The sequence below is a fragment of the Neoarius graeffei genome, chromosome 13 (genome assembly GCF_027579695.1).
Source record: "Neoarius graeffei isolate fNeoGra1 chromosome 13, fNeoGra1.pri, whole genome shotgun sequence".
Taxonomy (NCBI): domain Eukaryota; kingdom Metazoa; phylum Chordata; class Actinopteri; order Siluriformes; family Ariidae; genus Neoarius; species Neoarius graeffei.
Window position 1 is genome coordinate 33,298,229 of NC_083581.1, and position 123,203 is coordinate 33,421,431.

General features: G+C 41.9%; 2 protein-coding genes across 10 annotated transcripts; one reads left to right on the forward strand and one right to left on the reverse strand.

The window, feature by feature from the left end:
• Positions 1–20,350: 20,350 nt before the first annotated feature.
• On the forward strand, positions 20,351–46,936 carry marchf9 (membrane-associated ring finger (C3HC4) 9). The gene is made up of 4 exons (XM_060936781.1): positions 20,351–20,885; positions 41,714–41,869; positions 42,552–42,744; positions 45,911–46,936. The coding sequence occupies exons 1-4, from the start codon at positions 20,547–20,549 to the stop codon at positions 46,243–46,245; spliced, it is 1,023 nt and encodes a 340-aa protein (XP_060792764.1). The 5' UTR covers positions 20,351–20,546; the 3' UTR covers positions 46,246–46,936.
• Positions 46,937–55,386: 8,450 nt separating this feature from the next.
• Positions 55,387–115,426, reverse strand: hipk1a (homeodomain interacting protein kinase 1a). 9 transcript variants are annotated; one of them, XM_060937591.1, is made up of 17 exons: positions 115,159–115,426; positions 109,965–110,683; positions 106,234–106,607; positions 101,706–101,829; positions 85,540–85,659; positions 85,363–85,449; positions 85,035–85,216; positions 83,995–84,145; positions 81,268–81,472; positions 80,983–81,104; positions 79,683–79,817; positions 75,862–76,019; positions 75,602–75,751; positions 74,600–74,740; positions 66,975–67,189; positions 66,757–66,890; positions 55,387–57,242 (listed from the first exon to the last, which is right to left on the reverse strand). In XM_060937591.1, the coding sequence occupies exons 2-17, from the start codon at positions 110,679–110,681 to the stop codon at positions 56,832–56,834; spliced, it is 3,426 nt and encodes a 1,141-aa protein (XP_060793574.1). In that variant the 5' UTR covers positions 110,682–110,683; positions 115,159–115,426; the 3' UTR covers positions 55,387–56,831. The 9 variants fall into 9 exon arrangements, with proteins under 9 accessions (XP_060793574.1, XP_060793573.1, XP_060793575.1 ...); XM_060937590.1 differs by having other exon boundaries at positions 80,983–81,101; positions 81,268–81,475; XM_060937592.1 differs by having other exon boundaries at positions 75,862–76,016; positions 81,268–81,475.
• Positions 115,427–123,203: the final 7,777 nt, after the last annotated feature.

The following is a 123,203-nucleotide window of genomic DNA, read 5'->3' on the forward strand; positions in this document are numbered from 1 at the left end:
CATTGATACAAAATAATCCCAAAGTAATTTTACAGGATATAGACAGAGTGCATAATTAAGTATACAAAATGTGTTACGCATTATCTAGGTGCATTGTCAGCTGCTCAACATAGGAAATGAAGGGCTGCCATATAACATGAAACTTGTCCGTTGACCCATTCATTGTGTATCTAATCTTTTCTACCTTAAGGAAAAACATGACATCACAAATCCATCTACCAAATGATGGAGACTTATCATTTTTCCAATTCAAAAGAATGAGGTGCCGTGCTAGAAGTGAGGAGTAGGCAATACAATTTAACAGAGGCTTTTGGAGAGACAGATCTTCTGAGGGTACACCAAAAAGTCCAATAAAAGGGCATGGGTCAATATTTACACCTGAGATATTTGAATATGCTTCAAATATAGAGGCCCAGAATGAAGTAAGACTGGGGCAGGACCAAAATGTGTGGAAGAGGGTAGCTGGTACTTGCTTGCATCTGTTACAAATAGGATTAACCTCTGGATAGATTTTGGATAACTTAACCTTAGACATGTGGAGTCTGTGCACAATCTTAAACTGAATTAAACTATGCCTGGCACAAATAGAAGTGGAGTGAATTCTTCCAGGTATGTCAGACCATTGTTCATCTGTAATATTAACACCCAAATCATTCTCCCAGTTTTCCTTTACTATAATCAATGAACAGGCTTCCAAATCAAATATCTTAGCATACAGCCTTGATATGGTTCCTCTAAGTGCAGGCTGTACTTCTAATATTGCATCCAAAGATGATGACTGTGGTATTGAGGGGAATTGGGTAAAGTGACTCCGTACAAAATGTCTCACTTGCAGATATCTGAAAAAATTATTTGGTGACAAATGAAATGTCTCTCTAACTTGATCAAAAGACATAAATATGTCATTTTTATATAACGTTTTTATATTCAACACCCCATTTTGAAACCACTGATAGAATGTATGGTCCAAAAGTGAAGCTGGAAATAGATGGTTGGACGTAACTGGAGCATAAACTGACAGGGAAACAAGACCATAATGTTTACGAAACTGAGACCAAATCTTCAAAGAATGAAGCAGAACTGGGTTCTGACAATCCTGAGGTGAATGTAAAGGAATTGATGAACATAACAGAGCAGAGAGTGAGACTGGACTACAAGAATTAGATTCAATGTGTAACCAGCCTGGAGTGTCCATTAGAGATGGGTCTAAAAACCAATATAAAAGACATCTGATATTGGCTGCCCAGTAGTATATTTGGAAGTTTGGTAGTGCCATCCCACCTGTCATTTTAGGCCTTTGTAGAAACAACTTTCTGATCCTTGGCCTTTTGTTATTCCAAATAAAAGAAGAAATAATACTATCAATTTTTGCAAAAAAGGTTTTTGTGAGAAAACATGGAATACATTGAAAGAGGAATAAAAACTTTGGGAGGATGTTCATCTTAATTATGCTGATACGCCCAGCTAAGGATAGAGGCAATGTAGACCAGCGGTTGAGGTCCTGTAGGGTACGCTCCAAAAGTGGGTTAAAATTGGCCTTAATAAGCTGAGAGAAAGACTTTGTAACATACACACCCAGATATTTTAAACGTTCGTTGGAAACTTTGAATGGTAATGAATGAAATGAGATTTTTCTAGCAGCTACGTTAATAGGGAGGAGCTCACTTTTGTCAATATTCAACTTATAACCAGAGAAGCTACCAAAAACACTTAAAGTGTTAAGAATATGTGGGATGGATGTTGTAGGGTCAGATACAAAAAGAAGGACATCATCAGCATACAGGGATATTTTGTGCTCCCTGTGTGCCCTTAAAATTCCCTTAATATCTGTCTGCTGCCTAATGGTAGCTGCAAGAGGTTCCATGACCAGTGCAAAAAGTAATGGGGACAGAGGGCAACCCTGTCTGGTCCCACGCTGTAGGGGAAAGTATGGTGAGTAAGTGTCATTAGTCCTAACTGAAGCCATAGGCGAGGTGTACAGCAACTTCACCCAAGAAATAAAAGTGTTCCCAAAACCAAAGTGCTGAAGGACATAAAATAAATATTCCCAACTCACACGATCAAAAGCCGCCGCGGCATCCAGAGATAAAAGTACCTCTGGCACCTGGTTTGAGGATGGTGTATAAAGGATGTTAAATACACGTCTAATATTGAAAAATAATTGTCTATTTTTGATAAAACCAGTTTGATCGCAAGACACAAGTGAAGGCAGAACTGACTCAAGACGGAGAGCCAGCATCTTAGCGAGAATCTTAACATCAACGTTTAGGAGGCTAATAGGACGATACGAGGAACAATTAAGAGGATCTTTGCCCTTTTTCAGAAGCAAAGATATTGACGCTTGGCGTAGAGTTGGAGGCAGGCACTGGCTATGAAAGCTGTCATCAAATACATCCTTCAGCAAAGGACTAAGCTTTGGTGAGAACTTTTTATAAAATTCTGTAGGAAAGCCATCTGGACCAGGGCATTTTCCACTCTGCATGCATGTGATGGCGTCATTAATTTCGTCTAGAGAAAAAGGGTGATCTAGTGACTTTCTGATGTTCTCATCCACAATAGGAAGATCTAAACCTTCAAAAAATGTCCTCATCACAATTGGGTCAGAAGGCTCCTGAGATGAGTATAATTTGCTATAAAATTCACTGAACTGTCTATTGATATCTGAAGGGTCTGAGACCAACCCTGTTTCAGATTCAATTTGATCAATTACATGAGTTGTAGATATCTGTCTTAGGCTGTAGGCAAGGGCTCTACCAGGTTTCTCTCCATGTTCATATGACCTATGCCTATTTTTCAAAAGGGCTCGTTCTGCCTGACCAGTTGAAAGCATGTCAAATTCAGCCTGATGCATTGTTCGCTTTTTTAACAGCTCTGGGGTTGGAGCAGTAGCATATATTTTGTCCACAGCAGAAATGAGCTCTGAGAGTTCAGCCTGTCTGGCCAGTTGCGCTGTTCGTACTGAGGCATTATATGAAATAATATGTCCCCTCAGGTAAGCTTTCAGTGCCTCCCAAAGCAAGGAGGGAGAAGTTGTTTCATTTACATTGGTTTCCAAGAATATGTCAATGTGAGTATTAATGTAAGTAACAAATGAATCATCTGACAAAAGTAGTGGGTTGAGTCTCCATCTAAATCTGCTAATTCTTTGGTTAGGGAAGATCAAAGAGAGTGTTACAGGGGCATGATCAGATATCATAATACTGTTATAATCGCATTTATGAATCAGTGGGAGTAAGGACTTGTGTATGAAAAAATAATCTATGCGGGAATATGTATGATGGACAGGAGAAAAAAAAGAATATTCCCTCCTTGTAGGGTAAAGGAATCTCCAGGGGTCAGACACGCCATAAGATTGCAGAAAATTCTCTAAACATTCAGCTGTTTTAGACTTACTAATTGGGCGGGTTGATGATCTATCTAATATAGGATTTATTACACAATTGCAGTCACCAGCTAAAATAAGTTGATGAGTATCCAGGTAAGGTATACGGGACAGAAAGTTGCTCATAAACCCAGAATCATCCCAGTTTGGAGCGTAAACACAAGCCAATATGACAGGCCGATTATAAAGTTTACCTACAACAATAACAAAACGTCCATTTGGATCTGAGATGGTTTCAGTAGCTACAAACAAAACTGATTTGCTTATCAAAATTCCAGCCCCCCTGGCTTTGCTCGTAAAACAAGAGTGAAATACCTGTCCAACCCAGCCTCTCCTCAAACTAATATGGTCAGAACTGCGCATATGCGTCTCAGTTAAAAACGCTATATCGGTTTTCAGACTTTTAAGATGGGCTAGGACCTTAGTGCGTTTGATAGGGTGGTTGAGTCCCTTCACATTCCAATTAGTAAAGTTAACAGACTGACCTCTTCCCCTAAATGCTGTATGTGGATTAGCTATATTGAACAATATAGGTTATATGACAGAAACATATCAATCTGACAAGTGACATTTTCATATTGGCTCTGGCAAATAGACAAGGTGGAACCACAGGTGGGCACAAAAAAAAGAAATCAAATACACAATACATAAAAAGACTATAGAGAAACACACATTTACCCTCCACCCTCTAGCACTTTCCCAAACAAAGTGCTCAACCCCTTGGGCAGCAAACCCAAAACATCTCACATCTCTAGCTTGGGTCACTAACATAGTCAAACCTGACCCAAAGCACAGCGGGCAAACCAGGAACTTAAACGCATAACTGGCAAATGCTTATGAATTATTATGCTAACAATCTGAAATAGTAGGCTGACATAGAAGGGCCAAAATATAGCCTGCTTTATCATCATCAACAGCAGATCATCAAATTACTGGCGTCACCAAACTGCGGCATATTGAATACTGAGGAAAAAAGTGGCTGATGAGTGGCTCTACCAAAAAAAAAGATCTGACTGAATCTAATACAAGCGCGGAGAAATTAAAGCGAAAAAAGTGTTCAAAATAGGACATGTAGGAAAGGAAAATCAGTCGGATTAACCCCAGGGGCTATTAGTGCTTGAAGTATAACCTACAAGGAAACAAATGACGGTCTCTGAGGTTCCTGGCATAAACCACAAAACAAAAATTAACAATATAATTGTCATTGTAGTATGAATATGTGCTCAACATTCATAAACTGAGAAGGACAAACAGCAGTCAAATATGCGGACTTGTAGTAGCCTCAGATACCTCAGTGTGCGGGAGAATGTTCCCCTTAATGTATGAGACGGCTTGCACAGGATCGGTGAAGGAATTTTCCTCCTCTCCCAACGTGATCCGGAATGTAGCTGGGTAACGGAAACCAAACCTGACATCTCTGACATTCTTAAGAAGCTGCCTTGCCTCCGTAAAAGCAGCGCGCCTCTTGATTACCTCTGGAGGGAAATCTGGAAAGATGTGCACGCGTTTCCCCTGGTATGATAGCTGCCTCTTCTGACTGGAGATGCGAAGGATGCGATCCTTCACGTCTCCATGATGCACACGGATTATGAAGGGCCTTGGCTTCGCTTCGGGAGGGGGCCTCTCTGCTAGTGATCGGTGGCAACGGTCCAAGCGTGGAATTTCCTCCAGACCCAGTATCTCTTTCAGCGCTGTTGCGCAGAACTGCGGCGCGTTGCTTCCTTCTTTTCCCTCCTCTATTCCCACCAACCGAATGTTTTGACGTCGGTTACGGCCTTCCAAGTCCAGACATTTTTCAGATAGCCGATGCACCTCGGCCTGCAGCTTTTCCACTGTAGCTTCCAGACGCATGACTGTAGAGCTCCACTCTGTAGTAGATTGCTCAAGGTCGTCAATGCGCGTTGAGTTCTGAGTGTTAGCAGACTGTAAAGAGCTGCCAGTCGTTTGCAATTCTTGACGAACTGAGGCTATCTCTTGACGAAGGGCAGTGGTTTGAGTGTCAATTTTCGATCCCAACGATTCAATTGCTGCCATAATTTTCTCAACGAAATCTGGGGGAGATTGTGCGTCAACCTCGGAGTTAGCTTTTTTGCTAGTTGTAGCACCTTTCTGTCGGTTAGCCATTTTGCAAACAAAGGTGAGGAAAAGAGAAAAACAGTCCTTACTGCAATTTCAGCCCTTCAAAAGTCTCACAAAGCATTCAGACGCGCGATTTCACAATCACTGGCCACTTTGCGCATTCATTAATACAGTTAAATAAAAGATGCCCGCTGAGCTCGAGAACCACGCAGCCTCACATGTCGAGCGCAAACCGGAACTCGAACCCGGACCTTCTTGCTGTGAGGCAACAGCGCTAACCACTACACCACCATGCCGCCCCATACCATTGTATAATATAAACATATATTTTTTAAATATGTATATGTGTGTAATATGTATGCGCTCAGTCTAGGTTGAGCTGCAAAACTTCACAGCTACCACCTGTCCATTCTCAGGCGAAGCTGATGACGTGCGAAGTCTGTGAAAAATAAACTACAAAAGAATGCGAAGTGCAAGCTCTGGCTTACAACTCTCAAAAATGTGTGAGCTGTGTGTGATGAAGATTTGGAGATGGAGAAGTGTGCAGTGATGTGAGAAATATAAAGCGAAGGCACGTGGTCATGAATATGTATGTAACCTTTTTTGTTTTCTTGTAATTTCACAGTTCATGTTTTAGCAGCTCCATAAAGTTCACCCTTCTTTACTATGATAAATCCCTCTGACGCACATGGAGTCTCTCCAAGGAAGCTTTATAGCACGTAATAAGTAGATCAAGCCACACTATTTTTGATCAGTGTTTTGGAGCACTCGTCCCTGCTTGTCCTCTGTCATGACTGTGTACCTGCTGACGGAGTGTGATGAGGACACTCAGGACAGAGATGTGACTCATTAAGATTCTGCATGCATAGCGAGCCCAACAAACAGGAAGAGTAATGTCTCCTACTAGTTTACAGAGACAAGTGGGTCAATAGCAGTGTAAGTAATTAGACTGACCAGATCCATGTTGTTTGTTCAAATGAAGACAGAATAGACTGGTTGTCTGTCTTTAAGGAAGGACTATTAAACATGTCCTCCCCTGCCTTGAAGATGGACATGCGAGTTAAAATCAGTTGGAAGGAATTTCTTTGGTGTCGGCAGAGTAGTGGTGGCTAGAACCAGCAAAAGAACCTAGTTCCTGTTTTTTCTTTACTTATAACAGCTGCTTATTGCTGTTATACTCACCATCCTTTTTTATTTTCTCTCTCTTGTAGTTAATAAGACAAAATTTCCAACTTGTCATGCTACCGAAACACCCCAAAGGTTCTGAGATGTACTATATGGCCAAATGTCTGTCTGTGGGTATCTGAACATCTCACCCATGTGTGTTTGTTGAACATTAGTGAGATCAGACACTGATGTTGGTGAGGAGGTCTGGGGTGCAGTCGGTGTTCCAGTTCATCCCAAAGGTGTTCAGTGGGGTTGAGGTCAGGGCTCTGTCCAGGACACTGAGGTTCTTCATCAACCTTCACAAGCCATGTCTTCATGGAGCTCGTTTGTGCACAGGGGCATGTGCTGGAACAGGTTTGGGCCGGTTAGTTCCAAAGGAGGGAAATTGTACTGCTGCAGCAGTACAAAGACATTCTAGACAATTATGTGTCCATTTTTGTGTCTACATAGTTTTGACCGTATAGTGTCCCTAGCCAAAATGGTGCTGTAGGGATAGGAGCAACATATTAAACTATAGATCAGAAATCATCATGTGTATACATGGTCAAAAGTAAAAAATTTGGACAGTTCTACTGATTTGAAATGCATTTCTGTATTGTGACTATCTTCTACATTGTAGATCAATACTGAAGACATCAAAACTATGAAATAACATGTAGAACATGTATGGAATTATCTCATCTCATTTATATTTATATTTTCTGTGTAGAGTTTGCATGTTCTCCTTGTGCCTGTGTGGGTTTCCTCCAGATGTTCTGGTTTCCTCCCACAGTTCCAAAGACATGTAGATTAGGTCAACTGGCTACTCTAAATTTCCCATAGGTGTGAGTGAGTTGGTTGGTTGGTTGTCTCTGCAATAGACTGACAACCTGTTCAGGGTGAACCTCGCCTCTCGCCCAAAGTCAGCTGGGATTGGTTCCATCTCACCCATGATCCTGACGGATAAGAAGCATAGATAATGGATGGATGGATGTTACAGTAGCGAAAAAGGCAACATTGGATCTGGAGAGTACAGTCATATAGTTCTTAAATTGGAGTTGCTTTTATTACATTCATGTAACAGTAGTGACAAGATCACTTTCACCTAGTATCAAGGTTGTTATAGTTATTATTTATCATAGCTGTAAGCCTAATGGGTTAATCTAAACCTCAGTATTATAACATATTACATCAAATATAAATAATACTTTAGAAATTTAATCTAATTATAATTTTAATAAAACGATATGAATGTGATGCACAGTATTCAGGAATTAAAAGCTGTAATAAATTGATAATGCTGTCATAAAATGATGATACATGCTCTTTGTTAAATTCTTGTACTAGAAGGGGTCCCTGCCTAAAAAAAAAGTTTGAGAACCTTTAGTCTAGAGAGCCAGAGTTTAGCACACTTTCAGTAGGAAGGTAGGAGTTGTTGAGTAGCGGATTTGGGATTAGTCTAGGACCTGGCTTAGACATGTACAGTGAGGCAAAAAAGTATTTAGTCAGTCACCAATTGTGCAAGTTCTCCCACTTGAAAAGATGAGAGAGGCCTGTAATTTTCATCATAGGTATACCTCAACTATGAGAGACAAAATGAGAAAAAAATTCCAGAAAATCACATTGTCTGATTTTTAAAGAATTTATTTGCAAATTATGGTGGAAAATAAGTATTTGGTCAATAACAAAAGTTCATCTCAATACTTTGTTATATACCCTTTGTTGGCAATGACAGAGGTTTTCTGTAAGTCTTCACAAGGTTTTCACACACTGTTGCTGGTATTTTGGCCCATTCCTCCATGCAGATCTCCTCTAGAGCAGTGATGTTTTGGGGCTGTCGCTGGGCAACACGGACTTTCAACTCCCTCCAAAGATTTTCTATGGGGTTGAGATCTGGAGACTGGCTAGGCCACTCCAGGACCTTGAAATGCTTCTTACGAAGCCACTCCTTCGTTGCCCGGGCGGTGTGTTTGGGATCATTGTCATGCTGAAAGATCCAGCCACGTTTCATCTTCAATGCCCTTGCTGATGGAAGGAGGTTTTCACTCAAAATCTCACGATGCATGGCCCCATTCATTCTTTCCTTTATACGGATCAGTCGTCCTGGTCCCTTTGCAGAAAAACAGCCCCAAAGCACAATGTTTCCACCCCCATGCTTCACAGTAGGTATGGTGTTCTTTGGATGCAACTCGGCATTCTTTCTCCTCCAAACACGACAAGTTGAGTTTTTACCAAAAAGTTCTTTTTTGGTTTCATCTGACCATATGACATTCTCCCAATCCTCTTCTGGATCATCCAAATGCTCTCTAGCAAACTTCAGACGGGCCTGGACATGTACTGGCTTAAGCAGGGGGACACGTCTGGCACTGCAGGATTTGAGTACCTGGCGACGTAGTGTGTTACTGATGGTAGCCTTTGTTACTTTGGTCCCAGCTCTCTGCAGGTCATTCACTAGGTCCCCCCGTGTGGTTCTGGGATTTTTGCTCACCATTCTTGTGATCATTTTGACCCCATGGGGTGAGATCTTGCGTGGAGCCCCAGAACGAGGGAGATTATCAGTGGTCTTGCATGTCTTCCATTTTCTAATAATTGCTCCCACAGTTGATTTCTTCACACCAAGCTGCTTACCTATTGCAGATGCAGTCTTCCCAGCCTGGTGCAGGTCTACAATTTTGTTTCTGGTGTCCTTTGACAGCTCTTTGGTCTTGGCCATAGTGGAGTTTGGAGTGTGACTGTTTGAGGTTGTGGACAGGTGTCTTTTATACTGATAACGAGTTCAAACAGGTGCCATTAATACAGGTAACGAGTGGAGGACAGAGGAGCCTCTTAAAGAAGTTGTTACAGGTCTGTGAGAGCCAGAAATCTTGCTTGTTTGTAGGTGACCAAATACTTATTTTACTGAGGAATTTACCAATTAATTCATTAAAAATCCTACAATGTGATTTCCTGGATTCTTTCCCCCCATTCTGTCTCTCATAGTTGAGGTGTACCTATGATGAAAATTACAGGCCTCTTTCGTCATTTTAAGTGGGAGAACCTGCACAATTGGTGGCTGACTAAATACTTTTTTGCCCCACTGTATGCACATAATTTAGGAGAGAATAACTCAACTGTTCTAGGCTAATTTGAACCCAAGGAATAACTTGGGATGTGTGCCAAAATCACCATCCAAGGCGAACCGCCTGAAACTTACCAATCCAAGATGGCCACCGGTATTACAGTATTATTATTGTTACTCTTCATGTTCCTGTCCCTGGTTTATGTGACACATGAACAGTAATAATCTCATCTCATCTCATTATCTCTATCTATCTCTATCTCCTATCTTTATCCTTCTACAGGGTCGCAGGCAAGCTGGAGCCTATCCCAGCTGACTACGGGCGAAAGGCGGGGTACACCCTGGACAAGTCGCCAGGTCATCACAGGGCTGACACATAGACACAGGCAACCATTCACACTCACATTCACACCTACAGTCAATTTAGAGTCACCAGTTAACCTAACCTGCATGTCTTTGGACTGTGGGGGAAACCGGAGCACCCGGAGGAAACCCACGCGGACATGGGGAGAACATGCAAACTCCACACAGAAAGGCCCTCGCCGGCCCCGGGGCTCGAACCCAGGACCTTCTTGCTGTGAGGCGACAGCGCTAACCACTACACCACCGTGCCGCCCAACAGTAATAATGTGATGTTAAAAGTTGTATTGTTAAACATACAGGTTCTCAAGATATTGCTGCCTCCTAAAGTAATGTTTTGTTTTGTATTTTTTCACTTTAAGTTAACATTCCATTGATCATAATAGTAGGGTTGAAAATACAATTTCTTTATATTAATAAAACACTTGCTTTCTTATACTCTCTTAAATTATGTGCATAAGTCTCCCAATTCCATGATTTCATGTTTGAAGTCGGGTTATTATGTTTTTCTCATGTTTTCTGTGAAACTGCAATTTTGGCCATTTTTTTTAACCTTTCCCTTGACCATAGCTTGTTCCCTTTTACTTCAATCATGAAAACGATGTCACTAATGGATTCCTCATACCCAAAAACCCATAAAATGAGGTATTGCACATACTTCTGTGATGAGTGGTTCAAAAATTGATATTTTCAATATGGCTACCAGCAGCCATCTTGGATTGGTAATTTTTGGCCTGTTCGCTCCAGATAGCAATTTTGATACACATCCCAAGTTGTCCCTTGGGTTCAAATTAGCCTATAACAGTTGAGTTACCCTCTCCTAAATTACAACCCCGATTCCAAAAAAGTTGGGACAAAGTACAAATTGTAAATAAAAACGGAATGCAATGATGTGGAAGTTTCAAAATTCCATATTTTATTCAGAATAGAACATAGATGACATATCAAATGTTTAAACTGAGAAAATGTATCATTTAAAGAGAAAAATTAGGTGATTTTAAATTTCATGACAACAACACATTTCAAAAAAGTTGGGACAAGGCCATGTTTACCACTGTGAGACATCCCCTTTTCTCTTTACAACAGTCTGTAAACGTCTGGGGACTGAGGAGACAAGTTGCTCAAGTTTAGGGATAGGAATGTTAACCCATTCTTGTCTAATGTAGGATTCTAGTTGCTCAACTGTCTTAGGTCTTTTTTGTCGTATCTTCCATTTTATGATGCGCCAAATGTTTTCTATGGGTGAAAGATCTGGACTGCAGGCTGGCCAGTTCAGTACCCGGACCCTTCTTCTACACAGCCATGATGCTGTAATTGATGCAGTATGTGGTTTGGCATTGTCATGTTGGAAAATGCAAGGTCTTCCCTGAAAGAGACGTCGTCTGGATGGGAGCATATGTTGCTCTAGAACCTGGATATACCTTTCAGCATTGATGGTGTCTTTCCAGATGTGTAAGCTGCCCATGCCACACGCACTAATGCAACCCCATACCATCAGAGATGCAGGCTTCTGAACTGAGCGCTGATAACAACTTGGGTCATCCTTCTCCTCATTAGTCCGAATGACATGGCGTCCCTGATTTCCATAAAGAACTTCAAATTTTGATTCGTCTGACCACAGAACAGTTTTCCACTTTGCCACAGTCCATTTTAAATGAGCCTTGGCCCAGAGAAGACATCTGCGCTTCTGGATCATGTTTAGATACGGCTTCTTCTTTGAACTATAATGTTTAGGCGGATGGCACGGTGAATCATGTTTACAGATAATGTTCTCTGGAAATATTCCTGAGCCCATTTTGTGATTTCCAATACAGAAGCATGCCTGTATGTGATGCAGTGCCATCTAAGGGCCCGAAGATCACGGGCACCCAGTATGGTTTTCCGGCCTTGACCCTTACGCAGTGGCGATTCTAGGGTCTAGTGGGGCCCCAATCAGAAATTCATTGGGGGGCCCCACCACCACCACACACGCACACACACAACAGAATTTCACTAGGACAAACTCTGGACCTTTGTAATTTTAATAAATAACCAACAAATTGTAGCAAGTATAGTTTTGTTTTATTTCACAAGTTAGAAATATTACATAAACAAACATGAACATTGTGAAGTTTCTGTTTATTTTAACAGAGAGTGCAATATTAAATATAATATTATATTAAATGTATTATTTCAATATTATATTAAAACAAACAAACGAAAAGCCTTTAAACTTTTAGCTTTTAACCTTTGTGTAAGGCAGCGGTTCTCAACCTTTTTTTTTTTAAACAAACGCCCATCATAGGGAAAAATACTATTGTCTCTGTTCATTATTATTGCTACTGACTTACCACCATCTTGCTTTCTTCTCCCCTCGTCTTCTTTTTTCTTCTTTCTTTTTTCACTCCCGGATGGATAGTTTCTCTTCATAATAATTTAGCCATGGAGGTCTACCAACACGCAATATGTGCACGTTAATAGCCTACAGGGTTTCCGATTTGTGCAAACATGTGGTTGCACGCGCAGGAAGGGATCCCTCTGCAGACTGCAAGCGCTGATTGCTTGAAGACTTTTGTCACTCAAAAATGTGGTCACACAATTGGCTGCTTAGCATTTTGTTCCTCCCAACAGCTTATTGTAAACGGGAAACCCGTGAGAGTCAGACTCAGCGAATGACTTTTCAAAACGCAAATTTCGATTCTTCTTCACTCTCGACTCGCAAATTTCTCTATCAACTGCTGTGCAAATTTCGACTCTCTGTCGCCACCTGGTGGGGGCCCCAAGCAGCTGATTGGCTTGCCTGGTGAGAAAAATCGCCTCTGCCCTTACGCACAGAGATTCTTCCAGATTCTCTGAATCTTTTGATGATATTATGCACTGTAGATGATGATATGTTCAAACTCTTTGCAATTTTACACTGTCGAACTCCTTTCTGATATTGCTCCACTATTTGTCGGTGCAGAATTGGGGGGATTGGTGATCCTCTTCCCATCTTTACTTCTGAGAGCCGTGTAAAAAAAAAAGAGTAAAAAAAAAAGTGAGATCACAGTTTTTCCCATTCCGATGTTTGAAGTGAACATTAACTGAAGCTCTTGATTTGTATCTGCATGATTTTATGCATTGTACTGCTGTCAAGGGATCGACTGATTAGAGAACTACATAAAACAGACATCAGGTGGATGGGTGTTCCTAATAAAGTAGCCAGTGAGTGTATAAGCTAATAGGCCAAGAATGTTAATTTCCATTTGTGTAGATTTAAAAACACCAATTCCATGTAGCCATACTTCCGTTCATACATTTCTAAACCGCTTATCTGTTATGAGTCACTAGTGAGCTGGAGTCAGTCCCATCTGACATTGGCTGGGGTTCACTCAGGACAGGCCGCCAATCTATCATGGTGCGAACACAGCAAGACTGACAGCTATTCACACTCACATTCACACCTATGGGCAATTTAGAGTAGCCAGTTGACCTAATCCACATGTCTTTTTGAATGGAAACTCTCCCAAACATGAAGAGAACATGCAAACTCCACACAGAAAGGCCCTGGTCAGTCACGAGGTTCAAATCAAGAACCTTCTTGCTGTGAGATGACACTGCTAACCACTGCCCCACTGTGATGAAGAGCTGAACTCATATGTCTATCATTTATAATGACACAAAACAAGCAGTGTTTATTTAGACTGTTAGACTTTTAGGACTTAATCTAAAAGCCTTCCTAACCTGAACAGTCATCAGCTTTGAACTTCCATCCATCCATTATCTGTAGTTGCTTATCCTGTTCTACAGGGTCGCAGGCAAGCTGGAGCCTATCCCAGCTGACTACGGGCGAAAGGCGGGGTACACCCTGGACAAGTCGCCAGGTCATCACAGGGCTGACACATAGACACAGACAACCATTCACACTCACATTCACACCTACGGTCAATTTAGAGTCACCAGTTAACCTAACCTGCATGTCTTTGGGGGAAACCGGAACACCCGGAGGAAACCCACGCGGAGAACATGCAAACTCCACACAGAAAGGCCCTCGCTGAGCTCGAACCCAGGACCTTCTTGCTGTAAGGCAACGGTGCTAACCACTACACCACCATCCCACCCAGCTTTGAACTTGCTTGTGTTAAACAACCTGAAAAGTGCCAAATTGTACTTTTATATGTTCATATTTCACAAACAAATACATTTCACTCTGAATCCTGGCATGTAGCATCATATAAAAGTGCATTTTCTTCAAAAACAGCAAAAGATTATGAAGTTTCATACCAGTTCTCACCAACTGCACCGTTTGTAAGGGACCGTTGTTTCTGGAGATCCACAGAATTTCCTTCCTACTGAGCTCAGTTCCAGCCCTGATCCAACAGAGCTAATCTGGATAATGAAGTAAACTGATTATCTGAAGCAGGTGTTGAAACTGAATTCTGTATGAAGGTTGATTTCCAGAAACAGCGTTAATGATAACAGCTGTAAAACATCTGTCAAGAACACAAAGGGGAGCCCAGGTGTGTTCCTGTCGGATGTGCTGCACGATTCAGTGTTTTTCCTGCTGTAATAGCTAAACTGGGTAATGATATGTTTATGGATGTTTCAGCAGAAGAATCACCAAACTATAGAGGATTGTTCCTTGGTGATACTGCGGTGATTAGGTTACATTCTAAAGACTTTTTCAATCTTTGAGATCTGACTACCTCCTACTGCCAGCTTTTCAGAAATGATTAGGGATCAATCAAGCTTGAAGAGTCAATAAATATGGCATCTGGAGGAATATTATCTTGCACAGCACACAAATTGGCAATATTTCCACTCCGTCTGCTGCAGCTCCTTCATTATTATTAATAACATTTTTGTGGAGCTGTGACATAATTTAGAATGGTGATGTTTCAGATCACCTGGCGACTTGTCCAGGGTGTACCCCGCCTTTTGCCCGTAGTCAGCTGGGATAGGCTCCAGCTTGCCTGCGACCCTGTAGAAGGATAAAGCGGCTAGAGATAATGAGATGAGATGAGATGTTTCAGATCAACTTTAATGTCAGTATAAACCTGAAAATAATGTCACTTACTAGCATTCACTTAATACCTTTGGGACAAGCTGATTCATCTCGACATCCAGTGAATGGTAGGGTGAAAAATCAATTTGTTGGTATTGTGGGACAGTAATATATATCCTGGCCCTAAATTCATGGGTCATTTTGAAGAAACCCCTTGAATATTAGGAACTTTAGAGTGACTATGATTCCAACATAGTTTAAGGTCATTACAATATGTGGTCATTCATTTTACACAATGGAAGCAAATATCATATTTGGTGGCACGGTGGTGTAGTGGTTAGCACTGTCGCCTGGAAAGAAGGCCACCCACCAAAACTCACAGACCGGGCAAGGAGGGCTTTAATCAGAGATGCAACAAAGACACCAAAGATAACACCGAAGGAGCTGCAAAGATCCACAGCGGAGGTGGGATTATCTGTCCATAGGACCACTTTAAGCTGTACACTCCACAGAGTGGGACTTTATGGAAGAGTGACCAGGAAAAAAAATAATTGCTGAAGAAAACACATTTGGAGTTTGCCCAAAAGCATGTGGCAGACTCCGCAAACACATGGAAGAAGATTCTCTGGTCAAATGAGACAAAAATTTAACTTTTTGGCCATCATGGGAAACGCCATGTGTGGTGCAAACTCAACACCCTGAGGACACCATTCCTACAGTGAAGTATGGTGGTGGCAGCATCATGCTGTGGGGATGTTTTTCATCTGCAGGGACAGGAAAGCTGGTCAGGACTGAAGGAAAAGATGGATGGCACTAAATACAGGGCAATTCTGGAGGAAAACCTGTTTGAGACTGGGACGAAGGTTCATGTTCCAGCAGGACAATGACCCTAAACATACTGCTAAAGCTACACTGGAATAGTTTAAAGGGAAACATTTAAGTGTCTTGGAATGGGCTAATCAAAGCCCAGACCTCAATCCAGTTGAGAATCTGTGGCATAACTTGAAGATTGCTGTACACCAACACAACCCATCTAAATTGAAGGAGTTGGAGCAATTTTGTTGCATCTCTGATTAATGCCCTCCTGTGAGTTTTGGTGGGCGGCCTTCTCTTGTCAGGTTTGTAGTGGTGCCATATTCTTTCCATTTTGCTATAATGGATTTAATGGTGCTTCGTGGGATATTCAAAGTTTGGGATATTTTTTATAACCCAACCCTGATCTATACTTCTCCACAACTTTGTCTCTGACCTGTTTGAAGTGCTGCTTGGTTCTCATGTTGCTTGCTTAGTAGTGTAGCAGAGTCAGGGTCCTTCCAGAACAGGCTGATTTATACAGACATCATGTGACAGATCATGTGACACTTTTATTGCACACAGGTGGATCTTAATCAACTAATTATATGACTTATGAAGTGAATTGGTCGGACCAACTCTTATTTAGGGGTTTCATACAAAAGGGGGTGAATACTTATGCACACTCCAGATTTCTGGGGGTTCATCTTAATTATTGTTTGTGTCACAATAAAACAACAATTTTCACCTTTAAAGCTGTAGGCATGTTGTGTAAATCAAATGGTGCTAACCCTCCAAAAATCCATTTTAATTCCAGCTTGTAATGCGACAAAACAGGACAAACACCAAGGGGGATGAATACTTTTGCAAGGCACTGTAGAAAGGTGCAGATAGTATAACTTTTAAAGCTTTAATCGAAAAGATAATTATGGTCTAATTGTTGAAATCTTTTTAAACGTAGGGTGATCTCAGGTGTATTGGGTTATCAGGTAATTCGGGACAGTTTAACTTGGCATTTATTTTCTGGCTTGATAAGTGAGCAGTTAAACATGTTATTAAGCCTTTGCAGTGGAAGTTCCTGATGGAAATATGAAATGTGACTCATCAATGCCATGAATAAGCTACAGGTAAATAAGTGTGCAATTGTGGATGAAAGTAAATCAGTGAAGACGGGAATCCCAAATGATCAAACATCATTAAAAAGTGGCTTCCAGTCAGTCATGGGAATAAAAAATAATTCAGCCATACTTCTGTCAAATATGATATAAACATTTTTTCCTTATGTGTTCTGTACTGTGCAGATATCTTCGGCACATTTTTTTTAGGGTAGATTTTTATTACAGGTGTTTATTTTAGTCAATGCAAAAACATTTAGCCTTCCAAACATTACTTTTCTGATAAAGAATTTAATGTTAGGGAAAAAAGGTTTGTATGTCAGTCAAGAAAGCAGTATATTATGTATGAGACACTTTTCAGACAAATAATAATAATGAAGGCTGCTGGGGTTTGCTGGGGGGAAAAAAGAAAGAAACAAGTGTGACAAAGTGTCTGGAAAAACTGTGGCTGTTCTGCAAGCTGCTCAGTAAAACCTACAGCTCATTTCCTTATAAAACTGCAGACACCTGAAACTGTTACTTTCTAAAGCAACAGTCCATCACACCAAAGTTTATTGTTCTTTGCTGTACTTTTGCAGTAGATTTTTTAAGTAGAAGCATTTACTTTCATTATTTTTGAAGCCGTCTTTGCTTTACAGCATTCTGCCTAAGACTCTCTCTCTCTCTCTCTCTCTCTCTCTCTCTCTCTCTCTCTCTCATATTATATTTATGAGAGAGACAGAGAAAGAGAGACCGAGACATGAGTGTTTTACTGGGAAATACATCACTAGTATTTTTCATACGAGCTCTGTCCAGGACACGGAGAACCAAAACTGTGACATAAATCTCTATACGGTCCTCATGAGGAAATCGATGAATTGTTTTGATAAATTTGGATACTTTTTGTTTGTGAATGTGTCGATATAATAAAAAGCTTGAAGATATGAAGTTTAACTTCTCATGTTGAAAAACTCATATTTTTCATACAAAATACATTGTGGATCTGAGTGACATACTGTATGTAAATAATATTGGCTGGTGTTGAGTGGTATATCAGATGTATTCCATTCAGCTAGCATGATACTGAACAAGTTGAAGACGAGTCAACCAATATTATTATTATTATTATTATTATTGGGCGGCACGGTGGTGTAGTGGTTAGCGCTGTCGCCTCACAGCAAGAAGGTCCTGGGTTCGAGCCCCGGGGCTGGCGAGGGCCTTTCTGTGCGGAGTTTGCATGTTCTCCCCGTGTCCGCGTGGGTTTCCTCCGGGTGCTCCGGTTTCCCCCACAGTCCAAAGACATGCAGGTTAGGTTAACTGGTGACTCTAAATTGACCGTAGGTGTGAATGTGAGTGTGAATGGTTGTCTGTGTCTATGTGTCAGCCCTGTGATGACCTGGCGACTTGTCCAGGGTGTACCCCGCCTTTCGCCCGTAGTCAGCTGGGATAGGCTCCAGCTTGCCTGCGACCCTGTAGAAGGATAAAGCGGCTAGAGATAATGAGATGAGATTATTATTATTATTATTATTATACATACATACAGACACATTCCTTTCGGGTGTTTAATGTGTCTTTCTCTTTCAAAATTCTCTCAAAATCTTCTGTATTTAACGAAGCAAACCTGGCAGCCATGTTTGTTTACAAATTGTCCCAGTCGCTTGCTAGTGCAAAAGTTTTATGTCTCTGACATGCTGTCTTGACAACCATGCAATATCGTAATCCATATTCAACGCTCATTCTCCATTGGTTAGCGTGACGTAATACACGTAGGATAAGCGATATGCTAACAATATTGCATGCTGTCAAACCAAATGAATGAAACCTGCTAGAAGGGAATAGAACACGTTTTTATTCCACTGAAAAAGTGTCCTGTGTGTGTGTGTGCAATAATTCCTGATATTTCACTCTGATGACGTCACTCCTAGTGTTTTCCTGCTGACTGGACATGCGTTGTCAAAATGGTTCAAAATTAAAATTCTTTTGATTAACTTGCTTTTTTTTATCTTGTTGAAAAATATCTCACTACGTTCATTTGTGAATATGTTCACCACTCGAAGATAAACTTCATACCTTTGCACAACTGTGTGTGTGTGTGTGTGTGTGTGTGTGTGTGTGTGTGTGTGTGTGTAGTCAAAACATTGAGGAATTAAGAAAGCTTAGAAAACATGGTGAAGGTATTCCAGGTGAATATTAAAGGTAGTCTTCTAATTCTAAAGATACCACAAGGTCCAGTTTAGTCCACTCTTTCTCTTTGAGTGTTTTGTGAGGGATAAAACAATGGCTTCTACACCCTACAAAGTGCACGACTTAGGCTGTCTAAAAGCCATTTGGGGCTCTGTTGCTCCTACAGACAGTCATATTTCCCGCGTCTCGTGAGCACGTGACCATCGCGTCACGCCGAGAGATCAGCACCTCGGACAGCGGCGCCTGTCAAAAAAGAAAGAAGAAAAGAGAAAAAAGCCAGAACCGAAATCGGCGCAATTCCGCTTTGAGCTCTTGATCTAGGATTGGATCAGAAACAAAACTGTGTGTAAATGCATAAACGTGGTCGATTCCCCTGCCAGCACGCCGTGTTCTCTACCCGACGGCTGCTCTGAGTCATTTTGGCAAGACGTCCATTTTCAAGGAGGGGGGGAAAGGGAGCAGTGTTATAAAGGCTGCCATGATTTTATTCCCAGCGACTTCGGACGTGTAAAGCTGCAAGCACCATCACCGCGTGGAGGAAAAGGAGGAAACGCTGCGATCCAGCACATGGTGCGGCTTGATGTGGGTTTTTTCCCCTCCTTTCTTAAAATTTGCGTCTGTTTTTCTTTGAACGACGCACGACGGAGCTGCTTTCAGGGCGGGATGGTGATGGACAACAAAACACAAACGAGCTGTTGGGATTTTTTATTTTTGTAGCCAGCTTGGGCCGTGTCGGGTTTGTTTGTATGTTTGTTTGTTTGTTTGTTTGTTTGTTTTTGTTTAAATTAGAAACAATGCCAGCTCGATCATGCATGCTGAGTCCTGGGCTGGTCGGATGGGAGGTGGCGTCAAAACATGTCCACACACATCGATGAGAAAGAAAATGGCCAGGAAACGAGCTGAAGGATTCGTCATGATCAAATAACGGTGATGAACCATCAAAAGGGACGTGTCTGACACCGATCATCCTGTTCTCGGGCACTGTTTTGGGTAATGGCATGACCCTGGCATGACTTGATGAGAATCTGTCTTTTGATGCGAGTTGTTTACCTTTTTGCGTCTCCGCGCCTTTATTTTTTGGCAGTCGGATATCACGCACCTCTTTCTGTTTTAAAGCCCTGACCAGTGCACTGAGGGGCTTTGTTTGTGCCCCAGTGAGACAGGACAGAGGCTTGAAGAGACTCGGATCGCTGTTGTGGCTTGAAGCAGCGACGCTCCTGCTGTTCTTTACACATAAACATTTTAAAGCGCACGTCCGCTGATCCGGGCCGGAAAATCTCTCATCCGCACTAACATGCCATCAGAGAGCAAATAAAAAGCGTTGTAGTCTGTTTCTGCAAGTAACAAGTAACCATAACAGGCCTGTCGGAATAATAATAATAATAATAATAATAATAATAATAATAATAATAATAATAATAATAAATGTCAAATCAATCCAGACGTTGCTTTTCACTTCTGGCACACACCTCACGCATGTAGTGAAAGATGTTCAAGAACCGGATCCGCATGTTTTTCAACGAGCTGAAGCTCCTGGTGTTCATGCGGTCCGGTCCTCGGCAGCCCGGCGTGGACACGGGTGCGAGTATGCGGGGTCTGGGCGCTATGGGTGGCTGTGGGTGGCATGCGTTTTCCCACTGCACCGGTGACCACGACCACGACGCTGAGGAGTACTACGGCAGCGACGCAGGCGTGAGGCGGAGCGCGGCGGCGGCGGCGGGACTGGACGAGCGGGACGCACGGATGCACGCGAACGCGGATGCTGTGTCCCTGAGCAGCGGAACCCGCACACCTCAGTGCCGCATCTGCTTCCAAGGACCTGAGCAGGTAAATACATTCTTGCTTAAAAAAAAAAAATCCTGGACAATCTATTCTACCATCTTGCTTTGGACGTGCACTGTCTGCTATTATTATTATTATTATTATTATTATTATTATTATTATTATTATTATTATTATAGGAGGAGGAGGATAGTTAAGCTTGCTGTTAAAGATCACACTCTGCCTTGTACAGTTTACTGATTTGTCTGTAAAGACCAGTTCTGTTTTTCTGATCCTGCTGTGAATTCCGTGATTCACCAAAGGCAGCCACACGGAAACACACACACACACACACACACACACACACACACACACACACACTAGATGGACTCTGATTGGTCAGAATGCTCAGCTCGTGCATGAAAACAGCTCAGTGATTGGCTGCCCAGACTCTGCCCTGTCAATAATGCAAAGGTGAAAGCTGTTAATGAGAGCCATCACCTATCGTGCAGCTCAGATCCTATCGCATCTGTTTTTGGAAATCTGACATCTCAGCTTGTCCTCCTGTCCATGTCTCAGTGACTCAGGCAGAAGGCAGGACGGACGGCACTGCGTGCAAATAAACGCGCTCCTTTGTTTATCTGTAAGGATCTGGGCCAATCAGAGCTCGCCGTCTGTCTGGGCTCCAAACACATGCAGAGAAATCCCCAGTGCTGAATTAACACCTACTGTGATGCATTAACAGCCTGTGCAGTCCAGATGTGCACATGCAGGTATGAACTTGGCCTTGTGAGTGTGATGAATGAGCACATCTGTCCAGGAGTCTGTCTGTATCACCAGCACTTGGTCTCATGTTGCTTCTCACCGAACCTGGATAGAACCTTCTCATTTCGGAATGCGAGAGGAAACTGGGTTACCAGATTGGATTTGTTGTTTGTGGGAGATTTACAGTTGAACCCTTATGGCACAGCCGCATGTGGATAATCACAGTTGATATGTAAAATACATGCACCTCATGTGTCAGGATTCTTATATATATATTTCACTTGTAATACGTGAGAATTTATTTTTGATATGCTTTGATTGCATGATTTTACACACGCTTTGTTTATTTCCGCATGTGATCTTACAAGATTCCGTTTTCTTCACATGGTTTTACACAAGGTTTGTCTATCACATGTGATTTTAACACATAAATCATATGTGATAAATGAAGCTTTTTACACAGACTTCCTTTGTCACGTGATTTTACATACACTTCATTTATCATGTGATTTTAAGATATACATCATTTACCACATGAGTTATACACAGGCTTCATTTATCACGTGATAAAGTATGTAAAAATCACGTTATTTTTGCACATACTTCATTTATCACGTGATTTTACAGACACTTTGTTTATCACTTGTGATTTTACACAGGCTTCGTTTATCACGTGATTTTACACAGGCTTCGTTTATCACGTGATTTTACACAGGCTTCATTTATCACATGATTTTACACGGGCTTCGTTTATCACATGATTTTACATGGACTTTATTTATCACATGATTTTACACGGGCTTCGTTCATCACGTGATAAAGTATGTGCAAAAATCACATTTTTGCACATACTTCATTTATCACGTAATTTTACAGAGACTTTGTTTATCACTTGTGATTTTACACAGGCTTCATTTATCACGTAATTTTACACAGGCTTCATTTATCACCTGATTTTACACAGGCTTCGTTTATCATGTGATTTTACACAGGTTTCGTTTATCACGTGATTTTACACAGGCTTCGTTTATCACGTGATTTTACACGGGCTTCATTTATCACGTGATTTTACACCGGGCTTCGTTTATTACGTTATTTTAAAGAGGTTTCATTTATCACATGATTTTTTTACATACTTTATCACGTGATTTTACACAGGCTTAATTTATCATGTTATTTTACACAGGCTTCATTTATCACATGTTATTTTACACAGGCTTCATTTACCACATGATTTTTACATACTTTATCACATGATTTTTACACACGCTTCATTTGTCACGTGATTTTTTTACACATAGGGCTCCAGCTTGCCTGCGACATTGTAGAACAGGATAAGCAGCTACAGATAATGGATGGACCTCATTTATCATGTGTGATTTTTACACACTCCATCACATGTGATTTTACACAGGCTTTATTTATCACGTGATTTTTACATACTTTATCACATGATTTTTACACATCATTTATAATGTGATTTTTACACATACTTCACTTATCACATGATTTTTACACATCATTTATCACATGATTTTTACACACTCCATCACGTGATTCTACATAGGCTTCATTTACCACATGATTTTTACATACTTTATCACATGTGATTTTTACACATACTTCATTCATCACGTGTGATTTTTATACATGCTTCATTTATCACATGCGATTTTACACACACTTCATTTATCTTTGCAGGTGATATTTCACAATTCATTTAATTTTCACATGTGATTCATGATTACACATGCTTCATTTGTCTTCACACAGTTTTTTTACACAGTTAAGGTTCACATGATTTGTTTTTTTACACAGTTCATCTTCACATGTGGGGCGGCACGGTGGTGTAGTGGTTAGCGCTGTCGCCTCACAGCAAGAAGGTCCGGGTTCGAGCCCCGTGGCTGACGAGGGCCTTTCTGTGTGGAGTTTGCATGTTCTCCCCGTGTCCGCGTGGGTTTCCTCCGGGTGCTCCGGTTTCCCCCACAGTCCAAAGACATGCAGGTTAGGTTAACTGGTGACTCTAAATTGAGCGTAGGTGTGAATGTGAGTGTGAATGGTTGTCTGTGTCTATGTGTCAGCCCTGTGATGACCTGGCGACTTGTCCAGGGTGTACCCCGCCTTTCGCCCGTAGTCAGCTGGGATAGGCTCCAGCTTGCCTGCGACCCTGTAGAACAGGATAAAGCGGCTAGAGATAATGAGATGAGATTTATTTCAGCAGGTGATTTTATAAGATTCAGGGAAGATTAAGGGAAATTCCAACTATTTTTTAAAAATGTATTTAAAAAGCCTTGCATGTACTGTGATTTTCTTTCATTCCAAAGCGATTTTCTGTGATGGATGGATGGATGGATGGATAGCCAACTAACTAACTCACTCACTCACTGTGTGGGATCTGTGTTTTCCCAGTCTGGCAACTCAGGCATGCAGTAGTCTTATTTTTGTTGATGGCTCAGTAACATTTTTGTGAGAATAGAACAGGATTATTAGTTTAGCAAGAAGTCAGAAATCAGTCTGATGTTTGTATTTCTTGCACATTCTTTATGAAAATCAGATGAAAGTTACCTCCAATATTTAGTTTAAAGATTTTAGAATCATTTCCATTCTATCCATCAGAACAAATCCACAACACTGTAAACTGGGACTAGTGATTAACTCCTTAAACTCTTGGCTTCATCAGTTCTTCATCTTAAGTAAGGAATAAAGCACAGTGGGGAATTCTTTTATAGGAAAATATTCAGGACCAGTATGGCATTTATATTCAGCTGCCAGCCTGAAGTTGATTATTTTCCAATAACAGCAAGTTCTGAGGTGTTTTATTCCTCTTATACCACTGCAATTTGACAACAATAACTTTTTTTTCGCTTTTGTCCCTTTACAGTTATATTTAATATTCTGGGACGTTCACCAGACAGATTAGTTCCTGTTATCATGGCTTATTTGATTACTCAGTTCTGATTGGTCAATTATGGCGTTCTACAGTCTGTTATTTCTGTGTAAGAGATCGCTGCTATGGACCCTGTCATTAGCGGAAGCAATAAAATAATTTCTAAGTCAATATTTTGCGTCAAATGATTGATTTCTTTAGTGGGTAGTTGTGTAATAAGTAGAATAATGTGCAACAAGCTGGTCATTATTGCAAAATGAACCCCTTCACATCAGGGTCCTGTATCACACATTTGGGGTTTATTTCGCAGTAATGAAAATGTAAGCCCTACTGACTGTTCCAAAGTGCTGACACTGGAGACTCCTTCCATAAATGTTAAATAAACACATCTTTACAGAAAATGTACAATATCACCACATCTATAATTATAGGCTTGTTTTTCTGGGGGAAGAAAGCACATAAAAAATCAGTTTGTTATTAGTCTTAGATTATGCAGATTAAAAACATCTGCTGTACGAGTCCCTGTGAATGAGCTGTTACTATAGAAACGATTAGGTATTAGAACAAGTGCATTAATGAAAACCTGTGAATTGAATTACAGCCAGAGAGAAAATTAATCAGCACCTTCTGATCAAACAAAACTGAGAATTCAGCAGTGCTGTGGTGTAAAGCATGTTATTTACCACCGACTCTGACTTGTTCAGTAATTACAGTGGATACAGGAGGAAAGAATGTAAATCTGGATCTAATCACGCCTGCATTGTCATTTTTATATGTCACATATTTCAGAAACGGCCTCCATAAGGATGCCATCATATACCAAAGTGACATTTTTAGAGATGTTGTGGGGTTTTTCCCTCCTGTTCATAACCTGGGCAGTATGGTGGTGTAGTGGTTAGCGCTGTTGCCTCAGAGCAAGAAGGTTCTGGGTTCAAGCCCAGTGGCTGATGGGGGTTTCCTCCGGGTGCTCTGGTTTCCCCCACAGTCCAAAGACATGCAGGTTAAGTTAACTGGTGACTCTAAATTGACCGTGAGTGTGAATGGTTGTTTGTTTCTATGTGTCAGATGATCTGGTGGCTTAATCAGGGTGTACCCCGCCTCTCACCCCAGCTTGCCTGCACGGGATAAGCGGCTACAGATAACGGATGGATGGGTGCTCGTAACCCTAAATTTAAAGCGTTATGTTGCACTTTTGACCTGCAATCATTCCTCTTTCTCCAGAACTGGGGAAGGGCTGTATATGATTGATTTGTAAAAATTGTGTGTGTGGGTGCGTGTGTGTGGGTTGGTGTGTGTGTGTGTGTGTGTGTGTGTGTGTGTGCGTGCTCCTACTGTATGAAAAGTCTAAGATTGTGCTGTATCTTTATATCCTTGTGTAATGAATGTGAGGTTAATACAAGTCTATTTGCTTCACATCCACTATATATATATATATATATATATATATATATATATATATATATATATATATATATATATATATATATATATATAAAAGCTGTTCTGCCAATCAGTGGAATGTCCTTATTAGGACGGAGCATAATACGCCTTGATTTCAGGAGGCCTAGCAGATGGATGACACACTGTTTGTGTTACAGACAGAACGGTGAATAGCTTTTTGGTCTGCAGCCAAGATGTGAAAGAACAGATTCGCAGAAGCCAGTAAAGTGTGTCGAATGTAGGTTAGGCTTGGACATCAGCTCTTTTTAAAAGGTGGTGGTATAAAACACACACACACACAAACTGAGATTAAGGCATGTTTCAGGGTTTTTAGTTGTTCTCTCCAATGTTATAGCATCTCATATTTCAACTAAACTACAAAGGGAAAAAAAAGAAAGCCCAATAAATAAGAATCTCTAAAATCAATCTTGGATATTTTTTCAAAATCTCATTTCCATTGTCTGATGTCCTTGATAAAGCTTTAGATTGCAGGTCGTGCATCCATAATCACTGCCTTTGATCACTGCAGAACTGCTATTGAATTATCCAGATAAGAGCCAACAGGTGAGAAAAATCACATCCCTTCCTGTGTGTCCAATTACCTCTGTAAACATGATTAGCCAATGAGTGGTGCAGTATGGAAGATCTGTCATCATTAGCTAACTGTCAGTGTGTCAAGGCTCATAGAAGATAAGATGAAGAGAAAAAACATTGAGTCATTTTGATGTCATAAATGGGATGCTGACTCCAGTTTCAGGGTAGAAGAGATGGAAATCAGAGAAAAGAGTGTTTACATATTAATAAACAACTCAGTGCCTAGGGACTCTTATATTTAGAAAGTTTAGGAGCTGCTCTGATGCACAGCAACTTACAAATTGTGCACATGGTTGACGGAACACTAATACAAATCATCGACTGAATCTACAAGGATTAATAACTCTGAAAGAGAAGAGACTCGTGATGGAATGGTCTGGGTGGCAAAAAAAAAAACAGTCATGAAATTACTAAGGAATTAGTAAGGAATAAAACACTCTGGGTGTGCTGTGATTGGAAAATAATCGACAACATGATCATGTGAAGCAGCACAACATGAAGTGGAGTTCCTGTCACCATTCCGAAGCTGTTTATTTTCTTCTAAAAATGGGTAGTTTTATTTTTAAAGTCTGATTGGCTGAGCCGTGTTGAAGCCATTTTTAAAATCAGTGCTATACACAAACCTGTGACAAGGCATGTAACAATATATCATGTGACGATTAATCACGATAAAAATTCCAGACAATTAAAATTGCTGAAATAAAAAATGAATCATGATTATTATCAGGCTGCGTAATCTCTTAGTTTTTCCTGGCTGTAATTGCGTTATTTAGACAGCAGAGGTTCAAGAACAATTCAACAGTCATAGAAATGCACATGGCGGAAGTAACACAGCTCTAATGCCATGAAAACAAAAAATGGATCTTAAAAAAAGAGCTGGTGTGTGACTGACTGTACAAATAGATTTAACAAGAAATCAGAGCTCTCTTTTTACAGACTGCTGAAAGATAAAGAAAAGAGAAGAAAATGGAGGTAGTACAAATGTTCGTAAAAGTTTAATAAGAAAAGGCCTGTTCTTACCTTTTTTCATTTTTAATAAAAGGAATAATTTAGTTCATATAATATTATATTTTACTTCAACCTTTATGTCTGTGAAGATTCTCAGTCATACAGGTCATAGTAAACTGTGGGTGGTAAAAGAGAGCAACTGGATTTACTTGAAGATTCTTGAAGATGTTTCACCTCTCATCCGAAAGTATGAGAGAACTGAAGAAGCCTTTTGGATGAGAGGTGAAACGTCTTCAAGAATCTTCAAGTAAGTCCAGTTGCTCTCTTTTACCACCCACGCCAACCTTTACAAATGTGGGTAAATATTTATTGTTGGTTATTAAGAAGGGGCGGCACGGTGGTGTAGTGGTTAGCACTGTCGCCCTCACAGCAAGAAGGTTCTGGGTTCGAGCTCAGCGGCCGACTGGGGCCTTTCTGTGCGGAGTTTGCATGTTCTCTCTGTGTCTGTGTGGGTTTCCTCCTGGTGCTTCAGTTTCCCCCACAGTCCAAAGACATGCAGGTTAGGCTACAGTGGTGCTTGAAAGTTTGTGAACCCTTTACAATTTTCTATATTTCTGCATAAATATGACCTAAAACATCATCAGATTTTCACACAAGTCCTAAAAGTAGATAAAGAGAACCCAGTTAAACAAATGAGACAAAAATATTATACTTGGTCATTTATTTATTGAGGAAAATATTACATATCTGTGAGTGGCAAAAGTATGTGAACCTCTAGGATTAGTAGTTAATTTGAAGGTGAAATTAGAGTCAGGTATTTTCAATCAATGGGATGACAGTCAGGTGTGAGTGGGCACCCTGTTTTATTTAAAGAACAGGGATCTATCAAAGTCTGATCTTCACAACACATGTTTGTGGAAGTGTATCATGGCACGAACAAAGGAGATTTCTGAGGACCTCAGAAAGAGTGTTGCTGATGCTCATCAGGCTGGAAAAGGTTACAAAACCATCTCTAAAGAGTTTGGACTCCACCAATCCACAGTCAGACAGACTGTGTACAAATGGAGGAAATTCAAGACCATTGTTACCCTCCCCAGGAGTGGTCGACCAACAAAGATCACTCCAAGAGCAAGGCATGTAATAGTCGGCGAGGTCACAAAGGACCCCAGGGTAACTTCTAAGCAACTGAAGGCCTCTCTCACATTGGCTAATGTTAATGTTCATGAATCCACCATCAGGAGAACACTGAACAACAATGGTGTGCATGGCAAGGTTGCAAGGAGAAAGCCACTGCTCTCCAAATAGAACATTGCTGCTCGTCTGCAGTTTGCTAAAGATCACGTGGACAAGCCAGAAGGCTATTGGAAAAATGTTTTGTGGACGGATGAGACCAAAATAGAACTTTTTGGTTTAAATGAGAAGTGTTATGTTTGGAGAAAGGAAAACACTGCATTCCAGCATAAGAACCTTATCCCATCTGTGAAACATGGTGGTGGTAGTATCATGGTTTGGGCCTGTTTTGCTGTATCTGGGCCAGGACGGCTTGCCGTCATTGATGGAACAATGAATTCTGAATTATACCAGCGAATTCTAAAGGAAAATGTCAGGACATCTGTCCATGAACTGAATCTCAAGAGAAGGTGGGTCATGCAGCAAGACAATGACCCTAAGCACACAAGTCGTTCTACCAAAGAATGGTTAAAGAAGAATAAAGTTAATGTTTTGGAATGGCCAAGTCAAAGTCCTGACCTTAATCCAATCGAGATGTTGTGGAAGGACCTGAAGCGAGCAGTTCATGTGAGGAAACCCACCAACATCCCAGAGTTGAAGCTGTTCTGTACAGAGGAATGGGCCAAAATTCCTCCAAGCCGGTGTGCAGGACTGATCAACAGTTACCGGAAGCGTTTAGTTGCAGTTATTGCTGCACAAGGGGGTCACACCAGATACTGAAATCAAAGTTTCACATACTTTTGCCACTCACAGATATGTAATATTGGATCATTTTCCTCAATAAATAAATGACCAAGTATAATATTTTTGTCTCATTTGTTTAACTGGGTTCTCTTTATCTACTTTTAGGACTTGTGTGAAAATCTGATGATGTTTTAGGTCATATTTATGCAGAAATATAGAAAATTCTAAAGGGTTCACGAACTTTCAAGCACCACTGTAATTGGTGGCTCTAAGTTGACCGTAGGTGTGACTGTGAGTGTGAATGGTTGTTTGTCTCTATGTGTCAGCCCTGTGATGACCTGGCGACTTGTCCAGGGTGTACCCCGCCTCTCACCCGTAGTCAGCTGGGATAGGCTCCAGCTTGCCTGCGACCCTGCACAGGATAAGCGGTTATGGAAAATGGGTGGATGGTTATTAAAAAAAAAAGGACATAATAAAAAGAAATATTGAAGTTGATATGGAATAGGAAAATAAATACTGCCTTTTTTGGGGGAATACAATTTTACTCATTTAATTTTTTTCAGTAAATATTGTCAGAAAATCAAATCATGAATCCAGTATCATGAATCGAATCACATCGTGAATTGGCTGAATTGTTAAATGCCAACCTGTGACTGCATCACAATATTCGAGATCTGTATTGATGCACCAAGTTTCAAACCAATAAATGTAATTATTCATCGACTACTGGTTTTTATCATATTGTTTTTCTGTTGTCGTTTTGTAAAAGCACTAAGCCGCACGTTGATGTGCATTACAGAGATTTTATCATGAGTTTTTGACATTATGATTTGCATCATATGGCTTATTGCTTTAATAACAGCTCGTCCTGTGGTGTTTTATACCCCGTCATACCTTTTTTTTAAAATCAGTTTATAGTTACAGTAGTGTTGTGGAACATCCCTGAAAGCAGCTTGTCACATGGAGACTCCTTCCAAAACATGCCAAATACTGTAAATGAAAGCTGTATATGAACACTGACACTTAAAATGTATGTGGAGCGTCTGCTGTACACGTCCCAAGCTGTTACTGTAGAAATGAGGAAATATTAGAACTAGCTTATTAATACAACCCGGTGATTTGCCATGCAACTGGAATTCACTGACTATCAGAGCCACTGTTAGAGAAACCTAATCAACATCTTCTGGCCAATCAGAATCAAGCCTTGCTGTAACAGATAGATAGATGATCAAGAAGTAGTCAAGCCTAGAAATAATTAAAGCATAATATAAACAGTTGGTGAGATGTAGCAGTTGATGATGTGATATCTTGGATCAGCCCCACTATAATAATAACAACATCCTTTAGTTTTACACCTTTGGACCAAATATCAGCACTTGGTGAGGACTGTGTAGGCTATAATCTGTGATATGTGCCAGTAGTTGCCCACAACGTTCTCAGCACTTGAGTACAACCTAGTCACACAAGAACAGTGAGATGGAACAAGAGGGGATGATTCAGTGCACTTGTAAACAACCGACTGTCACAATTCTCTGGGCTGGTTGACTAGACGGGGCATAAATCACTCCCACAATAACTGTATGAAATAGTATGAAAGGAGACTTTCATACAGAAGCCTTTTCAGACTAAAGATGAGTTATAAGAAGCAGGAGGGTTTTGCCTTAAGATCATTTTATTATTTTCTTTCTGCTGGTGCTCTTGCATTCCCACCTTACCCAAAGGACATGAATAAATCTGGAGCTCAGCCTGAAAAAAAGACGGGGAAAAAATAGCAGCAGCTATTGTCGAGATTTCCTGCATTTCACATTCTCTTCACACTTCAAATTCCCTCATGTGTTGGGGTTCAGCACAGTGCTGCACAAGTTAACAGATCAATGCCATTAATGCCCACAAATTGCTCTCTCTCTCTCGCTCGCTCACTCACTCTCTTGCTTTCTCTCTCTCTCTCTCGCTCACTCACTCACTCTCTTGCTTTCTCTCTCTCTCTCGCTCGCTCACTCACTCACTCTCTTGCTTTCTCTCTCTCGCTCGCTCACTCACTCACTCTCTTGCTTTCTCTCTCTCTCTCGCTCACTCACTCACTCTTGCTTTCTCTCTCTCTCTCGCTCGCTCACTCTCTTGTTTTATCTCTCTCTCTCTCTCTCACTCACTCACTCACTCACTCTTGCTTTCTCTCTCTCTCTCTCTCTCTCGCTCACTCACTCACTCTCTTGCTTTCTCTCTCTCTCTCTCTCGCTCACTCACTCACTCTCTTGCTTTCTCTCTCTCTCTCTCGCTCCCTCACTCACTCACTCACTCACTCACTCTCTTGCTTTCTCTCTCTCTCTCTCTCTCGCTCACTCACTCACTCTCTTGCTTTCTCTCTCTCTCGCTCGCTCACTCTCTTGCTTTATCTCTCTCTCTCTCACTCACTCACTCACTCACTCACTCTCTTGCTTTCTCTCTCTCTCGCTCGCTCACTCTCTTGCTTTATCTCTCTCTCTCTCTCTCACTCACTCACTCACTCACTCACTCACTCACTCTCTTGCTTTCTCTCTCTCTCGCTCACTCACTCACTCTCTTGCTCTCTCTCTCTCTCTCTCTCGCTCACTCACTCTCTTGCTTTCTCTCTCTCTCGCTCACTCACTCTCTTGCTTTCTCTCTCTCTCGCTCACTCACTCTCTTGCTTTCTCTCTCTCGCTCGCTCGCTCACTCTCTTGCTTTCTCTCTCTCTCTCTTGCTCGCTCACTCTCTTGCTTTCTCTCTCTCGCTCACTCTCTTGCTTTCTCTCTCTCGCTCACTCACTCACTCTCTCTCTCGCTCGCTCACTCACTCTCTCGCTCACTCACTCTCTTGCTTTCTCTCTCTCTCGCTCACTCACTCACTCTCTTGCTTTCTCTCACTCACTCACTCACTCACTCACTCACTCACTCACTCACTTTCTCTCTCTCGCTCACTCACTCACTCACTCACTCGCTTGCTTTCTCTCTCTCTCTCTCTCTCGCTCACTCACTCACTCTCTTGCTTTCTCTCTCTCTCTCGCTCGCTCACTCACTCACTTTCTTGCTCTCTCTCGCTCACTCGCTCGCTTACTCACTTGCTCTCTCTATCTGTCTCTCTGTCTCTCTCTTGCTCTCTGTCTCTCTCACGCTCTCTGTCTCTCTCTCTTGCTCTCTGTCTCTCTCACGCTCTCTGTCTCTCTCTCTTGCTCTCTGTCTCTCTCTCTCTGTCTCTGTCTCTTGCTCTCTGTCTCTTGCTCTCTGTCTCTCTCTGTCTCTCTCTCTCTGTCTCTCTGTCTTTCTCTCTCAGGCTCTCTCTCAGAGCAGGATTTTGTTTGCTACCCCGCCATATGCTTCCCACATAGAGTATTCACCTTTTCCTCAGTTTGTGGTCATGGTCAAATGATTGCATCAGTTTTCTCTTTACTCATCTCTCCACATGTAATTTTAGGTATTTATCTCTCATGAAGCATTTGGATCGAGACATTCTTCAATCTCTCTGAACAAAAGTGTTATAATGAGAGCTCCATAGTACTCGAGTATATTTTTAGTTCAGTAGTTTTTGTAGTTTTGTCTCATCTAACCTCACAGTTGACCATGTTCATATTTTTCATGATTTTACATAAGCTAGCTGTGATTGGTCACCTTCTTTGGTTTCTGTTGCGTGATTGGTTTCGAAGTGAGCAAGGCTTCATGAGATAATACTGTAATAATACGTGTTGTGATTACAGTGTGCTGTGCAATCTATTATAACCTTGATGTGACACAGTTAATGATCAGCTTTTTTTTTTCCCAAAAAAATAATTTCCATTTGCTAGATTGTGTGAAGGCGGCACAGTGGTGTAGTGGTTAGCGCTGTCGCCTCACAGCAAGAAGGTCTGGGTTCGAGCCCAGCGGCCGACAGGGGCCTTTCTGTGCGGAGTTTGCATGTTCTCCCCGTGTCCGCGTGGGTTTCCTCCGGGTGCTCCGGTTTCCCCCACAGTCCAAAGACATGCAGGTTAGGTTAATTGGTGACTCTAAATTGACCGTGAGTGTGAATGGTTGTCTATGTGTCGGCCCTGTGATGACCTGGCGACTTGTCCAGGGTGTACCCCGCCTTTCGCCCGTAGTCAGCTGGGATAGGCTCCAGCTTGCTTGCGACCCTGTAGAACAGGATAAAGCGGCTACAGATAATGGATGGATGGATGGATTGTGTGAATGCTGTGATTCAGTAAAACTGGCACAGTAAAACTCATCTGAGATCAGATTTGCTAGGAGCTCAGACCACACAATAAACACATTTAGCCCGATTACCAAACCATAAGTCCATTTAAAAACAAAACTTCTTTTCATCTAATTGTTTATAGCGTCCACCACACAAGTCCTTGTGTAAGCCGTTACCAGAGAAACAATAGCATATTTGAGTGAGAACGCTTGACAGAACTGCTGTTATAGAAAATTAATCAACATCCAATGACCAGAACCAAGACTTCAATATTGCTGTAGTGTAAGTGGCATTAATGCATGATCAGGTCACGCTTGTAACCCATAACCAATTATTCTTCCCTCTGAAAGGATGAAATAAACAGAATTAAGTTCCTTCACTTGAACAATTCATGAAAGCATTTACAAAGAACACTTGATTTGCAGAGACACCAGCCAGTGAGAGTAGCATCATAAAACCTTGGAGGATTACTTTCATTATGTCAACAGGAAAACTTCAAATACCCAAAAAGAATGCTGGGCAGAAAACTCAAATAATAGCAGCTCACATACCACATAAATCATCTTTTCATCCAGAGACATGCTGTGAATTATTCAATAAAACTGCATGCTGAGTGTTGAGGGGGGAAAAAATGTGTTTCTGATTTTAAAAGGTACATATAAATATACAGTGGTATGCAAAAGTTTGGGCACCCCTGGTCAAAATTGCTGTTACTGTGAACATTTAAGCAAGTTGAAGATGAAATGATCTCTAAAAGGCATGACGTTAAAGGTGACTCATTTCCTTTATATTTTAAGCAAAAACAAATTTTTATTTTCATCTTTTACATTTTCAAAATGACTAAAAAGGAAAAGGGTTCCGAAGCAAAAGTTTGGGCACCCTGCATGGTTAGTACCTAGTAACACCCCCTTTGGCAAGTATCACAGCTTGTAAACACTTTTTGTAGCCAGCTAATAATCTTTCAGTTCTTACCTGGGGGATTTTCACACATTCGTCCTTGCAAAAGGCTTCCAGTTCTACAGGTTTCCTGGGCTGTCTTGTATGCACTGCTCTTTTGAGATCTATCCACAGATTTTCAATGATGTTTAGGTCAGGGGACTGTGAGGGCCAGGGCAAAACCTTCAGCCTGTGCCTCTTGAGGTATTCCATTATAGATTTTGAGGTGTGTTTTGGATCATCGTCTTATTGTAGGACCCATCCTCTTTTTAACTTCAACTTTTTTACAGATGGTGTGATGTTTGCTTCCAGAATTTGCTGGTGTTTATTCGAATCCATGCTTCCCTCGACCAATGAGATGTGCCCTGTGCCACTGGCTGCAACACAACCCCAAAGCATGATCGATCCACACCCATGCTTCAGAGTTGGAGAGGTGTTCTTTTCCTGGAATTTGGCACCCTTTTTTCTCCAAACATACCTTTGCACATTGTGGCCAAAAAGTTCTATTTTGATTTCATCAGTCCACAGGACTTGTTTCCAAAATGCATCAGGCTTATTTAGATGTTCATTTGCAAACTTCAGACGCTGAATTTTGTGGCTAGGACACAGGAAAGGTTTTCTTCTGATGACTTTTCCATGAAGGTCATATTTGTTCAGGTGTCGCTGCATAGTAGAACAGTGCACCACCACTCCAGGGTCTGCTAAATCTTTCTGAAGGTCTTTTGCAGTCAAACAGGGTTTTTTTATTTGCCTTTCTAGCAATCCAACGAGCAGTTCTTTCAGAAAGTTTTCTTCATCTTCCAGACCTCACCTTGATCTCCACTGTTTCTGTTAACTGCCATTTCTTAATAACATTACAATCTGAGGAAACAGCTACCTGAAAACACTTTGCTACGTTCTTGTAGCCTTCTCCTGCTTTGCTAGCATCAATTATTTTATTATTCAGAATGCGAGGGAGTTGCTTAGAGGAGCCCATGGCTGTTGATTTTAGGGACAAGTTTGAGGAGTCAGAGAATTTATACAGCTTTGAAATCTGCATCATCTGACCTTTCCTAACGAAGAATTTGAACAAGCCACAGCTCAGTAAGCTAATTAAGGTCTGGAACCTTGGTAAAAGTTACCTGAGAACTCAAATGTATTGGGGTGCCCAAACTTTCACATGGTGTTCCTTTTCTTTTTTCACTCTCCAATTGTACAAAACAAAAATAATACACAAATCTTGCAGAAAATGCTGAAAAGAAGTGTCGTCTTTACCTTTATGCCTTTTGGTGATCAGTTCATCTTCTGCTCACTTAACTATTCACAGTAACAGACATTTTCAGTAAGGGTGCCCAAACTTTTGCATGCCACTGTAACTAAAGTAACCCTGCTAAATGTTCAAAACTAAGTTTCTCATCAGTGAAAGAATCATTTCTTTAGATACATCGCCAAAGAAAAGGTTCACGACTGTTACCACAGACCAAACAAAATGATCCAGAATAGGAATTAAATAAGGAAAATGAGATTTTTGTGGAACTTATTAACAGCTCACTCTCAGATCTAATGAGATTCGAAATGAGTGCTTTATTAAAGGCAGTGATAGTTAGAGGGTGAATCATTTAACTTATAGAGAAAATAGTGCTAGTATTAACTGTAAAGTGGAAGTACTGTATGCAGTACACCTCATCTCATCTCATTATCTCTAGCCGCTTTATCCTTCTACAGGGTCGCAGGCAAGCTGGAGCCTATCCCAGCTGACTACGGGCGAAAGGCGGGGTACACCCTGGACAAGTCACCAGGTCATCACAGGGCTGACACATAGACACAGACAACCATTCACACTCACACCTACGGTCAATTTAGAGTCACCAGTTAACCTAACCTGCATGTCTTTGGACTGTGGGGGAAACCGGAGCACCCGGAGGAAACCCACATGGACACAGGGAGAACATGCAAACTCCACACAGAAAGGCCCTCGCCGGCCCCGGGGCTCGAACCCAGGACCTTCTTGCTGTGAGGCGACAGCGCTAACCACTACACCACCGTGCCGCCCCTGCAGTACGCCTAAAGTGCCTAATTATAGTCATAAAGATTTTGACCTTTTCTCATTAGATTACCTCTAGATTCTTCCAATGAATGAAGTCAGTTCTACCATCTCTCATTTCATGAGAACTCACTGTCATTGCAACCAACTCTAGACAATTCTATGGCACAATAGATGTACAGGACAACCCATTCTATACCATAGTGAATATAGAACCAAGTCTATAACCCAGTGGAGTTGCAACTGATTCTAGATGCCATTAGATCTACAACGAATTTTAGAACCCAAACGACATACAATCAGTTTCTGAGCCCAATATAGACTTGCAACCATTTCTACAGCCCAATCAGTTTACAACCCATTCTATACACTGATTTATTTAGAACCAGTTCTATAACACAGTGGACTTACAAGCACTTCTAGAACCCAAAAGATATAGTCAGTTCCTGAATCCAGTGGACTTGGAACCAATTCTAAAGCCCATTGGACTTACAACCCATTCTCTAACCCATAACAACCAATTATAGACTCCAATGGATTTATGAACCATTCTAGAACCTAAAACCGCTAGAATCAATTCAAGAACCCAGTAGACTTGCAATTCATTCTATAACTCGGTGGACTTACAACTAGCCAATTCTAGAGCCCAAAGGAGTTACAACTAATTTTATAAACCAGTGGACTGTGAACAAATTTTAGAACCCAATGGTCTTGCAAGCAGTTCTTGACCCCAATTGACTTACAACCCATTCTATAGCCTAAAAGACTTACAACCATTTCTAGAACCCAATGAACTTACAACCCAATATAACCCAATGACCCAATGAACTTATAACCCAATGACCGCGAGTTGGCCTAGTGGTTAGCATGTCGGCCTCTCAACCGGGAGATTATGAGTTCTACTTGTGATCAGGTCATACCAAAGACCATTATTAAAATGGTACCTACTGGTGAGGCACGCCGCAATACAGATGCGAGTGGGGAGTCAAACTCTCATGGTTACCAGAGGACCAGCTATATAATAGGTGAGTGAGAGAGAGAGAGAGAGAGGCTGAGGGCTATAGAAACGGAGATTGGTGCTGCCCAATACACTAAGTGCCTGATTAGTACCGGGACTGCCTGGGAAGACCAGGTCCTGACACCGGAGGGACTTTGACTATGACCTAATGGACTTACAACCCACTCTATAATGCAATAAACTTACAACACTTAGTTAATTCTATAGCCCAGTGGACTTACAACTCTTTCTAGAGCACAGTAAACTTACAGGAAATACTAGAATGGTGATTTTCCTGTGCAGAGGGAGTCGTGTTTGAGGCCTGTATTGGTTGGTTGGATGTAGGATGGAAACAGGAACAGTTCACCCCTCATTAACCTGCTTTAACTGGATCCTAAACCATGGGTTCATGAGGTTTTTAATAGAGAAGTTATGACACAGTTTTAAACACAAGAAAGGATGAAACTATGGCAGCTGTGTTCCACTATACTGGACGTGAGTCGAGCTGCATGTAAGCAGAGAGGATTTAAGACTGAAATTGTGCACATTGGTATTCAGAGGCATAAGTACAGACTTAACTGCTATTCAGAAGTTGCACACGAGTTACGCACAATTCTGATTTTCTTGCATGATATTGGCTTGAATGAGGAGCGGGATTAACTTAAGCTCCACTGTTGAACATACTGATGTATAAACTACGTATATGCCACACTGAAATTCCATCCATCCATCCATTATCTGTAGCTGCTTATCCTGTTCTACAGGGTCACAGGTCTATCCCAGCTGACTATGGGCAAGAGGCGGGGTACACCCTGGACAAGTCGCCAGGTTATCGCTGACACATAGAGACAAACAACCATTCGCACTCACATTCACACCTAGAGCCACGAGTTAACCTAACCTGCATGTCTTTGGACTGTGGGGGAAACCAGAGCACCCGGAGGAAACCCACACAGACACGGGGAAAACATGCAAACTCCACACAGAAAGGCTGTCGCTGGCCGCTGGGCTCAAACCCAGAACCTTCTTGCTGTGAGGCGACAGCGCTAACCACTACACCACCGTGCCACCCCACTGAAATTCCAGCTTTAAGCAAAATACCGTAATGTGATGTACTGGATCAAGTGCTATTTTATAAGCTTGTGAATAATGAGTGTAGAAGCCATTTTGTTACTTCAAAGTAAATGTGCAGTGATTAAGGTGATGATTACTACTTGAACTTGCAGCCACATACTGTCAGTTTACGATACTATCCTCCCATTAGATGTTTATTTCAATGCTTTCCTTCTTCTTGTTCATATGGCATCATACTAGTCTTTTTTCATTTTTCATTTTAAATTGTCTTTTGCTTTTATACATCATTTTAAATTGGACAGCAAGGAAGAACATTTTTTTCTTTGCTGTTTTTTTTTTTTTTGCTTGTTTATGTTGTCAAACATATTTTCTATGCCTGATTCTTTTCAAGCTTAAAGGCAGGTGCTTGTCTTTAAAGGCAGTGGCCTGGATGCTACTGGGAAAGTTTCTGATGCTTTTATTCAAGAAAAATTTGGTAAAATCAGAGGCATGTTTCATGCAAGTGATTTGCATAATCTGAATGGGACCCCCCCCCCAAAAAAAAAAAAAAAAAACCAACAACCTCTTTCTGTAGACAAAAAGTCACCGTCTTTGAATACAACCCATAGTCCGTGACACTCCGTGCGGCCCAAGCTTTTTCTTTATGATTTGGTAGAATTGGTTTGATGATATCTTTAGAGCTATAATGAAAACCTGAGTGTGTGTCAGTAGGTGAATAATGTACAGTGATGCAGCACACCTTCATTAACTCCATACCTAATTGTCTCTTTTGGGCTTCTAGTTCACTCTATGGGATGGAGAAATCATGATGTCCTACCTGATATGGTGTTCTTATATAGGGACGAGGGAGTCATGTGGGATTGGATTGATATTGGGTGAAAAAGGCCACAACAGTGGCTCGTAGCTGAGTGCGAAACCACTGAGTGAGGTTCACAGATCTGCTGCTGTTTGAGGACGTGCTCTGCTACATCTGAATGAATCAGAGACTCACCCAAGACAACAGAGGCGTTAGAGTTGAGCTGAAAGCCTCAGTGCCATTATACTTTCATAATATGTGCGACTGATTATGCTGACCTGACATCAGTCTTGACATTTAGAACAAGAAGCCGCCTTTATTTGTCACATATACATTACAGCACTGTGAAATTCTACAGTGGTGCTTGAAAGTTTGTGAACCCTTTAGAATTTTCTATATTTCTGCATAAATATGACCTAAAACATCATCAGATTTTCACACAAGTCTTAAAAGTAGATAAAGAGAACCCAGTTAAACAAATGAGACAAAAATATTATACTTGGTCATTTATTTATTGAGGAAAATGAGCCAATATTACATATCTGTGAGTGGCAAAAGTATGTGAACCTTTGATTTCAGTATCTGGTGTGACCCCCTTGTGCAGCAATAACTGCAACTAAACGTTTGCGGTAACTGTTGATCAGTCCTGCACACCGGCTTGGAGGAATTTTAGCCCATTCCTCCGTACAGAACAGCTTCAACTCTGGGATGTTGGTGGGTTTCCTCACATGAACTGCTCGCTTCAGGTCCTTCCACAACATTTCCATTGGATTAAGGTCAGGACTTTGACTTGGCCATTCCAAAACATTAACTTTATTCTTCTTTAACCATTCTTTGGTAGAACGACTTGTGTGCTTAGGGTTGTTGTCTTGCTGCATGACCCACCTTCTCTTGAGATTCAGTTCATGGACAGATGTTCTAAAATTTCCTTTAGAATTCACTGGTATAATTCAGAATTCATTGTTCCATCAATGATGGCAAGCCGTCCTGGCCCAGATGCAGCAAAACAGGCGCAAAGCATGATACTACCACCACCATGTTTCACAGATGGGATAAGGTTCTTATGCTGGAATACAGTGTTTTCCTTTCTCCAAACATAACACTTCTCATTTAAACCAAAAAGTTCTATTTTGGTCTCATCCGTCCACAAAACATTTTTCCAATAGCCTTCTGGCTTGTCCACGTGATCTTTAGAAAACTGCAGACGAGCAGCAATGTTCTTTTTGGAGAGCAGTGGCTTTCTCCTTACAACCCTGCCATGCACACCATTGCTGTTCAGTGTTCTCTTGATGGTGGACTCATGAACATTAAATGTTAGCCAATGTCAGAGAGGCCTTCAGTTGCTTAGAAGTTACCCTGGGGTCCTTTGTGACCTTGCCGACTATTACACGCCTTGCTCTTGGAGTGATCTTTGTTGGTCGACCACTCCTGGGGAGGGTAACAATGGTCTTGAATTTCCTCCATTTGTACACAATCTGTCTGACTGTGGATTGGTGGAGTCCAAACTCTTTAGAGATGGTTTTGTAACCTGTTCCAGCCTGATGAGCATCAGCAACGCTTTTTCTGAGGTCCTCAGAAATCTCCTTTGTTCATGGCATGATACACTTCCACAAACGTGTTGTGAAGCTCAGACTTTGATAGATCCCTGTTCTTTAAATAAAACAGGGTGCCCACTCACACCTGATTGTCATCCCATTGATTGAAAACACCGGACTCTAATTTCACCTTCAAATTAACTACTAATCCTAGAGGTTCACATACTTTTGCCACTCACAGATATGTAATATTGGATCATTTTCCTCAGTAAATAAATGACCAAGTGTAATATTTTTGTCTCATTTGTTTAACTGGGTTCTCTTTATCTACTTTTAGGACTTGTGCGAAAATCTGATGATGTTTGTCATATTTATGCAGAAATATAGACAATTTTAAAGGGGTCACAAACTTTCAAGCACCACTTTATGTTTTTTTCTCTCCGCATATCCCAGCTTGTTAGGAATTCAGGGTTAGCCATGATACAGCACCCCTGAAGAAGAAAGGGTTAAGTGCCTTGCTCAAGGGCCCAATAGTGGCAGCTTGGCAGTGCTGAGGCTTGAACCCCTGACATTTGATTTATTATAATTACAGTTGCTATTAGTGTAAAAGGAACTTCAGCTCAGCATTTGCTTAAACAAACTCTCCACATCTGCTACAGTTATTTAAGCAAAATAAATTACAGGCCAATCTTCATTCAAGCTTTTTTTTTTTAGTTCTGCTATTATGGTTGTTGCCTAATGACATTTTTATACAACAGGGCCCTCACCAACCCAGTGTATTTTTGTGACCGTGTGTCCATCAGGGGGAACTGTTGAGTCCATGCCGCTGTGACGGCTCAGTGCGCTGCACCCATCAGCCGTGTCTCATCCGCTGGATCAGTGAGAGAGGCTCCTGGAGCTGCGAGCTGTGCTACTTCAAATACCAAGTGCTGGCCATCAGCACCAAAAATCCCCTACAGGTAAGAAATAGAGTTCAAATTCACAAAAAAAAAAAGAAAGGCCTTCCCTTTCCCCTTCCCCCTACTTCCACTTGGCATAATCCATAAATATTCTGTTACTTCATCTTTGAAACATTCTTCGATTTCAAGACAGTAGCATGTGATCTATGATTCACTTTGTCCATAATGGATTTCCTGAGTAAAACAGAGCAAGGGAAGTCAATAAGGGTGCATTTTTCTTCAGACTGGAATAAGGCCAGTAGCTCCAAGTACAATTAGGAAAATGAATCATTATTAAGCATTAAGGAATCCACAGTTTTGCACATTTTATACTGTAAACTGCATTAAAACATCTTTAAATATCAGCACACCGATATCACTTGGTATTATATTCAATAATAATGTGATATTAAATCCCAGCACTGTCTGGGCATTAACCCTCAGCTCAGATGTACAATATACACTTCAGATAAAAACACTGAAAGTACATACAAGTCTGCGAATGATCTGTTACAATAGAAACACAAATGTGGTTTGAATTACAGCCAGAACGATTGTTCGAATTGCTATTACAGAAAATTAAATCATCAACACACCATTTAGATGTAGCATTTACTTTTTTTGAGTTATGATGATAAGAGAAACACGATGTTGGAGTACACTCAGCAGGATGAAGCAGTGTTGTGTGGCTTTGGCGTTTCAGTGGCAGGCCATCTCTCTGACTGTGATCGAGAAGGTGCAGATCGCTGCCATCATCCTCGGCTCGCTCTTCCTCATTGCCAGCATCTCGTGGCTGGTGTGGTCGTCGCTCAGCCCCTCGGCCAAGTGGCAGCGGCAGGACCTGCTCTTCCAGATCTGCTATGGCATGTACGGCTTCATGGACATTGTGTGCATAGGTGAGCAGAGGCGCATCGAAAGCGATATAATTAAACACACAGTGATCCCATGGCTGACCTTTACTGTGGTCATTACAGTTGCACAGGCCATTTACATAGCCATTAGCATTCAGGTGGTTCAGTACAATATTCTTTAGCTCAGCTGAAAGAGGCTGTGACTCATGTTGTGACTCATTTTACAGTCATTTACTGGGAGTAAAATAAATGTAGTGTGTATAACTGTCAATATTATAGTGATTACATATAATAGCAAATTATATTACTGAATTACTTTATATTACTCCTATATTGTCACAGTCACCTGAAACAGCAGCCATGTGATTTGAAATTATTATTAACTCCATATTGGGGTTTTTTTGGGGAGGGAGGGGCATGTTTGCTAAGCGTTTGATCAGATACACTTTCAGAAGAGAGTTTTGATAGACACCTTTAGTAAATAATTCACTTGGAGAAGCTTAAAGCACGAGCAGAATTTGTGCTCAGATTATTAAAAAAGGGGTTTAAACTGAACTAAATACACCCGTATACTGTAGTTGTGTCTGTAGGTTGAAGACGATTGGAGAATGAAGGTTTTATTTGCTCGAATTTTATTTATCCAGAGTCCCACTGATTTTTAAATCATATTAGGCAGACGCTTTTAATCGACTTCTGAGGTCATATACGATGCAAGCATTAATCTGTCTGAAGAGCTGGCAGTGAAACAAGAGCTGCAGAATAAAATATCCATCAACTGACTAAGAAGCAGATTTACATTAAACACTTTCACAGTTTGAGCGATTAACAACTAAACTAGCAGAAAGTGTAAAGAAACCCATTTCGCCCAAATTGTACAATTAATGTATAATATATGGTGAAGGTTCCATACGACAAAATCTACAAAATTACCCACAATGCATTGTGCTTAAGAATCCTGTAGACCACATCTATCTATCTATTGAACCATCCATCCTTGTTCAAACAACCATTCATCCATCCATCCAACCATTTCTGTCCATCCATCTGTTCAGTGTCTGTCAATCCTTCCATCATCAATTTATCCATCCATTTAGTCATCCAACAAATCTATCCATTCATCTTTAACAGTCCTTCCATTTGAAACAGTCCATCCATCCATTCGTAACAGTCCATCCATTCATGTGAAACAGTCCATTCATCTATCCATAACAGTCCACCCACCCATCCATCTATCCATCTGTAAGAGTCCATCCATCCATCCATCCATCCATCCATCTGTAAAAGTCCATCCATCTATCCATGTCCATCTATCCGTCCATAAGTCCATAACTGTCCATCCGTCTGTAACAGTCCTTCCACCTGAAACAGTCCATCCATTCATCTATCCATAACAGTCCATCCATCTATCCATCCATCCATCTGTAAGTCCATCCATCCATCCATCTGTAACAGTCCATAATTCTCCTTCCATCCATCAGTTCAATTCATCCATCCATAACAGTCCATCCATCCATACATCTGTAACAGGCTGTCCATCCATCCATCCATCCATCCATCCATCCATCCGTAACAGTCCATAACTGTCAATCCATCTGTAACAGTCCATAATGGTCCATCTATCCATCCATCTGTAACAGTCCTTCTATCCATCCATCTCCAACAGTCCATAACTGTCCATCCATCTGTAACATCCATCCATCCATCCATCCATCCATCCATCCATCCATCCAACAGTCCACCCATCCATAACAGTCCATCCATCCCTCCATCCATAGTAGTCCATAATGGTCCATCCATCCATCCATCCATCCATCTGTAAGTCCTTCCATCCATCTCTAACAGCCCATAACTATCCATCTATCTATAACAGTCCATTCATCCATCCATCTGTAAGTCCATCCATCCTTAGCAGTCCATAATGGTCCATCTATCCATTCAGCCATCTGTAACAGTCCATAACTGTCCTTCCATCCATCAATTCATCCATCCATAACAGTCTATCCATCCATCCATAACAGTCCATCCATCCAACAGTCCATCCATCCATCTCTAACAGTCCATCCATCCATCCATCCATCTCAAACAGTCCGTCCATCCGTCCGTCCATCCATCCATCCATCCATAGCAGTCCATAATAGTCCATCCATCCAACAGTCCATAACTATCCATCCATCTATCCTTCCAGCCATCCATCTGTAAAAGTCCATCCATCCATCCATCCATCCATCCATCCATCCATCCATCCATCCATCCATCCATCCATCCCTAGCAGTCCATAATGGTCCATCTATCCATCTATCTGTAACAGTCCATCCATCCAGCCATCTGTAACAATCCATAACTGTCCTTCCATCCATCAATTCATCCATCCATAACAGTCTATCCATCCATCCATCCATCCATCCATCCATCCATCCATCCATCTGTAGCATCCATAATAGTCCATCTATCCATCCATCTGTAACAGTCATCCATCCATCTGTAAGTCCTTCCATCCATCTCTAACAGTCCATAACTATCCATCCATCTATCCTTCCATCCATCCATCCATCCATCTGTAACAGTCCATCCATCCATCCGTAACAGTCCTTCCATCCATATATCCATAACAGTCCATTCATCCATCTATCTATCTATCCCTCCATCCATCTGTAACAGTCCGTCCATCTGTAACAGTCCATAACTGTCCATCCATCTGTAACAGTCCATCCATCCATCCATCCATCCATCCATCCATCCGTCCCAGTCCATAATGGTCCATCTATCCATCCATCCGTAACAGTCCTTCCATCCATCCATCCATCCATCCATCCATCCATCCATCCATCTCTAACAGTCTATAACAGTCCATCCATCCATCCATCCATCCATCCATCTGAAACAGTCTATAACTGTCCATCCATCCATCTTAGTCCATAACTGTCCATCCATCCATAACAGTCCATCCATCCATCCATCCATCTGTAATAGTCCTTCCATCTGAAAATCCATCCATCCATCCGTAACAGTCCATAACTATGCATCCATCCATCTGAAACAGTCCATCCATCCATCCAAGTTGGGTTTTATTTTTCTGAGCCATTTTAAGTTTTAAAAGACTAGTTCAGTTTAATAAATAAAAAATAAGAAAATCAAAGTTAAATCCTTTTTAAATTATAAATTTGCCACACTGGCCCATGTCTGGATCCTTGTTAATCCATATTTCCCACAGGCCTCATCATCCATGAGGGTTCATCAGTCTATCGGATCTTTAAACGCTGGCAAGCTGTCAATCAGCAGTGGAAAGTATTGAACTATGAAAAGGCCAAGGACTTGGGGGAGCCGATTAGTTCGAGCAGTAAAGCGACGGCACGTGGCTCACGCTCCAACCCTCACAGCCTGGGCAGTGGCAGCAGGAGGAATCAGCGCATTCGGAGGCTCAGGACTATCCTCAACCACCACTGCGGCTACACCATCCTGCATATCCTGAGCCAGATCAGGCCCAGTGAAACACGCCTCGCCTCCAACTCCAACCGCGAGGTGGTCATGAGGGTCACGACTGTATGAGGATGGGGGTGCACTCGCTCTGAGCTGCTGAGACACAGTGTGCAAAGACTTGTTCTGAGCAGCAGTTGTGTCCTGATTCATCAGATGATGTCTCGCTCTTGTTTCCTGAGCAGAGTGAAACGCACTTGTCATAAGTGAGAAGTTTAACATGCTAAAAAGGATGAACTTTGGAACTACATGGTTCATAAAAAGAAACACACAAGAAAGAGAACTGTCTTTGTGATCTGGCACACAAGCGCATTTTTATTTCATCTCCTCTCTGGTGTCGTTTTATACCACTCTGGTTTTTACTATGTTTCATTTTCTAAGGGCGTGTGGTTTTATGAACAGACACTGCTGTACTGAATATAATGGCTTGAAAAAAGACAGTGATGTTTCAAATAAGCAAGAAAAACAAAAGGAAGAAAAAAAACCTAACCATAACCAAACCGTGACAAAAGGTACAACAACCAGGGAGTAAAGAATTCTTTACAATATACCAATAAATACATTTAACGAGAATATCATGAAATGGTAGGGTGCAATAAGATAAAATAAAGGGATTATACAGAGTGTTAAGTACATTAATATTTAAAGGATTGGATCTTCTCTGCAATAAAGATACCTGTACATTTTGCAGTGAACTTTGCATGAGGGTAAAGTTTTGTGCCTCCTCGACACGAGGATATGATGAATCTGTTTTCATTTCGAATGGTGCTTGTTTTAATAAACACTGCTATTCATCAGGTGTTTGTGAGATACCAACTGTCTGACCAAATCTGTAACCATTAACGCAGCAAATCTAATTAGTCTTTCAGCAGGGGGCAAAGACTTTCTTTTAACAAATGAATCCATGAAGGTAAATTAAATTGAGAAATGAACTTTGTAGACAATATATACATATATCTTGATAATTACAAATACTTATTTGCTCTGCTTCCCTTTTAAACACATGAGCTGTGTGCATTCTAGTGCATGGACACATCACAGCAGGGGGAGATGGTGGAACTCCTTAACCTCAAAGGTAGACGGGTTAATCAAGGGAATTCATTTTCTGTGGCGCTTTTAACAAAGAGACACAGAAATTCGGATGTAGACCATTAATGAGCAATTCTGAGAAGACAATGACGAGGAAAAACTCCCTGAGACAATATATGAGGAAGAAGCTGGAAAACATCAACGCAAATGGAGACCAAATCTAAAGGGCGTGTGACCTGACATGACCGTCATTGATTGGCAGCATGAATCTACAGTCTGGGCTAGAAAGAAATCAGCTCCAGCCTTGCTTCCTGCTTCCTCATGTCACCAACTGTATTTTTCTTACCACCATGGTGCTCATTTCCAAAATAATCTGCTTTAAAACTTTTCTCCTTCATGTCAGTAACCAGTTTGATCAGGGTCATGGTGAATTCTGGGAACTGCAGTGCTTTTGATATGAACTGGAACGTCAGCTGCACCCCAGGCCTCCTCGCCCAAAATCAATGCCTGATCTCACTAATGCTCCTGTGGTCGAATGAACACAAATCCCCACAGCCATACTCCAAAGTCTAGTAGAAAGCCTTCGCGGAAGAGTGGAGGAGAGGTTAGTGTAACAAAAATGAGGGAACTAAATCTAAAATGGGTTGTTCAACCAGGACATATGAACGTGATGGGCAGGTGTCCGCATACTTTTAGCACAGACAGAAACCCAGCTCAGGAATGAACAAGGATCCTGTAGCTGTGAGACAGCAACACTACACACTGCACCACTTGAATATTGAGGTCGTTTCTCTTTGGAGCTCATATCTGCTCGGACATGTATACCAGTTCCTGAACATAACTGAAAATATCCTATCCATAAATTTAAAAAAAAAATTGAAAAATAGAAAGTAAACCATTAAAAACTGCCTCCAACAGGAATAGAACCCATTTGGGCTGCAAGGACGTAGAGGTCATGGCCATGCGAATGCCCCCCAGTGACTCCGACCCTCTCCTACTTTCTGATTGCTTTTAGTAAACTCATTTCCAACCATAATGAGCTCTATATTGGCTTTATAGGCCAATTCAGTGCGTCATTAACGCGGTCCGATGCAACACCATGGCCTGCTCGTGAAATGAGACATCAGAGTGATGTATTTAAAAGTCGAATGATCTTTTGTGCACGTTTAATCACTGCGAAAACTTGAATAAGGAGATTCATGTTTTGAATTTCTGTTTTGAAGAAATTGATACTCATTAAAAAAAAAAAGTCTATATTCTACCAAGAGAGCAATACTCCTTTACTGTTATCTCATTCGAAGTAAAAATAATGATTTAATCGATGCTGAAACTTTAACTGTATTTCTGGATGCAGATCTGTTTCTGGAAATCTCTCTGCAGTGCAGATTAGTTCCAAATCTGATCAGGATAATGAAAATCTGTGTATTAGACCAGATGCATTAGATTATTTTACATTGGATTAAATTCAATTAGACTCGGCAGGTTGGCCCCGAACGAGGGTGGATTATTGACAAATTCACCGGCAGTTCCTCCAAAACTCTTTTGATTTGCACACTTTGGTTCCCCCTGCTCGCACCCACCTGATCAATCTGCGGAGCTAATTAGCAGACCTTCTCCAAGTCAACATGGGTGTGTTTACGAAGGGAAAACAGAAAAATGTGAGAACAAGGTTGGGAACGAGTGCAGTAGGAGGATTTGTCAGACGCTTTCAAGGTTTACTCATCAATATGAGGTCTAGTTTGTATGTGTGATATTTTGGAGAACTTTTAACAAAGACCTTTTGTTTCTGTACACTCTGAAAAGAGGATCAAAACCATCCAAACACTTGTTTCTGATCCGAGGGAGCTTTAGGATTCCTGTTGTCTGTTTACACTCTGCCCCAATTCGCTTTCCTCATCTCATTATCTCTAGCCGCTTTATCCTGTTCTACAGGGTCGCAGGCAAGCTGGAGCCTATCCCAGCTGACTACGGGCAAAAGGCGGGGTACACCCTGGACAAGTCGCCAGGTCATCACAGGGCTGACACATAGACACAGACAACCATTCACACTCACATTCACACCTACGCTCAATTCAGAGTCACCAGTTAACCTAACCTGCATGTCTTTGGACTGTGGGGGAAACCGGAGCACCCAGAGGAAACCCACGCGGACACGGGGAGAACATGCAAACTCCACACAGAAAGGCCCTCGCCAGCCACGGGGCTCGAACCCAGGACCTTCTTGCTGTGAGGCGATAGCGCTAACCACTACACCACCGTGCCACCCCAACTCACTTTGATTTAATTTAATTCATATACTAGTGCATCTCAAACAATTAGAATACCGTGAAAAAGTTTTTTTTTGTAATTTAATTCAGAAGGGTAAACTTTCATATGTTCTATATTCATGACATGTAAAGTGAAATATTTCAAGCCTTTTGTTTTAATATTGATGATTATGGCTTCTAGCTCATGAAAATCAGAAATCCAGTATTTCCTAAGATCAGTCAAAAAAGGATTTACAATACAGAAATGTCCAACTTCTGAAAACTATGTTCATTTATATACGCAGTACTTGGCTGGGGCTCCTTTACCACAAATTACTGCATTAATGCAGCATGGCAAGGAGGCCATCAGCATGTGGTAGTGCTGAGGTGTTATTGGGGCCTTTCACGACCTCATCATAACTGCAAGTTTGTTTATGTGGCCATAGTGCTGGGTAAGCTTTGTGTTCAACAACTACCGGCACAGTAGTGGCACAAGTGTACGTGAGTGTTTGCAAGCCCAATTCAGTAAACATCTACAGATAAACTTATAGAAGTGACATCTAAAAGAACGGTGCCAGAGATCTGTAGTGCTTTTGGATGTAATAACAGACGTGGAAATAAACCTGGTTTAACTTTTCACTGCTTCCCGGCGAACCCAGAAAGACAAGAAAAATGGCGAGCTGCAGTTAAACAGGAAGACTGGATGATGATAATTAAAAAAACACCCGCCCAAACACCATTCCCATCTGTGTAGAGAACATTTTATATCAGGTTAGTATGAAAGGTCCTTACATCTGCCATTTCTCCTAACACTTTCTAGCTCAAGGCCATTCAGTCATAAAAATCCCATAGATCTAGATCTGGCCTCTGTGTACTCCAGTTAACATTCAACAAGTCCATAAGTTGGGGTAACAGGGACAGAACTTTGGTCGAGACAGTAAAGCTTTTAACAGGTTGCATGGTCTGGCACTATTCAGTACAGTTTACTGGTACGTACACAAGCGTGTCATATTGAGCAGCTCTGCGGCACTACCAAAAACACCCCACCCCACCCACACCATGCTAAATGCATGAATGTTAAAATATAGATCTGGATGTGGGCTTTGGATGCAATACGTTTTATTAGACCTAATGCTCGCTGAGACTAGCAGCCTGTGTTATGTACTGATAACGTAGACTCAGCTAAACACCATAAAATATGCTAGCTCTAGGCTATGGATTGTTTACTACTATTAGAAGTTCATGTTTGAACTTACCTTTGTCATAATAAGGTATTTTTCTTTATCAGGAATTTCCCATAAACATTCTGACCAGGGCCACGTTAACCCTTGCCGAGGTCCTGGGCAGACACCCCCCTGAGGCCCCACCCCTGCCTGTTGTCAACTGCGCTCAGCAAATTCACCCCCTCAGATGTGCCTGTCTAACTAGACACAGAAACTTAAATAATGACAGTGACACAATTAGAAATACTATTGAATGATAAAACTTTATATCCATCACCTATTTAATCGAGAAAAAGCAAATGGTGAAATAGGCAATTGCATGGTGAAAAAATCCATCAGACATCACGGTTAACAAGTCTGGTTAACTAAAGTTTAGCCTCAAGAAGCCTTTGAATGAGTGAGTCAATGAACAACATGTCAAGAACATAACCGAGGCCTACAACATTTTCTTTAGTATTCAGAACAAGAACATTCATTTGGTATATAACCGTTCGTTTTCATTTTGGAATCCAGGCCACTTTTAACTTGTGAAAACAAAGAGCGATAAAGAAAGAAAAATATCTTGCTTCTCAGAAATAAATCTCAAAATGTTAGGCTATGTGAAACATTTCATCCTTTCACACACGTAATGTCCCAAACAGCAGTGGCACACAGCTTTGCGCATTCAGCTTGACAGCCATGGGTCAACTTACAAGGGCACTTTCCTACTTTTCTGGAAAGCGAAGTCATTAATTAAATCATTGAACTCAAGCTGGCGTAGCGTGTGAAGACATGGTGGACAGTGATCATATTGACAATGACGGGTGATTTATGCGACGGGACAAGGTGGGCTTCCTTACGGGTGGCGAAATGCATCAAAAATGTTATCAATATGATCAAAACTTCTGAAAATATCGTTTCATATTTTCCGATCTCGCTACCTCCGAGCCCCCCTAGTGGCCACGGCCCTGGGCAGCTGCCCATGAAGCCCATTAGGATAACGCGTCCTTGATTCTGACACGAAATCTGCCTCGAAATATCGGTAGGCATCTGTACTTTTGTAAACCTTTAGCATCTCTGGTGTATTTAGAAATACCAAATACTTCAGGATGTCGTAGTGTCCCAAATCCGGTAGCCGGTTTGCTGAACACTTTCCAAGTGGAATAAATAGATTTGTGGGTAAATTATATGGATCTGTGATGCCTGCATGTTTCAGTTTTTGGATGCCATGCAACCTGCTGGGATAATATATTTTTAAAAATAATTTCAGAGAAATTGTACTGACTGCAGTCATCTTGATTTTCATTATTAACTATTGTGGTTGTTTCTTTGTGTACCCAGCAATATGAGGGATGTTGCGTGATAAACAAAAATCTGTAACATCACTGAAAAGCCCCTATTGAAGCCCAGGCTGATTTGATAGCGGCCTTTGGCTCCTCTGTATTTTTGGGTCAGGTGATTCTCATCTTCCTCTTGACAATACCTCATAGATTCTCGAGTTCAGGTCAGACAAGTTGGCTGGCCAATCAAGCACAGTAATATCATGGTCAGCAAACCATTTGGTAGTAGTTTGGCACTGAGGGCAGGTGCTAAGTCCTGCTGGAAAAGGAAATCGGCATCTCCATAAAGCTTGTCAGCAGATGGAAGCATGTCAAAAAGTGAAAGTCCTTCCCGCACCATTCATGGGGCGTTCAGCAGTGCCGATCTCCATTTCGTAGCCCTCAGCCTCTCGCCTATATTACATAGCTAGGGTTACAGTGGGGGGGCTAGTCCTCTGGTAACCGCAAGAGTTTGACTCACCACTCACATCTGTATTGCAGTGTGCATTGCCAGTAGGCACCATTTTTATGATGGTCTTTGGTATGACCTGACCGAGAGTAGAACTCCCGATCAAGAGGCGGACACACTAACCACTAGGCCACTCGCCAGTACAGATAGAAGCATGAAGTGCTCTAAAATCTGGTAGACGGCTACACTGACTTTGGACTTGATAAAACACAGTGGACCAACACCAGCAGATGACATGGCACCCCAAATCATCACAGACCGCAGAAACTTCACACTGGACTGCAACCCCCTTGGATTCTGTGCCTCTCCACTGTTCCTCCAGAGTCTAGGACCTTGATTTCCAAATTAAATGCAAAATTTACTTTCATCTGAAAAGAGAACTTTGGATCACTGAGCAACAGCCCAGTTAAGACACTTCTGAGGTTGTCTGTGGTTCAAAAGTGGCTTGATATTAAGAATGTGACAGTTGTAGCCCCTTTCCTGAAGACATCTGCGTGTGGTGGCTCTTGATGCACTGACACCAGCCTCAGTCCACTCCTTGTGAAGCTCTCCCAAGTTCTTGAATCAACTTTTTTTGGCAATCCTCTCTAGGCTGTGGTCATTCCTGTTGCTTGTGCACTTTTTCCAGCCAGCCTTTTCAGCAATGACCTTCTGTGGCTTACCCTCTTTGTAGAGGGTGTCGATGATCAGCTTCTGGACAACTGTCAAGTCAGCAGTCTTCGCCATGATTGTGGTTGTGTGTACTGAACTAGACAGAGATGCACTGTATTTATACATTATATTTATACTGTTTTACACACACACACACACACATTTTGTGTGTGTATATTTATTTATTTTTTAATTGAACAGGTCAAAAAGCGGGGCGGCACAGTGGTGTAGTGGTTAGCACTGTCGCCTCACAGCAAGAAGGTCCGGGTTCGAGCCCCGTGGCCGGCGAGGGCCTTTCTGTGCAGAATTTGCATGTTCTCCCCGTGTCCACGTGGGTTTCCTCCGGTTTCCCCCACAGTCCAAAGACATGCAGGTTAGGTTAACTGGTGATTCTAAATTGACCGTAGGTGTGAATGTGAGTGTGAATGGTTGTCTGTGTCTATGTGTCAGCCCTGTGATGACCTGGCGACTTGTCCAGGGTGTACCCCACCTTTCGCCCGCAGTCAGCTGAGATAGGCTCCAGCTTGCCTGCGACCCTGTAGAACAGGATAAAGCGGCTAGAGATAATGAAATTTGATGAGACAGACATCACATCCTCCAGGCTAAAGAGAGGGACCATCCGGCTCATCAGTGCACAGTTCAAAAGCCAGCATCTGTGATGGTATGAGGGGGCATTAGTGCACATGACATGGGTAGCTTGCACATCTGGGAAGGCATCATTAATGCTAGATGATATATACATGTTTCAGAGCAATATGCTGCCATCCAGACAAAATCTTTTTCAGGGAAGGCCTTCCTTCTTTCAGCAGGACAATGTCAACCCGCTTTCTGCGCATATCAAACCTGCATGGCTCTGTAGTAAGAGAGTCCGGGTGCTAAACTGGCCTGCCTGCAGTCCCGACCTATCTCCCATTTAAAACATTTGGCGCATTATCTCATTATCTCTAGCCGCTTTATCCTGTTCTACAGGGTCGCAGGCAAGCTGGAGCCTATCCCAGCTGACTACGGGCGAAAGGCGGGGTACACCCTGGACAAGTCGCCAGGTCATCACAGGGCTGACACATAGACACAGACAACCATTCACACTCACATTCACACCTACGGTCAATTTAGAGTCACCAGTTAACCAACCTGCATGTCTTTGGACTGTGGGGGAAACCGGAGCACCCGGAGGAAACCCACGCGGACACGGGGAGAACATGCAAACTCCGCACAGAAAGGCCCTCGCCGGCCACGGGGCTCGAACCCGGACCTTCTTGCTGTGAGGCGACAGCGCTAACCACTACACCACCGTGCCACCCTCATTTGGCGCATTATGAAGCGCAAAATACGACAAAGGAGACACAGAACTGTTAAGCAACTGAAGTTGTATATCAGGCGAGAATGGGACAACATTTCTCTTTCAAAACTACAGTAATTGGTCTCCTCAGTTCCCAGATGTTTACAGAGTGTTGTTAAAAATAGAGGTGACGCAACACAGTGTCACATATGTCCCTATCCCAACTTTTTTGAAATGTGTTGCTGATATCAAATTCAAAAGGAGCGCATATATATATATATATATATATACACACACACACACACATATACACACATACATATTTTTTTTTCAAAAAACAATTATTTTTCAATATTTGATATATTGTCTTTCTACCATTTTCAATGACATGTAGGATTTCCATGATTTGCAAATTATCACACTGTTTTATTTGTTTTACACAGTGTCCCAACTTTTTAAGAATTGGGGTTATTTTATTTTTTCACAATATCCAAACAGCTATTAAAAGACTAACCAGGTTTGTCTTAAAGAAAAGAATATCATACATCTCTGACTTATTTGCAATTTAAAAACACAAACTACACTTCTGTCTAGTCTTCTATTTTGCATGTTTTAGTTCTTTCTACACACAGCGCGTTATCATTTATCTCCAGACGCCTCTCAGACAACTGTGTTTCGGGTGAGTGAAAATCAAGCTACGGTAAATTTAAAATAAAATAACCCTCCTGTCCTCAAAAGTTAGATTGAGTGCATCAGCTATAGGAGAGCCTCAGTTATAGAGCTTTAAAAGTCGGTTCAGCAATATTATTATTATTTTTTTTTTAACAGTTTTTGATTTCTTTGGTATTTGAGCAGCTTTGGGGGGGGGGGGGGGGGGGGGGGGAATTAATTCTCCTCCAAAATCACTGATATAGTATTTATAGAATAATATGCTAAATGATCAGTTTCCCACTACCACATGAATAAGGCTTCATTCTCATTTAGTATATTATACAAGCTCTCACACGACAGAGCAATGTACACTGAAAATGTTTATTGTGCATATAGAATGTGTATATTTATCAGGACGTAGCTGTAGTTTGGTCTAATTTACACTCCACATTCTGATAGAAGAGTAGAAACGTCCACAATTGCACAAGTCTGATTTATTCTAAAACGAACATGTGACCAGCATAAAAGCACTGATTCACGATCTTCTAGTTAGAGCAAACATCCACTAAGAAGCTTGTGAAAAGCAGGCTTAGCTCTGCAACTCGGAACCAAACACACATTGTACGAGGCACAAGTTTATGAGCATATACATCCACTTTAACCGTTCTTCTTAAGTGCTATCTACATCACTGACTGCACACAATCACTTTATAGAACACCAGCCTTAAATACATCGTCAGATCTTCTAATCTCTCTCTCTCTCTCTCTCTCTCTCTCCTTTAATCATTTTTGCTGATGCAGCCTAAAAACATTTGACTATGTAGCGCCTAGGACTCTACATAAACAACATGCAACTGTCAGCACAATGTCCATTAAAACACACACACACACACACACACACAGAGAAAATATATTAAAAAAACATGAGCGCTAATATAGTCAAAGGCACCTGTAAATAAACAGTAAAAATGATTAATACACAAAGGCGGTAAAAATGAACAGAACAAAAAAAAAACCCTAAAACAACAAAATGTAAAAATCCTATTCCGACAGGATCCGGTTACATTTGCAGGAGATCAGCCATGATGTTCTTTTCTTCTGAGAACAATCCAGAATATACAGAATAACCTACTCTAATCGTTTTATTCCTGACAGCACGAGGAGTTTACTGCTTGTTTTTCACAGATGGTTTTTTTTTTTTTTTAGAAAAGCATCATTGCTACTCTCTGTAGTCAGTCATCTAGTACATGTTCCTAAATTAAGAAATCAGAAAAGCACGATGCTGTTGATTCGCATCTTGTACAATATCATGGACCACTGCATCTTCTTAGAAAAAAAAAAAAAAAATTAATTGCATCTTTAATCATCTAACATTAGAAGCTGGCTAATGAATATAATTAAACTGATAACATTCCCAATATTCAAGAGTTTTATTTTGCGAGAGGAGAAACGTAAGCTGTTATTTTTATAGCCGAGTCGCGCAGAGAACCGAATCCCATCCAAATAGGGTTAACTGTTAAATTAATCTTTAGCATATAGTTGTTCAAATAGAACATGATGAAAATGAAGTGAACACCATTAATAGTGCTGAAGAACATTTTTATACAGTCACACCTTCCGTTAAACTTTAAGAACAAAATGTAATCCGAGGTCAACTACACATTAGATCTGATTTAACTTGATGGTTTAACGTAAGCTGCAGTAAAATAAACACTACTACATAAAAACAAAACTAGTATTAAAATAATGATTAAGAAACCCTACAGTAATTCAGTTCCATAATGGGGTTGGTTTGCTGTGTGATCATGTGTCTCACAGGTAAGGGTACTGGTTGAGTTTCCTCTGGCTGGGGGGGTACGGCTGCCCCGGGAGCTGCTGCTGTTGGCAGTGTGAGGCGGCTGATTGGCCCATCAGCCCCATAGCGCTGCTCTTTTGCAGCAGACTCAGAGAGGCGGAGTAAGGTCCGGCAGCACGCGTGTGCCTGATGGAGGAGGACGAGGAGGTGGAGTTAGAGCCGGTGGAGTTGTGCAGCTGATCCACGGCCTGTGACACGGAGGCCAAGGCAGCTGAGGCAGGGTAGGCGTACAGGTTGGGGGCGGAGCTAAAGAGCGAAGCCTCGTGAAGCCTGTAGGACTGCGACGGACCTGCAGGAGGGTAAGTGGGTTGACGTCTCAGGGATCCGCCCCCTGACCTGTCGTGAGAGGACATCACAGGCTGCTGAACCTGCAGTGGAAAGAGGTACAAAGATGATGAGACTACTACTACTACTACTACTACTATTACTCCACTGGCTCCATGATGCCTGCTGTCTAAAAGTGCTGAGGGCTCTACACTCGAGTGCTGTTTTTAGCACAGCAAGGCAGTTTCAAACTTCAGGAAAGTTCATCCTTGCAGAAAAGCTTCACATGACATCAACTTTTTGTTGGTACGCACAATTTATTCGTGCTATCGATCAGATAGTCTGGCTGCTAAGCAGCAAAAAACAAAACATGGAATTGTTCGTTTTGTGATAGAAGCATGACATTTGGCACACTAGCTCAACTTGATGTATATAATAATTCTAGATACGGGGGTATTTGATTCACTGTGGTTGTAAGAAAGGGTGTTCGGGTCGATGTAAACGTATGAAGGCTAATCTTCAGTTATGCTTCTGTGGTGGGGATTGTAATCAGTAACGACAAGAGAGGTCTTTTTTCCAATATTTTGATATTACATGACCATATTAACATCTAAAACTTTGAACGGAAAAAATGCTTTTTATTTACTTAATACCGTAAACCCTGTGTCACAGTGGCGGCTGGTAGTCTTTCAAACAGGGGAGGCTGGTCGGTTATGATATTTCCAGATTTTAAAAGAAAAAAGAAAAAAACATCAGTTTTGCCCATACTCTTGCCTCTGATCTGGCTGATTGTTGGCAGCGTCACAAACTGTGAAATAACAGGTTCTTTTGGCCCATTAGCCTACTGTCCAATATACATGATGGTGGTGTTGGGGGGGGAGGGTATATTTTAACATTTTATATTTTAAAATTGTGGCATGTTGTTTAAAAATGGATCATTATTGAAAGCAGCTCTTTGTCAGGAACCTCAGCAGTAGAGCTGGGTGCCACACATTTCATTCAATGACACTTTCCCTATATTTTACTTATTTTGACTGAGATGTTTTATTGACAATTTTGATAACCCTTCACTTTTAATCCAGGTCTGTAGTGTGAAATGTTCTCGGCTGTGTTTTTGTTTAAAAATGTTTTCCAAATTGTAGCTGTGCTTAATTCATATCCAGAAAAATATATATTCCAATATAATATACTCAGCATAAACATTTTAAATAGATTCTATATTTTTGGTCCATCCATGACATATTACTAAAGTAGCCTATTTACTGTTGTTGATGTGGGTCACTTGCTGTTAGCCAATTCACTTTCTTGTACCAGGAGAGCTGAAAGGAACGAGTATTATTCCCTACCTTTTTCACCAAGTCAATTTGAGGCGTTGGTCTACCCTGCTCTTTTATTTTAATTTTTTCCTCGAAAGGAAGACTGGCAAATGGCTTCGCCAAAATTAAATCAGCAATGCTTGGCATCCGTGTGCAGCTTTCTTGCTAGCTGACTAGCCCCCTCAAGTTCAGGTCACTCAAATAAACGAAATTTCTGGAACTAAGATAGCAAACTTGACAACACTATATTTACACTTTATTTACAATGAAAATATATACAAACTAAAAAAGCTGGTAGAAACCGTATGTAATGAATGAAATCGAAATGTAAGCTGATCTCTTACAATACACCACAGCACTTGCGAATCCGCATGGGACTGAACTGAGATTCACCGCTGCCTGTCTATAGTTGAAACGAGCTGTCAATCAAAGAAAATATCTGGCCGCTTTCACCAATCACCAGTCTCCTCGCGGAAAGCTTTGCCATGTCCCTCCCACTGTGAGGCTGGGAGTCCGTGGGGCGGGTGTTTTCGCAGTATTTGTCCAATAATCGTCTTGCATTTTGAGATTGAAAAGCGCATCGCTCCCAAATGCCATTGAAGTCCACTGAGGCTGGGCTGCATCGCGCTGTCACGAGGGGGAAAAACTCACGCACACATTAGGCGAACTGGGGAAAGTTATAACGGAATGATTTCGCACTGTAGTTGGGTTGAGCACATATATTTCTATGATTCTGGATCTGAAATAGCAATGTTATAAGGTCGGCTATAACATAAGCCTAGCGCAATTCATCCTACACGATGTTCGTCATTTTTAGAGGAGGCTGAGCCTCCCTCGTTGTCTTAGAGCAATTGCCTGTGCTGTGTCATGTGACTAATCACGTGATCTCTTTGAGAACAAGAAATTCTCCATTTGTGAGGGAGACATTCAATCAATGGGTCATTTTTTTGTAAGCAATCTTATAAAAATACCTTGAAAACAAAAGAAAATTCATTTAGCCTCGTTTTTAAAAACGTTGGGTTGATTTTGCACGTGCGTATTCCAGGGTTTAGAAGCTGAATTTGAAATGCCCCCATATCTAGAATCATTTTATATAATCAGCGTGAGCTAGTGTGTCAAATTTCATGCTTCTATCACAAAGCGAACAATTTCTCACCCTAACGGCCCGATTAAATAAAGGAACCACCGTGATGAGATTAAATTGGTAGTGGACTATTTTCAGCACAGCAGAGACATGGGACAGGTGTTTTAGCCACAGTCTTGCTGAGGGTAGTAAACCAGCACCACGCAAACTGGAACTGTATCATGTCAGTGTCACTGCTGGGACGATAAAAAGATCTGATTCGGGACGGTCCGGGTAGAGAGCAGCTGACAACTTGTGCATAGCGATGAGCAAGCTACAGTCAAGTGTACCTGTATGTAGGCGGAGCTGAAGTCACAGCCAATGTGGAGGTACAAGAAAGTGTATTGAACTGATAGAAATACACTAAGTGTCTTTAATGCAAAGGCATTTTACAGTAAGCAAATAAGACATTGCATATTTGAAGAGAAACATGCGTTCTGTCTTATAAACATGGTCCGGTGTGAAAAGCATCATCAGCACGGCGTTCCCCGTTTACTGGGTTCATCTATCGAATGAAGAAACTGCGTCTCAGCGTACAGTTATACAAGAGTCCTTGTTAGAAGAAACATCAGCGGCTACTGATTATACAAGTCGAGTTTTGTTTTTAATATTACATCACTGCTCTATTACAAAAGTGTTCTCCACTGACTAGAACATGATCTTCCAAAAAACACACTATAAAAAGCAACGGGGGGGAATTGAGCACACAGACTATTCATGTGTTCTTCTGCAAAACAAACAGGATCCAGAGGAACAGGATGCGTGAGCTGCTGCTCCTATCAGTGACCTACTTTACCCTCAGCCAGCCGTGCTCCTGGCACACTTCTCACTTTTAATACCCAAAATACCCAAGACTGTCAAACAACTGAGTATCTGATACAACAGCTGCCTGTTTAAGGAGTTCGTCGATTTAGTTCTTAAGAAACCAGTGCCTTTGTTATAAGAAACATCAGTGGCTACAGATTATACAAGAAAAATAATATTTTAATAATCATCACACTTTTTCAAAAGAGTTCCCCATTATCTGTACCACTCAGCACTAGTGCATTGTGTAATACTGTGCACGCCATTTCATCATACTGAAAATTGTTGCATGGAACATTGACCTTATTTAGCAGATAACGGTGGTGTAGTGGTTAACACTGTCGCCTCACAGCAAGAAGGTTCTGGGTTCGAGCCCAGCGGCCAGCGAGGGCCTCTCTGTGTGAGGTTTGCATGTTCTCCCCGTGGGTGTGCTCCGGTTTCCCCCATGGTCCAAAGACGCGCAGGTTAAGTTAAGCCTAGGTCACAACTGGACGTACGATTTTTTGGCCGTGCGATTTTTGGCGTTTCCCAAATCGCCGTGTTTTTTTTTTTTTCATGGAGAAAGACGCATGTTGGCCGCAAGTTTGTCTTGCAACCTGAAAAAAACGTAAGCGCCCATAGAATTTGTTTGACATGACAAAGAACCTCTGCAGCCAGTCTACGGCTCGAAAATCAGCACGTCACACGCGCGCCCTCCGTGCGTTTCTTGCACATAGACCGGCCATAGGAGCACGTACGGCCGGTTGTGACCGAGGCTTTAACTGGTGACTCTAAATTGACCGTAGGTGTGAACGAGTGTGAATGGCTGTGTGTCAGCCCTGAGATGACCCAGCGACTTGTCCAGGGTGTACCCCGCCTCTCACCCATAGTCAGCTGGGATAGGCTCCAGCTTGCTTGCGACCCTGCACAGGATAAGCGGCGACAGATAACGGATGGATGGAACTTCAAATCATAATTTGCACTTATGATAATGCACTTTTACATCCATATTATACTGTCAAGTTTAAGCTGCTTATTATTATTTACACCAAGATGCACCACAGGAAGTCATTCCTGCCTGTAGCCATCAGTCTGCTCAACTCTCCCCTCAGTCAAACACCGAGTCAAAAGACTGGCCCTTGGACTTATTTCACCCCGTCAAAACATTCTTAACCACATAATTATTTATAAAATTTAGTGATTTAGTGCAATACTGACTTTACACTTGTTGGATATTGCAATACTGAGCTTCTCACGCAATACTGACTTTACAGCTGCTATATATTGGAATGAATGAATATATATATATATAAAAAAGTGCTGTCAAGCGATTAAAATATTTAATCGCGATTAATGTCGCGACTGTCATAGTTAACTCGCGATTAATCGCAATTTAATCGCACATTTTTGTCACATGAAAAACCATTGTAATTCTCTTATCAGCATAAAAAAAGTGAATGGGCTTGCTCACCGTTCGAACTACGGGGGTACTCGGGGGATCCGAGATCCCCTGAAACAGACATGAGATCCCTTGAAAACATGATTTGGGAAATGTTGGGGGGTCTCTAAAATATTGGCAAAATGATGTTTATTGACATAGCAATCGTGTGTAACGGGAAGCATTTGCATATCCGAAGTAAGCGCGCAATGGAGAGCCGCACTATGAGACAAGCGCAAGCACCCCCCCCAAGGGAAAATAAGGGACCCCCCCGAAAATATCGGCATAGTTCGAACACTGGTTGTACCAATGTTTTTTTTTATTGCAGAGCATAACACGTCTTGTCACAGCCACTGCAAAGTGGGGCTGGAGCCGCCGATGGGAAAACGAAACCTACCGTAAGCCGAGCACCGTGGCTCTTCGGGGGAGGGCAGAGGACTCTGGCTGTGCGGGGCGTGGCATCATGTCACACAGCGTTAATCTCGCGATAAAAAAATTATCGCCGTTAAAATTGAGTCAAGTTAACACGTTAATAACGCGACATTTTTGACAGCACTAATATATTATATATATACACACACATACATACACACACACACGTATCAGATGCTCGCTGGTTGTGCTGTGAAAATTGTGCATGCAGACGCTCATCTATGTTTCCATTGCTTAACTCTTGAATTTTTTCTATTGTGAATATGATCGTTAAAAAAAAGCGTATAATTTCTGCTTTCCAAAGAAGTTTACAAGCATGCCACTGGGGATATCTAAAAAAAAGTGAATGTCAAGCCAGGGGGTGTGGGGGCAGGGGCAACGCCCCGCTGGGGGCCTTTGGCCCCCAGAAGCCAGGACCTTTTCACAGAATTCATAGCACATATTTTAAAATTTGAGAAACTTTTAGAATAAAATGCATGCAAACTTTCAAATTACAAGAACATAATTTTTCACTTTCAAGAAATCTCATGACCACTGAGGAGTATTTCATTTGACTGGCTCCACTCCTCTGCCTAGTGCAGGGCTACGAAAACTTATTAAAAATGGTAATGAGGGGGCATCGTGGCTCAGGTGGATAAGGCACTATACCATAAATCCGGGGACCCGGGTTCGATTCCGACCCGAGGTCATTTCCCGATCCCTCCCTGTCTCTCTCCCGCTCATTTCCTGTCTCTACACTGTCCTATCCAATAAAGGTGGAAAAAGCCCCAAAAAAATCTTTAAAAAAAAAAAAAATGTTAATGATGTTTGATAAGTTTATTTTCAGTAAATATTACTGAAACAGGATAGCATTTTTAAAAATTAGTTAATACAAAAAACAATGTACATTATTTCATAGCTCATAACTTTATTATATTGCTGAAAAATTACACATCACAAGTTGGCAGCATGCTTTTTCTTTTGTGGAACAGTCTTTCAAAGTTTTCCCCGGTCCATGAATCAGCTTGTAAGTTGCACTACTTCTTGCCATGTGAAGTGCATCCAAAGCTTTTTTATCTTTAGCTACTTCTTTACACAAGGCTACAAGAACTTCTACATCACTCATGGCCAGAGTTTTCTCTGCAGCAAAAGCGAAGATTAAAGCCTGAAAAAATAAGTTTTAAAAGAAGTTAAAGTCACAGTACATATCTGCTAATATCAACATGTACAGTATTTAAATTCAAGAAGCATTAAGCCACAACATTAACAGTTTCATGCAAAAGCAGACAGGCCTATAAGCCTATTAGATTCACTAACTGTTCTATTGTGCATTACGAAGACTCACATGTACACGAAACTACATTTGATTAGTTAAACTTAGCCTGCAGTAGATCTAAATATTTAATAAGTTTTATCAGCATTAAATTACAGTAGTGAGGTATTTTCATGATTTTGCAATTGTAAGTAACTCAAAACTAGATCTAAATGTCAAATCAGTTGCATTTCATTCGAAATTTGAAACTTTTCTCTATAATTAGAATATATTATTATTCTTTGCATTGTTTGACAGTTAAGAGGAAAGTGCCAACAACTTCGGCAAAAAGTGGTTTCTTACCGCAATATGTGCTTTCCTGCCCACAAACGGTGCCAGACGCCGAGACTGTAGCTGCAGGCTTTCCCGAGGCCTGTAAGTAAACAGGGCTAATGCCACATGTCAAATCTTGTTTTTGTGCATCTTCCCGGCGACGAGTGAAAAAATTACTCGGCAGTTGATGATCTGACCGCTTTTCATACAGTTTCCGTGCGCGTCCTTTTGTTTTGTTACGGTCGACCAGGGCAACGCAACCACGATCAGCACAGTCAGTCTCTGCATCGCACAAGACACGCCTGCATTTACCAGCAACGTCAACTTTCCGGTAATATTCGCCCACAGTGGTGTCCATTTCTTTAGCATTATAAACGACTTTTAACGGTTTTGAACACCATTCCCAATTCCATTTCACTCTGCACCCACCATCAACTTCCCTTGCTCAGTTTTCTTCTTTTCGATCAATAATTTTTTGCCATTGTTCAAAATACTCGCTTTCTAACTGAAATGAGGTTACCACGCTGTAAACAAGCAAGAACGAGCTACAATATATTCACGTCGCCGATTGGCTACATTACTAACGCTTGACACATTTTCTTCCAATCACGAACCTCGTTACACATGCATAATCGGAGTCGAGGTCAGTCCGTAAAACACGGAATGGGACACGGAATCGGATGCAAAATAGCAAATACATCATTTGCACATTTACCGCAAGTTGACATCTCTTCCGACTTTTGAGTATTTTGGTATTTCACAAAATTTAAAAAATTTATTCAAATCTGCGAATTTTCACGGATCCACGACCAAATAGCATGCCAGAATTTACCTCGTTAAGATCTGTTCAGTACTTTGGGAGTAGTGGCAGGTTGAAGCTGGTACAGAGTCCACTCTCTGCTCACGTGACATCGGGAAACTACTGGTGCTTTTTGAGTCAGAGGAAAGTGGTCAGGCTCTCTCTCTCTCTCCTGATCAGTTTTGACTGGATTACTCATGAAGATCGATCAGAACCCCTAACGGGATGTTCTTTAGCTCTCACGGTTTCTGATGAACTCGGTAATATTTTCCGTCAGCTAGTTTTGATGTTATGATTCACAGGAGACTTTGAAGTGAATTTTCATAGCTTTACCTACTTATTTTTTCAAATCAAACTGATTCATGTAAATAAATAACCATTTTATATTTTAGAATATACTGTAGTGGTTTTAATGAAAAATAGAGATCTTAGTGGTCGAAATGAGATTTTAAAAAACCCGGAAGTCAGAAACGCAAGTGTCAGTTTCAGTTCAGTTAATTGGACTTGTTTATTGGATATGGCTCTCACGCCCCCCCCCCCCCCAGGTTCACCTTGAAAGCTGTGAATATTATCCTTTATATTCTTTAAACGCTAGTAGGCCCTACAGAGCAAAAAGAGGGTTTTAGAAATAATCTTTTATTACTTTTCTATTGAGTGTACCGATTTAACATGTTTACCTAATTAGCATAATTAATACTAATTAAACACTAATTTGCGTAATTGTTTTTTACAGATTTTTCAGACTTTGTATTCAGTTTACAACCATCTATATGCCTGCCATTTTCCATGTAAATATCGGGGGTGGGGGTGGGGTGTTAAGAAAAAACATTTGATCTCACTGGTTAATGAGGCCCGTTTTGGACCATGTGATCCTCATACAGAATATTACGACAGTTTTCTAAAAATTAAGCCTCCCCCCCAATCTTTAATTGGTAATATCTCAAGAACAGATAAACATATTTTAATTCTGTAAAAAGTTTGTTTTTCTGCAATGAATGAGTTCAACGAGACCAGTTTCAAGCAATTTGCACTGAATTTTCATCTGATATGCCTAATATGATGCACATGATTCTTAGTACATTTCCCCTTTATTCTTTTTTGGGGGGGGCTTTTTTTTTCACCTTTATTGGATAGGACAGTGTAGAGACAGGAACTGAGCGGGAGAGAGACAGGGAGGGATCAGGAAATGACCTCGGGTCGGAATCGAACCTGGGTCCCCGGATTTATGGTATGGTGCCTTATCCACCTGAGCTATGACGCCCCCTCATTTCTCCTTTAAACAGTATTTACCAGAAGCCATTATCCAGAGAGATTTATAGACGTGCTTGATCTTTATCAAAAACACACCTTCATGATAATTCACTGGGTCAGAGACTAAGAATACCATCAAGAACATTTAATGAAAACCAGGTCCTTATTGGCATTAATTAAAGAATAAAGAAAGCAAGCTGACACAAACCCATAAATGAAGAGAAATAAAACTAACCATTCGGTGATGACAAAAGAAATGGTGGTGTATAAACGGAGGACAGCAGGTCTGTCTGTTCAGAGCCATAAATGATAAACAAATGCCTCAGCTGAAGGAAGATGTAGCGCTCACGGATTATTATTATTATGTTCTTAAATATTCTTATTGGCAGAGAAGCGAGTCACTTCTGCCTTTGAACCTTTACTCTCATTATCCACGTCGTACTCCCAGCAGTCTATGAATTACACCTGAACTACTGTATACCTCTTGAGTTTTGTGGGCTTCACTCCATGCAAACGAGCTGCGTCAGGAACACGATTTGAACTTTATCAACATATACACATGGGTATGAAGAGAGTCAGCACTTCTGACACTTCTGCAAATCCATCAGAAAGTTTTGCTTTGGTTTGGCTGACACACAGCTTACCCACAACTTTACTAAAAGACTGATAAACGAGACGCAATATATGAAAATCTCTGCTGGTGTCTCAGGGAGTGAGTGACGGCTTAATCTACAGTACAGCGGCTCAGCGGTTAAGACTCTGGGTTACTGATCAGAGCTGTCACGCTGCCACTTAACCCTAACAGGGGTGCTGGATCATGGCTGATCCTGCGCTCCGACCCACGGCTTCCTAACAAGCTGGGACGTGCAAAGAAAAGAATTTCAGTGTGACAATAAAAGGCTTCTTCTCCACCTGACTGAGGTTGAGAGGCTGTGATTTGGTGGTCACTGTTCTCTGATGGCGCTCGCCGCTGTACAATCCTGAGCGAGAGGACTGCAGAGCTGAAGTCTTCTTCGATTTCCCGGATGACGTTGTGCTGCTTTGCTCTGAAACACAAACCAAAAACCATGAGAACGTAAACATGAAAAGCATAGTTTTATCAGGATTACTGAGAGTTTTATCAAGATTACTGTGCAGTGATGATGTACCGCTGGTCACCCCCTCCCACGTCTGAGCCTTCAGTGAAGGCATCACTACAGCCAGAGACTTGGAGCCTTGTCCACTGCTCTCCGCAAAGTTGGGCAAGCGTTTAGGACTAAGAGGGCTGCAGGTGGACGAGTCCGAGTCCTGAGAGTCGTGCACCGTCACGCAGCTGATCACGTTCGCCCGCTGGTTCACACCACAGCTGTGAGATTATAATGTCAAAATATTAACGAGCAGTTTGTTCGATGAGAATTAGACAGGCTCTACAAGGGATTTGATCATGCTTGGTACTTTTAAACAGTGTTCATCCATAAAGCAATGACGGAACAGTGCCAGGAAAACAGACTGAGAACTTTGGGTAACATGGTCAAGTCATGATTTTACTGGCTGAGGACAGGGCTGTGTCAAGCATTTGGAGCCCAAGACCATTTTTTTTTTGTGGAACCAGGCTGAGAGAATGACATAGGGGACTGAAATTGCCGTAAAATGTTTAACAAGGATTATTTCTCTAACGGAGCGGCACGGTGGTGCAGTGATTAGCACTGTTGCCTCACAGCAAGCAGGTTCTGGGTTCGAGCCCAGTGGCCGATGGGGGCCTTTTTGTGTGGAGTTTACATGTTCTCCCAGCGTCTGCGTGGGTTTCCTCCGGTTCCCCCCACAATTCAAAGACATGCAGATTAAGTTTTGATTTTTGAACTTTTAAGTCTTGATTTTTTTTCCCTCTTTGATAATGTTATGTAAATGAGTTTTCATGGACATTAGATATTTAATTATTTGTTATTTGACATATATTATTGTAAGGGCATTGAGATTCTTATGGAATGCACATAGAAATAAATAATAATAATAATTATTAAGTACAATGTGGGTCCACTGTAACAAGCTTGTAGTGGTTTCCCCAGCCATAAATGTATGCGTGTACATACGTACGTATTATATACATCTTGCTAGGGCAAAGTGAAATAAATTTTAATTTAAATTTACCCTGCCTCTCATCCCATGTCAACTGGGATTGACTTCAGTTCACCCACAACGGATAAGTGGTATAGAAAATTAATTCAAATTATACAGATTATAAAAATTTCCAGTCTCTAAGATTCCTGCATAAAGTGTCTCAGGTGGCTGATGCACTGGAATTTCCACTCCGGTTTTGAGGTGAAGGAGGAATAAACCATGGGCACAGAATACGTATGCCCATCTTAAATAATGTGTGAAGTTGCTACCGATATGGATATTAATGCAGCTCATGCACAAGGCTTGCCGTTTGGGTGCAGGATTGCAAATTGTAATTGCATCATAAATCAAGAATGTGTGCATCCAGGATTAAGATTACTCAAGACTGGACTCAAGACCACTTGGAATCGGTCACATTTTTATTCGGTCTTGTCTTGGTCTCAGACATGGAGGGCTCTGGATTTTATTTCAAGACTGGTCAAGACCACAGACGTGGGGATTTCACTAAATTGCCTGGTGTATACATAGTTTGCACATGACGTCACAGAGTCGGGGATTCCCTAGTGGCGGCCATCTTGTGGGTCAAGCTTACCGTATGGGTCACTGAGCACACATTGTAACGCGCAAGTACAAAGTCTTCAAAAGAACCCAAGCAGGTTATTTAAAGCTAGCAATGGTGCACACCTGTTGTATTCACGGCTGTCGTAATAGGTCAGATGATGTCAAGCGGAGCTTTTATGGAATTCCCACTGTACGGGAGCACGAAGGCGAGCAAACAAAGAAACAGCATACAAAGGAGAAATCTATGGCTTGCGAGAATCAACCGCAAGGATTATCAGCCTTCCAAATACAGCAAAGTCTGCTCCGATCATTTTATAAGTGGTAAGTTGTTTAAATAAACAATCAATTGTGTTTAAGTTTGTTTTTGGAAACCAAAACATCATGTGAACAATCTCTGGAAAATGCCTAACTGGAACCGCTGAGTGTACGTTTACATTGTAATGTACACTTAATATCGCTCGTTTGTCACGTTTCTATTTGACACTTGTCACTTCACTCACGCAAGGGTCATTTTTGAAAAAAACATTTTAGGTCTATTCTGTATGATTTGATTTGTGTTTAATCAACCAGGGATGCAAACAGCGCGCCTTTTGGCGGATGCCGCCTTTTTTCACGGCTGAATCGCGCAGATACAATTTTTTTTTTTTTTGGGGGGGGGGGGGGGGGGGGGGGGGGGCGTTGGAGTGTCTGATTATAATTTCAAAGTAAATTCTGTATTAAAATTACTAAATAAGCAAATCCGTTACAGTCCATGAAACAGGAAGTATAAGGATGAGAGAAAAAAAATGTTTAAATCGGCGCAGCTTTCCGATTTAAACTGTTTTTTTTCCTCATCCTTATACTTCCTACGTTTCATGGACTGTAACGGATTTGCTTATTTAGTAATTTTAATACAGAATTTACTTTGAAATTATAATCAGACACTCCAACGCCCCGCCCCCCCCCAAAAAAATCGGATCTGCGCAATTCAGCCGTGAAAAAGGCGGCATCCGCCAAAAAGCGCGCTGTAGAATATATAAAGCTGTATATATCAGACAGCCTTTAAAGTTTGATGAAGTCAGTTTCAGGCTTTGGAGCAGGCTTTGGCAGTTTCAGGCTTTGGCAGCCCTGCATAGTCACTTGAAAATGCATCTTTGTCCATTTCGTAGGGGTCAATTCCCCCAATCAAGGCCAGTTTGGCTGCATACCGTTGTCGTGAGATGTCGTCTAATGTATCTATATACTTCTGTTTGCTTGATTTTGCCGACATTGATCTTTATTTTAGAAAACTGACTATATAACTTCATAAATTCGTCCGAGATAACGTAGCCGGTAGTGGCGATGGTCCGTTTTGTTTGACCCACAAGATGGCGGCTGGAGGGCTTTCCCTGGAATGCCGTGACGTCAGTGAAAACTATGTATTGTCGGATGTGTGTTATCATTACTGTGATTGGATGTAAAATCTCCTGCTTCAAAATGCAACCAATAACATGACTCATAACTAATTTGAAAATTTTCTTCCCGTTAATGGCCGTCACCCTCCCTTCACACACACTGGTTTGGTTCTGGTCTTGACTTGATCTCAACCCCTCAAAGTCTTGGTCTTGATACACTTTGGCCTAGGTCATCACTTAGTCTCAGTTTAGCTGCTCTGGACTACAACACAATTTAGGATCCTGAACAGGAAACCATCCTCACCAGCATTTCTATTGCATCGTCCTTATTTCTGTTAGTGGCAAAAATTTTAATTAAAAAAAAACACGACATTTAAAGTAGCTTTGCATTTTTCTTGCTGATTACAGTGTGATCTCAACATCCATTTTATACAAAATCTCTAGCTATAATTTCCTCTGTTGCATAGTCAGACCAGGTCCTCCCCAAAGGCACAGCCCCCACCCTGCTTTAGCTACGTTCACATTACCAGGCTGAAGTGACTGAAAATCAGATCAGATTTTTTGCCTTAATGCGACACACAGGGTATCTGCACATTTTTCAAGTACAAATTTAAATACTTTTAAGACCTTTTCAAGACCTCTAAATGGAAAAATTAAGACTGTACCATGGCAAAGAAAATGATAAATATGACAACTTAAAACTGTTTTCTGCAATAGTTTTTTTACTAACTTTAAGAAGAATGCACACAATTGGTGAACAACAGGGTGCATCAATGGCAACTGTTAGACATGCAAACAGCTGAAGCAAAGTCGTGTGTTTTGGGCCTGCAGAACTACTGTAGCAGCAAGGAGAAGACACCATGAATCATTTCAAAAACGAAAACAAACGGCAAGTAGAACCAGCTGAACAACCTTAGCCGGCATTATTTCAATCCCCAAAGATTATCTTTGATGATGTGTGATTTTGTGTCCGACAGCAAAATCAGTCTGAGTGTCGTACAGTATACAGCTGGCTGAGGAAGTTCTCGAGTATCTTCTGCATTATAGCAGGTAACAGCATGAACCTGTTTATGCAGTCATACAATCATCAGAGCGTTACATTGAACACAGAAAAACAACTGTCACCTTTCATAACCATTATCAATATTAATCAATGTGTTGTAATAACTAAACTAATCATCAGTGCAATTGTTATATCAATGTTCATTATTCAAAAATAATCATTATCTATAATCCATGAATAATTGTTTGTATTACTACTACTACTAATAATAATAATAATAATAAACAACTACTTTTTTAATAATTAAAAAATTAACTCAATTTTATAACATTTTAATAATCACTACTTATTAGCTATATTAACTGAGTAGCAATTATTATAATTCAGTATTATTAATTACTACTTAATTAATAAGCAGTGATTATCAAAATGTAATTTAATAATAAGTAGTAATTATTATCATCAACTACTAAATTATACTAATAAGTAGTGATTATTAAAATGCTATACAATTGAGTTATAAGATTAGTTAAAACTTATTAAAAAAGTAGTAAATATTAGTAGTAGTGATAATTATTCATGGATTATAGATAATTTGTTTTTAATAGTGAACATTGATATAACAATTGAACTGATAACATTAACAACAAGTATTACTAGTAGTATTGTTTATTATTATTATTATTATTAGTAGTAGTAGTAGTAGTAGTAATAATTTCATATCAATGTTCACCATTTTAAAAAATTATCTATAAGCCATGAGTGTTTGTTTGTATTCTACCAATTACTACGTTTTAATAATTATTTGTAATAATTTTTAATAACTTAATTTTATAACATTTATTAATCCCTAGTACTTATTAATCACTAATTCATAAGTAGTAATGATTAATAATCAATAACTACTATTACTACTAATTATTATTAGTGGTTGTTAATATTCGTATTATTATATTAAAAACACTGTTGTTGACGATAGGTAATAAAACTAAAAAACTTTTTGTACAAATTATTTATATTGTACTATATATAGAATTATTGTATTTTCTGGAGTTCTTTTTAATTAAGTTTTGAAATAAAGGTTGTTTATATATTTATATTAAACTTGGTACAATAAACAATGTTAATTATGTCCCATTTTCCACCTGACTCTTGTGCGCATGCGCGAACCCCCCTGCATTTCACTCTGGAGCACTTGACCTCTAACACATGCGCGCGCGCCTCGTGTCCGTGAAAAGCCAGTTTCCCAGTGGGCGTCCCCAGTGCTGCGCTACCGGCTTTAAACACATTTGTGCGATCCAGCGCTTTTTATCGCAAACGAGTCTTCTCCTTATTTTGGGGGTATGTGTCATCCCCCAACCACTTGTTGTTAAACAGACATCTTCCCATAATTATCAACGCTTTCTAGCGCCCGCGTAAGCTACCTGCGCATCTCTCACTCTTCACAACCACCGCACCACACCACACTTCCGCCTCCCAACGTTAGCTCTTGATCTACGGAACGCACAGAACCAATGCTGCCCCCAAAAGGTGCGCCGGTCACTTTTAAAATTACGGTTAAAAAAATACCCCAAACCGGATGGAGACATTTCACTCGTTCAGTCCAATATTAAAATTTAATACCTCCCTTTCGAAAATTCCAGTCATTCCAAACAGTTCAAGACGTTTTCAGGCCTTGAAAACCGAAAGTTGTATTTAAGACTTTTTAAGGACCCGCGGGAACCCTGGACACAGATCTGATTCCCCCCCCAAGAGCTGTGTGGACACAGAAATCTAATCTCTTCAAATCAGATTTGAGTCACTTTCATACTGCATGTGGTCCTAAATCAGATATGTATCTGATTTGCAGCCTTGCAACATGAATCAGAATGGTCAGATCGGAATTCATGTGGCTTTTGTGTCTCTATACACACACGCGCTGAGCTCTGTCGTTATCAGCCAGTGCGGCAAAACGTTATTGGAGCAGAGCTACAATAGCTGCGAAAACAACAAAAGCTAGCAGTCGGGCTTTTTCACCATCTTGACTTGACAAATTGTTTAGAGTCCTCCAGAGCAAAATGCAATGCATACATTAGCTACAAGTGTGTCCATTTAATTGGCTTTAATACTACGAGTCTTCTCACAAATATGACTTTTTTTTTTAATTGTTGGTGACGCAAATGACTTGTGTAAAAACGTATCAATTTGCACATGTGCGCCAACATGAACAGTCAAGATTATGGAAATCAATTTTGTGCCAAAATGTTCATACAATACTTCTGAAATAAACAAAAACGACAAATCAAAATACAAAAAAAAAAAAAAAAAAAAAAAAAGTCAATTTTTTTAGACTGGCAAACAAATTATTCGTGTAATCGTGCAAAATATCAGTCTATTACTCTTCAGAAACCTTTTATTTTTGTTCCGCGTCTTTCTCAGTTTTGTTTGACGTAATTTTATTTTGGTTGCGATTCCAGCTTTCTCGTTTGCGCTCCCTGACTTTTTGCTTGCAGTTTTGGCACAAACTTCACGTGTGGGTGGGCTGTCCAGGAATGCATTCCCATTGGCTAACTTGTGTTTGACTGACAGCTACGCTCAGCCATTTCCTACTCGGATTCTGGCGGACTGTTTGACGAGTGGCCGATCCATTGACGGTAAACAAGGATCGAGTGGACTTCAGTGGCGACTATGATATTGAATTAATTCAACAAAGTGTAAGTGCGGGACAAATGTGTTGTATGTGTTGCAGTAGTAGATACACATTATGCAGGTGTTTCGTGGCAAGTCAAATGTTAGCCTTGGCTCCACTACCCAATATAATAGCTGTCTTGCTAACGTTAAACACGCCTGCATAATGTGCACTACTGCAACACATACAACACATTTGTCCCGCACTTACACTTTATTGAATTAATTCAACAATCATAGTCGCCACTGAAGTCCACTCGATCCTTGTTTACCGTCAATGGATCGGTCACTCGTCAAACAGTCCGCCAGAATCCGAGTAGGGAATGGCTGAGCGTAGCTGTCAGTCAAACACAAGTTAGCCAATGGGAATGCATTCCTGGACAGCCCGCCCACACGTGAAGTTTGTGCCAAAACTGCAAGCAAAAAGTCAGGGAGCGCAAACGAGAAAGCTGGAATCGCAACCAAAATAAATTACGTCAAACAAAACCGAGAAAGACGCGGAACAAAAATAAAAGGTTTCTGAAGAGTAATAGACTGATATTTTGCACGATTACACGAATAATTTGTTTGCCAGTCTAAAACAAATTCACTTTTTTTTTGTATTTTGATTTGTCGTTTTTGTTTGATATTTCAAAAGTATTGTATGAACATTTTGGCACAAAATTGATTCCATACAAGATAGGCAAAGCCAAACTGAGCCAAAAAAAATAATCAGAATTGAACAATGCGGCTTGCAACATGAATGCAGCTTTTGAGGAAGCCCTGACTGGGGTATGACAAAATTTTACAATACCTGGGATTCAAACTTAACTTGGTCTGTGAGCTGCAAGTGTGTATAATTGTATTGTTTTTAAATTATTTTTCTATCAGTACCAAGGGTTCTAACTGGTCAGTGGTACGTTGAACATATTGCTGGATGGGATTTAAATACTCAAGACTTGCTAGAGGATAAAATAGTTGAAAGGTCATGACTTGTACCTCTCCTGCTGAATGAGTAACGAAAACACTGCAGGATGCACCACAGTCATGAGGCAGAGCAATAAATGCCAGTCACCTTGTGGGCGGGACCTTGGTGTCATCTTCGTCCTCGGTGTCACTGGGAATGGTGATGATACTGACGGCAGGGCTGGGCGTGTCCGAAATGATAATTGGCTGAGATGGGTCACCGCTGGTGTGCAGTGCAGAAGACATGGACCTGCAGAACACACAGCAACTCAACACACACACATACACCATACTCCATGCATCTGAATATTTATGAGCAAACGTTAACACTAGTGCTACACAATGAGTATAAATCATAGAAGCTGAAACGTAAAGAAAAGCGACAATACCAGAAGTGGATCATAAACTTTAATATATTTCAGAATTGTTTTATTTCACCCAAATCTCAAAATTAAATCCTAAATCCTTAACCTATACAATTTGAGATCCAGCTACAGATCAAGAGTGACTCCGATAAACAGATATTACTTTTCTTATATTTAATTAGAAGGGATGTAGGAAACGTGTAAAAATAAAGTGCGTCATAAATTGCATGCGGGCAGCACGGTGGTGTAGTGGTTAGCGCTGTCGCCTCACAGCAAGAAGGTCCGGGTTCGAGCCCCGGAGCCGGCGAGGGCCTTTCTGTGCGGAGTTTGCATGTTCTCTCCGTGTCCGCGTGGGTTTCCTCCGGGTGCTCCGGTTTCCCCCCACAGTCCAAAGACATGCAGGTTAGGTTAACTGGTGACTCTAAATTGAGCGTAGGTGTGAATGTGAGTGTGAATGGTTGTCTGTGTCTATGTGTCAGCCCTGTGATGACCTGGCGACTTGTCCAGGGTGTACCCCGCCTTTCGCCCGTAGTCAGCTGGGATAGGCTCCAGCTTGCCTGCGACCCTGCAGAACAGGATAAAGCGGCTAGAGATAATGAGATGAGATAAATTGCATGCATTTTTCCAATCCCAAGCCAACTGCCATGACAAACGTCCAAGTTTGGATTATTTGTCTTTGAATGTTTTAAAAAATAAAGTTCACTAACGTTATTCCTCACCAAACAGCAAAATAAGGGACACATTACCGAGCTCTGCTTTCTGCATGGCGACCCTTTGACCTCTTCACCTGCTGTGCCCGACTGTTGGCTGCGCCTGTGTTGAGGGTCTGCGAGGTCATGTGGCATCCCTGTGCAGCATCCTGCTGCGTGACATCACACTGGCCACCATGTCGTCCCCTGACAGAGAACAGAAACAGCACTGACACTGAAAACCTGCACTCACTAAAAACACACTGAAGTACAAGAGCTAGGGAGTCTAAAACGTGTGCTGGGAGAGCGGCGCTGACCTCCAGTTGGCACTGGACTGGTTCGTGCCATCAGCCAACAGAGAACCCATAGGAGAGTCAGCAAGGACGGGCTGACCGGTGCCATGGATGGCCATGCCTGGCATCTGTTGCCATGCCGACGGAATGAGGATCTGCTGTGTGCCTGCAGGCCAGCCCTGCTAAAAGCACACAACAAACAGAAGCAAGCAATTATTACGCAGATTTTAGGCGAGCACTCGTTTTTGTTAATGAAAAGTCGGGATATTTGGTGACGGAGAAATATGTATAAACAAGCACATGCAAAAGAGGCAGATATTTGAGTCAGTAGGCAGTTCTCTTGCTCTAATACAGGGAAAGCATCTCCAACAAGCTCCGAGGAAACCATGCACAGATCTACAGCTTTTGGAAAAGAAAAAAGGAAAAAAAAAAAAAAAAAAAACACCACTGCACTGAACAGAGGTCAATTCAGAGCCATGGCAAAAATCTGCTCTCAGCATGCCCGTGAATCCTTCTCACATGGGCAGCATTAAATCGGCCGCTGAGCATCTGAAATACAACCATAACTGGTGGTAAAGCTGCTGAATGCAAGACAAAAAAAAAAAAAAAAATTATTATATAAAAAGGTCAAATAATGACAAAAATATTCCCCCTCCAACTTCACTCATAAGAGTTCCTAATATGTTCCTAAGCTTAAGGTGTCCTTCTGCAGACTTGGAAGGTCTGTGGTTGCCACTAGTGAGAAAAGTAAAAGGAGAATCTTATTTAGACACAGGGTCAGGTTTTGGAATAAAAAGACTTTTAAAAATCTGCAGTGGAAGCTCCCAATAAAGTAAGAGGCACAGAGGCGAGGCCGTGCTGGCTACACAGAAACTGATGCTCAGAAGAACATGTTTAACCTGGAAATGAAAAATATAAAGATGTTAGCAAATGTCAAGAAAAACGTCAATTAAATAATCTCATCCTCTCGGTTCTGTCCAACAGACTCTGTTGATCTGTCAGTCACCATAATGGCTCTGTCCATTATTCCTCAAAGCTGCACCTGTTCAAATCTAGTTGTAAAATAAGCATGCACACAAATTAGTCGTTAGTTGTCAATTTCGTCTTTGGCGAGTCCGTATGATCAAACTCACACCTGGTTGGAGTGTAAATCTTTAAACGTATTAGAAAAAGCAGAGTACAAATACACAACTGCCTACGTACGCCTACATGGTACGATGAAGTTCAATATCAACAAAGAACTACAAAAGATAAATATGCTGAACCATCTGTTCCTCTGCTGAAACAGCTGATGGAATTTATTTATTTTCTGAAGTCTCCAAAAATTAACAATTTTATTTGCACCAACCTCCAACACGCCTCGAACTCACCTTCAGTGAAATGCATTTCTTCCCTTTCTAGTTATTTTTTAACCCCGAGATGGATAACTTTCGTCTGCTGAATGCTTTCCTTTTATTGGCTCACTGTCACAACACACACAGCCAAAAGTATACGGACACCTGAAGTTTGGTTCTTCCCCAAACTGTTGCCACAAAAGTTGGAAGCACACACTTGTCTAGAATGCCTCTCTATGCTGTAGTAGTACAATTTCCCTTCACTGGAATTAAGAGGCCCAAACCTGTTCCTGCATGACAACGCACCTGTGCACAAAGCAAGCTCCATGAAGATACGGGGTGTTAAGTTTGGAGTGGAAGAACTTGACTGGATCAGTTATTTTAAGTAGGAAGTTTAATAATAATAATAAAAAAAAAAGTAGTAGCAGTTCTGGAACACTGTATACAAAAAAAAAGCGAGAGTGAAACCAAAAAACACACTGTTTCAACAGAGGAGTAATTTCAGGTTACATGACATTTGTCTTATAATTAACAATCATTCCACGAAATCGAGTCGTACATGAGCTGATAGTTGAGTTGGCTATAAGCCACGTATGACAAGATTGAGTGGAATAACTGTTTTATTCTATCCACATTCACTGGATTTTGAGAAACGAAACATTTTTTAATTTTTTTTTGCAAATTCTCTAAATAAAAACTTTATACATAGCATCTGACAAAATCATTTCCGCTTAGAATGTAAACAAACCGGCGAAATGACAATAACAATTTGTGAAAAATGCTATAATAATAATAATAATAATAATAATTCTTGAGGCGGCACGGTGGTGTAGTGGTTAGCGCTGTCGCCTCACAGCAAGAAGGTCCTGGGTTCGAGCCCCGTGGCCGGCGAGGGCCTTTCTGTGCGGAGTTTGCACGTTCTCCCCGTGTCCGCGTGGGTTTCCTCCGGGTGCTCCGGTTTCCCCTACAGTCCGAAGACATGCAGGTTAGGTTAACTGGTGACTCTAAATTGACCGTAGGTGTGAATGTGAGTGTGAATGGTTGTCTGTGTCTATGGTGGGGTTTACATTAGACCGTATCAGCGGATCATCAGATTAACGTTTTTAAAAACGATTAGCGTGCACACAGCAACGCCAATACACGATTAGCGTGCACACAGCAACGCCAATACACGGATACGCTAATCACATGACTAATTCGGCACGTAAGTTGAAATGCGTCAGTGCGGCTCATCGCTCCCTCCTCAGCGGCTGCGCTCCAAATCACTCTGCCCTGAACAGCGAGTGCCCTCTGGAGGGTGCGCACTCCGGCCCTGCGCAGCTCACAGAGCGCGCGAGTGTAGTGCACGAGCAGTGATTCGGGACTGAGCCGCTGTGCGCAAGTCACTTACCACTTGCAAGTGGAAGGATGGCAAGCCTAAAGACAATCATAACTACACAATGGGCAGTATTTGCATCAGTATTTGCAGTATTTTCATACTTTTATACTCTTTAATGAAAGGTGATACAAGGCGGAAGTCCGCGCCGTTTTTCAGCTGTCGCGTCACATGACCAACGCCAGCGAATCAGGAAGGTGGATGTCACAGTGACGTTGTCCAATGACGACGCCAGCTAGAGCTCAGCACAGCATATCCGCGTATTCTCAATGTTTACACAGCACCGGATCAGACACGATCTGGATTGAATACGTGGACCCTGGCGGATTCCCGTTTCCCGGCGTTTCAATGTAAACGGACAGTGCATCCGCGAAGAAAACGAGACAGATACGGTCTAATGTAAACTTGGCCTAAGTGTCAGCCCTGTGATGATCTGGTGACTTGTCCAGGGTGTACCCCGCCTTTCGCCCGTAGTCAGCTGGGATAGGCTCCAGCTTGCCTGCGACCCTGTAGAACAGGACAAAGCGGCTAGAGATGATATGAGATAATTCTTGAAAAAAAGATACATTCTTACCATCAAAATACTTTATTCCATATTTTGTTACTTTTTTTGTGGTTTTGTTTTCGAGTAGAGTTATCATCTCGTCCTCGGTTGGTTCAGCAATGCGCTCCACCATTTTGTTTTTCTCTACTCACGGTATACGAGCTGATATCCTAGTAGTAGAGCAGCCAATCGGAGCATGTGATTGCTCATATCCAGTGAATGTGGACAGAATAATAAATATCACATATGTATTTAGTATCACATACATATACATATATATATATATATATATATATATATATATATATATATATGTTTACTCTCGTGTGGAATAATCCTAAATCACTAAAATAACTCCTGGGCAGAATTTGGTGTGCGCGCGCACACACAGTGTGAGGAGAACCAACACTGGCAGCTGTAAGCAGTAGTAGTGCAGGCTGGCTGAAGCTACATGCGTTCCATCATGCTGTGTCTGCTACCCCTCAAGCGAGTTGGACAGGAGGTGAGAGGAAGAGGGAGGGGAGGATTGACAGAGGAGAAAACAGGTTTTAGAACAGCAGGGGGCTGTGAGGGAGCCGTGGCACGGCTTTACCAGCATGGCTGTGCTCGGCTCCAGGTGCCCTGCTATCGCAGATGAACGGCTCAATGCCAGGGGCAATGGGTACATGGGGGGCATTCCTGCTGCAGGGGGGTGTAGGGCAGCGACCATCAGCGGTGTGCAGGAGCCCTGCAGGAGGGATGGAGGGGTGTGAGGAAGGAGGAGGGGGTTAGAACACACTATGAGGGAGAGTGTGTGTGTGTGTGTGTGTGTGTGTGTGTGTGTGTGTGTGTGTGTGTGTGAGAGAGAGAGAATCGCCACATCGTTTTATCAATCACCATCATGAGAATTCACACACCATAAGAGCGAGCCATAAAAGAGAGGAGGAGAGTTGGAGAAAAGGGAAAACGATTATTAGTTCATTAAAATTTACACACACCGTCTCAAATGAATAATTTTGACAATTAAGGACAAAAATCACCATTTGGACAGCACTCATTTCTCAGAATGAGCTCCGTCGTCAAACTATCTCCTCTGGAAATAAAACTCTTGCATCCTGATGGCTGGGAATTAAAATAGGATGAGCGACTTTCTACCAGCTTTCTTTTCCTGCAAACCCAGATGTCTGTGGAACATCTGGAGACAATCACATTAGTGAATCATGAATTTATTTATAGAAATCTATTATCATGATATTGTGGCATATACAAATGTAAAATGAGGCTATATCAGACAGAATGGAGACAAAGTGCTGGGACTCCACGATGATGTAAACTACAACATCGAGATCCATCATTTCGAAGTATTTTTCTTTGGATGCGCACGTGTGTGCGCGCGCGTGCGCATGTGTGTAACATTGAGTAATACAACAATTAAAAATATAGAGTGTATATTCTAATTGAACAGACATCTGCTTGTCAAAATAAAATACAGATGTCTATAGTGAAAGCGTAAACTATTTCAAACCAACCTGGATAAAAATGGGGGGGGAAAAAAAAAAAAAAAATTAATTAATTAATTAATTAAAATAAACAGAGCAGCACCTGTAAAAGGTAAACGTCACCCACTCGCCCATGCAAAACAAATTTTATCCACATAGTGTAAGGGAGAGAAAAATATGACCAAAAAAAAAAAAAATCATGTGAAATCTGGCCCACATTTCTAAAAGATTTGTTCGTTTTGATCCATTTAACAAAAAAAATAAAAATCCACCAATCGCTGTTGATTTACACAAAAGTGAATAAACACACGTACACACCCTGTTTGATCCCACAAATCATTTCACTCAAACATGCTGAGTGCACAGACAAAGTGACATCCTAAGAACTAAAATCCACACACACTGCCGTGTTACCTGCGTTAGCATGCTAGGCTGGATGTGCAGGGACTGAGTGGACTGGTTCTGGGGGACGACGGGGACAGAGTTATCCATCCGTACTGGATATCCCGAGTGCTTACTGGAAGGCTGAAGCCCTGCTGGAATAAAGGGCCTGAATTTAGAGTCAGTCAGTCATTCGTTCCAGACCAAGATAAACATAGAATAAGCAGGAATTAGTTCTAATCAGGGCTTAATTCCACCTTTTAAGTCCTCAGATGTCATTTTAATCAGCTATGAGAGGGTTGTGTATAGTAGTGGGACCTTGTATAGTAGGTGGGCAGACGATGAGGGTCTGCTGGAAGGGTTCAGTCTGAGTGCACAGCTGCGTGTGTCTGGTCTGGAGTGGAACACTCTGCTGCGTCAGACCCGGGATGTTGATGGTAGCCTGCTGGTACAGACCCGGCTGGTAGTTGAGCAGAGGAACGTTGCTGCTCAGAGACAGAGACTGGCCGCCAGAGGGCGCCATCTGCTGAAAGACAAAGCAGAGGTGGTCATGGGCGTGGCACTCAAAAAGGCAAGTGATCTGATTACTACAGAATACAAAAAAAATAATTTACAACATTGTGCTCATATTGAACAAAATAAAAACAGTCCCACATTTCTAACAGAGTTGGTGCTACAAGGAAAGAACTGACCATGTCCTGTTTTGGGAAAGGCGATGGGTTAACACCTGGCAAAAATCAAATCAAGTCACTGCTGTTCACTCATCAAATTACTTCAACAACAACTCTTCACTAACTTTACATAATCTCCTTCAAGGTACCCAAGTTCATTCTTTAAGTACATTACCAAACTAAATCAATCTCAAAATTTATGCTCTACTGAATAAACGCAAACATTATGGTTTGCATACATATTTATTGACCTGAAGTCCTGGGTTTGTTTCCTATTTTACACTTTGCTCCTCTGGATTGGCCATGTCTGGGTTTTTATTGAGTGATTTTCGCCAAACTCAGCAGTTGTCCGATACTTACAGCCCCACCCAGATACACACGTCTAGAGTGCTTCGAGATCAGCGCGAACCCGGCGGCGGCCATATTGGAAGTCAAACGTCGCTGTGTCAGTGCATTGTTGTTGCTCAGCGAAGCAAAATGCCGAATACGTGCGTCATCGTTGGCTGTAGTAGCCAGGGGGAAAAGGGTGGCAAAAGCTTCCACAGACTCCCTAAAGTCGTGACTAACCAGGGAATTGCAGCACAGGAGAAAAGCGAGCGGAGGAGACGACAGTGGCTGGCTGCCATTAACCGATCAAATTTAGGACAACTAGACTGTATCCGGATTTGTTCTGATCACTTTGTGACAGGTAGGTTAAATTGTCTTGAATTTCATAGTTACTAAAATAAATGTGATACAAACTATTATCTTTTCTATGTACTTTCAGCAATGATTAATGGATATATTTGTCACATTCGGTAGCTTATGTCTACTGCAGAGCATTGTTGCATCAAATGGCATTTAAGATCTAGGCCTAGTAATGTTTATGTGCACATGCTGTTAGTACAAGTTACATACTAGGCCTACATTTTATTCACTGGCAAATAATTGATAATTATGCGGCAACAATCTGGGGTCAGCTTTCCATTCCTTCTCACTAACAGTGTATGGATCTACATTCCCAATGAAACGTACCTTCTCAGCATAACGCTCCCGTGCCTGCTTATCTAAACTATCACAGTAGTGCTCCATCACTTCAGATGTCTAAATTCTTTAAAAAATCAAAGCTTCTAAGCCCTCTAACGCGGAAACGAATCGGTGAATGTGTACTCTATGCGCGCTCTGGAGCGAGTGACTTCCAAGATGGCCGCACCGACCGCATGGTTACTATTTTTAGCATCATCTCGGAGCACTCTATAGGGGTGTTCACACGGCAACTTTTACTCCGGTGTAGCACCGGGGCTGCCCCGGTAGAGCGTTCACATGGTACAAAGTTATACCGGTGTAGCCCCTGAAAGCTGCTTAAACCGGTGCAAATCTAACCCTGCTCGGGAGGTGGTTTAAGAAATTCACTCCGGAGTAAATGCCAGTTTGCGGGGCAGCACCGATATAAAATGGGACGTCTGAACGCTACAGGGGTAGACTCGCTACGCGTGAGGAGAGTTGATTACATACGGGCATTGCATAATTTGCATCCTGGTATTTTGCGCTTCCAAAATGGCGAACATCAACAACAACAGAACTGCGTGTCTTCCAGTGTTGCCAGATTGGGCGGTTTTAAGTGCATTTTGGCGGATTTGAACATATTTTGGGCTGGAAAACGTCAGCAGTATCTGGCAACACTGGTGTCTTCATCCACATTGTTTTCCCGGCACTTGGTGATGCCATGACAACCGGGAAAAGGAAGTACATTTTCACGCATGCGCATATTTCATTTCCGCATTATTACTATCGTATAGCACGGTCGCAAAAACTGCCGTGTGAACGCAAGTGGGGCTGCACCGGTGCTAACATGCTTCTCTCTAGTAAGCAGGTTTGTGACGTGTGAACGCTCCACAAAATTTACACCGGTGTAAGATATATCGCAACAAAATACATCGGTGCAGCATCGATGCAAATATGTGCTGTGTGAACACCCCTTATGATTTTCTACACAGACGTCTCCTTGTGTTTGGGGGGGGAGGGGGGTGTTTACCTGCTGCTACTTGCCATATAGCACATCCCTGCAGATATTAAACACTTCGAGTCATGAAATGAAAAACGGACGCTTCTTGTACACTTGCAGATTATCGTGTGTTTGGTTTGTTGCGGAAACCGTGATTCGCCCCAAACTGAAATAAGAACCATGGACACCATGTTGTGAATGGACTGACCATCTGACCCAACCCCCAGCATGGAAACATGTCCAGACTGTTGTCTGTGTTAATCATACTATGACCTATTCATGGATATAGACTAGGATTTAAAAAAAAAAGTTTGGAGTTCTCATTTAAGGCTGTATGTGATCAAACGTAAATCTTTCAACACATCCGTGCTAAAGAGCTTGTGTACCCACCTGACTGTGCTGACTGAGCTGGCTGCTGAAGGTCACCGTGAGGTTAGTGGCTGCGCTCGGCCCGCTGCTGTTGCTAAAGAGGTTCTTGTTGTTGTCAAAGGCGGTACATCGGCGTTTACAAATCTCCATATTTTGGAAACAGGACTTTACACTGTGCAAACAGAGAAATGAACAAGATCACCTATGAACTACTGCTCACTTACGTATCCCCGCGCTCTCACTTAGATCAGAACGCGAGCGATCGAAGGAACAGGACACTTATTATGAATGTTGGCTTCAAGAAATAATTAACCCTGAAACTAGTAAGTAAAGAGCAGTGTTCTCCCCAGGGATTTCAAATAGCATCCTGCTAAACTCATTTTGAAATAGCATTTTGCTTCTTGAAATAGCGTCAAAATCCAGCCTACGTGTTTCGTAAACACATTCGGTTGGTAAACAGGAAGTTGATGTGCGACAGATCTGAAAACGGTATGCACGGTATAGAACCCCAAACTGAAGCTCGGTACCAAATATCAAGCAGGTGTGATTTGTTGTTGCTGAGAAAAATGTTACAAACATTTTGCAAATCCACCCTGTGTGCTCCGTAAATACATTCAGTTGGTAAACAGGAAGTCGATGTGCGACAGACCTGAAAACGGTAAACACGGTATAGAACCCCAAGCTGAAGTTTGGTACCAAGTGGCTATGATTGGTAGATGCTGAGAAAAAGGGCGTGACGGACGGACAGAGGTAAAACCAGTGTACCCCCTTTCCTTTGGGGCGGGGGTATAATAATTTTTTTTTTTTTTTAAACCCTTAAAAAAAAAAAAAAAAAACCATGGAACAAGACACCCAGAGTTCAGGTGCAACTTTTATGAATACTTCAGAGAAGAATCATTTTGCTACCAAATGTCAAGAAGTGGCCCATACTTCACTTCAGGGTTTTTCGAACAGCAGTGGCCTCAATTCAGCAAAACCCGGATTTCCAGTGCAGATAAACAAAACGGCACTTTCACATCCTATATACCATTTAAAAATGTGCCGTGGTAGAAGCAGCTTACTGTGCGCTGTGGGGAAAATGCAGAAGATGAGTCATGGTTACAAACGGGTGGTTAAGGGTCTTCATCGGCGTGATCCTTTTATCTGCGTCAAGAGCGAGCATCTTCTTCAGTAAGTCGATAAACTCCCGCCTGTCAGCCTTCTCTGCCAAAATATCTGTGCCTTCTAGATTAGTCATATTAACCTGCAGGAGAGAGATACAAATGTGTGCGTGTTGTGTTTTACGTCACGAGAGAGCACTGCATTAACTTAAAAAAAAAAAAACACCCTGTAGCAAATTAGTTTATTCGGCTTTTTTTGCATTATAAAATAATTAGATACAAAAATCACCTGCATCATGTCATCGAGACAGTTGAAGATGTATTTCCGAGCCTCTTTGGACTTGATGCCGAGTTCTGACTCGTGTTCTGCCGGCGTCTGAGAAAAAGGAGGCGAAAAAACATCATTCGACTTTAGGATTAACTTCCATTACATGATCTCTAGAAAACAAAGTGTCAACTAAAAGACCTTGAGCCTCCATAAAGGGTAGCTGGCATCTGGCCCTCTGTGGAAGAACTTGCTGGTCTTTGTTCCTGCGCTCAGGAGGTACTCAGCTGGTAAACCTTGTGTCTGGGAGATGTAACGGATCTGCAACGGTACAATACGGAAAGTGAATTGTGAACGAATATAGTAAACTGGATAATTACATGCCTGTTAAGCTCTGCCCACTCATGCACCAAATCCATTTTTTTCCGCTTCCGACACGATACTGATATTAGAGCTCTGAGAAACAGCTGAAACCTTGCATCAACATCCCCAAAGTAGCCAAACACGCTCTTCATGAACATGTATTCCCTGAAATATCACAGATGTACAGTTAAAAACGTACATGTATATACACACACACACACACACACACACACACACAAATACATATTGTGTATTTATGTACTTTTAAAACATGTGACACCTCACCGAATCCAGGGACGCATGCCGGCCGAAACGAATCCGAGATAATCGCAAAAGAAGCATTTTTTTTCGAAATTTGTGATTTTCTTTTTTTTCCATCATGTGCAAGTTGAGATCTTGAAGAATGCAATCAGTATTTCAGATAATAGATTGTTTTGTTGGAAAAGCATACATTTTTTGTTGCAAATTGTCTCATTTTTGTCAGGACTGTAGCCTGCTGGGGGGTGTGGGTAAATTACCATATGGGTCATTCACATGATTTAAGTCTTTTTTTTTTTTTTCGCCAATCAGCTGTATGATACGAGCTGAGCGCGTGGCTACTTAAGCTGCATACAGGCATGTAATTTCACTATGGAATGAGCAAGCTAAACAGAGCGCAGAGGAGCTGAAACACCGCGAAGCAAACAGACACACGGTATTTACATCGGAGATAACCATTTCTAGCAAAAAAAAAAAAAACCAACCAAAAGGAAGTGTTCTAGGACTACATTCCATCAGAGGCATAGGTGTGTGCAAGGCGACGTTTCTCTTTCTGACGGGGTAAGTTTATTAATCTAAGGCTGTGTGGTTATTTTTGCATGTACCGGAGAGTGTTGTGGTTCGGTTACATGAAACTAGCATTGTGTTAGTTGTGTCATCATCGTGCTCTTTCTTACGGTGTGAGTAATTTTTCAACCACAAAACGTTAAAGTATACTTTAGGACTTATTTTTGTACTTCATAATTGTGTTGGGCATACTTTGCATGGAAGGAAAACTGACGTGGTGATCTTTGTTTACATGAAAGTAGCATCGTGCTAGCTCGTAGGGGGTAGGGCTTTCCTTAATGTCATGCAAATGAGCAGCATTATGTGCCCGCCCTGCACCCAGAGTAGCCGAGATGGAAAACTTTGAGGGCGATTTTCTCCCTTTTCTGTTTTAAGAGGTATGCACTTTCAAAAGGCCACACATTCTTCAAATATTGTCAGATCTCCACATGGAAGGCATCATTGGAAAGCTTAGAAACTGTACTTTCTGAATCTGTCAATAACTCAAAATGCCCCCGGGCGGACATGTGTCCCTGGATTCCGTTATCTGACACATATATATTTTAGCAGGTGATGGGTAGCATGGTATGACGACATTCCTCTAATAAGATCTTTAAATGACATTCACAAGATCAGTGTCCTCGATTGGAACCAAGAGCACAAAATGTGTGTCATGGAAGCAGCAAAAAAAAAAAAAAAAAAGTTCAAAATTGGTTGCAAAATTACCCGCATAGAATAGCTTCACAAACATGCAAAGCCATTTAGGGGGAAAAGTTCCAAAGTTTGACAAATGTGAAGACAATTTGCATCTCCTGTATCTCCACAAAACAAAACAGATAATATGCTGAATCTAATAACCAGCATTTTAAGCCCCAACTATGATCCTCATTATCAAAGAGGTGACAGCACCTGATTTTTAAAAAAAGAGGAAAAAAAAAAAAAAGTTTAGACATGCCAAACCGAAGATGTATTTTTCATCATCTTGATGACATTCTGATGCGTTTTTAAAATATGCAGTTTTACCAGACTAAAATATACCCTACGTTTATATGAAGTGCCACAGAAAATATGAAAAACAAAAAGCCCCAGGCATGAGGACTGTAGAAGTCTCTGGAGGTTTTTAATTCTCATACAGGCGAGAGTGGGAGGTTAGATATGAAGCTTGTGGGAAGAAAAGAGATCACTTCTTTCCATCATCCAGCAACTCCGTTAAATGCATTAACTTACAGTTGACACAGATCAGAAACCTCACGTCTGCAGGTGAAGTCCATTTAAAGGGTCATGTAGCTGCGCCATGATTTTTTTTTTTAGTAAAATTTAGTCAGTCAGTCAAATACATTAGCAAATACGTGTACCGAATATCAGATTATTATAAAATACGCATCTCTAGTGTGATCGCAAAGTTAATTAATCGGACACAGCTCACAAGGATGAAGTCACAAAAGCTTCTCAAAGAGCTACAGGTTGAAATGTTTAGTGTGTTTAATTATTCTGTACATTACATCAGCCAAACAAACCACATACAGCCACCAAGAGGATGGGAATTTAATTGCAGTGGGGGAAAATTATACTAGATTCCACTACAACAAGGATGCCTTCTCCCTGCCTTTGTGCCTAAGTGCATATTCTGGACCAATTTCGTTTTTTTTTTTTTATGAAAGTATGTCCCTTTGCACACTCCTCCAGAAGGGTAATTTTGCACAAGGCCATCTGTCTACAGCAGAAAAAAATGAACTAAAACGCATCTGGAAAAATCCCAAGGGAGTCTGGAGCCAAAATCGTGACGTTATCTGTGGAAGCGCCAGCAGGCTGCGAGAGCTTGTACGGTTTCAGTGCACAGCCTGTGTAGACCAAGCGCTCCCATTTCTCTCTCATTGTCCGCTCTTTTGGGAAACGATGACCACTAATCCCATCAAGATTGGTGTTGCTACACCCTCCTACGATACATCTGTTAACCGTTTTAATAATTATGCGATAACGTTGAAGAAATTTGCAGAAAACCACCAGGTCGCTTTCTCATAAACAAACCAGCGCTGACGTAGGATTCAGAGGGAGGCGTCCCACACGCGACGTCACGAAAATCAATGTTTGCCGGGAAATCCAAACGCCAAGTTTTTTCAGAGGCGGACCAATTCGCCTCAAATGGCTTGATTTCAACTGAACTTTTCTGGTATTGCGCAAGGTAAAAAAATTGCAGAGAATGCAGAATGTTACAGATATTTGACCAAAAGTTTAATACAGGTAGTCGTCGACTTGCGACCTATGCGACTTACGACCGATCGACTTTACGACCGTCTGGTTATGACTGGCAAGTGTTTCACAGCTGAGCGTACGACAGTCTCCGCCCCAGCTCCCGGCAGCGCGCCTCGCCGCGTACGACAGTCTCCGCCCCAGCTCCCGGCAGCGCGCCTCGCCGCGTACGACAGTCTCCGCCCCAGCTCCCGGCAGCGCCTCTCGCCGCGTACGACAGTCTCCGCCCCAGCTCCCGGCAGCGCCTCTCGCCGCGTACGACAGTCTCCGCCCCAGCTCCCGGCAGCGCCTCTCGCCGCGTACGACAGTCTCCGCCCCAGCTCCCGGCAGCGCCTCTCGCCGCGTACGACAGTCTCCGCCCCAGCTCCCGGCAGCGCCTCTCGCCGCGTACGACAGTCTCCGCCCCAGCTCCCGGCAGCGCCTCTCGCCGCGTACGACAGTCTCCGCCCCAGCTCCCGGCAGCGCCTCTCGCCGCGTACGACAGTCTCCGCCCCAGCTCCCGGCAGCGCCTCTCGCCGCGTACGACAGTCTCCGCCCCAGCTCCCGGCAGCGCCTCTCGCCGCGTACGACAGTTTCCGCCCCAGCTCCCAGCAGCGCCTCTCGCCGTGTACGACAGTTTCCGCCCCAGCTCCCAGCAGCGCCTCTTGCCGCATACGACAGTTTCCGCCCCAGCTCCTGGCAGCGCCTCTCGCCGCGTACGACAGTTTCCGCCCCAGCTCCCGGCACATGCGCAGTCTCTCTCGCGCTCCGTCATACAGTTTCCGCCCCAGCTCCTGGTTTATGAAACAAGCAAATCCTCCCGCCAGCCTGAGCGCTGCAACAGCTGATGATGACATAGACGACCCACAGCCAAGCACCAGTGATGCCAGCGGTCACGAAGTTTTGTATTTTGCCATGTTTTACATTTGTATTTTGGTATAAGCTAAAATGTTTTCCATTTTTCACACCTGTATTTCGTATTTTTTGTTTTGCACATATTAAACGAATTGTACTGTACGCAGTGTAGTATGCAGTGTTTGACTTAAACCAAATAATGAGCCAAGGTAATGAAATAAGAAAATGTTGATAAAATAAGAGACTTTAAGATGATTACAATATCATTACACATCACAATATACTTACGTTCATTTAACACAGGCCGACTTACGACCAGATCGGTTTACGACCGGTCAGTCGTAACCAAACGCAGTCGTAAGTCGACGACTACCTGTATAAAGTAGAATTACATTGATCTTGCTCCTGAATTTACCCATGATATGCACTTTAACCCTCTGGGGTTGAGAGCTTCGCTAGTGAAGCTCGACAGGTTTAGAATGAGTAGGTCATGTATTTAGATAAACATCTTCATGAGTTTTTAAAATCATACAAGCATGATAAACATATTGACAAACTTTATACTTTCCTATGTGCCCACTGCCAAATAATATGTTTGAAATTACCTAAATTAGATGAAACATAAAACTTGTCACCTTCCTCAGTCACACCGGAGTCGGAGCACCGAGCGTCCACTTACGCATTCATAAAAGGGCCATTCCAGCGTGACTTGCGTGACTAGGCTGCTCAGTTTTTTAATCTGAGAACTGAGGGCAACATTTCTTTAGGAAGTAAACCTCATCTCATCTCATTATCTCTAGCCGCTTTATCCTGTTCCACAGGGTCGCAGGCAAGCTGGATCCTATCCCAGCTGACTACGGGCGAAAGGTGGGGTACACCCTGGACAAGTCGCCAGGTCATCACAGGGCTGACGCATAGACACAGACAACCATTCGCACTCACATTCACACCTACGGTCCATTTAGAGTCACCAGTTAACCTAACCTGCATGTCTTTGGACTGTGGGGGAAACCGGAGCACCCGGAGGAAACCCACGCGGACACGGGGAGAACGAAAGTGTTCATTACACATGGAAACTGAATGTGTGGAAATTATTTGAAATGAACAGTTTTAGGGGCGGCACGGTGTAGTGGTTAGCGCTGTCTCCTCACAGCAAGAAGGTCCGGGTTCGAGCCCCGTGGCCGGCGAGGGCCTTTCTGTGCGGAGTTTGCATGTTCTCCCCGTGTCCGCGTGGGTTTCCTCCGGGAGCTCCGGTTTCCCCCACAGTCCAAAGACATGCAGGTTAGGTTAACTGGTGACTCTAAATTGACCGTAGGTGTGAATGTGAGTGTGAATGGTTGTCTGTGTCTATGTGTCAGCCCTGTGATGACCTGGCGACTTGTCCAGGGTGTACCCCGCCTTTCGCCCGTAGTCAGCTGGGATAGGCTCCAGCTTGCCTGCGACCCTGTAGAACAGGATAAAGCGGCTAGAGATAACGAGATGAACAGTTTTAATGTGGGGCTCTTGAAGAACTGCTTTCTGGACATCCCTCGCCAAAGTCAAGTTGACAATAACAGCCATCTTCTCATGTTTCAGACAATCGCTAATCACAACATGCGGTGTAACCTTTCCACGAAACCAGTACACTGAAGTAAACAGTCACTTGAGTTTGGTTCCAGTGGGCACTCTGAACTTCATCCTGTGCCTTGCAGGTGTAATTCTCTGCAAAATCCATTTGAAGAACAGCAGTAAGGGAGTCTAGTCTTAATGACTGGATTTTGTCTGCTTCCTGCTTTCGTTTAATGAAGCAACGTGCCAAGAATTTCGGAGACCTAGAGCAAACATCATCAAAACGTTCTTCTATACTTCCTTCCATATCGCATGGAGTTATTCGGCCATTAGAGTCATTCCACTGCTGCCACTTGGTCCTTTCCTCAGATACCTGTGCCTTCAAGTGCACATGATATTTTGCTGCAAACCCAGTCACTGTGACTACACTCAGAGTACCAACAGGAAGGATCATTCTCAGAAACCAAACAAGCTTTTGGAAAGTCTTTGCAGTAAGAAGGGATCTCAGGAATCAGTCGATGTAAGGCATCTAAGGCCTGTATGAAATTCTGATGATGAATGCAAAGGCAAACATTAGCTGGTGTCTGGGAACAAAGTAGGATGTTTTTGAGTCGTAACTGTGCAGATTTACTGACTCCAACCTTTATATCTGGATTTTCTTCTTTCAACATTGCATAGCGTTCCTTAATACTCAGTCAAAAAAAGTCTCTTGTAGTTTTCTTTTGCCTTCACCATCTCGAACAGTAATGATATCCCATCTTCCAGGTGTAATTCTACTTACATAGTCCTTACAGTAAAACGGTCTTACAGCTCCCACTGTGAACTGACTGATGCCTCATAGGCATGTTTGGTTATTTTCAGTTCCGATAGAATCTTCACGAAACTCGGATACCAAATTTCTTAACACAGCTTGTCTTTTCCCAGGACTTCTAGGTAATAGGTTTCCAAGTCGATTGGTGGCTCGATTTAATGAACTGGAAGCAGAGTAGGGTCTTCTGCCATGTTGACAAACACATGGTTCAGGAGTCAAACTGGCCAAAGCCTTACGTTGTCTGCATTTCTGTTGCCTTTTTCGCTGCTCCAATCTTTTCTTATTTAAAACAATAGTTCTTTCTTCATCTGTCATTCTTTCCACTCTGTTCTGTTCTCTCTGACAACTAACTTTACAGTACTCTCTATGCTTTGCCTTATACAAGTCATAACTGCCTTCAGCTTTAAGTTTTGCTCTTCTTCGTTTCTGTATTTCAGCTACTGTTAACGCCATTGTGTTAGAGTGAACTGCAAAATAAATAAGTCAGTCAGTCAGTCAGTCATGAATTTTGGCAGGGGATATAGAACAGTTAATGTGATGACAGTGTGACAGTCTTTGAGGTAGATATTTATATATTAACTAGTCAGAAAAATAAAAACGTGCTATTTACCAGCTGGGAGGTCCGTATGGTGAAATACCGTGACCGAGGTCTTGAAAGTACTGAGCGAGGCCCTCTGGGCCGAGGTCACAGTATTTCACCATACGGACCTCCCAGCTGGTAAATAATATATTTATTTTTACTTTACCAAATTATAACAGAAAACTAGAGCCAACAATTCCCCCGTGGGAAATTGAGAGAGTGATGCAGTGCGTGGAGCAGTCACAGTTACAGGAGCTTAGGTGTACTGTGTGAATGTGAGACTTGCCATTATGCTTCAAGCCTGTGTCTCTCTGAGAGGGAGCAGTCCCTCCCTCCCGTGTGTGTGTGTGTGTGTGTGTGTGTGTGTGTGTGTGTGTGTGTGAGTGAGAGAGAGCGAGCAGCCCCTCCCCTACCTGCGCGCTGCGAGCAGAGAGACAGAGACTACGTTCAGACTGCACCCTGAAACGAACCATATCCGATTTTTTTGCCCATATGCGACCTGTATCCGATTTGTTATTGACAATCTGAACGACACAGATCCGATTTTTTTCACATGCGACCCAGGCCGCTTGGATATGTGGTCCTAATTCTGATGCATATCCGTTATTTTCACATGCGACTGCAGTCTGACTGGACAGGTCGCATTCATGCGACCTACACGTCATCAACAAGAGACAAACGTCACTATTCTGCGTTGGCTAATCCCGCCTCTTTGGTGGAAAACAACATTTGTACAGTTTTCAGAATTTAAATAGACTTTTATAGAATTGATCAAGCTAATGGTGGATTTGGTAGGGACCTGGATGTTGATCTGTTAGCCTGATTAAATAAAACAGTTTCTATAACTGATTTATAACTTAAACCATCCTGTATTACAAGCAGTGATGGGAATAACGGCGTTAGAATAAACGGCGTTACTAACGGCGTTACTTTTTTTAGTAACGAGTAATCTAACTAATTACTTTTTACATCGTTATAACGCCGTTCCCGTTACTTACAATAAAATACTATGCGTTACTTTATTAAAGCTGTTTTCATCTGGCACGCTGCTCGCTCAGCCTTTCTTTACTCTGCTTTAGTGTGGGGCGGGGAGACACGAGACAACGGCATAGTCAGCCAATCAGAGTAGATTTGGACAACATATGTAGGTAGGCCACGCCTACTGCACTACTGCGCACGCTTTCAATCGGAAGAGCCAGCGATGGCGAGCGGTCAGCCCAGCACTGCGCTTTCACACTGGAAATACAGCCAGGACTTTTCACTACTTGAAATAAAAGGCAAGAGTGTTTACGTGCAATGCACATTATGTCGAGGAACAAAGCGTTTGTCCTCGTCAGTGGCCAGTAATTAGTAACATAATTTTAATAACTGCAAAAATATATTATATTTGATAGATGTCTTATCTCACATTGTCCCACAAAAATATTAATATAGTGTAGATAATGTTACTAACTGGTTCTGTTAAGTGTCCATTTCAGTCATTAAACACATTTAACATTCACTTTTATTATGATTACACTAATTGAATTTGATTTTTTTTTTTTTTTTGGGGGGGGGGGAACAAAATGTAACGGAATAATTACTTTCCCTGGTAATTAGTTACTTTTATGACAAAGTAACTCCGTTACTAACTCAGTTACTTTTTGGGAAAAGTAACTAGTAACTATAACTAATTACTTTTTGAAAGTAACGTGCCCAACACTGATTACAAGATAAGATTGTTCTGGAAATTTCCAGTAATTTGACACCTTCGGTCTCATTAGTCTGCTGCCCACATTAATCAGATTATTGTGCGAGTTCCGCCGCCGCCACAAAAACCACATCGCCAGGTCTCGCCTCATCTCCATGCTTTACTTGCAAACTTGAAGAGTGCGCTTTTTTTTTGGTTTACGTAATACGTAGATGTGCTTATTACATGTCAATTTGCGCATGCGGGACACTTTTGGGTCGTTTTCCGTTCATATTGGAGATCGCATACAAGTCTCATATAATTGGTAATGTGAACGGCCTAACAAAAAAAAACGGATTTCACAACAAATCGGATATGGGTCGTTTCAGGTTGCAGTCTGAACGTAGTGAGAGAGGCACACAGAAAGCGCAGTTTTCCTCAGAGTACTCCCTCCAAACAACGGGGATTTACACGAAAACGGAAGGAGATATTCACAATATTCTTTCACACTGAGCGCCACAAGGGTCTCCTGAACACATTGATGTAATTTTTTGTCTGTAGTGTAGAAAATGAGGTCACTAGAGCGAGTTAAAGACGAGTGACTTTTCTGATTTTGCAGTCAGAGCGCTGTCAGGATTTGAATGGGAGGCTATGGGAAGCGCGCCTGTCCTCCCCTTACTTTCAGGCTTCTCATTCAAAAACTGTAAATCCTGTCGTGTAGGTAGACACATTGTGTGAATCAGGACAAGTGTGGCTACTACTTTTGAGAAAATTGTGTGTGTAGAGTGAAAAATGTGGCTGAAAACACAGTTTAAATGAGAAAGTTTGAGCTTTTTTTTCAGGCTGCCTACGCTCTAAATTCCCGAGCCCCACTGGTGTGTAACACAATAGACACCCATTATAAAGCCTGAATTTCTCCAGGTGTGATCATGGTGCTTGAGCTGGGACTGAGCCAAAAGTACAGAACCTAGCAAAGAAGCTGAATGCCAGATCCACACAGGAGAAGTTTGTCTCCGTTTTAAAGTTTGCATCATGTCTCTAGGTGAAAGCATGCCAGAGCAGCGGAGGTTTGAAAAACGTTGAAAATGTGCGTTGTTTTTCAATTAATTCCATAGAAAATGAATGGGAAATTTTGGATGATTTTGATGAACAAAGTAATAGCACACCGAGTCCGATCGAGCCGCACGTTTTGATATATTGCTTGTCTGTGTGCGATGTACAGTTATTGGGTTATTACGAATCAAAATTTCTAGGTACTCCTCCTCTCCTTCTATAATAATAAGAAGAAACACACAGAACAACAATAGTTATGCGTGCCTAGGCACTGCATCACTAATGAGAGCGCCCGAAAGGGAAAACCGAGCCGAGCCGCCATTTTGAATCGTCATTCACGGCTGTAATGCAAATGGCTTCCTCCTCGGTATACAAGTGCACTTCATGGCAGGAAAAAAAAACTACATTTTGCTGCCTATGTCGTCACCTATTTATACAAATAGGAGTCATTCAGGATTCAGCCATGATTTTGCTCGGGGTTAGCAGCAGTTAGAGGTTTTTAGCTTTCTCCTGAAATGTTTTCTTTTATTTCTTCTTCCTCAGGGTAGTAAAACTCGCTTTCACTGTGGACACTGTCGTTATCGTTATCCATGCTGTAAAATTAATGATATTCTCCTGAGAAATGCTGGCAAAAATTTTAAAGATTTTTGATAATCTTATAAATCTTATTAAAAAAAAAAAAAAAGTTGACAAAAAAAATTCTACTAAGTTGTTTGTTGTTGTGAACAAGCGAGTCGCCAGAGGTCCGCATCGGAGGATACGGACCCACTCGCCAGCCAATCAGAGTGCAGGATTTGATGGAAACCGGACCGCGAAAAAAAAAATTGTGGCTTTACTTCTTTATCCAGAAGGGTTATAATGTACAACTTTTAATCTTCAGAAAATAGAGTCTGCTATTAGAGAAAAATTAAACTGCTTAAATTTGTGACTCGCATGACATCAATGAGACTGATTATGGCGAGTTCACCGTCCACTGTCTGAAGCATCTCTGAATCTGGCCACCTATAATACCACCCTTTCTTTGTCTATGATTACATGTATGGAATTTTTTTTTTTTACATGGTAAGGAAAATTCCATGGAAATTTCCACTTGAAGGAAACCTGATCCAAGCTGAGAGCCTGAAAGTGCACTCATTGACCCCACGAAAAGATACAAAAGTATACAATTGTAATGTTCAGATTACAGACAGACAGACCCACCCTACAGATTTTGGCATTTTAAAAATGGTACGGGCGTAGTGGTATTCAACTATGGATTTTTCTACATTTTCACCTTAAAATTATTTTGATTTATTACCATCAAAAAAATCGTCATGAAATACGAAAATGCATGGGAGCCGCCATTTTCTACATTTAGAATTACTCATGACGTCACCACGCCGCGAGATTTCGGTAGTCGCCATATTGGAAGACCAAGTACACATCTATGCAAGTACATACATACATAAAACAAACTACACCTGAAATGTAGCCAGGGCCGGTTCTGCCCTAATCTGGACCCGGGTGCAACATCACGCAACCCCCCCAAAAAAAACCAAAAAACACACCAGTCTAAATCAGGACAACCAGTGTTTAAACTACGGGGGTACTCGGGGGATCCGAGATCCCCTGAAACAGACATGAGATCCCTTGAAAACATGATTTGGGAAATGTTGGGGGGGGTCTCTAAAATATTGGCAAAATGATGTTTATTGACATAGCAATCGTGTGTAACGGGAAGCGTTTGCATATCCGAAGTGTTGTGTTTACATCAAAGATAAAATAAACCGATACGACAACGACTGCTGCTGCCAGGTTGGTTGTTGAGTAGCCTGACTTTTTTTTGTTCTTGCGTGTGGTATCATTGTTGACACGAGGTTGTTTTTTGAACATGCCAATGCGGACACGATTTCCCCTGATGAGTTATGACTTCAGACGCGATGCGTGTGTGGAGTCCATGTGATATGTGCGTAAGATAGGCTTCCCGTGTTTGGAGATCCGCGCTCCGAGACGAGCGCAAGCACCCCCCCAGGGAAAAAAAAAGGGACTCCCAAAAATATCGGCATAGTTTGAACACTGAGGACAACCATCACATAACTATAACCATTTTATATCGACTATTTTAACTAAATGGGCTATAATAAATAAGCCTGCAGGCAGCCACGGCGGGCTGCCTCAGAAAAGTAACCATTCAATGACACAACTGAAAGCCTGCAGCCACGGCGGGCCGCCTCAGAAAAGTAACCATTTGTCCTACCTTAAAACTCGTTTTGCTTTTTCTGCCTCCTTTTTTGTATTTTCGACCCTGCATTTATTTTCTTTCCTTTTCTGAAAACCCGATTTGTATCCAGACATTTTGTTCTGCTACCAACGAAATAACTCGTCAGGTCTCATCTCTCGAGTCCGCGATGAAGGGCAACAATTGATACATTTTTACAAACAACCAATAGGGAGGTTGCAACATTCAGGCTAGGGCTGCACAATTAATTGAATTTAATCGAAAATCACGATTTTGGCTGCCACGATTAAATTAAATGAAAATCGTGATTTATTTCCATTTAAAATGCAGGCTCTACTGCATATCTAAGCACTTTTTGACCAGTACTCCGCCAAACCATTAGGGGGCGAACCGACGCATGTAAGGTTTCATTACTCCGCCTAAATAAGCAAGCAAGCCAAGCGTTGCCAGATTGTGCAGTTTTAAGTGCTTTTTGGCGGGTTTTGAACATATTTTGGGCTGGAAAACGTTAGCAGTATCTGGCAACACTGGCCAAGTGCGCAGAGTTTCAGTGCAGCGGTTTCTTCTTCAAGGGGTGATAGCAGGTAACAGATTGAGGTGAGAGAGAAAAGCCAACTATGTCGGAACAACAGACTATTTAGCACTGGAGGCAATGCTGTGACCTGCCTTCGCTCATGTTTAAAGCCAGAGCATGTTGATAGGCTGCTCTTTCTAGCTAAAAACTTGCAGGCCTCAGTATAATGCTATGTAATTGTTGCAACTGAGTTTTCAGTTCCTTTATCCTTTGGTAATTTCTTGGATAAATTTCATTTATTTGTCATTTGGAAATCAGAATTTCTCTTTTAAATTTCATTCTGCACTGAAAGCTGTTCATATTGTTTGTTTGAATATAGTGAAATAAAATTTAAGTGATTTCCCTAACATCAAGAATAATCGTGATTAATAATCGCGATTACAATTTTGATCAAGATAATCGTGATTATAATTTTTTTCCATAATCATGCAGCCCTAGTTCAGGCTCTCCTTTGCTCACAGACACTCAGTAACACACTTATTCTCTGTCTCCTGGCAGAAAGCTCCTTGGTTTGCTTGTGTCTCAATCACAGCTGGTATTCTGTAGAAAGACTTCTTTTCTCCTTCCCCATCAGCTTTGTTGGAACACCCTAACACAGCACAAAAGTTTACCATTGTAGGTTTATGATGAATCAAGTGCCTCGTGGGTTTAAATTCCGCGCGCTGCCGTTATTTCCCCCTAATCACGAGTTTGTTGGTCTTCCAATATGGCGCAGGGTTTGTTTACTTTCGGTTTCCGGTGACGTCAATGGGAAGGGTCTATAGGGTTAAGAAACTGTTGTTTAATTGAGTGTTAACAGTACATATGGATGTACAGAAATAAACCAGTGCATGTATTAGGTAAGATCTGATACATTTTTATTATGCATGAAATATTACTATGGATTTGGTATGGAAATTATGGATTTCTTAACCAGGGTGAGAGCCGTGAGGGGTTGACATGTATGCATATACTACAACCATTTGTGAAACTGAAAACCTATCATATGACTTTATAAACAGAACTTTGGGGGGGGGGGAAAATCAACCGGATGTTCACTTTCAGTGGAATGGCCCAAAAGACTATTCGCATGGTAACGGCAGGATAATCACTTTCACTCTTTTGGTTTCAATTGGTTTCTCTTCCGCGGTGGGAATGCCCACCGTAAACAGGATAAAATCTGTCAGCCACACTTTAGGCTGTTTGGAGGTAAAACTTGTTGCGAGATGGCATGCGGATTTTATGCGCTTCAGATGATTCAGGATAACGATTCAACTCATGATTCAGGACAGTGATTCAATTCAATCTTGAGAACCGCAGGGTACTTTTCTACACCTCATGTGGGATTGTCCACTTGTCTCTCCCTTATGGACTCAAGTGATTGAGACTATGGAAGAGTGGTTGGAGCAGCCGTTGCCGGGTTCACCTCGGCTCTGCTTGCTCGGCGATCGAACGGTGATAACGGCTGATCTCACAAAGGCACAGTTTGGATTCATTCTTGCAGGCTTCCTTACTACAGCCAAAGTTATTTTAAGGAAATAGAAAAGTACAAGTGCACCTTGCTATAAGGACTGGATCGAGCTCATGACAAGTACAGCCTCTTACAAACTAATGCTTGCCAAAGTGAAAGACTCTGTGTCAAAGTTTTCTGCTATGTGGGACAGTTTCCTTACATATATTAAAGGGGAGGATCAGTGAGAAATGAGGTACAATACTAACTGATCTAAGGTACTGTGCATTGTGATGTGTGCTGAGGGAGGGGAAGAAGGGGGGATCTGCTGTGCAGCTATGTTGTGTTTGGGTGTTGTAATTGTCCTTATGTACATCTCATCTCATTATCTGTAGCCGCTTTATCCTGTTCTACAGGGTCGCAGGCAAGCTGGATCCTATCCCAGCTGACTACGGGCGAAAGGCGGGGTACACCCTGGACAAGTCGCCAGGTCATCACAGGGCTGACACACAGACACAGACAACCATTCACACTCACATTCACACCTACGGTCAATTTAGAGTCACCAGTCAACCTAACCTGCATGTCTTTGGACTGTGGGGGAAACCGGAGCACCCGGAGGAAACCCACGCGGACACGGGGAGAACATGCAAACTCCACACAGAAAGGCCCTCGCCGGCCACGGGGCTCGAACCCGGACCTTCTTGCTGTGAGGCGACAGCGCTAACCACTACACCACCGTGCCACCTCCTTATGTATATGTTTGAAAAAATAAAAAAATGTGAATTACAAAAAAATCTTGAGAACCGCAACACTAATGAGGAGTGGTGGCCTCTTTTTTTTTTTAAACTTCGACCTGATCCAGCCGAAGATCAACTCAAGTAAGCGTAAATATTTCTTCTATTTATTATGAGCAGATCGGTTGATGTGTGCGTGCTGTAGTGCATACACAGGAAACATGACTGAGCAGTTTTCCCAAAGTTAAAAGTGTTTTCCTCAAAAATAGTTAATTTTGCTCTATTTTGAGTTTAGAGTGCAAAATGTGTAGTTGGAGTGGGAGCAAAATGACAGTAATTTTGTAACAGAGTTGATTGTGGCTCTGAACGGAGTAAAATAGTACAAGAGTTCATTTCAAGACACACTGAATCGAGTCAAATACCACCACAAAGAGTAAAATATTAACACTGAATTGTGGAGAACTGACTCTGGAAAAACAGCTCTATCAAAAGAGTAACTTTTACTCTTTTTAGAAAGGGACCAAATGTTATCTGGCGTAGAGTAAAATTTTCTTCAATTTTTGTAAATTTTACTCAGGCGAATTTCCTGTGTAATTTTTGCATGCTTCTTGAGTAAACTAAATGTGCCCAGGCACTTGTTTGCTCTCTTTTCTTCTTTGTCTTTCTCTGGCACTCTAATGATTTTGGCATGCTCTGATGTTGTCAATTTTAACAAATCTAAGCAGTATTTTCAAAAAGTCATATGACTTTTGTATTCAGCACAAGTTCGGCTCCAATAATATCTCTGTAGTCTGTATGTCATGATTGTACTTAAAAAAAAAAAAAAAAAAAAACACACAACATAAATGAAGGTGTTGTAAAAAGCAGTTTTAGAACCGTGTTGGAAGGCGTGAAAAAACATGACCTTACCCGTTGTGACGAACCGTTATCACTTGACCTGATAGGATTAAGAGTTGGCAGTGGGAGGGGTTTTCACTCTTCTCATTGAATGGAAATTTTTACTATTCTCATTGAACACCCCTCCCACTGCCAACCCTTTATCCCAAAACAATAGGACATACATTTTTTGATGGCCAGTTAATTGTCCAAATCAATGGAGCAGATTTAAGTTTTTGTGCTTGATACATTCCCAAGACTGAACACAATCACCTCAAGTGACCAAAACGGTCCATCACAATGGGTAAGATCATGTTTTTCACACATTCCAACACAGTTCTAAAACTGCTTTTTACAACACCTTCATTTAGCTTTTTTTTTTTTTTAAGTACAATCATAACATACAGACTACAGAGATATTATTGTAACTGAAGTTGTGCTGAATAAAAAAAAAAAAGTCATAAGACTTTGAAAATACCGCTTAGATTTGTTGAAACTGACAGCAAAATCAGAACATACCAAAATCATTAGTGTCAGAAAATACCCTCAGACCGCAGAGGGTTAAAATAACTAAGTAAATAAATAAACAGTACAGCACTCAAGCCCGTGCTGTGTTTTGACCTGGTCATATTCAGAGGCTCCGGGATAAAGCGGCCAGCCGAGGAAGAGTTCAGCAATGACGCAGCCCAGAGACCACATATCGATGGCCTCGCAGAACGGCAGACCCAGGATGATCTCAGGAGCTCTGTGAGAAAAAACAGAAGAGGTTTTATAGGAGTTTCAAATAATTAAACAAGTTGTCAAAACATGTTGTTGCTAGAACAATATGTGAAAAATTCAAAATAATTAAATGTTGCATGGCAAAATATCAAAATTTGGATGTTGCGGGAAAAAAAAAAAAGGGGGTAAATGAATGCATGTAGTTAATGGCATACTTAATTTTAAATATAATGTTAAAAAAAAAAAAAAAAAGGATTTGCGCCGTTGTTATATCACTTGTAAATTCTTCACAATTTCCAACACGCTCGTGTAGTACATACATGTCAACCTATACGGATTGTCCGGAAATTATACGGATTTTAGCTCATTTCAAGGGCGTACGGGCGTACAAACAAAGTCTGACGGATTTTCAGTATTTTCTGACCTAAATTTATTTTGCATACCTGCCAACCTTGAAAAAATTTTATGAGTACAATTTTACAATTTCATGAGTACCCCCGCGTCAACCTCACCCCAACCCGGCGTGCATGAGCCCCCACAGACCAAAAACACACTTTCAATCCAGTTTTATTGATTGACCTTGGGAACATAGTCCGGTTTTGTAAAACATTCCTATCGATAGACTTTGGGAAACTGTTATTGATAGCTCTTGGGAACTTCCTTCTGTTTTGAAAAGCACAACAAACATTAAATACACGTGCAAATGAAATGAAATTAAACCAGAGCCACTCTTTCAAAATAAATAACACATTAAATTAATACAGTATGTAAAAAAGGCACTTTCAACACAAAACATGGTATGCACAAATTTCCCATGCAATAGGTTTAGACTTTTGCATTTTTTAACATGTTGAAGTATATTGCATTATACAGTAAAAATATTGCATTATACCGTACACTGCAGTATTTTGTAGTATGCCTTTTTCATGTGCAAACTATTGCATTTGCATTCGAAATATTGCATTCACTGCAGTAATACTGTATAAAAAAAGCATCTGATACTGCAGGACCACGCAGGTTTTTTCATAAGAGGGATGACCAATTTTCGACTTCACATCATCTGCAAACATTCTAGGCTACCACTGACAGAAGTTACCGACTGCCCTTAAGATATACAACACGCTACGTTTTGTTGAGCACATCAATAAAGTGGTACTGATCATAGCGATTCAATGAGAGCGCGAGAGGAATTGTAATCAGGTTTCGTTGGTTACCGCATCGAATATGCAACCTCGAGTGACGGCTTCCAAGTTAAATGAAGAACTAGCCTGTACTGTTGGTGTTCTAAATGCACAAAATAACGGCTAGGAAGCTCGAGTACACGTGAAACACAACCGTTTCTGTTACAAATATAAAAACGATGTCTCTAACCGACGTTTCAATCCCCGACTCGCTCTAGCCACCTGGCTGCACCGCTGCACTCAAGTCAGAGACGCGAAGGAGGAAGGGGAGGGGCAAAGAGGGCAGAGCCACACGCTCTGGAAGAGGGGCGGGGGGATTGGGCAAAGCGTTCCATTCTGGGTTTGAGTTTTCTCACAGATCAGCGGTATCAACTTCAGCGAGAACTTGACTGAAATGCGAGTTCGGATGATATGCGTACTTTTTAATGTGAAAACGTACAATGAGGTAAAAATTCGTAGCGGCTACGCAAGATGCGTACAGGTTGGCAGGTATGATTTTGTGTATCTTACTTGAACATTGCCAGCTGATCATCGCAAAAACATACAAAAGCTCGATTTATAGACAAAGAACAGCGTGTATGCAGGGGCAGATAACCCAGACTATGTGAAACCGGATGTTTATTCCTCAAGCCTCATGCAGTATCGCGACTTCGCTCGTTCCGGTCATGCGCACGACCTGCATTTAAACGCGCCAAACGGTCATTGTTCGAACGATTCTCTCATTGTGCAGAGCGACATTGTTTACACCTGAGAGATTTTGAATAGTGTCTGCTGAGTGAAAGAATGGGAACACCGAGAAAGAAAATGAGATACGGTGGGTGGTATCTTCCTGAATGGAAGGAGACATTTAATGGTGTCATTGTTCAGGCGAAAAATGAGGAGTACGCGCACTGCACAGTTTGTGTGCGAGATATAAAAGTTGCGGCGTCTGGAGTTTACGATGTAAGGGAACACGAGGTCCAAACTACATCAGCGAAATTTGCACCAGAATCAGAATCAGCCGCAAATGACGATGTTTGCAAAGCCTAAGACCGATGATCAACCAACAAGTGTAATAAGAGCAGAGGTCAGGAAAATCCACACTGACTGCAGAAAAAACCTGGGCACAGACACCCTTACTGCACTACTGCAATGCAAACTCAACACAGACTTCTGTTGTGACATCACTCCCACAGAAAGGCGGTTACAGCTGGCAAAGAAGGCTGCCAGTGATTATAATCAAGCTCATATGTAAACATGACTGACTGTGGACAAAAATGAAGTGTGAGTGCTTTCTCTGGCTATAGGAAAAGTTGACTGTGGACAAAAATGGTCTCTGTGAAAAGTATCCCATTGAAATGGGAGCAGCCTACACTTTGACTGACTGACAGTGCACAGACAGTGGAGTTTGAGTGTTTTCCCTGAGTCTGTAAAAAGTATTTTCCTTTGGAGTGGGAGCAGCCTACCCTATGAACAATAGGATAGCAGTAAATGTGTATTGTACAAATGTACATCAAAATAAAAAAGTTTGGTGCGATTCGAAGGCTATAAGAATTTTATGTTGATTTTATGGATTTCTTCCTCTGATACTACAGGTGGACGCCCAAAGGGGTTGACACAAGGGCGGCTGGTGCATAAAGGCCAATTTATGCTGACAACGCAGTCCTCGCAGATGGCGTTGCAGATGGCGTCTGCGTAGCCCCCCCCCACCTTCGCAGACGCTCTGCGCGCACCTCCCAAAAATTGTGACCACCACAGAAGCCTCGCAGACAGCGTCGCAGACAAGAGGGCTCTGATTGGTCCACTCTACATCCGCTGTACACGCACTTCCGCTTCCCTACTTTCCCGGTTTGGTTTGTTTTCACGACCGCCATTTTTAAAAACACGAGCGAAGCTGGAGCAGCACGAAGAGCGGTTGATCGAGGAAGTGAGGAAGTACGTACATCTATACGACTCTAGTTCTAGTCATTATAAGTAACCGGAGGATAAACACTCCACTAACCACACCCACCAACTACTCCTAGCGATTTCGTGATTTCGCACCCCCTTGTGTTGTGCCGGTGAATAACATCGCGCACGCCTATTACTCCCCGCTCAACGATAAATTACAACTGTCTGCGAAAAGCTATCTGCGAAAGCCTTGTCGCAAGAGCATGCAGAGGCCCTAAGGGCGATTGGGCGACGCACTGCCAAAACGAAAAAAAAAAAAGTTCTCTTTTTTTAAAACAAACTTTCACCAGCGCTGCTCGAGGCCGTTTTAATCCGTCTCTGGGTATCATTGTCCAATCAGAGTGGTCTTGCTTCTAGAGTACCGCCCCTTTTGGGGCGATTTCAGTCACGCTGAAAATCGCCCAAGAGTTCACTGATAGAGTCCCATGTTAATATATTTTTTTTCTCCTGACTGACACTTCAATGCAATCTCTATGGGTTCCGGGGGGGGGGTTGCCCTAACGTGCTTATGTCACTGCGCAGCGTGACAAAGTTGCATTCGATCCCATAGACATATAAACATAGACGCCGCATTCTGCGTAGAATCATATGTCATCCTGGACCCCCCTCGACCAAATCTAAACATAAAACAAATTTCGACAAGGGGGGAAATCATATACTCGAGGTTTTACTTCAACATGGTGCCAGCGCAAATCCTGGCGAGCTGGCTGCAAGGACACCTCAGCGGTTTTCTGCTCCCCCCGCTTACTTTTCCACCCTAGAGGTGGCTCCACGGACAACACTGCTTGGACGGTCACTGGAGTTTCGGACATGCATCATTTGTCGGAGAAAATTAAAAAGAGTCATCAAAGATTCACATGGGCAGCTGCCTGAAATTTTCAGCTTTTGGGAGAGTGAATATCGCTACACAACTAGATGAGGGCTACAGGCTAGCAGTTCGCCACCACAACGATGAGGTGAGCAAGAACAGGCACATATTAAACTGGCTCACCCAATGCGTGAAATTTTGTGGAGTGCTCGAGTTAGCTCTACGAGGCAAAGACGAAACTGAGGGCTCCAGTCACCGTGGTGTTTTTCTGGGTTTGGTTGACTATTGACTTGCTACCTAGGCCAATTTACTTCAGTCCTGTGGACATTTATGGCCCGTGTAGACATAACGGAGGAAAATTGCCCCCCCCGAAAAAAAATTCAGGAGCCGCCACTGGGTTGACATGTATGGTAGTAGTACTGAAAATGATGCCATTATGTTCTCTCCTATGTACCGAGCACGTACAGAACATTTAGAACCCTGAGTGTGTTGGAGGTCAGTGGTCTCTCACCGGTAGTATCTGGACTGCAGGTAGGTGGAACACACGGCCTTCGAGACGTGGCTGGCTGAGCCGAAGTCGATCACTTTGACCCTGTACGGCTGCCTGATGGGGTCCACCAGCATGATGTTCTCGGGTTTGAGGTCGGCGTGGATCAGGCCCAGGCTCTTGAGCTTCATCAGCGCGGTGGCCACCTGCTGCAGGACGGGCCGGATGCACTTCAGCATCAGCGGGCTGAACTTGCTGTGCTTTAGGAAGTCATACAGATTCTGCTCCAGCATCTCAAACACCAGGCACGTGTGGTTCTTGTGCTGAAAGCATTCGTACGAGCGCACAAAGTTGAACTCGTCAGCGTTCTCTGTGCTCAACCGGCTCAGGATGCTCACCTACGGACAGGGACGGAATCAAAACATAAAAATACGGCTACATGGGTGAATCTTTAGCACTTGCATATAAATAAAATGCTTGTCAATACAGTTATTTATAGCACTGAATAGCCCCTTGACTCTGAAACTCCTTCACTGATCAACATTTAACTGATAATCATACATATTTCTCAATTTTAAAGCTAAACTGCCTTTCAGATTTTACGCTTGGGTCATAAAGAGAATTTTCCCCGACACCCAATTATTTTTGTTTAATGGACCGAAAGCTACCGAATTCGAATCACAGACTTCCAATTTTATTATTATTATTATTATTTTTTAAATAGAACAATTAATGAATTTAGGGCCACATGGCCCTAAATTCTACGCTATTTTTTCTTGCTTCACCATGATGAAGCATGGTCTCATGCCACGTCATGCATCACATGGTGGGCTTTCCCTGTTTGCGCAAGGCATTGTGGGATACAAATTTGCAACAAGAGAGGAAAATGGAAGAGGCGAAGGAAGTGTGAAAGACCGACTACAGTAACGGAAAGCGAGAAGAAAAGACGTTATGTTGCGAAGGAAAGGAAACGCAGGACCAAACTAATAAATATCGGTGGTCGGCGAGCACCTCGGTGTGATCAGCTGTTCGTTTAAAGACAGAATGATGTAACAGTCAGTGCGCGGTCAAAGGTAAACCTGTAGATGGCAGTAATGCAACACTGTGGATGCCAGCTGCCGGAAAACCCAAAAGGATAAAGACGACAACAACGAAAGGTAAACCTGCGCATGCACACACGGACTTCCTCTGTCTGCTCGACTGCGCAAAGCGAGCGATTTCATGCACATTACCTATTTGCTCGGGAATGACCTGGGTATTTTTTAGATATCAATGACCAAATTTCAGAGGGAACTAAATCACCGATTTCATGAAATTGGAAGGCCGTCTAGTTTTAAACCTCCATCCATCCCATTTTCCAAGCTACATTTCCAATACAGCAAGACCACACAGATGCCTACATGTGCATGTTTATGATTTCAAATGGTCCCACTAAACATCTGTATAAACAGCAGACAACAAATAGACTCTAAACATGTTAGCTGTTGAATTTAAAGATGAATGTGAAACGGAAAATCAAAATCATCTTTGAGATCGCAAGTTCAAATCCTGAGAACGGCACGGCCATCAGTAGCCGGGTGTCCAAGGCCCTGTCCACACGGCAACGGATTCAGGTGAATCTGATAAAATTGTTTATCGTTTCGGCCTGGCGTCCACACGGCACCGGCGTTTTGGGTGCCCCAAAATCAAATCTTTTGAGAATGGGTTCCAGAGTGGAAAAATCTGGCAACGGCGCTGTTGCAAAGTTGTCTGGATGAGTAGAACGGATTTGTTTACGATGACGTCACAACCACATGACAATCCTGCCAGAAAAAATAGGGAAAAAAAAAAAGGAGCGCTCTCACCTCTTCAGATGTTGGGTTAAGTCCGACAATACATTCCTCAAAAAGGGCGTAGAAGAACAAAGTAATCCATCAACGTGTAGCATTCAATTTATTCCGGACCATTAAAGAATTCTGGAGGATATCAGAATGTTGGCATACTGGCTTCCATCTACCCCCGTTCATTCCTCTTTCCGCGTCTCCATTCAAAAAACGAGCACGTGATTTAAAGGGACTATATCCATAGGACAGGGAGTGAGAAAGTGTGCGCGTGTGACAGTGACAGGGAAGAACCTAGGCTCATGCTCGCCCTGAATTTCTCTTAAAGTGAAGGCAGAAGAAGGTTCAGCGCCTGGCCAGGCTTTCTATGTATTAATTTACATAGACGTTTTAATATGAAATATAAATAAGTGTATTCAGACCAGGATAGTTCGATAGTTCACTTGCTTTGGTCCGAACCAAATGTTTTTTTTTTTATTTTTTCATTTTGGTGCAGTTCGCTTTCACACTGTACATTTTAGTAAGCGGACCAAAATCTGTCAACAAAGCCACGCGCCCTGAGGTCGTTCAGCTATTGGTCAGAGACGACACGCGCACAAAGCGTTAAGTTCAAAAGTAGTCATGGAGGCTTTCTGTGCTGTTATTCTTTTTGTCATCAAAGCTATATGTTTATTCCAGTTTTTACTGTTTTCACAATTGTGCGATTACTATGCTGTTGTACAAGTAATTTATCAACGACGACGACAAAGGGCAAGGCGGCTACGGAGAATAGCGCTGATGAGCGCACATCTTGTTGTGGCAGTTCTGGCTCTTCACGCAATAGATGAATTTCTTTTTTGCGTCGCTAGTACCGCCACTTTTTGAAAGAATGTCCCTGATTTTAATGTAGGTCTGACGGAGTTTCTTCACTTTTAGCCGACATTATTCTGGGGAGCACGTGAACCCCTTCTCCTTCATTTTCTCACTGAATACAGCAAACACGTCGGCATTTTTGTGTGTTCTCTCCAAAAGCTCAGATATGTGGACATCTGCCCATATATCCACAAGGGTACGCGTTTCTTCCTCGGCCCACGTTTGCCCCCTACTCATTTTTTGTACTCTGTAGTCTAGCCTCCCACTGGTCTGAATGACTGAACGACTCTTGTAAGGTTCCCTTGACAACCGAAACAGTGTTTGCACTTTGCGGTGGAGTGTCAAGACTCCGTTTCCCATAATGCTCGACAAACGACGGAAGCTCCCGAGGTACAAAAAAGCAAAACTGTCGGATTAGGTCGGGTCTGCTTTCACACCTCCAAAAGGTCCGCACCAGGGTTCCTTTGGTCCGGACCAGAGTTCGGTGGTTTGCATTCAGACCAACCCAAAAGGTCCGGACCAAGGGAAATTTGGTTCGTTTGGTCCGGACCAAACAACGTAGGTGTGAATACGCCATTAGACAATAGATACTATTTTACGCTACTGACTAATAATCAAAACTTTATGTGGCTAATGCTACAGAAGAAGGGGTTTATGTGCATGCGTCCTACTTCTTCTATTGTTCTGGTGTCTCCGATGGGACCGTCTTACAGCACACGTAGAGGTGTGGCATGTGTATTGCATCGTTTTCAGCAAGCGTTGCGTTGCCATATGAACCTGATATTTTACTGATTCGTTGCCCATGTGGACGCGATATTTAAAAAAAAAAAAAAATCTTGTTGCCATTGTCGTGTGGATGTAGCCCAAGAGAGCAAAACTGGCCATCTTGTAAATTGACTTAAGGTTAAGGTATTTGTAAAACTTACAGAATGACTTAGTTTCCATATTTTCAGTCTGTAATGTCATTTGAAAAATAAATCTAGTGAGCTGATCGCAAGCATGCGTATTTCTGCACAGACTCCACAAAACCATTTATCCTGAAACAAAGCCATGTGAGTTGGGATTATTAAAGTTGAGCTTCACCTCGATTTGACCCTGTCGAGCATAAGACGGATGGTTTTTGAGGATCTTGATGGCCACGATCTCGTTAGTACCCCGCTTCCAGCACTTGGCAACCTGGCCGAAGGTTCCGCGGCCGAGGAACTCCAGCACCTCGTAGCTGTTGGAGACGGAGCAGAGGATCTCGTGCTGCACCAGCTGGTAGTCACCCTCACTGTGCGAGTTGCTGCTCTTGGCTGTGGAGGTGGAGTGAGTGATGGACTGTGCCGTAGTGGTGCCTCCTCCTCCTCCTGCTCCGCCGGCCCGGTTGGACAGCACAGGAGCCGAGAGCTCTTCCAGGATCTGCACGCTGTCGCTGCTCTCCACCTCCTCGCTCTTCCTCTTCACACCGCTCTGCTTTTGGTAAGCGTCTTTGCCCCGGTGGCTTGACGATGACGACATGGACGAGGAGGAGGACAAGGAGGATGATGAAGGTCCAGGGACGCTCCCGGTACTGTCGGCAGCGCGTACGACCGTGTGCTCACGGGTACCGTTGGAAGAAGGAAAGCTGAGGCTGTTGGAGCCATAGTTGGAGTTGAAATCCCGAGCTGAGGGTGAGGACGTGCTGGCTTCTCCTGGGCTCTGCAGACCGTAACTGTTCTCGCCATCCCATGCAGGCTTCTCCAGCTTAAGCTTCTTGGAACGTGAAAGACCACTGGAGGAAACTGAAGGGGAGGAGAACACCTGGAGCTGGGAGGCCATAGCTAAAGGAAAAAACATGGAAAGAGTAACATTGACATCATTAATACAAAAAACAGACACAGTCCTGAACAGCAATCCAAAGGTGTCCGAGAGACCAAGTTTGATGTCAAAATGATATCCAGAGAAGCACAGTCAAATTTTTTCCACTTAGAGTAGATTTTCATTACAAAAAGTCTTCATCCGTCCACTGCGTAATTTATGTGCAATAGCCTTAACAAGGTAGCTAAAGAACGAGTTCTGCAATACTTTCAAAAAAGCGTATCCTGATGTTATTCATTACAACGAAAGATGCTAGTATAAATACGGAGGTGATTATTTGGAAATTGTGCGTGCTGATTGGTTGAGAAATTCTGACTATTTCTCAGTAATCACTTCGAGCGACTCGGCAAAATGGCTGCCAGTCGCTTCGTCACCGTAAATGAGGAAGAATTACAGATTATGGAAGAAAATGCTGTTCCTAAAAGCACTAAAGATGCAACAAAGTTTGGTCTAAAACAATCCAAAGATAAGGTGGAATTATGATTTATTTTATCAATTTCAAAACAAACTATTTTGTGTGACTCGGCATAGGTAAGTGACAAGTCTGCACTGCGCCTTTAATACATGTGCATGCAGCGTTTGAAGATTGAAATAAATTTAATATGATTTTTTATATACATTTTAAAATAAAAATCACCCACGTATTCATACTAAAACAATTACCCACCTCAAGCTCAGTGAATATCGGCGATTATTATACATACAGGCCACTTTTTCCATGGAATAAAAACACGTATTCTATTCCCTTCTAGCAGGTTTATTGATGCCATGCAATATTATCATATTGCTTATCCTCCATGTATTACACCACTCTCCCCAATGGAGAATGAGCATGCAATATTGTTACAATATTGCACGTTCTCAAAACGACACGACGTCACATATCGGCGCTGATGCAAAGATCCAATGACAAGACGTTTCTACTGCGCATGCGCACAATCATTTCTTTGTCGACTGGGGAAGCGAGAAAACAGGCTTAATCCAGTGCTTGGTTTAAGCACTAAATAAATAAACTGAAAACTGAAACTAAAGACGCGCTGAACACCCGAAAGGCTACCAAAACTTTATTATATATTCTTCACGCATATTTACAAGAGAAAAACATGCCAATGGACATTGAAAAACTGGAAAAGAGACACGTTGGAGATGTAAAACTTCCACGCAAGCGACTGTGACAGTTTGTACACAAACATGGCGGCGAGGTTTGCTTCATTAAAAGCGGAAGATATATTTTGAAAGAGAAAGACGTGCTGAACCCCCGAAAGGCTACCAAAACTTCACTGGATATTCTTCACACGCATTTATAAGAGAAAAACATACCAACAGACACCGAAAAACCGGAAGAGCGTGCAATAGCGGAAATATTGTCAAAGTTCGACTAAGAGGTGAGGAAAAGTGAGGGAGACTTTTACAAGAGGGCTTCACTCGTGGACTTCACTCAGCAAAGCCCTTTTGTTTTGCACAACTGCAGTGTAACAATTAACTACGACCAAAAGTAACTGAACTTGAACTGTCTACCTGTATAGAGCTTTTATATAAGTTGGGTTGTTGTTCAGACTTTTTGGACTTGTACCAATTTTACTGTGTCGGCTACAGCACAATCAGGTGTACCAATTACTGTTAGTATCGAGTATCTGTATCCTACATCATATGAGTTTGCCTGTCTATCATGAAGAGTAATGGAAATGATACAACTATGTTGGATCTAAAATCCCTGAAAAAAAATTGTGGAAATTGATCGAGTCCAAAGTTATGACTAATTATGTGATCCAAATTTATCATAAATTTGATAGAATGATGTTGCACTTGCTATTTATTGATATTTTAAATGTAAAAAATGTTTAAATTAATTGCAAATTAGTAAAATTCATGTTTTTTCTTTTATCACATTTTCATGTTCATTGAGTAAATGTGTCACAGTATTATATAAAAAAATTTAAAAATGAAATCATGTGTCGAGGGTTATTTTGCATGATTATATATTTTCTGACAAAAACTACTCTTTCTAAAAGACTAAAGTGTAAGATATATCAGAAAAATGTCATTTATAAGCAAGCATATGATGTCTCTGTTGTGTGTGAATCAGTAGTTATCCGATTGTTTACAAATACTAGGTCTTGTCACCTGATCCTGAACCCATGTAATTCTCATCTCATTATCTCTAGCCGCTTTATCCTTCTACAGGGTCGCAGGCAAGCTGGAGCCTATCCCAGCTGACTACGGGCGAAAGGCGGGGTACACCCTGGACAAGTCGCCAGGTCATCACAGGGCTGACACATATGGCCCTTTTCCACTACCCTTTTTCAGCTCACTTCAGCCTGACACGGCTCGCGTTTCGACTATCTAAGAACAGCACGACTCAGCTCGCTTCAGCCCTGCTCAGCCCCCAAAACTCGCACGGTTTTGGAGTGGGGCTGAAGCGAGCCAAACCGAGCTGAGTGAGGCTGGGGGCGTGAGCAGACACTCCCCTGTGCACCGATTGGTGAGGAGGAGTGTCCTCACACGCCCACACACGCCCCGCGAGCGCGCTGGGATCTGTAAACACCGTAAACCTGGAAGAAGGAGAATTACGAGAATTATGAAGCCTTATGCACCTCGCCTCATCTATACGCTCTTGCCAGTATCTGTTGGCGTTGTCCACGACAACAAGCCACAGCACCAAGACCAGCAACACTAACGACTCCATGCCCTCCATGTTTATTGTTTACTCTCCAGGTTGAGAGACTACCGCTTAAAAGGTCACTGATGTCACTGTTTGCACCGCCTAACGACATCACCTGACGTCCACCCACTTTCGCTAACTCCACCCAATGTGTCCACCCACTTCCAGCCAGCACGGTTCAGCGCGGTTATAGTCGAAATGCAACTCCAACAGCCCCACTCAGCTCGACTCAGCACGGCACGGCTCAGCCCAACTCAGCCGCGTTGGTAGTGGAAAAGCGGCAATAGACACAGACAACCATTCACACTCACATTCACACCTACGGTCAATTTAGAGTCACCAGTTAACCTAACCTGCATGTCTTTGGACTGTGGGGGAAACCGGAGCACCCGGAGGAAACCCACGCGGACACGGGGAGAACATGCAAACTCTGCACAGAAAGGCCCTCGCCGGCCACGGGGCTCGAACCCGGACCTTCTTGCTGTGAGGCAACAGCGCTAACCACTACACCACCGTGCCGCCATGTTTAAAGACTATCATATATATTTTTATCCATTTAATGCTGCCCCCAGTTTATCCTGAAGACAGAGGGACCTGGAAGCTCAACATCCTTCATCCTGAAGACTTTCAAACGGTGGAAAACAAACAGTTTTCTTTATTAAAAACAAAAAAAATGGCAGCACGGTGGCGTAGTGGTTAGCGCTGTCGCCTCACAGCAAGAAGGTCCGGGTTTGAGCCCCGTGGCCGGCGAGGGCCTTTCTGTGCGGAGTTTGCATGTTCTCCCCGTGTCCGCGTGGGTTTCCTCCGGGTGCTCCGGTTTCCCCCACAGTCCAAAGACATGCAGGTTAGGTTAACTGGTGACTCTAAATTGAGCGTAGGTGTGAATGTGAGTGTGAATGGTTGTCTGTGTGTCAGCCCTGTGATGACCTGGCGACTTGTCCAGGGTGTACCCCGCCTTTAGCTTAACAGGCTCCAGTAGAACAGGATAAAGCGGCTACAGATAACGAGAATGAGAAAAACAAACAAAGAAAAAAAAAAGTCAGGATGCTCCCATCTCTCTCTCTCTCACACACACACACACACACCTGATCTGTGGTCTTATAGTCATATTTCGATATCAATACTGCCGATATATTGTCCTAAACTGGTCAGCTACACGAAACACAATACAAAATTAAAACAAGTGTCAAATGTGTATTCACGCTGCACAAACACTATACAAAAAAAAAAAAAAACAGAAAGGATGCCTCGTTGCTATGACAACCGTGAATTTCTTCCTAGAGACAAGAAAATAATCACGACATGATTCCAAGGTTGTTTATTAACAACCAGGCACCGAAATAAAATTATATTTAAAAGTAAACTGACAGTTTTTCGTGCATTTCTTTTCTTTTGTCGCCGAGTACACAAACCACTCATGACAGCGGATATTTCAATTCTCCACACACCGTCCGAGCGTAAACAAGTTAGTGCTAAAAACAAACAATTCACATTACTGACTGAAATGAAATACAATACATTCAGCTCCAGGTGACGGTGACGGTAAAGCCGCTGAATATCCCGCAGTTAGCATTAGCAGCTAGCGTTAGCAGTTAGCATTAGCAGTGTGACGGAGGACGTGAGCTCGCGAGTTAACATGGCTGTCGTCACGCGCACCGCAGTGTAAAACACAAAATCGCTTTCCTTCAACAATTTGAGCGATAAATAAATAAACAATAATAATAATAATAATAATAGTTAGTTAAGCAGCCGATTAGCTGTTTATGTTTATCTCACCTGATCACACTGAATTCCTCAGACCCGACTCTTCACCCTGTTAGGCCTCGTTTCCCAAAATAACTCGTTAAAACGTTATTATCCGCAAAATCCATCTCCTCTGACTTTAAGTGATGATCCGCACAGCAGAGCTGCATTTCTCCTGAATAAACCCAGCCAAAGCAGCATCCTGTCCCGCACAGCACAGCACAGCCCGGCTGCAGCCTCTCAAACAGCACCGCACAGCAGCAGCAACCACACGGGCCGCGCCCGAATCACCTTCCACTACACTGAAGAGTGCATCAGTAGTGCGGCTTATAGCAAAAGACACCGCGTCGATATGCGACCTACTTAGTGGGCGAGACTGCGGTTTGACACGGAGCCCTGTGCTTACAGCTCAGACTGCTTCCTGTTCATTACTTTCTTTAGTGCAGAGCCCAAACTTTTTATTCTTTTGTTTGTTTATTTATTTATTTAAACAAACATTCAGTGTTATTGTCTTGTATTGAAGCCTTGAAGTTGTAATAGAAAATTAATACATTATTTAATTAAATCCCCCCCGCTACTTTCCTGACTTCCTGTTCAGGGTGTCAGTGCTCACTGAGGTAAACTGAAACCAGAAAACTATATTTTAATATACTTGTTGACCACACCTATTAAATTAAACCCACTGGGTTTTTCCCCCTTTAAACATTTTCACAAATTATTAAAATACAGTTCTGTGCTAAAGTCTTAGGCACATGCAAAGAAACACCGTGGAGCAAAGATGCCTTCAAAAGTAATGAAATTAAATGTTTGTCCAATTAAAAAACAAACAAACAAACAAACAAACATAAAGATCAGTAAACAGTAATTAATGAAACAAAGTCAATATTTGGTGTGAGGAGGTTCAGGACCTTTGCTTTAAATAAATTTAAAAAAGTAGTAGTAGGACTAGTGAGCACTTCTTATGTAATATGCTGCTTTCTTGAATGACTTACAATTTTTTTTTTTTTTTTTTGGAAAAGTAATATTTGGAACTCTAAAATGTTTTTGTACTGACTTGGCACTGGGCAGCATGGTGGCGTAGTGGTTAGCATGGTCGCCTCACAGCAAGAAGGTCCGGGTTCGAGCCCCGGGGCCGGCGAGGGCCTTTCTGTGTGGAGTTTGCATGTTCTCGCCGTGTCTGCGTGGGTTTCCTCCGGGTGCTCTGGTTTCCCCCACAGTCCAAAGACATGCAGGTTAGGTTAATATGGGACGGTCTTGGGCTGAGGTGCCCTTGAGCGAGGCACCGAACTCCCAACTGCTCCCCGGGCGCTGTTAGCATGGCTGCCCACTGCTCTGGGTGTGTGTGTGTGTGTGTTCACTGCTTCAGATGGGTTAAATGCAGAGAGGAAATCTCACAAGTGTGTGATGAATAAAGTTGTGCTTTCTTTCTTTCTTGATAATGTAGAAGTCATAAAATAAAATTCTATTTAAAAAATAGTATTAAAAACTTGGGAGACTGAGACTTTTTCACATTATATAAAGTACAGTTTCTTATAAAACAGCCTGAATTGACAGGGATTTGCTTATTATTATTAATAATTCTGGATTCTGATTGGTCAGAAGATGTAGATTCATTTTATAACAGCAGCTCTGCCAGTAGTAACAAATGCAAGGTTTATAAAAACTGGATTTATTATATAAGAAAAAAGAACAACTTTATTCATCACACACTTGTGAAATTCCTCTCTGCATTTAACCCATCTGAAGCAGTGAACACACACGTGAGCAATGAGCACACACACACACACACACACCCAGAGCAGTGGGCAGCCATGCTAACAGCACCCAGGGAGCAGTTGGGAGTTCGGTGCCTCGCTCAAGGGCACCTCAGCCCAAGGCCGTCCCATATTAACCTAACCTGCATGTCTTTGGACTGTGGGGGAAACCGGAGCACCCGGAGGAAACCCACGCAGACACAGCGAAAACATGCAAACTCCACACAGAAAGGCCCCCGCCAGCTGCTGGGCTCGAACCCAGAACCTTCTTGCTGTGAGGTGACTGTGCTAACCACTACACCACCATGCCGCCCATATATATTATATATATATATACACACACACGCTACTCATATTTTTCATACAAACTACATCGGGGACATTGAATAACATTTTTTTCAATGTCTGTACTTGTGAGGAAATTGATGAATTGTTTTGATAACTTTGGGTACTTACTTTGTGAATGTGTCAATATAATAAAAAGAAAATCACACGTTAGGTTGAAAATATGAAGTTTATCTTCTCGTGTTGAAAAACTTGCATTTTTCATATGAAATACATCACGGATCTGAGTGACACATTTAAATAATATTGGCTGGTGTTGAGTGGTATATCATATATATTCCATTCAGCTAGCATGATATTGAACGAGTTGAAGACGAGTAGCTGAATGGAATATATCTGATATACCACGAAAAAAGCAGCCAATATTATTATTATGCATACACATTCGATGGAACAATTATAGATTTTACAGAAAGTTAAGAACAGGGCGGTAACTTACCAATATTGAATGCTGATTCTGATCGAATGTAATTCAGTGTTCTGTCGATCCAATGTACTGTACAACGTCAAAGTTCTAACAACAAAAATGGTACAAGTCCAAAAAGCCTGAACAACAACCCAACTTATATACAAGCTCTATACAGGTAGACAGTTCAAGTTCAGTTACTTTTGGTCGTAGTTAATTGTTACACTGCAGTTGTTCAAAACAAAAGGGCTTTGCTGAGTGAAGTCCTCTTGTGAAAGTCTCCGTCACTTTTCCTCACCTCCAAGTAGAACTTTATATTTCCACTATTGTGCTCTTTTCCAGTTTTTTTTTTATGTCTGCCGATATGTTTTTCTCTTGCAAATATGCGTGAACAATATCCAGTGAAGTTTGGTAGCCTTTCGGGTGTTCAGCGCATCTTTCTCTTTCAGTCTTCCGCTTTTAACGAAGCAAACTTCACGGGCCATTTTTGTTTACAAACCGTCACAGTCACTTGCGAGTGTGGAAGTTTTACGTCTCTGATGTGTCTCTTTTCCAGTTTTTCCATAAATTTAATGTGGAAGATTAAATGCGTGAAGAATATCCAGTGAAGTTTTGGTAGCCATTAACTCTAACTATATAATTTTAAAAAGTGTTTTGTATTGCAAAACACTTAACACTATGGATACTGTGAGAAATATATATTTTTTGATGTGTCGTGGAAACTCTCCAAGCAAAAAATGATTCATAATCCAAGAGATTGTAGAAAGGTTTAGACTTTTATTAAATCAAATAATAAAAGCCGTGCTCGGTCTGCAGAGTAAACCAACTCAAATTTTACAAAGTTCTCATTTTATACTGTCTCAAAGAAACACAGGATACAAATAATCTCATTGGTTAACATGTCACGTCATACCACTAACATTTTCTATTAGGCAGTGCATCTCACACTTCTCATATTTTGTATCAACCGAGCCAAATTTTCCAGTATGAATGTTCCATTCAGAAAGAATCAAAATACATGATAAGGAGTGGCCTGTTGTAAATAATACAGCATTCATGATTCAAAACGGCTGGGGTCAAATCAAGTTTAAGGCTAGGCCGCAGGGTATGAGCTAGCACAACACTCGTGTCCTTGGCCAGTCTCCTACACCATAAGATTTAAAAAGAAAATGCACACTGCAGTTTGTAGCAATACCCAATTCAGAATAACTTGATAAAATGTATTACGTTAGCACGCAAAACACTCCAGAATTAACTACTGCTTAATTCAACATGGCCTTGGCTCGCTCATTACAACATACAACACTGCAGGTGCTGGAGTTAGAATAATACACTTTTTGAATAGGCCTGTGATTTAAAGGAGAACTGAAGTCATTTTTAAACTTGTTTTATTTCTTAATTGACGTGTTATTCAATTACGTTTTCAGTTTTAGTAAACTTATATCATGACTCGTATCGGCAACTAATTGCAATTAAATATTATACTTCTCGGCCTGTTCGGTTTTTAGCCATGTTGAATTTAGTTCGTTTGGTCCACGGCAGGCGTCGCTTATCCGCACGATCTTCACGAGACTTGTGCGAGACTTCGAAATGTGAAGTGTCAGCCAGGTGTCCTCGGCATCTTGTGTCACATTTATTCCACCAAATGAACTGTTTTTCAAATGAAATATTGCACAGAAACGAGTTTACATGACGATTACTGCCTACTTTTTTCAAATTTTCCTGATTGCTATCAAAACAAACAAAATTTCCGGTTTGATTACGTCAGCATTCGAAAGAGGGCGCGCGCATCTTTTGACAACGTTGGCAGATGTTGGTCACTTTGATTTCCGCTGTACGTTTTACTTCCGTCCTACGATGTCTCGCACAGGTCTCAACGAATCTTGTTTATGCCCATTGCTTTGACATATGGACTGATATATTACAGAGCATATTTCAGACACTGGACGGCACGGTGGTGTAGTGGTTAGTGCTGTCGCCTCACAGCAAGAAGGTCCTGGGTTCGAGCCCCGTGGCCGGCGAGGGCCTTTCTGTGCGGAGTTTGCATGTTCTCCCCGTGTCCGCGTGGGTTTCCTCCGGGTGCTCCGGTTTCCCCCACAGTCCAAAGACATGCAGGTTAGGTTAACTGGTGACTCTAAATTGAGCGTAGGTGTGAATGTGAGTGTGAATGGTTGTCTGTGTCTATGTGCAGCCCTGTGATGACCTGGCGACTTGTCCAGGGTGTACCCCGCCTTTCGCCCGTAGTCAGCTGGGATAGGCTCCAGCTTGCCTGCGACCCTGTAGAAGGATAAAGCGGCTAGAGATAATGAGATGAGATGAGATTTCAGACACTCATAACTTGCTATAGCAGTGACAAAATAGCTAACAAAAATGCATTCGTATATTTAATAAAATTAGAAATAGAATTTTGATAATTGAAAAACCTGGCGACTTGTCCAGGGTGTACCCCGCCTCTCGCCCGTAGTCAGCTGGGATAGGCTCCAGCTTGCCTGCGACCCTGTAGAACAGGATAAAGCGGCTAGAGATGATGAGATGAGATAATTGAAAAAAATTGCCTTCAGTTCTTCTTTAACAGAAAACAACCTTCAGTATAAAACACTCAATGTCTTTAATTATGATAATTCATAAACAAATGTATTATTACTTTTAATAGAATTAACTTCATTTACTCTTTACTGAAAATCAGCATACTCGGCTTTGAATTAGTATACAATCAGCATAAAAAGAAATCGGTGTATGTGTGGTTATCTCATCTCATTATCTCTAGCCGCTTTATCCTTCTACAGGGTCGCAGGCAAGCTGGAGCCTATCCCAGCTGACTATGGGCGAAAGGCGGGGTACACCCTGGACAAGTCGCCAGGTCATCACAGGGCTGACACATAGACACAGACAACCATTCACACTCACATTCACACCTACGGTCAATTTAGAGTCACCAGTTAACCTAACCTGCATGTCTTTGGACTGTGGGGGAAACCGGAGCACCCGGAGGAAACCCACGCGGACACGGGGAGAACATGCAAACTCCACACAGAAAGGCTGTCGCCGGCCACGGGGCTCGAACCCGGACCTTCTTGCTGTGAGGCGACAGCGCTAACCATGTGTGGTTATATGAATCAGAATACATTTGTGATTACTTAAGGTGTGTTTATATACTGTATGAATCAAAATACAATCCTTATAAACCAAATTATTGTTTATATGATGCCATCAAGGCATGAGTGTATGGTTACATATGCATGTGGTTACATTAAGGGTATAAAATCACCACAGATGAAGCAAAAATAAGCACACTATTTATCCCTATTGTAGAAGTAAATATTCATTTCTTGTTTCTCGAACTGTCGTATAAAAGCAATATCGCACTCTATCCTATCGTCCTGAACATCAGCAAGGCTGTGTTTAATCATGCATTCTTAAAACTGTAATTGTTGGCAAACTGCTGTCCTGTAAGAGCAATAAAACACTTCTGGATGTGCTGGTTTTAGAAAACAGTCAACTCTGGGTTGGGAAGAGTAACTGCATCCTGCCAGGTCGTCATTATTTTTCAAAAACTGAACACCTCAAGTGTTTTATTACTCACATATTACAACCTTTACATTATTTCCTGCATCTCAAGTCAAGTTTGTTTCATAGATGAAGGAGAAAACACTGGATCCTAATCCAGCTTCAGAAACCAGAAGCAGCTTCCTCTGTCTTCACCACTACCTGAAGGAGACGTCCTCGGTGAGACGAGCACCGAAAGCCAGACGCCACCTTGTGCTTTGTCTTCATGTAGATATATCATCTCCAAACAAGCCATGGATAAGTATCGGCTCCCCTGGACTCCTGTTTTAAATTAATAACATTTTGAAAACTGACAAAGAAGTATAGCAAACAAAAAAACCTCTTGCTTGCAGAAGTATTCACCTCTCAAATAAGCGCATGGTAGAACCGCTTTTGGCTTCAATTGCACTTGCTAATCTTTTAGGGTCTCTAACTGGACACATGGGGCGGCATGGTGGTGTAGTGGCTAGCACTGTTGCCTCACAGCAAGAAGGTTCTGGGTTCGAGCCCAGTGGCCAGCGAGGGCCTTTCTGTGCAGAGTTTGCATGTTCTCCCCGTGTCCGCGTGGGTTTCCTCCGGGTGCTCCGGTTTCCCCCACAGTCCAAAGACATGCAGGTTAGGTTAACTGGTGACTCTAAATTGAGCGTAGGTGTGAATGTGAGTGTGAATGGTTGTCTGTGTCTATGTGTCAGCCCTGTGATGACCTGGCGACTTGTCCAGGGTGTACCCCGCCTCTCGCCCGTAGTCAGCTGGGATAGGCTCCAGCTTGCCTGCGACCCTGTAGAACAGGATAAAGCGGCTACAGATAATGAGATGAGACAAGTTTGTTAATAATCAAGGGCATAACTCTGGTAAAATCTGCCCAAATGAAACGAAATTTCAATGTGTGTATAACTGTCATATAACAAAGCCTTCTGCGAAGTTTGGTGAAATTCCTCCACAAATTGTGAGAGGAGTTGATTTCAGAAGAACGTACACCCTCATGAAATTGTCAAAGTACAAGTTATTTAATCAAGGGTCAAAACTCTGGGAGAATTTTCACAAACGAAATTAAATCGCAATCTGCGTATTGCCGTCATATAACAAGGCCTTTTGCCAAGCTTCGAGAAATTCATCCAAAAATTGTGAGAGGAGTTGATTTCAGAAGGTGAGCACCCTTCCCGGGATAGGCTGACGGACAGACAGACATCACCATGATATAATCCCCCTTTGGGTCTTTCGGCCATTGAGGAATTTAAAAAAAACAAAACAAAAAAACCATACCAAAAAACCCACACCCTTTGATAAGTAATAGGGTGCATCAGTTGCCCTCACTTTCATAAAATCTGATGCATTTTTGTTTGGGTGTTCCTTTTCACCAATAAAGACATTCTGTAAAATTTTTTGACCATATTCAAAAGTCTAATGGTGGCACCATGAGGTTCATTTTTTGCCAAAAAACGCTTATTTTATGTTTTTGCGCAAGGTTTGAATCACAATGTTGGACTCCATTTATTGATTTCTTGTGACCCAGAGATCATGTTAAGAACATTTGCATTTAATAGGGGCTAGCATACAGTGGTGCTTGAAAGTTTGTGAACCCTTTAGAATTTTCTATATTTCTGCATAAATATGATCTAAAACATCATCAGATTTTCACACAAGTCCTAAAAGTAGATAAAGAGAACCCAGTTAAACAAATGAGACAAAAATATTATACTTGGTCATTTATTTATTGAGGAAAATGATCCAATATTACATATCTGTGAGTGGCAAAAGTATGTGAACCTTTGCTTTCAGTATCTGGTGTGACCCCCTTGTGCAGCAATAACTGCAACTAAACATTTCCGGTAACTGTTGATCAGTCCTGCACATTGGCTTGGAGGAATTTTAGCCCATTCCTCCGTACAGAACAGCTTCAACTCTGGGATGTTGGTGGGTTTCCTCACATGAACTGCTCGCTTCAGGTCCTTCCACAACATTTCAATTAGATTAAGGTCAGGACTTTGACTTGGCCATTCCAAAGTGTTAACTTTATTCTTCTTTAA

Coding starts and splice junctions, on each gene's coding strand:
- marchf9 (XM_060936781.1), top strand. CDS start 20,547: ATGTTCAAGAACCGGATCCGCATGTTTTTCAACGAGCTGAAGCTCCTG. Junction 20,886..41,713: donor GCTTCCAAGGACCTGAGCAG/GTAAATACATTC, acceptor TGTGTCCATCAG/GGGGAACTGTTGAGTCCATG. Junction 41,870..42,551: donor GCACCAAAAATCCCCTACAG/GTAAGAAATAGA, acceptor TTGGCGTTTCAG/TGGCAGGCCATCTCTCTGAC.
- hipk1a (XM_060937589.1), bottom strand. CDS start 110,681: ATGGCCTCCCAGCTCCAGGTGTTCTCCTCCCCTTCAGTTTCCTCCAGT. Junction 106,608..109,964: donor CTCGACAGGGTCAAATCGAG/GTGAAGCTCAAC, acceptor CCCTGTCCGTAG/GTGAGCATCCTGAGCCGGTT. Junction 85,450..85,539: donor ACCCTTTATGGAGGCTCAAG/GTCTTTTAGTTG, acceptor CCTTTTTCTCAG/ACGCCGGCAGAACACGAGTC.